The sequence below is a fragment of the Poecilia mexicana genome, unplaced genomic scaffold (assembly GCF_051168715.1).
Source record: "Poecilia mexicana isolate PSO_F unplaced genomic scaffold, ASM5116871v1 scaffold_15, whole genome shotgun sequence".
Classification (NCBI taxonomy): Eukaryota; Metazoa; Chordata; class Actinopteri; order Cyprinodontiformes; family Poeciliidae; genus Poecilia; species Poecilia mexicana.
The window spans coordinates 30,871,022-31,003,666 of NW_028263384.1; the positions used below are offsets into that span (position 1 = coordinate 30,871,022).

General features: G+C 44.4%; 7 protein-coding genes and 3 long non-coding RNA genes across 17 annotated transcripts; 4 read left to right on the forward strand and 6 right to left on the reverse strand.

The window, feature by feature from the left end:
- The first annotated feature begins 218 nt into the window (after positions 1–218).
- Positions 219–20,426, forward strand: apmap (adipocyte plasma membrane associated protein). 2 transcript variants are annotated; one of them, XM_088013421.1, is made up of 9 exons: positions 219–539; positions 15,811–15,927; positions 16,039–16,154; positions 16,225–16,317; positions 17,308–17,397; positions 17,492–17,666; positions 17,751–17,885; positions 17,961–18,153; positions 18,898–20,426. In XM_088013421.1, exons 1-9 carry the CDS (start codon positions 448–450, stop codon positions 19,105–19,107), a joined length of 1,221 nt encoding a protein of 406 aa, XP_087869547.1. In that variant the 5' UTR covers positions 219–447; the 3' UTR covers positions 19,108–20,426. The 2 variants fall into 2 exon arrangements, with proteins under 2 accessions (XP_087869547.1, XP_087869546.1); XM_088013420.1 differs by having other exon boundaries at positions 222–539; positions 17,308–17,424.
- On the reverse strand, positions 19,559–21,735 carry cst7 (cystatin f). The gene is made up of 4 exons (XM_014977930.2): positions 21,611–21,735; positions 21,224–21,402; positions 19,800–19,919; positions 19,559–19,729 (listed from the first exon to the last, which is right to left on the reverse strand). The coding sequence occupies exons 1-4, from the start codon at positions 21,651–21,653 to the stop codon at positions 19,613–19,615; spliced, it is 459 nt and encodes a 152-aa protein (XP_014833416.1). The 5' UTR covers positions 21,654–21,735; the 3' UTR covers positions 19,559–19,612.
- A 295-nt stretch (positions 21,736–22,030) lies between these two features.
- LOC148155413 (uncharacterized) lies at positions 22,031–24,074 on the forward strand. The gene is made up of 2 exons (XR_015765520.1): positions 22,031–23,836; positions 24,004–24,074. It is a non-coding gene; the product is annotated as an uncharacterized LOC148155413 (long non-coding RNA).
- An 8,943-nt stretch (positions 24,075–33,017) lies between these two features.
- Positions 33,018–35,852, reverse strand: LOC106910010 (uncharacterized). The gene is made up of 5 exons (XR_015765521.1): positions 35,153–35,852; positions 34,965–35,040; positions 34,759–34,877; positions 34,510–34,625; positions 33,018–33,254 (listed from the first exon to the last, which is right to left on the reverse strand). It is a non-coding gene; the product is annotated as an uncharacterized LOC106910010 (long non-coding RNA).
- Positions 35,853–35,870: 18 nt separating this feature from the next.
- On the forward strand, positions 35,871–41,050 carry tspan14 (tetraspanin 14). Of its 3 annotated transcripts, none has more exons than XM_088013430.1 (9): positions 35,871–35,980; positions 38,004–38,081; positions 38,341–38,391; positions 38,464–38,610; positions 39,596–39,766; positions 39,836–39,961; positions 40,054–40,104; positions 40,174–40,287; positions 40,372–41,050. In XM_088013430.1, the coding sequence occupies exons 2-9, from the start codon at positions 38,004–38,006 to the stop codon at positions 40,390–40,392; spliced, it is 759 nt and encodes a 252-aa protein (XP_087869556.1). In that variant the 5' UTR covers positions 35,871–35,980; the 3' UTR covers positions 40,393–41,050. The 3 variants fall into 3 exon arrangements, with proteins under 3 accessions (XP_087869556.1, XP_014833412.1, XP_014833413.1); XM_014977926.2 differs by having other exon boundaries at positions 40,396–41,050; XM_014977927.2 differs by having other exon boundaries at positions 40,177–40,287; positions 40,396–41,050.
- A 148-nt stretch (positions 41,051–41,198) lies between these two features.
- eml4 (EMAP like 4) lies at positions 41,199–64,557 on the forward strand. Of its 3 annotated transcripts, none has more exons than XM_088013427.1 (24): positions 41,199–41,525; positions 42,316–42,495; positions 42,567–42,687; positions 43,103–43,282; positions 46,243–46,383; positions 46,523–46,548; positions 46,734–46,769; positions 49,187–49,310; positions 49,432–49,581; positions 49,660–49,729; positions 57,691–57,801; positions 57,872–57,967; positions 58,087–58,221; positions 58,516–58,651; positions 58,761–58,918; positions 59,001–59,126; positions 60,281–60,412; positions 60,484–60,551; positions 60,655–60,743; positions 60,822–60,919; positions 61,093–61,180; positions 61,317–61,415; positions 61,487–61,617; positions 61,683–64,557. In XM_088013427.1, the coding sequence occupies exons 1-24, from the start codon at positions 41,501–41,503 to the stop codon at positions 62,118–62,120; spliced, it is 2,958 nt and encodes a 985-aa protein (XP_087869553.1). In that variant the 5' UTR covers positions 41,199–41,500; the 3' UTR covers positions 62,121–64,557. The 3 variants fall into 3 exon arrangements, with proteins under 3 accessions (XP_087869553.1, XP_087869554.1, XP_087869555.1); XM_088013428.1 differs by having other exon boundaries at positions 43,106–43,282; XM_088013429.1 differs by lacking the exon at positions 43,103–43,282.
- On the reverse strand, positions 44,960–46,103 carry LOC148155414 (uncharacterized; the record flags this gene model as incomplete). The annotated part of the gene is made up of 3 exons (XM_088013246.1): positions 44,960–45,175; positions 45,404–45,596; positions 45,640–46,103. Coding segments are annotated over 3 exons (873 nt in total), but the record flags the coding sequence as incomplete, so codon positions are not given.
- A 15,850-nt stretch (positions 64,558–80,407) lies between the features above and the next one.
- Positions 80,408–90,569, reverse strand: LOC148155415 (uncharacterized). The gene is made up of 2 exons (XR_015765523.1): positions 80,742–90,569; positions 80,408–80,658 (listed from the first exon to the last, which is right to left on the reverse strand). It is a non-coding gene; the product is annotated as an uncharacterized LOC148155415 (long non-coding RNA).
- A 110-nt stretch (positions 90,570–90,679) lies between these two features.
- Positions 90,680–92,473, reverse strand: LOC148155416 (uncharacterized). The gene is made up of 3 exons (XM_088013437.1): positions 92,328–92,473; positions 91,355–91,456; positions 90,680–90,881 (listed from the first exon to the last, which is right to left on the reverse strand). The coding sequence occupies exons 1-3, from the start codon at positions 92,374–92,376 to the stop codon at positions 90,787–90,789; spliced, it is 246 nt and encodes an 81-aa protein (XP_087869563.1). The 5' UTR covers positions 92,377–92,473; the 3' UTR covers positions 90,680–90,786.
- Positions 92,474–93,736: 1,263 nt separating this feature from the next.
- Positions 93,737–121,930, reverse strand: LOC106909508 (3'-5' exoribonuclease HELZ2). Of its 3 annotated transcripts, XM_088013435.1 has the most exons (20): positions 121,704–121,888; positions 115,064–116,446; positions 114,445–114,628; positions 114,125–114,232; positions 111,685–112,199; positions 110,961–111,599; positions 109,000–109,792; positions 108,690–108,765; positions 105,176–108,572; positions 104,982–105,067; positions 104,010–104,147; positions 103,779–103,934; positions 103,545–103,689; positions 103,285–103,401; positions 103,013–103,205; positions 100,046–100,195; positions 99,759–99,968; positions 98,515–98,668; positions 95,354–95,521; positions 93,737–94,206 (listed from the first exon to the last, which is right to left on the reverse strand). In XM_088013435.1, exons 2-20 carry the CDS (start codon positions 116,404–116,406, stop codon positions 94,106–94,108), a joined length of 8,673 nt encoding a protein of 2,890 aa, XP_087869561.1. In that variant the 5' UTR covers positions 116,407–116,446; positions 121,704–121,888; the 3' UTR covers positions 93,737–94,105. The 3 variants fall into 3 exon arrangements, 2 of the variants coding, with proteins under 2 accessions (XP_087869561.1, XP_087869562.1); XR_015765522.1 differs by lacking the exons at positions 93,737–94,206; positions 95,354–95,521; positions 98,515–98,668; positions 99,759–99,968; positions 100,046–100,195 and adding exons at positions 101,431–101,510; positions 102,069–102,275 and having other exon boundaries at positions 121,704–121,915; XM_088013436.1 differs by lacking the exons at positions 93,737–94,206; positions 95,354–95,521; positions 98,515–98,668; ... (1 more) ...; positions 100,046–100,195; positions 103,545–103,689 and having other exon boundaries at positions 103,067–103,205; positions 121,704–121,930.
- Between the last annotated feature and the right edge of the window lie 10,715 nt (positions 121,931–132,645).

Consider the following 132,645-nt stretch of genomic DNA (forward strand, 5'->3'; position numbering starts at 1 on the left):
ACCGTAGCTATGGTAACTGAACCGCCGCTCTACCATGGAAGGTTAACGGCAGAAAACGGGACAAGAAGCAGCTGAGTTTAGTTTGTTTCGGGGTCAATCTGTGATTGTTTATGAATATCTGTGATAATGTAACGGCTCAACGGAGCCTGAAAACGGCTCACTAATTGTTGTTGGTTCTGATCTAGCTGTTGACTAATGATACGGATGGCTTTAATAAATCATTGAACAGTCAGCTGGCCTGAAAACGGACTGCTACAGTGAGAAAAGCCCCGAAACCTCGCGAGAAGATTCGTGTTTTCAGCTGCAGTTCCCTCCATTGCCGCTGGGGGCAGTAAATCCGACACTCCGCTTTTACCGCAGCAGCAGAAGAAGGAGCCCAGCTCAACATCCTGCTGAACCGTTAGTCCAGATCTGCTCTAACTGAAACCGAACCGAGCCGAGCCGAACATGAACGAATCTGCTGGAGTCCGCTTCCGGCGGCTGCACCGAGCTCACGTGATCACAGAGGAACTTCCGGAGCGGAGACACAAAGGAGCCAGGTGAGACCCGAACCTCACCTGGACATGCGGTCCGCCTTCAACGGTACTGGTTCTGCTGGGGGTTCGAGAAGTCCTGGATCAGGTCACAGGGCTCTGCGGTTCCGGGTTTGTTGATTCTGGTTCCAAGAGAAGGAGCCAATCAGAGGGAAGCAGACCGGAACTGCCTCACATCCGGTTTAAACCCGGATTATCTGGATGGGGTCTAGAGCGATTGAGAACCACCCAGAAGGTTCTGATGGACCTGATAGCTTCATGTTTGACCTGTTGGATCAGAGCAGTCTGGTCCGGTTCTACACCCGTTCTCCAGGTTCTAGTTCTGGAACGTCCTCCGTCAGATCAGTAGAAATTCTGGTTGCAGCTCCAGAACCTAGAAGATAAAAACCGACCCGGTTAATCAAAATATCTTGGTACCAGAACCAGGAGGAACCAGAGCCAGGTGAGAGTGATCCTCCTGGTCCTGGTTCTGGTTCGGGTCCAGCTACCAACTCTGGACTAAAGATGAAACAAGTTCATGACTTTCTGAATTCATTTTTCTCAGGTGTAATTATACCAGCTGAGTCTTTCTCCCCTGAGAATGTGGACCGGAACCGGGATGATTCTGAGTCTCCAAATAATTTTAACAGAAGATTCACATAATTTATAACTTTGTGTAAAAATGTTTTTGCCACATTATCAGCAGCAACAAGCTAACCTCCAGCTAGCATACAGTAAACATGTTAAACTGTAACATGTTATAAAACAGTAACATGTTAAACTGTAACATGTTATAAAACTGTAACATGTTTTCCCATCAGTAACATCAGTGGGGCGCCTGAACTTTAGCCTGCAACCATTTTTCCAGCTTATTTTCAGAGAAATTTCAGAAAATCAGAAGTTTAATCTGAACATCCACTCTAAAGCCAGTCCCAATGCCAAACCCAAACACAACAAGTACAGGAATAATGACCCAATTTCAACTACTTAATTATAAAACCCTAGAAGAAATGATAAGTCAGTGAAGCTCCAGTTCCGACCCTCACATTTCTTTAAGAAAGTCCTGCCTGTCATTAATGATCTGATCCGAATAGTAACTCATCGCTCTCTTCAGGTGTTTTCCCTTGGAAACAGCAGCTATCAAACCACTGATAAAATCACTACTGCAGAACTACAGGCCGACCTCTGACCTCCCATTCATCAGCAAAGTTACTGAAAAAGCTTCAACAGTTAAATAACTTCCTAACGATAACCAGTCGCTTTGACTGCTTCCAGTCTGGTTTCTATGGTTACCACATCATGTAGACTGGCCTAGTCAAAGTGTTCAATGACATCCATATAAATACAGACCATGGAAGAACCACAGAACTGGTTCTGGTTCTGTTGGACCTCAGTGCTGACCATGTCACTGAATCGACTGGAGAGTTGGGTCGGACTCTCCGGTCCAGTGCTCAGCTGGTTTGAATCTGACATAAAGAACAGAGATTACTTTGTTTCAATCGGAAACTTCTTATCAAACAGGTCAGAGGTCACATGTGGGGTACCCCAAGGTTCAGTCCTAGGACCAGTGTTGTGGTACTCGAAGTTTCGTCTTGGTCTTAAGACCGGTCTTAAGACCATTTTTTGATGGTCTCGGTCTTGTCTCGGTCTCGGGCGCTGAGGACTCGGCATTTTATTTCAAGACCAGTCAAGACCGCAACTGTGAAAATATCACTAAACGTGCAGCATACTGTCCACTTTATTTGTTAACATCTTTGTTTTCAGTGGATGCAAAACGCACCGATTAAAATCCAAGCAACTACGTGTTTCTGTTACTCCCCCCACCCTCCCCACCTTTCACTCGCGCGCGGCGCTCCAGGACATGCGCAGTGGTTTCCTCTCAGCGGCAGAAAATGTTTGTCTGATCGTCAGTAATATAATAGGCTGCATAAATAGTAAGAAATCCAATGGCCACAGCTAACTCAGCAGCGCTTCGCTTTCACAAACGGTGGAGACAACGTCTAACTTTTTTCGTCACTTAGAAAAGTAGCTCAAAGAAGGTAAGCTCCGTTAACGTGATGTTATCAAAGCTAGCTGTATAGAGACACATAAGCATTGTGATGAAACATGTTATCACTCACTATGCTGAATTATTGTGCAGAGATGTTGACTGACTTGTCGCATATATGGGACAACGCTGTGTCCAAAAGTCTGCAATATAGTGAGGTGACATTCAGAAACAGTCGATTCTTCTGCACGGCTCTTTATTTATTAGATAGGACTGGAGTGTCACTCACTGAGAGCCGTTGTTCTATCAGATAGCCATACGCTGTCAGGATAGCATACATGCATTAAGCATTAAGAAATCCGACCGTCAGAGGAGTTGTCAGTTCACCATACGCAGCAAGTTATGATGAACTTAAGTCATTAAATTGTTTTCAATGATAACTATATAGATATACATGTGTTGTCATGGTTTCAAAGTGTATTTAAAGCAGGTCTGGCTGCAGCTGGAGTCAGCTACAACACACACCCGTGTAAAACTCACTTAACCGCTAAGTCAGGATGCCATACACAGTTAATAACAAAGTGTATGACGATCTACGTCATGATTCTGTGTTGTTGATTAAATGAAATCTGATGGTAATGACGTGTCTGACAGATATAGCCGGTGTTCTATCAGATAGCCATACGCTGTCAGGATAGCATACATGCAGTGAGTACCATGCCAGCGCATGAGCCTTAAGAAGTCCGACCGTCAGTGGAGTTGTCAGTATACGCAACAAGTTATGACGAAAATAAGTCATTAAATTGTTTATAATATGACATAATATGATAACTAGATAGATATACATGCGTTGTCGTGGTTTCAAAGTGTATTTAAAGCAGATCTGGCTGCGGCTGGATGCCATACAACTGTTAATAACCAAGTGTATGATGATCTACGTCATGATTCTATGTTGCTGATTAAATAAAATCATATGGTAATGACAGCGTATGCATGTCTGAGCTAAGCTAAGACTATCTGACAACGTCTGCTGATCTGACAGAACAACGTGAGTTCGTGCTAAGCGTATGACGATCTGACCTGACAGAACACCCGTTCTTTGTTCTAGTAATGCTCTGTGTACACTGCATCATTATTTAATTTAATTATGTACGTTGATATTTAAATTAACAAATAACTAAAACACAAGAACGAAAGAGCACGCAGAGCATGCACATTGCTCTTTGATTGTTTTTGTTCAAAGTGGCAGCTGTAATGTCTGCCATGGTGTCAGACTACCTGGCTTCATGTACTGGGATAGAGAGTGAGAACAGTCACGATGAGCGCCTTCTGTTTGGTTACTTCTTGCTTGTTCTACACCACTCGGTTCTACACCACCCAGTTCTACACCTGTAGCTCAGAGAACAGACTTTAAAATACTGTTAGTTTATAAGTCACTGAACGGTTTAGAACCACAACACATTAAAGATCTGTTGTTGTATCAACCTTCCAGACCCGAGAAGCAGCATTCAGCTTCTATGCACCACAAATCTGGAACAAACTAACAGAAAACTGTAAAAAAGCTGAAACACTGACGTCCTTTAAATCCAGATTAAAACTCTGCTGTTAGTTGCTATGGAAACATAATCATGAAACATAGGCCTGTCACGATAAATTTTGCTGGACGATTGTCTAAAAAATTATTGCAATAAACGATAATATTGTTTCAAGAGCTTTTGACACTGATTTAATGGAAATGACTAATAATGCATTCGATTTCCTGCCATAGATGCACTTTATTTTCAAAAGAACACATAACACTGGAACTGATAAACTAAATAAACAAAACAACCAAAAATAAAATGGATTCTCAGTCTCCATTAACAAAAAGTGTACTTGAATAAAAACTAAACATGAAGCCAAAGTGGAAATAAATACTGGATTCAACCAAGAGTGCAGATTGTTCTGTTCTGTGATGTGTATATTCAATAAAATCTTGAGGCTACACAGAAATACGCCTGAGACAGCTCCACCTTAGCAGGTACTCTTTTATTCTCCTCCGCCTCCAAACACAATACAGCACAAAGGTTCCTATCCACAGATAGCCTGATACTACACAGATTATGAAGTCTATATACTATATCGGCCTTCAGTAATCAGTAGATTTAAATAGAGAAGACGGGCACATCCGACTACCTGATGTAATAGTTCATACTACACGATATTTTCCCCTTACAATGATCTTAGATCGTTGGCCGATCTAAGATTGTCGCTGGTGATTTCGTAGCCGATCATCCTGCAGTGTGATGTAGATCATCGTGGCTCCGATCTAAATCAGGGGTTTTCCCCGACCGGGAGCTTAACGCTGAATGTGACAGTGTAGCGGTTGGTAACAGGAAGTCAGAACCACACCAGAATCAGGATTCAGGATAATTTTATTCCTGTTCAAAACAAGAAAATTTTAAACACAGCAGCTCCTGGGCTCCGGATTCTCCACAAACACCCTCTCCCCAGCGCAGCTTGGCACGAACTGAGGAGGGCGGCGGGAACACACAGGATATAACGCAAAAACAGGAAGTAAGAAAATAAAAGCTTCCCCACCAAAATAAAATACAATTAAAAAACAAAGGAAAACAAATATTCGTAGATGAGGATGACTTTTTACACACTAGGAACCAAAAATGAAAGCAAAATAAAACTGAAATAATATATAACAGACATGTCAATTCAAAGAAAATTAGTTTCGAGAAGGTTCATAAAGAAAAATAAAATAAATAAATAAAATTAACTCTGCTACATAGTCCCCCCTGAACTTCTCAAAACCGTCCCATTAATCAAGACTGGGCACAGAATAACATTCTTGCCATCTGACAAACAGTGACCACATACACCTGAGCAACATTAAAGGTCTTCCTCTAAAAAAGGAAAAGCAACATTGGAAAGTTGGCCAGACTCAATGCCTGCTTGTTAAAAGATTGTGCCGTAAACACAACTTCACAGTCAGTGGCTGTTACTCTCCCATACATTTTAACTAATGGGCATTGACTTATTTACAGAGGTGTAATACTCCCATACTCTATTCACAAACAAAAGTTGATTACTCTTACAAAAATAAACTCCTTGCAAATTCAGAGACTGCATTACGTGTCTGTGTGTTCCTTTGTGCCATGTTTTGTATCAGTCTGTTAACTGGTTTGATTATCCTGCCAGCCCTAGATCTGACAAGACTTATAGCACCAGTTGTTGGAGTTGTTGGCCTACCAGGACTTATAACAACTGTTTCTTCGTCAGTTTCTGGCTGTTTATGTGGCGAGTCTGGGCACTTAGCAGTGTCGCTTTCGATGTCTCCAAGACTCTCAGCATCACTTGCTTCTGTTTGAAGATTCCTGACACAACTTTCAGCATCCTGGAGGTCTTCAGGGTTTGAGGAAACTGTATTGGCCACCCAGTCAGCAGTGTGGTCCAATCCATTACTCTCTGAATACACAACTGAGACATCTTGGTCACCATCGTTAACAGTACTTGGATCTGGGGTGATGTCAGAGGAAAACACAGATTCTTGCTCTTTGTCCAACTCAAGTGGCAGGAAGTTTGCTGACAGGAGTAAGTTGCGATGGACTACTTTCTCTTGTCCAGTTGCTGCGTCTTTGATGCGGTAAGTATGGCATCTGGGATCATGAGACACAACAATGTAGATGTTAGAAGACCACTTGTCTGCAAGCTTCCTACGGCCACGTTCCCCTTTATTAGCCAAGAGCACTTTATCCCCTTCAGCTATGTCCGTGCCCCTTGTTTTTAGATTGTACAACTGAGCCTGACGTTGCTGGCTGGAGTAGGCATTAGCCTGAGCAGCAGTTAAAGCCTCTTTAAGGTCCTCTCTGACTCTTTTCGTGTAGCTGGAAAGCATGGGCCATCTTGGTAAAATGGTCGGTTACCACCAACACATCAACGGTTTGACCCCGTGCATCTTCTGCAGACCAGAAGTCAAGGCACACCAACTCCAGAGGGCTTGTTGTTTTTATGCTCTCTAGGGGAGCTCGACCCTCGGGTTCAGGAGTTTTGCTCACAATACAACGTTTGCAGCATTTGACATATTCACGAACACTGTGCTCCATACTGAGCCAAAAGAATCGTTGCCTGGCCAGGTGTAATGTCCGGTGTTAGCCTTGATGTCCAGCCTCATTGTGGACGCCATGAAGTGCTTGGTCTATCAGAGACAAGGGGGTTACAAACTGGTGTCGTTTCTTGCCAGTACTTAGATCTTTACACACCCTATATAGAATGTTGTCAAGCATCCTTAGCTTCTCCCACTGTTTCAAGAGCTTCAAAGCTTTTGGCAGCAAGCTAGATTTTTCTCTCCTGGATGGCCGCCTGCCTCGCATGACGAACGGGATGACCTGAGATAGTACGGGGTCATTTTGTTGTGCCTCCTGGAGGGCCTGAAGGTAGAGCATAGGTAGAGGCACCGAACCAGTCGGCACCAGCCCCTCTACGTCTTGAGCCAGCCAAGTCAACACCCTTTGCTCGTGACTGAGGTCCCACTTTGCATGTCCCAGTAGAACTACAGATACCTCTTCTTCACTCAGCGACTGATGTTCTGGGTGTTGGAGAGACTGGAGGTATTCATCCCCTTGATGGTCAGTACTGACCCGAAAGACCTCCTGAACTGCATTTTGCCTCACTTGTGACTCCTCCAATAAAGCTTCATAGGACTCAGTCACCAGCCTTTAGGAGACTTTGTTCTTGATGAATGGTTGTCTACTCAAAGCGTCAGCGACTACATTTTTACTTCCAGGTATGTATTTGATGCTGAACTGTAAGGGGACGACTTCGCCACCCATCTTTGCTCACATGCGTCAAGTTTAGGTTTAGTGAGGATATACGTCAAGGGATTGTTATCTGTCCAAATGGTGAATGTGTGTCCTTTGAGCCAATGACTAAACTTATCGCAAACCGACCATTTGAGTCCAAGAAACTCTAACCGATGGGCAGGGTATTTGCTCTGGGCACGGGTCAGTGCTTTACTAGCAAAAGCGACTGGTCGGGCTTTGCTCTCCCCTTCCTGAACTTGGGATAATACAGCCCCGAGTCCATCAGTAGAGGCGTCAGTTGAGAGGATGAACGGTTTGTTAAAATCAGGATGTGCAAGGACAACAGATTTCAAAAGTGCAGACTTCAGCAGCTCAAATGAGTTTTCATGTTCCTGCTTCCAGTCACTTGCATGCAGTTTTTTGAATGAAGCAACACCACGTGGGTTGCCTTTCCTCCCTCTCTGGGCAGCTGTAAGAGCAAAAAGGGGTTTGGCTAGCTTGGAACAGTCCTGAATGAACTGCTGATAGTACATTACCATGCCCAAGAATGATTTGACTTTCCTTTGAGAGGGTGTCACCCCGTCCTCCATCATAAGGTCCGCAACCGTCATTGATGTTATAGCCTTAACCTTGTCTGGATCAGTCGAGACACCATTACTGTCCACAATGTGTCCGAGGAACTTTACGCTCCTTTTAAGAAACTGACATTTTTTAGGGGCTAACTTTAGTCCATGGTCTCTCAGTCTGCTGAAGACCATTTCCAACCTTCTCAGGGCCTCAGCCTCATTGGATGCATAGACTAGCACATCATTCAAGTAGCAAAGAAGAGTCAGGAAGTTTTGATCTCCAAATATACTCATCATTAGTCGCATAAAGCTGGCTGGACTATTGCACAATCCCTGGGGAAGGCGGTTGAACTCATAAAGCCCCATGGGTGTTGTGAAAGCCGTCAACTTCCTGTCCTCTTCTGCCACAGCAATATTGTAGAAGCCGGAGGTGAGATCCATAGCACTGAATATAGTGCTACCACCCAAGGCTGCGAGACAGTCTGCTTGGTGTGGCAAAGGATGGGCGTCCTTTATTGTGCGAGCATTTAACCATTGATAATCTACACAGATCCTAAGGTCCCCATTCTTTTTCCACACAAGGACCAGCGGTGATGCCCATTCACTCTTTGACTTGCAGATTATCTCGAGTTCTTCCATCTCTGAGAGCACCTGTCTGAGTTTATGGTAATGCCCAGGTGGCACACGGCGGTATGGGAGCCTGAAGGGTCGGGAGTCAGACAGATGGATCCTGTGAACAACATCCTTTGCTGAGCCGCAGTCAAGCTTAGTTTTTGAGAAGCCAGCCTCATACTTTTGGACGAGTTGCAATAGCTGGCCCTTCCAATAGTCTGACACCTCACAGGATTTAATGTCCAAACTCTCGAGTCCAAGTTTGACTAAGGACTCTTGGTAGTCCGATGAGTCAAAGTCTTGTGCGTCATCAGTCAGTTCACTGTGCATTGCCTGGTTTTTTACCTCAAATGAGTTAGCTTCAGTCAGCTCAGAGTTCTCGTCCAGATCCTCCACAGCAATGCAAGCCGACACCTGTGCCACCTTTGTAGTTACTGGCTTACTTGAAGTATTTAGGACTCTGACTGGAACCAATCTCTCACCATTCATAGTGGCAATGGATCTACAAACCATTGTCATTCTTGTGGGTCATTGCTTTGGCTGGTTCTATCAAGACAGCACTGCCTTCAGAACAGGATGAGGCTGCTGGCAACTTGCTCCAGACTAAATGTTCCTGCCTGGGCAGAAGAGTAACAGCCTGCATTAACGTGGCTGTCCCAATAACATCAGGGATAGTTTCTCCATTCCATCTCTTAATGCCAGACAGCATGTTGAGGAATTGCATTATTTCAGGTGCTTCTTCTGAATCAGGCTTACTCAAAACCTGCCAAAACTGTTTAGATTGTTTAAACTGCTTAAGAAGGTACTTGATAACATTTGTTCCTAGAATAATTTCATCTTGCTGCCCAGGAACAACCAGTGCAGGGACTCTGAAGGTGCAGCCATACACTTTCATCTTTAGGTCATAAATGCATTTAGGCTTAACTTTCATCCCGCCACAACCAACAAGTGTGATGTCAGGGCAAATATCTTTAGACATGGAGACTGAATCTGAACAAATTAACATCTGTTCAGCTCCTTCACTGATAGTACATGTCATTGAGCCAGTGTCAAGCAGGGCTTTCAATGACACTTCATCCTCCACCTCAGCATCTGTATAGAACAGACTGTCAGCTTTGTCAAGCCTATTTATGTTCTGGAATAGAACAGTAGTGTTAGATGGAAAGGAATTTACACACTCAGAATATACGGTCTGTGCATCATCTTCAAGTTTGAGGGTTTTGTCTCTATCACTCACACTACCCCCTCCCTCATGTGAGTGTTTTAGTTTCCCTGATGTGGTAAAGTGTTGCCGGTCGATTTGAAGACCCCTTGGGACAGTCCTTTCTTTGATGCCCAGTCTCTAAGCATTCCAGACATCTTTTCTCCCTCATACAATGTGTACGTGTGGAATGTGAGGTCTGTCTGCAGACCCTGCAAGGGGAACCATGGCTGAATGGAGCAGTTTCTGGTCGGACAGCAGAAGGACTAGGCTGGCTTGTACGCTCTAGTACTCTTTTTAGCATGCTACGTACTCTCTCCAAAGCATTTGACTCTGAAACAACAGCTGTACTTGGTTTAGCAGGGTCAGATAGCTTGGCTGTGTTTACATTGGTGTACTCTGCGTTATTTTCTAGGGGTTCACTGGCTGTTACAGCGGCAGCTACACGAAGAGCATGTGTATTGGGCAGGGTTGTGGTTGTTTTTTTTAGCTTGGTACTCCCTCTGATGCTCATCAATAGCTTCTTGCACATCAGCCAGGGACCATTTGCTTGTGGGCTTGCATTTAAAGACACTAGCAAGGTTGGGGTCTGGGCAATTTCTGACAAACATCATGGAAATTTCTGAGTCCATGTTGTCCATTTTACCCCCCTGGGACTTTAGATGCCTGTCTGCCACTTCTGCAGCAGTGTTTAATCTGATCCAATAGTCAACAGGCGTTTCCTTAGCTTTCGGCTGGGTGGCGTAGAAATCGGCCAAAGGTAGACACGAGCCAGGAGTATCACTGAAGTAGCGCCTCAGAATGTTGTATATTGCCTCTGGTGCTACTGGGGTGTTGCCGGTTGAGCTACTCTTCAGGCCCACTTTGACAATACTTTTAGCTTTGCCACAGAGATGGTTTAAAACGTCCTCTGCTTGTTCACAAGGTGGGAGGTCTCGTTTCTGTAGGTACACTTCAACTGTGTCTATTCACTCATGAATGGAGTACTTGTCTGTGCCATCACCACGAAACATGGATGGGTCCTTAATATCAGGTCTGACTATCAGACTTATTTTGGAGGTGTCAGCAGTTGCTGTGAATGATTCAGCTCTAGATGATTTATTGGGAGGAGCCTGTGAGCTAAGAGCTGGCTGGCAGGCTAGGAGCCGGCTAGCTATGGATTCACTGATTTGACTTCCTAATTCTCCAATAAGTTCACGTAACTGATGTGTAGTGGTGCGCTCACTGGAATCAGTGGGTGTCGAATGCAATGGTTTGTGTCTGTCTCTACCATCATCCAATGCAAACTGCATTTTAGAGGTAGCTCCTGGAGTGTCATTAACAAAGGTTTTCTCTAGGCTAAGTAAACCTCTCCCTCTTCCAACAGGGGATGAAAATACATCATATGTTTTTTTATTTTTCTCTGCCATAGTATATATAACACAGAAAACAATCTTGCTATAAAAACGTCCCTTAACAAAAAGTAAATATGCAGGAGGCAGTAGATACTTTATTTTTTTTTAGGTTATCAACCTGAAACCTTGTGATCCAGTTTTTTTGCTTAAAAACAGTCATATACAGTTGCAGAATAGCAACCAAAATGGAGCCTGACAGAACCCACTAGTCCACCAACTTGAGCATTCGACGTTCCAAGCACACAGCAGAACCTCAGTGATCGGCAGCAGCTGATCTAGGCATCCGGGTCACGGCACCAGATGTAGCGGTTGGTAACAGGAAGTCAGAACCACACCAGAATCAGGATAATTTTATTCCTGTTCAAAACAAGAACATTTTAAACACAGCAGCTCCTGGGCTCCGGACTCTCCACAAACACCCTCTCCCCAGTGCAGCTTGGCGCGAACTGCCACAGAAATGCATTAAACAAAACCAAAATTCTCTGAGGTTCACTAATAAAATAAATCTACAGTCATACAAAACAATTAAAATAAAACGTAAACAGAAATAATCTGCCCTATAATTACAATTTTCCACCATAACATAGAAATATACTAAATACATTAATTTAACATCCAATTAAAATTTGAAACACACATACCTGTTCAAAACAAGAACCTTTTAAACACAGCAGCTCCTGGGCTCCGGATTCTCCACAAACACCCTAACCAACCAAAAGAAAAAAATAACCACGTTGATACAGAAAACTTGATGGGTGTCACCAATGTGGGAGACAAATGCCCACATAGTGCTGCGCTAAACATGAACAGTTAAACACTATATATAACATGTGAGTTTACAACTTATTAGAACGTTTTCAATATTTTAATACACAAATGAAAGAAAACTCTGTACACTGATATGTGGAAACATTAATGTTTGTTCAACATTTAGTGCAAAGAATATAGAAATGACAAGAGGAGTTGGAGCCAAATTGCTACCGCAGCTGATAAACCCGGTAGGTTTTCAGCTGTTCTTCGTTAACGTGACATAAATAGGTTATAATGATTTTCATTCAGTCAGGACTTTACGCTGACTCTAGCCACATGCATCACAGGTAGATTCTAGTAAAGCATTGATTAATGCCTGATTTTAAAATTACTTAACTGGACTTGTAGCCATTATTTTGTGCCCATGTGGCTGGAAACCACACGGCACGACGAACCCGATCGAACCGTTATACTCAGGATTTCTGTCGACTGATGTGTCTCAGGTTTTGAAAATGGACCGACAACTCCTGTGGTGTGCGCTGGACATGACACTAAGTCTGACCAGCAGGTGGAGATCTTTTTAAAAGTTACAAGATCCACCCGAACACAGACTGAGCAGTGCACAATATTTTATTAAACAATTTCCTAAAAATTTCTCTTTTTTAAAAAACGAGGCTTCAGGCCTACTACTCGGTCCCTGGAACAAAAGGGAACACATAAAGGACGGACAAGTTCAATTATTCCAAGGGAAATAAACAAAACATGCAATGCAAAAGAAATTAGTAAATCAAACCAAAAAAAGAGAAAACAAATTAGTAACTTCAATAACGCACAACAAATACAAACTGTAAAAGAAAACACTTTAAACAACTGAACAGCTCCAAACGCCCTTCAATGGACCTTACCAAGCCCTGCCCACACAGCAACACGTTTAGTTGAGCGGTTCAAACAATGGCAGGACAGCAGAGCGTCCAAACAATCAGGTGTCTGAAACAGAAAAACCAATTACTGTGGAGCCAGGTAAAATAAATTAAAATCTAAATGGCAGGCAACTTACCCAGGGGTGGAGACTCAGCCTAACCCGGGAAGAAGCGCCTCAGACGAGCCGATCAAACACACAACATGTAGCCGCCGATTGTAGCAACAGTGGCAGAAACAAAGACACACACACCTTGCAGCGGCCTGTCCTATACAGCCATCTGCCCCACCCACCAATCAACGGTGCGCAGAGGGTGGAGCACCGGAGTTGAGCCTTTTTTCAATCAGTGTCATCAACAGAAAGAAAAAAGGCAGGAAGAGACGATAAAGCCGATAATTAAAATGAGGTCCAGAGGTTTAATTTATCGTGTGATTAATTGATTTAAAGCGACAGGCCTAAGAAACATTGATCAATAATCTGATGTTGTTCTCTGTGTTTGATTTAAAGCTCTTGTTGCTGAAAGGTGCTATACAAATACAATTTGATTTGATTGAATGATTGAAACATTTCTTAATATCTTTGAAATAATTGCACCACAAAAATTTTTTGCTGCACAAACGTTTGACACCAATTTTGTGATTTGACGACGGAGGCCGACTTCACTCAGGTTCGTCTTTTTCCCCTGAGATTCTGCTTAGAAAGATGAAGCCATGAAGTTACATCACCTGCTGCTTTTTATTATTAAAATATTCAGGTTTGCCTGAACTTTTACAAACTAAAACCTCTTCTGTGCATGTTTTGTATTACTGTCAGTACAGATAATAGGCAAACCCTGTGCTGCGTCTGCTAGTAATTCAAATTAATTTTAGCTACTTTCAAAAGAATATTCAGATTTTAACATGCATTTTCTAAGTCGTATTTCAGTTCACTTACTCAGAAACTTTAGTGTTGTTACACCTTTGAAATACTTTCTGCAGTTTCTTTTATTGTGATTCAGGATCTGTTTCACTTAAACATTTAATTTCCTGAGATATCGCAATTTTATTTTATTTTCAATTAAAACTCAGATAGAGCTTAGGGTTTATTGGTTTTTCATTATGTTGTGTAGGTAAATATAAACATTTATTGGTATTTTTGTTGTTATGATTAATTTTTCAGGTTTGCATCATAACACCTGGTGTTTCTGACCCACGATTGAGTTGCTGTGCCGATTACCTTTCCATTGGATCCAAGCACCTGGACCTGCTGACTGATTGAATCTGTTTTGTAATGCTCTGCATTTCACAAGCATGTTTGTCTCTTATATCAGTGTTTACATTATATAAAGTATTTGCATGTAAATCAGATATTAAAATGCAGTTTGAAGTAATGCCAGCAAATAAATATGAATATTAAGTAACATGCAATTAGTCATGTAATTTAATATACTGAATAAGGCTGATAAGATTTACAAGATTTGTTTTCATACCAGATTTGATTTTAATCAATTCCTCCCGTCTTCAATTTCTATAAAAAAATAAAAGTTACACAAAATACTTTCAAAAAGTGTCTTTATTTCAATCATCTGTTCTTTGAGTTGTATATGGGAGCATCAGGCTACAGGAATGTATAATTATGGGAATGCAGTCATCATGACACTAAGCCCCCAGTGAACCTTTCGGCCTGGCGGGCGCTTCGCTGTGTTTTTGTATTAAAAGATGTTAAGTTGACAAGAAATGTAAAAATATTAGTGGGTAATTATATGTTACGGCAGAGGTTCCCAAACTGTGGGGCGCGCCCCCTAGGGGAGGCGCCGTGTCATCGCAGGGGGGAGCAGGAAGTCTTCTGGATGGATGAAAAAAAAAAACATGAAGCTGTATGCGCTGGGTTTTTACCTTAGAATGGCCAACTCTCTGTTATTCCTGTCAATTTGATACAGTAGAGGCTTCCTCACTTCCATATCTGTGTCCTCTGTCACTTTTATCAGCAGTTAAAACTGTTTAATCCGTTGTTAACATGTGGTAACCTGTTTTTCCGAGCCGCCTTTAAACGCAACATGAGCGCTACGCCGCTCGCGCTGGTTTCCACCTGTGAAGGAGACCTGCTGCTGCTCAGGTGTGTTAGAATCATGGCAGCAAAACCCAAAGAACTTTTCACAGTTTTTCCCCCAAACTAACCGACTGAGTTGAGTGAAGCTGCTGGATGCAGGTAATGTTAGCTAACAGACGACTAGCTAATGTCAATACAGCACCTTAAGCTTAACCAGTAGCCTGTAGGCTACAGGTGTTGTCTATGTTCAGCTACGATTCATTTTGACCCCAAAGAAGTCGATTCCCCCCTTTGTTCGTCTGGAGCCGGGCTGAGTAACAGGGAGTCTCTAAGAACCCCCCCCCTCCCCCACAAACAAACAAACGTTCAACCAGACAGCTAAGCCATGGGGGGGGGATGTGTGGAAACCACTGGGTTACCAGTGAAACTATCTAAACCCACAACTAGTCTGAAAAACAACAAATCAAAAAATACAGTTAAAATGAATATCAATTATTTGCACTTGTGTTCAATCCAAACTAAGCCAGCGGCTCCATCGGGCCCCCAGGGCTTCAGGGGCCATAAATGCTGATATTTTAACACAGATACATAAATGTAACATTTATTTATTGAGATGATCAATGCTGCTGAATTTGATTTAATGGTTTCAGCATAAATTAAAATATTTTAAATTGTTTAGCATTTAAATGTAAGATTTTAAGGAGCTGGCAAGTTTATTTAGTAAAAGATCAAAGAACAATATTCATAGTGAGATTGTTTTGTTACCATAGCAACAATCTGATGCTGAGTTTAATCTTTGAGTTTGAGCTGTTTGTTCACAAATTTGTTCACAAATAGTGAACAAACAGCCACACACCTGTATTGAATCTATGGGCGATTAACAAGTTTCTGCAGCACTTGATGCCTGCAGAAGATGTAATGCAATCATTTAGATCAGCTGTTGTGAAATACAGGCACATCTAAAACATGCAAGGGGGGGGGGGGTGAGGACTGGAATTGAGAAGCACTGCGTTAACCCATTAAACGCCTGTCCTCCTGTCCTCCTGTCCAGCTCCTACAGTGGGAAGGTGTTCCGGGTCACTCTGCTGTCTCTGGGCGTTTTCCTGATTCTTCCTCTTCTCATCATCTTCCTCATCCTGGAGTCTCCCATCCAGCCAGAGGCCTTCAGGTGAGTCAGTCTGGACCGGGTCAGAACCAGATTAAACACTCTCTAACCGCCCCCAACTCCCTCCCGCCCCCTTGTTTCCATGGCAACCTGTGGCCCCCCTGCTGGCTGCAGCTTGAAGGAGCCACCCCAAATGAAGGGCTGCTGGGAGCCCAATCTGCGGCTCCGGGAGGCCCGGCGGCTCTACGAGGACCAGCTTCTGGGTCCAGAGTCCATCGTCAACATGGGGGGTTAGCTGCTTCACTTCTGGTTCCCGACCAGAACCAGAACCAGAACCTGAGTCTGTTTTTCTTTCCGCAGACGTTTTCTTCACTGGAACAGCTGATGGCAAAATCCTCAAGCTGATTGGACGGAGAATCGTTACCTTGGCAACGCTTGGCAGACCGCCGTGTGGTGAGATGCTCAAATTGGGTGAAGCTGGGACTGTGAGAACTGGTTCTGACTGGTTCTCCGTTAGGATTGATGTGAAGTGAACTGCAGAACCATGTTGAACCAGGCTAACACGTTGCTAGCTGATAGAGCTTTGGAGCTGACGTCACAGCGTATGACGTTTACGTCGCTCGGCGCCATCTTTGTTGACCACAGGCCAAAACAAACTGGTCAGAACACCGGTGTTTTCATTGTGTTACTGACCGCAGTGAAGTTGTTTTCAAGTTGGATACTGGATATTCGCGCTCTGCAGAGTAAGGGACGTTCAGCTCAAGGTTGGTCCGATTTATGAACGCTGATTTCAGCCAGCTGTTCTCTACCGATGCCTCCTGAAGCGCTCGGAGGTTCAGATACCGTCAATTTCCAAACACTCCTGTAAATAAATGCCTTGACTTGTTGTGACCAACTGATACAAAAAAGTGGTAATTCATCCTATTACACAAGGAACACTATCCTCTATTACATGTTTAAGTCATATTCAATAATTGAAATGAATGTAACATTAAATGTTTTCTTCAGTAGCTTCCAAATCGTGTGCCATTAACTCAATCTGTGTGAAATTGTTCCACTAGACTGTATAGATGAGGCACACTCACCTTTATTACATTTTAACACTTTTTATATTTTTTTAGCTGTTTCTGTAGTCAAAATTTAGTATTTTTCTTCAATAGCTTCTATGTCATGTGACCTATTAACTCAAAATAGGGAATATCGAATATCCAGTATCCAACTTGAAAACAACTTCACTGCGGTCAGTAACACAATGAAAACACCGGTGCTCAGACCAGTTTGTTTTGGCCTGTGGTCAACAAAGATGGCGCCGAGCGACGTAAACGTCATACGCTGTGACGTCAGCTCCAAAGCTCTATAGGCTGAAAGTGGCAGAACAAATCTGATTGGCTGAGCATGGCTCTGCCTCCAGACTGACCCTGGTTTTCCTCTGTCCCCCTGCAGGCGCCAGGGAGGATGAGCCCACCTGCGGGCGGCCCCTGGGCATCAGGGCGGGGCCTAATGGGACGTTGTTCGTAGCCGACGCCTACCTAGGTGTGTTTGAGGTCGACCCTGCCACAGGTGAGCTTTGACTGGACCCTCCCCACCCCCTGCTTCCAGGTGGAGCTGACGACGCATCTCCCTGCAGGTGCGGTGACCCGGCTGGTGGCTGGGGGGCAAGAGGTTGGCGGCAGGAAGCTGTCGTTCATCAACGACGTGGCGGTGACACAGGATGGCAGGAAGCTGTACTTCACCGATTCCAGCAGCAGGTGGCAGCGCCGGGACTACCTGCACCTCATCATGGAGGCCACGGCGGATGGAAGGTACAACCCGCCGCCTGGGTCAAAGGTCAAAGGTCAGCTGCTAGGACCCTTCAGAATAAAAGCCTGTCCTCGTGTCCGCCTCAGAGTGCTGGAGTACGACACGGAGACGCGGGAACTAACTGTCGTCATGGAGAACCTACGCTTCCCCAATGGCATCCAGCTGCTGCCGGACCAGGAGTCGGTTCTGGTGGCCGAGACCACCATGGCCCGGATCCGCAGGTGAGCCCGACACTGACCCAGGACCACCCCGCTCCAGAGGTGCTCTCCTCCCTGACCAGCTCTGTCTCCATCCAGGGTCCATGTGGCGGGCCTCAACAAGGGGGGCATGGACACGTTTGTGGACAACCTGCCTGGTTTCCCGGACAACATCCGGCCCAGTTCCTCCGGAGGATACTGGGTCTCCATGGCGGCGGTCCGGCCCAACCCCGGCTTCTCCATGTTGGATTTCCTGTCCCAGAGACCCTGGGTCAAGAAGCTCATCTTCAAGGTAAAAAGGCCCATCAGTTTCATGTGACCTCTGAGCTGCTAGATGAGAAACTAATGAGAATGCCTGAGATGTCCTAGTCAAAGGTTGCGTTCACCCAGCAGATCTTGATGCTGCTGCTGATTAAACCCGACTGCAATGTGAGGTCTGTGTGAACGAAGAGGAACGTAGCCAACGCCCAGCAGCGCTCGGTTTATGGCAGAAAAGATGGCCGCCAACGCCCAGCAGCGCTCGGTTTATGGCAGAAAAGATGGCCGCCAACGCCCAGCAGCGCTCGGTTTATGGCAGTAAAGATGGCCGCCGCAGCGCTCCGTTTACGGCAGTAAAGATGGCTGCTGCAGCGCTCGGTTTACGGCAGTAAAGATGGCCGCCGCAGCGCTCGGTTTACGGCAGTAAAGATGGCCGCCGCAGTGCTCGGTTTACGGCAGTAAAGATGGCCGCCGCAGCGCTCCGTTTATGGCAGTAAAGATGGCCGCCAACGCCCAGCAGCGCTCGGTTTATGGCAGTAAAGATGGCCGCCGCAGTGCTCCGTTTACGGCAGTAAAGATGGCCGCCGCAGTGCTCCGTTTACGGCAGTAAAGATGGCCGCCGCAGTGCTCCGTTTACGGCAGTAAAGATAGCCGCCCAGCAGCGCTCGGTTTATGGCAGTAAAGATGGCCAAAAAGTCGCTGGGTGACGCAGCCTCAGGCAGCAGCAGTTTTCCACCAGGTCAAAGGTCACGTTGTCCTCTCGGTTTCTGCCCTGCAGCTGTTCAGCCAGGACGTCCTCATCAAGGCCGTCCCCCGCTACAGCCTGGTGGCGGAGATCCAAGATGGCGGCGTCTGTAGGCGGAGCTTCCACGACCCCAACGGCCTGGTGGCCGCCTACGTCAGCGAGGCCCACGAGCATCATGGGAAACTCTACATCGGATCCTTCCGCTCGCCATACATCGCCGTGCTGGACCTGCAGGGACCGTAGAAGTGGGTCGGAACCGGGTCTGGCCTCCCTCCCTGCTGGTTCTGATGACCCGGTCCTGTTTGGATTAGAACTTGGGGCTTTAAAAGCAGCTGTTGGAAGCTGAGGGGTCCAGTTGGGCCCGGTTCTGGTTCTGTTGTTCGGTCATTATTTCATGTCAGACTGAATGTTCCTGTGTCGCTTCTCCTACTGCTGTAGGACAAGTCTCTGCTTCCACCCGGAACCAAAACCAGGACCGGGACCGGAACCGGGACGTCCTCATAAGGCCATCCAGGACCTGGTCCTGGTCCCGGTTCCGATCCTGGTTCCAATTCTGAAAATTGTGAAAAAGTGAAATCAGGCGAGTTAATCATGATTCGTGAACTTGGTTCTGGTTCTGCCCGGTTTCGTTTAATCCAACCTGTAGACCTACTGGACTCTGGAGGTTCTGGAGAATAGAAGAACCGGGTCTGGATCTGCTGCAACTCTTTATTCACTCATCATTTAAACAAACAGAACCAGATCCTCATCAGAACCGGTTCTGGATCAGAACCGGTCCCTGTTGGTGTGATCTGCACTGCAGCTCCAGGGTTTCCCGCCCAGGCTTCCAGGGGATCAGCCACAGCTCCAGGTGACACCGAAAGGTCTGGACAGAGACGGGTCGGTCAGAACCTCCAGAACCATCGGGTCCTCCGGCGACTCAGATCCAGACTCACCTGGGCCAGGCGGCCCGGAGGCTGGAGGTGGCACCGGTCCAGGTCCGAAGTCCGGTTTCGTTTGGGACAAACCGTCCTGGAGATCTGGAAGTCCACGATGTACCGGATCCCTCTGACCACCTGGAACACAGAGTGGGTCCGTTAGGTTCTGCTCCGATCCGGAACCAGGCCTGGGTCCAGACCAGAACTGCAGGAATGGGTCTGCTTCAGGTTCTAGGCTCAACAGAACCTGGTTCTGGTTCTCACACATCAGACTGAATCTAAACATGCTTTTACTTTGAAAGGAGGTATTGTTTCCTGTGAGCTGGTTCTGCAGTGGAGAAACAGGTTCTGGTTCTGTTGAGCCCTTCTCTGACTGGCTGATTGATCCAGCCAATCACCACAGACCTGAGCTTCAAATAAACTACTGTTGCTTTAACTGTCCTGCCTCCATCTGTTCTGGTTCTGATCCAGTTCATCCTTCCAGAAGTTATGACTGCTGGAGGACTGACAGGGCTGACCAATCAGACTGCAGAGTGAAGGTTTCTGACCAATCAGAGTGAAGGTTTCAAATCAAATCAAATGTTATCTGTACAGCAGCAAGGCATTTCAAAGAGCAACAATAAAACGTGACATTAAGTCGTTAAATTGATCTCGATTCAAATAAAACTAACCAGGAGGGTTTTAGTCTGGATTTAAAGGAAGTCAGTGTTTCAGCTGTTTTACAGTTTTCTGTTAGTTTGTTCCAGATTAGTGGTGCATAGAAGCTGAATGCTGCTTCTCCTTGTTTGGTTCTGGTTCTGATGCAGAACCTGAGGGTCTGGCAGGTTGATACAACAACAACAGATATTTAATGGTTGTGTTGCTAAACCGTCCAGTGATTTATAAACTAACAGGATTTTACAGTCTGTTCTCTGAGCTACAGCTGTAGGACTGTAGATCTGGTGTTATGTCTCCATCTTCCTGGTTCTAGTCAGAACAGCAGCAGCAGCTTCTGGATCAGCTGCAGCTGGAGGATCGATTTGGTGGTCAGACCTGTGAAGACGCTGCTGCAGGAAACAATGAGACTGAAGATAAACGCCTGGATGAGTTTCTCTGATCTGAGACATCAGTCCTCTGATCCTGGAGATTCTTCAGGTGGTAGAAGGCCGACTTTGTGACTGTCTTTATGTGGGCATAAAGGCTCTGAAGGTTCAGGTCAGAGGTCATCACTACTCCCAGGTTTTGGGCTGATCGCTGGTTTTAGTTGTATTTCTGACCAATCAGAGAGCAGGATCCGCCCACTCATTCCTTCCTAGTAGATTCTCCTCTGGTGGTTCTGGAGAAACTGGACTAACAGGTTTTTTTGAACCAGTTGGATCTAGACACCAGAATCCGGACCTGTTGAAGGTTCTGACCTGCCTCCCATATCACCATAGCAACAACTATCTCCAGGTAAGCGGTACCTGTCGCTGCGCTCTGAGGACGGCCGATGGTTTGAACAGGAAGGCGTCATTTGATTGGCTGTTGAAGGAGTGGGCGGCGCCGAGGACGGCCTGCTGAACGGCGGCAGAGTTCTTGCTGATGTCATATGGAGAGCCTGGCATGGGGCGGCCATGATGGCTGCTGGCTGCTGGACCCAGACCTGGAAGAGAAGAACCTTTGGAACCAACAGAACCAGCAGAACCCGGGCCGGTCTGCCAGTTTGTTTTGGATCTGTTTGTGTTTGCAGTTCCTGGTTCTCCTGATATCTGTGCCTTTCAGAACCACAGAGAATGATCCAAGGATCTGACCCAAACAGAACCTGGTGCCGGGTCACTTCTGCCCGACCAGAACCAGCCCTCCAACCTTACCCAGAGTGGCGAGAAGCAGCAGCGGCAACATCTTCGCCTCCATCTCGGTTCACTTCCTGTCACCGCAGATCAGCTACTTCCTGTCCCTGTCTCAGCTTCTCTCACACCTGACATCACTTCCTGTGTCTGACACTCTCTCTGAGACCCCGCCCCCTTTAGGTGGGGTTCCTCCAGGCTGCGTTCTGACCCCACTGGTTTCCTTTTCTAGCTGCCATCAGTCCTCCTGTCACATTCATGCTGAGGACGTCCAACTGTGTCTCTGTTTAGACCTCAGCAGTTGGACAGGCTGGCTGTCCTCGTTCAGTGTCTGTCCCCTATCAGTGACTGGCTCAGACGGACGGCAAACCCAGAACATCAGAACCACCTCTTGATCAGCACTGCTGGAACCAGTGAGACGGTGGACAATGAGATGTGGTAAATATTATTTAGTTTGGTTAAGAATAATTATTGCACCATCAATAAATGACTAATAAATGTTCTTATTGCCAGAGGATCACAGTAACACCTTCATGATCTCATAAAGAGGATGGATGGTTTTGGTTTCACCACCATTTACCTGCTGTTATACCTGCCATTCAAAGTATTATAGATTGTCTGTTAGTCTGCAGCTCATGTGACCAAACCAGCCGAGGAGATGAAAAGATAAAACTTGAGTTAAAATGTTGTTTTAACTTGAGTTGAGTTAAAACTCAAGTTAGAATGTTAAGTTTTAACATTTTAACTCAACAACCTCAAGTTGGGTAACCCCAAAATCACTGGGTCTTCTTAAAAGACTCCGAGAACACTTCTTAAAAATATAGTCAGTGTTTTCAGCAAAGTTGAAAATTTGCCACAGTTTCAGCAGGTTGGCCATCAAGTGAAACTGGAATCACTTTCAAGTCTTGCTTATGTCATTTAATTAGCTCTACTTCCTTAAGAAAATGAAAAGGTACGTTCTTTTGTGAGGGAATTTATCTTTTACTGTTCCAGTAATGCCAGAATTGATAATAAGTAATAAATACTTTGTGGTATTCTGATTTAGTAATTATATTAGTTGTGTTACCACCCCCACGCCACTAGAGGCAGTAGAAGGCCCAGAAAATGCGACTAAAGAGGAGATTTTAGAAGTACACAGAAAGCTACAGAATTTGTTAAAGACTGTGAGCTGCCGTGAAGTAAATAAAAGAAATAAGTTCAAATACATTCTGAGAGTGAAACTCCTTCTTAAAGGTGAAAATATATCAGATTTCAAAAGAAAAGAAAAACGGAAGTATAGGAAATAGCACCCCCTTCACTTCCGGATTGCAATGGTCCTATTTCCAAATAAGGTATGAGACGGACAGTGGTCCGTCCGCCCCTTCCTGTTTGCTGCAGCGAGGTCCTTCTCTCCTTTCCTGGGCTGGAAGAACAAGAGTCTAAAAAGTTGTTTCTAAACTAGTTTTCTGGATTCTAAGTTTGTTGTAATCCATGTTCTGAGTTTTCTCAGGACTTTCTAAGTGCTGTTGAGAAACGAGACATTTTCTGCCTGCTGCTCGTTGTTCTCTCGTCTCTCCAGGTCCGTTAATGTGTGTAAAAGTGAAACCACAAAGACAACAGTCACTGTTCAACTTCACAATCATCCAGAATTTTATTCAAACAATCAAATCCATAAAATCAGACCAACAGCTCAACATAATCATCAGAAACCAAAGCCACAAGAAGAAATTAATTACCTTAGAAAAATACTAAAATACAAAGATGCGCCTTCAGAGAGCTCTGAGTGGCAGTTCAGACAGATCCTCCACCCAGCGATCTGATTGGCTGTTTTAGCTCTATTACTTCTATATCCAGGTGTTTCTACTGCCTGGTGCGTCTGACGTTTAGAGGCGTCTGCCTGCCTACAGCAGCACCACGCCTGAACCCACAGAGCTCTGCTGACCTCTGACCCAGGGCATCAATCAGCGGATTTTGATTATTAAAATTAGCATGTTTCATATAATATCTTCAAACTCTGATAAAACAGACACGAGCAGTTTCAATACCAAAACATCTGTTACACCCAATATGTGTGCTGCCTTTTGTAAGTTAAACTGGACCAGCAAGGTTTGAAAACCGCACTAGAGCACCCCCTGGTGGATATTTTACTATGTTGCTTTTGTGACGCTAAAGTTAAAAAAATAGATCCAAGATGGTGGAACGCAAAACCAAACAGCTCGTGGAATAACTGATTATTGTTTTTATTTGTTGTGTTTCAGACAAGATTTGTTCGTAAGTACTGGTTAATTGTGAAAATAATAACTGTCTCTTTGTTTTATGTAACGCGGGTGTAAGTAATGTGTATGCTGAAGTCATTTAGGAAAATGTTTTTCGTTTTAGCTCGCAGTAAGAATGGCTATTTTGCTATGTTAGCTAATGTTAAGCCTTGTATGTTGCAGTTTACGATGGCCAAAGTGATGGCAGTGGTCAGAGGCCACTCTTCAATAAACAACTAAAAGGAAAGAAAGAAGTTTGGTTATTGAGCGTCGTTGTCTGACTTCTAGCAGCTGAAAAGATCGAAACCTCAGGGCGAGGACAGCTCAATATGTTCTGATTAGTTTTCTACTTTGGTTATATAAAGTGTGGTGATTTGAGTTTCTCTGTTTATTTTTGGTTCTGCTCCCTGTGAGTCTCTGTCCTGTCTCTGTTTCCCAGGTGTGTCTTGTTTCTGTGATTATCTCCTGTGTATTTAAAGCCACCTGTTGTCTCTGTGTTTTGTCGGATTCTTTGTCATGTCTGTCTCCCGTCAGTCTTTGACAGATCAGTTGCTACCAGCTTTAGCTTCCTGGGACTGTTTGAGCTGCATATTGTCCATTACCTGGGTCTGCTCACCTACAATTCATGACATAAAGAACTAAAACATTTTCAGATGAATCTATGAAACATGGGCGTAGGTTTGGGTAGGGACGGTAGGGACATGTCCCGACCAATATTCACGGGATATGAAAAAGTCCCGACCAATTTTTGCCATATTGGCTCAAAGAACGTGGATCTACGATCTTTGATTAGCAGCAACAGGCGGTGCGCGGAACGGAAGCTTCTTAGTTTGACATTTATTATGAGCCTCCGAGACCGTGTCGGAACGGTGCTGGTGGGGTGGGGGGAGGGGGAGTCAGTTGATTCGTCGGACGTTCTTTGATTAGCTGCAAAAGGCGGCGGCTAGCTGGGCACACGCGTCTCCTTCTGAGTCTCCGAGACCATGTCGCCACCAAAAAAGAAAAGGACAGACATTAGAAGTTATTTCGCTACGTCGGCTGTAAGTACAGTGAGTGGACCCATAAGTTAGATCACGCAACGCATTTGTTGTAAAGTCCGGTGTTTAGTAAGGTCAGCACTGAATGTGAGGTAGAATAGGTCTGTTAATTATGTAATATTTTTTCTTTTTTATTTTATTATTGATTTCTTCTTATCTGCAATTGTGTTTGCTGTATCCAGAGGATATTTCTTTTGATCTTACTTGTAACGTTTGCTGAATTTTGTAAAGGAAAAAGTAAAGTGTTCTTGAACTGATCTGCTGAGTATGACTGTATCTGGTTGTATACACAAGATGTATGATATGGTTATGGTTGGGGGGAGGGGTTATTAAGCCAATGTGGTTTCCCCCCACTTCTCAAAAATGTTCGGTGCTCTTGGGCATTTCACTGTGGGGGGGGTGTCAAGGTCCCCACCAAAACTTAGACCGAACCTACGCCCTTGCTATGAAAAGTAATGAATACTCCACAGTTTCTAACAATAATCTAAATAACTGATAAGTCGGATGAAAACACACAAGTGGGTCAGATGTTTGAGCCACAGTCAGACATGCTGGCGAAATTGTTCAGGTCAGAGAGACTTTATTATTATAACAGTATTAATAACCTGGTTAAACTGGTGGATGTCAACATGCAATATTAAATATATTTATTATGATCATACGCGTCCAGTTTCTGAACGGGAACGTGTCCCCACCAATATTTCCACCTTTTTTCCTTTATGCTCCTGCATCTATTAGCAGACAGTAACTCGGCAGCAGCTGCTCGTTGTGTTCAGAGCATTATCAGCTTCTTAACATTATTTTGCAAAAACGTAAATATAGAGTCCTCTCAGTGATCTATGGTGGACTGGACGTCACGTGACCTGCTGTGCGCGGCAGTGCGCCGCTGCTTTGCGCCACGTGCCAGAGGTGGGACCAAGTCACTGTTTTGCAAGTCTCAAGTCTTTGTCCAAAAGTCCAAGTCAAGTCTTGATTTTAATGACTCGAGTCCAAGTCATGTGACTCGAGTCCCCAGCTCTGCCACGTGCGCTGGTGCTTTGCATTGAGTCTGGAATATCGGTGGTCTGGAAAATGACAATCAAGCACAGAATCTGAAAAGGGGACGTAATGTTTTGCTATTAATGGTCAACGCTATGACAGCAAGATAAGAATCTAAGGGAATCACATTTCACAGGTCAGTAAAAAGTTTTAATTTAAAAATCTAAAGTGTCGAGTACATGGGCGTAGGTTTGGGTAGGGACGGTAGGGACATGTCCCGACCAATATTCACGGGATATGAAAAAGTCCCGACCAATTTTTGCCATATTGGCTCAAAGAACGTGGATCTACGATCTTTGACTAGCAGCAACAGGCGGTGCGCGGAACGGAAGCTTCTTAGTTTGACATTTATTATGAGCCTCCGAGACCGTGTCGGAACGGCGCTGTCGGGGGGGTGGGGGGAGGGGGAGTCAGTTGAATCGTCGGACGTTCTTTGATTAGCTGCAAAAGGCGGCGGCTAGCTGGGCACACGCGTCTCCTTCTGAGTCTCCGAGACCATGTCGCCACCAAAAAAGAAAAGGACAGACATTAGAAGTTATTTCGCTACGTCGGCTGTAAGTACAGTGAGTGGACCCATAAGTTAGATATCTATCACGCAACGCATTTGTTGTAAAGTCCGGTGTTTAGTAAGGTCAGCACTGAATGTGAGGTAGAATAGGTCTGTTAATTATGTAATATTTTTTCACATAGGATGCTCAGACAGCAGAGCAAGGGGCAGAGCAGAACGATGGAGAGGTGGCTGGAGCTTCAGGGCTCCAGGTGAGGTGTTAGTTCTCAGATATGAAATATACTGTGAAATTATCTCAGTAAATATGGCATTTGAAGTGTTAGTCTTAAATTAAGTTAAGCTAGTGTGAATACAAACCAGGTTACGCTTTGTTTGCTCTATAGGAGGCAGTCAGTGTGAGTGCCAGTGACCAGGGAGTATCCAGAGGATATTTCTTTTGATCTTACTTGCAACGTTTGCTGAATTTTGTAAAGGAAAAAGTAAAGTGTTCTTGAACTGATCTGCTGATGACTGTATCTGGTTGTATACACAAGATGTATGATATGGTTATGGTTGGGGGGAGGGGGTTATTAAGCCAATGTGGTTTCCCCCCCCTTCTCAAAAATGTTCGGTGCTCTTGGGCATTTCACTGTGCTGCCGGGGGAGGGGGGGGGGGGTTATCAAGGTCCCCACCAAAACTTAGACCGAACCTACGCCCTTGGTCGAGTAGGTTAGTAGCCTAATGCTGTATCTTGACTTGGACAGCCATAATATGAATAATATGTGTTTCGGTTCAGTTGAGTCAAAAATAAGGCGAGCCAAACATCTACTTTCTGACAGGTCATCAGTAAAGCAGCTGGTTAAAGTAGCTAACCAGCCACCGCTGGTATCATGACCAAACTGACAGAAACCAAACTGTTTATAGGTTTACATCCAGAGATGTAGATATTTTACACATCCAAACGTCGGCACTTTAATTCAAGCCAATATGGATAGAAACTGGATAAGAGAAGTGGGACCTCCAACCGTTACAGGTTCCTGCTCGTCCTGCACCGGAACAGTTTGGTTCAGTGGAATCAAACGATGCCCAGTAATGGCGCCGCAGGTTCGCGAGCTGTAGCGGCTAATGGCCGCCGTCCGGTCCAGGAGCATCGATGGTCTCTCTGCTCCTCTCTTGTATGAAGAGCTCCAGTTTGAGTGCTCGGTAAAATCAGGTAGTAAAAGGCAACTACATTATTGTGATATCACAGAAAATGTTGGTGGATTTTTAATTGTTTTCAACTGTAAGCAAGCATTGAGCAAATCTACAGACTCATTCCATAAATTAGAATATGTTAGTAATTCCATCACCAAGTCAAAGCCATTATAGATTAACTAGAAAATTTCTGAAGAAGTTCAAAGTGTGGCCGTGGGTTGGAACCCAGCGTTCTGATGCTGAGATTTAGCATCAATGCTCGGCTTAGCTAAAATAATATTAATAGCATGTGGGAAATCTCAAGCATGCTGACTAAGTTGGACTTACTCCATTCAGTAGGTTTAAACTAGTGTATAAGCTAAAAAGAGCCAAAATACTAATGTTGTTAGCCTAAATGCTGTCAGTAGCATGTGGGGTATCACTAGCATGATGTCTTTCATTGGCTTTCTCCATTCAGTATATTAAACATACATGGCATAAACACAGCTAAAATGCTTATTTTGGGGAGAAGGGTAATGCTAGCTAGTGCATTGCTTTGCTCCACAAGGCAGTGCACTAGCGGGGGAAGTGCACTGCTAATGTTTCTGCTAACATGTAGAACAATAGGTGCTTCCATGCATTGGTATGGCAGGCCCCAATTAGACAGCTGATGTTTTTACAACTCTTAGTATGTTTAATAGCTGCTAAAAGGTTTAATTTTCTAAAGGTGCTATTAATCTGACGAGCCATATCAGGATGTATATCCTAATTTATTGAGTCAGCCTGTATGGCATTCACATTTCAGTTTTCACTATCGATATTAGCTGGCATTAAATACTGTAACAGCTTTTACGAGGCAGAGAATAATGAAGAGGAGTCTTAATTTTATCAAAGAGATAAAGCTTTATTTATATTTAAGAATTGTAAAATGTTTTAAGAGAGACTCGATTTGGCAGCCACTGAGAACCGACATCCAAGGCCTGCTCAGGCCGGGTTTCTCCTCCAGAACCGGTGCAGAAATAGAAACCCACACATGCTATCGCAACCCAAACGGACCTGAAACTGAAACTGTCTAAATTGCTCCACAGCAAAACACCACAAAGGGAGGAAGAGGACCGGCCCCTCTGCTCTGATGCAGCTCCTTCTGGCCGTCAGACCGGTCCCATGAGTTAAAAACAGTCAACAGCTACAAAAGAGATCACAAAGGGTTTTTAAAAGACCATTGAGCTACCAGTCTGATGACAAGACCCCCCATGGAGTTCAAGTGAATAACGACCCCCCTCCGTGGGATGGGTCACTGGAGCACGCCTCAGTCAGGTGGGTTAACTGCGGCTCCAAGGGCTCATCTGAGCCCCGCCCCTAACTGCCTCTCCTCCAACCTGGTGCCAGACAGAACAAGAAATGAGTCCGTCTGTCTCCTCCCACACAGGTGAACCCAGGTGCTGCTCATCAGCTCCTCACAGCAGCAGCAACTCTTCCTGCTCACCACAATAGTGGACATAGATACAGAATAGTAATATTATATTCACAAAATGTAAACGATAATAGTCCATCTTTCTTGTGAAAGGAAAGGTCCTGGTCCTGGTTTGGCCCTGGTCCTGGCCCTGGCCCTGGTCCTGGCCCTGGTCCTGGTCCTGGCCCTGGTCCTGGTCCTGGTCCTGGCCCTGGTCCTGGTCCTGACCCTGGCCCTGGTCCTGACCCTGGCCCTGGTCCTGACCCTGGCCCTGGCCCTGGTCCTGACCCTGGTCCTGGCCCTGGTCCTGACCCTGGTCCTGGCCCTGGCCCTGGCCCTGGTCCTGGCCCTGGTCCTGGTCCTGGTCCTGGCCCTGGCCCTGGCCCTGGCCCTGGTCCTGGCCCTGGTCCTGGTCCTGGCCCTGGTCCTGGCCCTGGTCCTGGTCCTGGTCCTGGTCCTGGCCCTGGTCCTGGCCCTGGTCCTGGTCCTGGTCCTGGCCCTGGTCCTGGTCCTGGCCCTGGTCCTGGCCCTGGTCCTGGTCCTGGTCCTGGTCCTGGCCCTGGTCCTGGCCCTGGTCCTGGTCCTGGTCCTGGCCCTGGTCCTGGTCCTGGTCCTGGCCCTGGTCCTGGCCCTGGTCCTGGTCCTGGTCCTGGCCCTGGTCCTGGTCCTGGTCCTGACCCTGGTCCTGGTCCTGGTCCTGGCCCTGGCCCTGGTCCTGACCCTGGCCCTGGTCCTGGTCCTGGTCGTCTCCATGGCGATGCTGTGTGCCAGTACCTTACCGGCCTGGAGGGCTGCAGAGACCCCGGACCGGCACAGGTCAGCCCCGGTCAGCCACACACTGAGACCACCAGCTCTCTGACCCCTCTGCCATCTGTGGGCAAGTCTGATGTGGTCAGAACCGGTACTTCTGGGTCAGAACCGGTACCTCTGTTGGGAGGATTCTGTGGACGGTCGGACCTTGAGGCTCCATGAACCTTCAGTTTCCCCAAGTGAAATTTGAAATGTTGACCGTCACATTTCTCCTCTTCTTGGTTCGGAGACGTTGGACTGAAATTATTCCCAACATAATTTAGATGAGTTGCTGTTTTTATTGCGGTGTGTTTTTGTCATGAAGCGGTGCGGCTGAGGTGAGGATGAGAACGCAGGTAGACCCAGGAGAACAGCACGGGGAAACGGGCATCAGACGACGAGGATCCGACAAGAGACGAGGACAACAGGTGGGTTTAAATACGGGGTGATGAAGGGGACGAGACTCAGGGAGCAAACTGAAGACAAAAAACTCCAAAAACAATTACACAGAAACACGATCATGACAGTTTTCTGCTGAGTCAGGTCTGATATTCACAAAATAACTATTGGATTTATTTATGACACTCTTCTTATTGCTAATATTCTGATTATTAGTTATAAAATGCTGTGGATAATTGTCACTGTTAGAAGTTTCCTGATAATATTTAAAATGTTCCATGTCGCCTTAGTATTATTTTTATTACTATCTAATAATTTATAATATTCCTTTTTACATGCCTTTATAATACATTATATTTCTTATGCTTGTTTTCTGATTCAGTAGTTTTATAAATTTCCTTTAAAGATTGTTTTTTTATTTCATACATTTTCTGTTCCTTTTATAATCCGCTGCTCATGTTTCTGCTTTTCCTCTTAATTTCCTTAAATGCCCAGTTTTATCTTATAGTAATTTTAATATTCTTCAAATCCTTCATCTGCTGAATTTACATCGATTATTCTATAAATTTATGTCCAATCAGGCTCCATCAAACCGGCTCTCAGAACCTGAAGCCGACACCAGTGAGTGGTTTGTGCAGCTTTGGTTTCTGACATATTAAAAATGGTTGTTGAGGTCACCCAGAGGTCACCCAGAGGTCACCAGCCCCCATCGTGCTCCGAAACCAGAGTGGCTCCTTAGTGCCGTTAAAACCATAGACATAATATAAGAGTAGACCCCGCATTGGCTGCTCCGGAGCAGGAAATACGGCGGCCATCTTGGAGCGGTATACCCTCCTACTTTGCTCAACCAAAACAGCAGAAGATGCCTCAGCACTGAGGGATATTGTTGTTCGGATCGATGGATTATTGATGTGAGGGCTCCACAGACAACATTTCACAAGTAAGATGGACATATTATTGTGTATATATTGTGATTAGAATATTACTTTACTGTATTTATGTCCACCGGCGAGATACCAGCTAATATTAGCTACAGTGCTTGGTGTAATACGGGTTCAGCCCCGCTATGAAGGCTAACTGAGATTCTGTACATCTAAAAAAATTAATTATTCTCTAATGTAGGAGCTATTTTCCCATTTTTTGGTTAAATCTTAGAATTTAAATTGTTTAGTTTATTCTTATTTGTTTGTTTTTTCCAGTTGATTGTTAATTAATTTCAGGTTGGGATGTGGGTATTTCACGGTATAAATAGGTGGGTCTTAGGTAGCTTATTATGCACGTGGGTGGTCACAAGGTTTTTTACCAGCCAATCAGTCACATCGGTTTCTTTTGTCAGTCAGAGAACAGGTACAGGAATAGGAGCAGAAGCCTGTAACCCTTTTGCCTGAACTGCAAATAAAACCAAAGAACTATATTTTGACTTTTGATTCCCTTTTTTGCTGCGTAAACCAGAATCCCCGGTACATCAGGTGACTATTTGAGTTGGATTTACTTTTGTTTTGATCACTTTCGAGTTTTTGAGTTTTTTGATTTTTGAATTTAAGTTTGGGGACAAATGGTCACTACATCTAACATTGACTTAGATTATCTGACACAAGGGCCTATATTAGAAATGAAACAATATAACACATATTAGAGGTGTGCCGATCGATCGGTCACCGATCATAATCGGGCCAATTTTCGTGAAAAAGTGCATGCTCGGTGATCGGCGATCATTGTCTCTTTTACCGATACCGATCACCTGCTTCTCATTTCCAGCCTGCCTGTGCAGCTGGTCTCCTCTTTCCTTCACTGCGCAAACGCAGCAACAAATCCTAAGCGATGTGGAACTATAACGCACTGAGTGAAAGGGGAAGTTTGCGTGTTGTGGGGAAAATTGAAGCAGGTCAAAAATGCATCAACACAACGAAGCTAATAAGGCATAAAAACAATGAGATACTTGACGGAGTTTGGCTACATCGAGGCTCACTGCAGTAAAAAAGACATACGGAGGATCAGACAGCAGGTAAAGCAGCGCACAGCTACAAACACTCACCCGGATTAGCATGACGGTCAGAAAACTAAACAAATAACCTGGAAAATGATTTAAGTCTTCGAGCTGCGATGTCAGACGCTGGTTCTGCTCTCCTGTTGAACCGCTGCTACGCTACAGGTAGTAATATCTGACAGACGGAGCTTCGCTTCTGCTCCACCTGGTAGTGACTCTCACACCGAACCTGCTTAAAGCTGCAGCATCTAACTTAAAAAATACATTTTACCTACGTATTAAAACTTTCGCTGTCCTAACATGAGACAGATAATCTCTGAAAAAATAATCGATCTCCTCCCTGATCTGCATAATTACTCCGCTCAGTCAGAAACAGCCAATCAGAGCTAGCAGTAACCAGCTAGCCGCCATGCTAACAGGAAGTTTTCATTCAGTAACTCTGGATTGTTTATTGTAATGGATCCTGTTTTTGCATTTGAATGTTAAGTTTTATACTTGAACTTCTTGGCAATGTTGAGAGGTTTTATTTTGGCTCTTTGCGTTATTTAGCCTCTTCAGAGCCTTCATATGTTATCAGTCTGTTAAAGATAGTTTTATCAATAGCAGTACAATTTGCACAAAGCCTGTTTTGTTTAGTTTTCTTCTTGGAAAAAGTTATTAAAAACAAGTGTTTGTCTAAATTAAGGTGAATTCATGGTTCCTTTTTCCACATAATGTAACTGGTAGTGTTTGACATAAAATAAAATAATAATAATAATCATGTGATCGGTATCGGTGTATCGGCCCTCATGGGTGATCGGTATCGGCAGAAAAAAACCTGATTGGCACATCCCTATATTATAAAACTTATATTATGTGTTATAACATTCACCGGCAAAGTTTACACAGGTGGTAAAGACTATTATTTATATTCTTTCACTCTGTCAAAGTAAGATACATCCTAAATCTTCCGTTTTTGTTTTGAAAGTTTCCTAAAGACACGATGTGAGGAAGAAGAGGGAGAAATCTATAAAGAGAGACGGATTCACTGCAGCACGGATGGATCTCACATCGGATTTTGGACTCGTCGGCTGAAAAACAAACACACACACACACACACACACACACATATATATAGTATTAATCATTATTTGTGCCATTATTAATCTTTATTTATTAGTGTTTGTATGGTTATATAAATATGTATTGATATTACTAAATAATTTATTAAATAAATTATGAATGGCTGTGTGCTTTGTAATATGCTCTTCATACATCGATATCAGAATATTCCATTCCTATTCTATTGTTATAGCCACTAAGCATATTTAAATATGATGAACTATGTATTAAAAACATACTTAAAAAATACAATTGTTTATAAATGTAGCTTTGATAGATGTTTGAATATGGTTTACAGTAACAAAAAAGTGTGTTAATGTAACCCAGGTTAAGATAATCCTCCCTAAATATAAGCCTTTTAATAAAAATAGCTATAAAATAGATAAATAGGACATAAATAAATAAATAGGAGAATAAATAGAGAATAAATAGGTCTTAAAACAGTTAAAAATATAAAAACTAATAATGTAATTATACATCTTTTCTGCCCGATATTTGGGTTTATGTCAGTTATTAGCCCACGAGGTGAAATTAGCCTTGTGTTTTCTCTGGCTACTGATGATGCAAGCTATTACTTGTAATAACTCAAGTTCTGCTATTCTTTGCCAGATACATATCACCATTGTAGAAGCATATGAGATTTGCCGTTAATTCATATTTTCTGACGTTTTTTGTCATTTGTATGTTTATTGCATTTTACCGATAATCCATGTGTGGTGTTATGATGCCCTCTATTGGATTTCTGTGTTACTACAGGCCATTTTCATCCTGCATGTATGTGTAGCCGTTTTGCCCGCATGGCTATTAATATGCATCTTTATTGTTTCAGATAACCACACACACACACACACACATTTATACACCCACATACATATACATACAAAACCGAATACAACTACATTGTTCCTATCTCTACATCCTCATCTGTCCCATCATCTCCCATGTACCTCCTATTATTCCATCAATAAAACTTCTAAGTTGCACCGGTGGAGTTGGCCTATTCCTTCTGACCGAGGAAGATTCAATTGATGAGAAATCTGAAATTAGCGCAAGCTAGACGCACACAGTCTTCTACAGTAAAAGCAAGGATCTTAATCTCAATTGTCGTGCAAGTCACATCAATGTTGGAAACTGTAGGCTGAATTAATGTATAGAAGTTGTAGAGGAATTCATGGTACTTTGCACTGAAGGTGAAGTGTGCTTTGAAAGTTCATCAAAAGCTACCTTGGGATCACTGATGGTGAAGTGTCTTTGGTGCTGCTCTTGTTTTCACCAACATGCAGGAGGAAGGGCTGTCCTGGTTGCACGGCAATGAGGAAGGCTTCAACCCAGGCTTGCATCTTTGACATAATGATAAGACGACGAATAATAAAAATTATTAAATATATTTAGCAGCACAGCTACATTCAGATAGCAAACAAACCCAATGAGAAAGTGCTTCTACAAAGTAGGATCATTAGAATAACCACATACCTGCACATATCTGAAAACATGGTCCACAGTTTGACATGAGCTGTTTTGGATTCTTCTTGTGGCCTTTGGATGTAGGACGAAGCACATGAACCAACAGAAGAATGCCTGGTTTTCCCAGCCTGGAGGAACAACAGGATAAATAGCAGACACATTAGGATAATAAATACAGATTTTAAAGAGAAGTGAGCAAAACTAACCAGACCCACCTGTGTGTGTGTCACCATCACAGTCATTCAAAATACTTTGTCCACCCGGTTTACCCTGGAGAGCATTTTTCACCACCTATAACATATAAAATGTCAGAAATAATTACCATAAACACAACTCAGACATTAGGCATTATAGAAATTAGTCAGCTTATAGAAACATTCTGGAGAGGATTTCTTCTACCAACCTGTCAGAAGAAAAGTGTTGAAGTCATCATAACAGGCTTCAGTCACCAACATGACGTACTAATGAAGAAAAAAGAGGCAGCCAATGTCATTATTTATTATCATTATTATTTATAGAGACAAAAACATTTTGGCTCAGCTTTGCTCGCATAGATCAAACCACCGGTCCAGCACAGCCACTCTCCCCATTATGCCGTCTATAGCCGAAAACTTCAAGAAAACGACTCCGCAGGTAAATAATGTGAACTCAAACTGCCTGACAGTTTTAATGTTAGTTTAACCACCGACACCCCGTGCTACACCTGCTTGGCTAGCTTTAGCTGCTAACAAAAACAATAAACTAAGGGTGCTTACGTCCAGTCCTCGAGAGCTACCGTCCTGCAACTTTTCAATGCATCTTTACTCCAACAGACCAGGATCAGCTCCGAACGGACCTGCTAACCAGCCATTCATTTGATTCAGGTGTGTTAATTGGCGCAGGGAAGCATCTGAAAGTTGCAGGGTGGCAGCTCTAAAGGACTGGACTTGATAACTGACATGATAATGTTACGAATATCTCTAAAAGTTTCTTCTTCGGTCATATTTCCTTCCGTTTTCTCATCAATATGCGAGAGTTTATAGCTCCCGCAAAAGGCCATGCGTTTCTCGGCATAACACTGAAGCTTCCGCTTCCTGCCGGCTGGCGGCGCTAGAGCCACCGCCAGCGGGCCTGCTGGTAAACAACAATAGAAGAAGAGCAGGAGCACAAGAAGAGGAAGAGGACTGAGTTGGAGCAGAGGAAGAACAGCAGAAGAAGAGCAGAGTTATTGATCATCTTATCGATCCGAGAGGTGAGGAGGACGGTTCTGATCCAGAACGGTTCCGCTCAGGTTCCGCTTCTGTTTTCGGGTCTTAGAGCTCCGTCAGCCGATAGCACCAACTACTTCCGGTTCGGTCCAGACTGAGAACCAGAACTAATGGGCCAATCTCAGACTTCAGGCTTTAGAGCAGAACTCTACCAGCCGGAAGCCGGTTCGGTTCTGCTAGAACCGGGTTGTGGGTCGGTTTCACTCTGTCAGCCTGCCGCTGCTTCCGGGGTTATTATGGGATGTTACCGTCATGTAAAGGGTCGGGGGTTAAAGGTCAGAGATTAGAGAGCACTTTGTCCTGAAAGGTTTTTTAACCAGATCATGATCCATTTCCTGTCGGTTCCGAGTTCAGCTTAGTTTAGGTTTTACGGTTCTGTTTTAAAGGGACAGTACGCCTAATGACCCAGACTCGGGTCTGGAGCTGGCGACTTCCAGGGATTTTAATAGTGATGGTCTCAGTTCTGTCTGAGTCCATCACTTTGTCCACAAACTAATCAGACAAAAGTCTCTGTGAGAGATGCAAACACCAAAACTTTATCTGTCCATGTTTGGATTCGGCCATTCTGGATCAGATAGTTCTGGATGGGATGGGTCCTGTAGATAATAAACAAAATAAATGATAAATATTTCTTAATATTTACTGTCTGATCAATAAGTTCTAGAATAATCCATCTACCATCTGTCTGATGCTTCCTCTGAATGGCCCTTGTAGAACAGCGCCCCCTGCTGACCTGTTACTGACAGACAAACATCTGCTTCCTGAATGTCCATCTGATTCTGTTTCCTGGACAAAATAAAATCTGCTCCCTTATTTTGGCAGACACAAACAGACCCTTCCTCTTTATTTCTAATAATTAATAATAAAAGTAGGGATCTGCTTTTATTATTAAATAAAATAATAAATCTGAAGCTGCAGAGCCAGATTTCACCTCTGTTGGGAAGCAAACCAATGAAACTGATTAGGTTATAACTGTGTTATTACCACTCTGTATAGTGTCATGATTCCTTTCCCGTTGAAGTTGCTGTATTGCTGATGTATTCGGCCTCTCTGGCTCTTTTCCGGGCCTCCTGTCAGCTTGCTGCGGGTTTCTCTCACATCCTCCTGAAGCAGAGCTGCTGGTTCTTCAGGGAGTCGTGTTTCTTGGTTCCCTTCCCCGATGGGTAAATCACGCAGTTCTGGACTGAACCTGATGATCGCTGTGAGCGATGGAGCCTGGCGCTCTGTGGACCTCGTCTATCGCCGAGGCGACCGCCACAGCCTACGGTTTCGTCCACTTTAAATCCCAGAACCTGAAGCTCCGTCCAGGAGTGAGCCCTGATCCTCTTTATGGCAGAACCCCAGAGATTTGTTCAGCCCTTCGATCTGAAGCGGCTTCATTGGTTTCACCTTTTCTCTCGTTGATCTTTCTAGTTGCAGCCCAGATGATCGTGTCTTGTAATTCTTTAAGAGTCGGCTCTTCGTCTGCGTTGTTTGGTTTGTGTTTCAGTGACGTGTTTGGGGATGAGGTGCTTTCCTCTCTGTCTTTAGATGGGCAAGTTTATGAGTGAATCTCTTCAACACTCCTTTTGTCTTTAATCACATCAGTTTCCAGGTTTCCTTCTGTCGGTGAAGTTTTCCCTCCTGCATCCTGACCAAAGCGTGTAGCTAGAAGCTAAGTTTAGCATCACCACGTTTATAGCTGCAAGTTTATCTCAATTGTTCTCCAAATCTCTAGTTGAGATAAAATGTCTGTTAAATGTAGCTTTGCAGCAAAATCTGCTCAGCATTTAAAGCTCGACTGCACCAGCCGCCATCTTGCAGGAAACAGGAAGTCCAGCGGCAGAAAACAGGAAGTCCAAGCAGATTTGATCTCATATTTGTTGTCTAAGAAAAGATGGGATCTGACCAGTCCAGGTTCTGGTTCTGTACTGGTGAAGCTGTGGACCAGTTTGGCCCGGCTCGTGCTGCTGCAGAGTCTCCCAGTGAAACCAGTTCACCCAGTCAGTTTGTGCCGTTTGTCTCCAGATGTACTATCGCTATGACAACGCTGAGGTCAGCTGCTGCTACAAGTACCTGATGTTCAGCTACAACATCATCTTCTGGGTGAGTCACCTGACCCGCTGGACCTGCCAGAACCAGAACCTCCTCGCTTCCTGTTGCCATGCAGAAACCAGGAAGTGATGTCAGCGACATGCTGAAGCTTCTTGGCAGCAGGAAGTGACACACAAAGTTGTAAAAGAGCAACCAGGAAACAGTCTGGTTCTGGTTCGGTTTCCTTATCCAGTCAGTACTCTCAGGCCGTTTTTGGTTCCAGAACCTCGGTTCTTTCCTCAGTGTGACTCTGGTTCTGGTTCTGTTGCAGCTGGCCGGAGCCGCCTTCATTGCCATCGGGTTCTGGGCATGGAGTGAGAAGGTGAGGCAACCGGACCGCGGAACTGTGACCCGTCTGCAGTGGGCAGAACTGACCAGCCTGTTCTGTCTACAGGGGGTTCTATTGGACCTGACCCGGGTGACCCAGCTGCACGGCTTTGACCCGGTCTGGCTGGTTCTGGTGGTGGGTGGAGTCACCTTCATCCTGGGCTTTGCTGGCTGCGTGGGAGCACTGCGGGAGAACATCTGCCTGCTCAAGTTTGTACGTCTGACCCGGTTCTGGTTCTGACCCACACAACATTTAGAGCTGTGGAGTGGACCAGGACCAGGACCAGAACCAGGGTGGGGGTGGGGAGGGTCCGGTTCAGAAACGGCAGCTTTAATCACTGACTTTGGTTCTGGAAATGGTTCTGATCCGTTTCTGATAGATTTAAAAAAAGCAGAACCTGTTGCCATGGCAACTAGAGTTTTCCTAGAGCCGCAGATTTCTCTGCCGCTCCAGGTTTTCCACAGCGATGCAGCAGGGGGGGCGGACAGCCAACATCTGAGTCATAACAGGTCAATAGAATATCATTTATTACGGCTGAAAAAGAAAAAGTTATCAAGTTTAGATTTAACTGAACTGATTACGGTAGTTTCCGAACGGAAACTGTAACAGTAAAAGTGCTGATCCTTGCTACTAGCATGAGCTAAATGAGAATGGGCGCTTTCTTCTTCTTCTTTAGATTTCAACAGCAGCTTGCATCTATTATTGTTGCACTACTGCCATCTACTGGATCCTAATATCTATGCCTCAAAAATTATCATAATGATCCCAGAATTATAAAAAAAAAAACAACTAAAAATCTTTTCCCCCTCAATGCTATTTAACTGATCAACAACATTCTCAAATCTCAATTCCCTAATTCGTTTTTATGGCGCTTTCTTCTTTTATTTCCAATTTTGACTTCCAATGATTCACTTCCTGCTAAAGAGCCCCCTGGTGGTTGAAGAAAAATCCACATGTAAGCTGACCAGGTGATTTACCTGGTTTGTAAATCACAGCTGAAGCCGGGTCAAAGGTCATCGGGTCAGGCTGCTACAGGTTAGGATCAGTCTGCAGGTCCAGAACCGCGCCCTGGTTCTGCAACTGCACTGGTTCCGGGTCAGAGCCGGTTCTAGTCCAGTTCTCCAGGGCGATGGGGTTCTGACCCGGTGTGTTCTGACCCGTGTGTTGTGCTGGTTCTGACCCATGTGTTCCGGCCCAGTTCTCCGGGCTGATCGGATTCATCTTCTTCCTGGAGCTGACCGTGGCAGTTCTGGCCGTGGTTTTCCAGAGCCAGGTCCGAGAGTGGATCAGCAACTTCTTCCTGCAGAACATCAAGGCGTACCGGGACGACATCGACCTGCAGAACCTCATCGACTCTCTGCAGAAGATGGTACGGCCCCCTGGGTACCGCCGGTACCCCCGCGGCCGGTCCGGTACTGACCTGGTTCTCCCCAAACAGAACCACTGCTGCGGGGCCCAGGAACCCAACGACTGGAACCTGAACATCTACTTCAGCTGCAACGGGACCCATCAGAGCCGGGAGAAGTGCGGCGTCCCGTTCTCCTGCTGCATCCTCGACCCCGCCGTGAGTCCGGTTCCAATCGTAACCCACCCAGGCCTGCCATGAGTTCGGTTCCAATCTGGATCCACTTGGTAATCTTGGTTCTGCTCTTTCAGGACTCGGTGCTAAACACCCAATGTGGCTATGATGTGAGGAACCAGCAGGAGGTGAGTTCAGCTGTTCCTGTTGGTTCCGAGAGATTCTGTTGTTTCTGAGAGGTTCTGTTGGCCCAACAGAAGGAATGGAAGGAAAAGATCTTCGTCAAAGGATGCATTCCGGCGCTGGAGGAATGGCTGCCACGCAACCTGTACACCGTGGCCTTCATCTTCATCGTAATCTCTCTGCTGCAGGTACCAGAACCCGACCAGAACCCGACCCAACTACCTGTTAAGCCTAGCCTAGATCTGCATTAAGTAATCTGTAGTCACCTGTAGTTTTCCTGCACCTCTCTCTGACAGATGGTGGGGATCTACCTGGCCCGAACGTTGATCGCCGACATTGAAAAGGTCAGATTCAGCCATTGAGGCCTCTGCCTGCAGGGGGCGGAGCCTCGACCTGTGGGGGGCGGAGCCTTTGGCCAGGTGTTTGGCATCTGGCTGCGGAGTCGCATGTGCCTTCATTTTCTTCCAGTGTGATCTTCCTCTGATGTGCTCGTTGCTATGGTTACTGAAATGTTTGACTGAATGTCATATTACTCTGCTGAAGAACGCCACCTTGCTTTGTCTACACCTGATGCCTTCACTTCCTGCTTCACCTGAGAGGCCTTCCAGAACTGATCGCTTGCCTTCATCACGTCTGATCACCCGAACATCATCATCAGCAGCAGCAACTACAGCCACCACATTACCAGTCTGGTTCTGGTTCTGTTCAGGTCACATGACTCGCTGTGTAATGAATGTGAATGCCGACACTGGAAAACACGTTGGTCTGAATAAAGTTGTTTGATTATTCTGTTGTGATTGATCAAGGAAATGATTGGTTGATCAGATTACTGACCCAGCCTCATTGGGGAGCTTTTATTTTGAAGGGAGTGAGTTTTTTTGTGTTTTTTTTTACAAAGTGAATTTTTATCTTTTTTATATTCCGCATAATAAAAGTGACTTTTCCTCTTGCTACGTCTTTTGCTTCATTGATCCATCCAGTTTTGACCTTTAACCTTTCAAACTTAAACAGTTGAAATGTCCCTTTATACATAAAGTAACCACCAGGAGGCGATGCTGCGCTTCTTCCTCAGACCTCCTCCTAAGCTCGGCTATCCTCGGCTCCTTTCGGCTCCTCTCCAGCCACAGCAGCCAGTCGGAAACGCGCAACAGCGTCGCGGCTCCGCGGCTCGTCTTGCTTTTCTCCCCGCCGTTCAGCCTCCGGAGCGGCTCTCCCCTCCAGCCAGCAGTCCAGCGGCGGACCCTCGTCCTCTGTGACGGCCGGCTACGGCGCACAGCGCGGCGGAGCCTCAACCCTTTCCGGCTCTCCTCCTCCGCGGCGGAAAACCCCGGACGGAGGCCCGCGGTGTGCGCTCCTCCTCCCGCAGGCCTTCGACCCGGACTCCCGCCTTTCTGCTGGAAAATGGACGGCTTCACCGGAAGTTTGGGTGAGTACGGGACCCGACGCACCCAGAACCGAGCCGAACCTGCTCACCTGCTCGTGCATAGGTGGGAAGGTGAGGGCCGCACGCGCCTCTGGCGGGTTTACACGTGTCACTGCTGTTTGTTTCAGGAAGAGGCTGCACCGCCCCTCTGGCCGCTGCAGGGCCACAAAACCAACACCTCCAACCGCAGGAGGCTGTACAGAGTCCAAACCTGCCAGAACCGGGTTCTGGTGTGGTCCCAGTTGGGTGCAGCTAGTTCAGGTAGCAGAACCCAGCTGAACCTGGAGGAACAGAATCGTTTCTAGTCTCCAAGTCCAGCACAATACAGGTCCAACCGGGTCGAACGGCCCAGTAGAACCCAAAGGCAGCAGTGGTCCTCAGTTGGTGCTTTAACTCCAGGTTGGGCCACACAGTCCTCTACTGGAAGCTGATTGGGCGATCCATTTTGCTTCTGATCCAATCCACTGGTCTGCTGGTCCCATTTCATCTTGTGATCATGGGATCAGTTTCCAGGGTCGGTTCCCCTCTGGAGGTTGGTTCCCTCTAGGGGTCTTTTCCTCTTTGGTTTCAGTTCCCTGACGGGTTTTATTAAAGAAACTGGGTCAGAACTGGTTTCAGATCCATACTGGACCTGTCAGATCAGAGCCTGTGACCGGGTTCAGGTGTGACCCGGAGGTTGGATTCTCAGTAAGCAAGACCTCTCCCCAGATGTTCTGATACTTGGAACCATCTAAAGGGGCTCCAGTACTGGTTCTGATGCTGCGGTTCTGACCGGGTTCTGGTGTCTGTGCAGACGACAGCATGTCGGCGACCAGCGTCTCCGACGTCAACGACCGGCTGTCTGCGCTGGAGCTGCGCGTCCAGCAGCAGGAAGACGAGCTGACGGTGATGAAGGCCGCGCTCGCCGACGTGCTGCGCCGCCTCGCCGCGTCTGAGGATTCTGGGGCCAACAGGAAGCAGCACGGAGCCAAAGGTAAGGCACTTCCACCCGTTGCCATGGCTACCGCAGCAAGGCGTGGTCATCAGCTACGCTGCCCCCTGCAGGCGGTGCCACCATGCGCGAAGCCTTCTCTCTGTCCTGCATCGCCAACGGCGGCACACCTGGACGCAAGAGAGACTCCGCCTCCGTCACCAGGAAGGACACGGTGTCTTCGGCCGCCAAGAGGTAAGAACCCATCGGCCCGGCAGAACCAGACCTGGGGAGCTCCAGAACCGCTGGAAGAAAGAGATGGGTCATTTAAACCCAGGCCCGACCAGAACCAGAGCAGACCCGACCAGAACCAGAGCAGAACCCATCAGAGTCAGACCAGAACCAGAGCAGACCCGACCAGAGCAGAACCCATCAGAATCAGACCCGACCAGAACCAGAGCAGACCCGACCAGAACCAGAGCAGACCCGACCAGAACCAGAGCAGAACCGACCAGAACCAGAGCAGAACCCACCAGAATCAGACCAGACCAGAACCAGAGCAGACCCGACCAGAACCAGAGTAGAACCCACCAGAATCAGACCTGACCAGAACCAGATCCGATCAGAACCGACTCTCAGCGCTCTCTCATGGTCCTGGTTCTGTTCACAGCAGCTCAGAGAAGAAGAAGGAGGCGAGCGGTCAACGCTCCCACATGGAGGAGATCCAGGAGCATGAGGAAGCTCCGCCCCTAAAGGAGCCGTCACCCAATCACTCGTCCCCCATCCCGTCCCACCCCCCCCAGAGGTCGGCCCCGCCCCCTGACAGCACCAAAGGCCACGCCCCTAAAAGGTTCCACCTCCTGATTTGTAGGCGCATCTGACCTATTTTCCTGCTGATGCTGCTCTGACCTCACCTACTAACCCCGCCTCTGAGGGCTTTGTCTGCACCTGATTGGCTGAGGATATTTTTGATCAGCCAATCAGGTTTTAAGAGTGGGAGGAACTTTGAAACTGCCTTAACGTTTGAGCTGCAGACCTGACTGCTGATCTGCTTATTTCCTTATTGGATAACCAACTCCTGCCAGCTAACGATAACCTACTAACCAACCACAACCAGCTAACTATAACCTACTAACCAACTATAACATGCTAACCAACTCCAACCAGCTAACTGTAGCCTGCTAACCAACTCAAACCAGCTAATGATAACCTATTAACCAACTATAACATGCTAACCAACTCAGCCAGCTAAGTATAACCTGTTAACCAACTCCTACCAGCTAACTGTAACCTGTTAACCAACTCCTACAAGCTAACTATAACTTACTAACCAACTAAAACCAGCTAACTAACACAATAACCAACTCCAGCCAGCTAATTATAACCTATTAACCAACCACAACCAACTAACTATAACATGCTAACCAACTCAGCCAGCTAAGTATAACCTGTTAACCAACTCCTACCAGCTAACTGTAACCTGTTAACCAACTCATGCAAGTTAACTATAACTTACTAACCAACTAAAACCAGCTAACTATAACTTGCTAACCAACTCCAACCAGCTAATTATAACCTACTAACCAACTAAAACCAGCTAACTGTAACATGCTAACCAACTCAGCCAGCTAATTATAAACTGTTAACCAACTCAGCCAGCTAATTATAAACTGTTAACTAACTCCTACCAGCTAACTGTAATTAATGTGTTAACCAACTTACTAATCAACTAAAACCAGTTAACTATAGCCTGCTAACCAACTATAACCTGCTAACCAACTATAACCTGCTAACCAACTTCAGCCAGCTAACTATTACCTGCTAACTACCTACAAACTCTAACCTGATAACGAATTTACCAACTAACTATCCTGCTAGCCAGCCTATGATCTACAAACTGCTAACTGACCAAGTGGGATGTTGTCTGCAAGGTCTGTTTCCATAGCAACAAACTCCACATAATGTTCTTTCTGATCTCCTGAGACCCTGAAAAGGTCCGCCTTAACCCTTTCAGACCGCCTTAACCCTTTCAGACCGCCTTAAGCATCTTCCTCCAGGCTCGACTCTGATTCTTCTTCACTGCTGAAATGAGCTGAAGGTGTTTGAAATGAAACTTTTCACTCCTCACCTTGAACCTGCCTTGATTCCATCTCCCCCTCCGACTTTTCCCCCTCTGACTCCTCCTTCTGACTCGTAACCCTCTGACTCGTAACCCTCTGGCTCCTCCCCGTCTGACTCCTCCCCCTCTGAGGGGGGGAGTCTGACTCCTCCTTCTGACTCGTAACCCTCTGACTCCTCCCCCTCTGACTCGTAACCCTCTGACTCCTCCCCCTCTGACTCGTAACCCTCTGACTCCTCCTACTCTGACTCGTAACCCTCTCACTCCTCCCCCTCTGACTCCTCCCCCTCTGACTCGTAACCCTCTGACTCCTCCCCCTCTGACTCGTAACCCTCTGACTCCTCCCCCTCTGACTCGTAACCCTCTGACTCCTCCTACTCTGACTCGTAACCCTCTGACTCCTCCCCCTCAAACTCCTTCTCTGACTCGTAACCCTCTGACTCCTCCCCCTCTGACTCCTTCTCTGACTCGTAACCCTCTGACTCCTCCTTCTGACTCGTAACCCTCTGACTCCTCCCCCTCTGACTCGTAACCCTCTGACTCCTCCTTCTGACTCGTAACCCTCTGACTCCTCCTTCTCTGACTCGTAACCCTCTGACTCCTCCCCCTCGTACTCCTCCTTCTCTGACTCGTAACCCTCTGACTCCTCCCCCTCTGACTCCTTCTCTGACTCGTAACCCTCTGACTCCTCCCCCTCTGACTCCTTCTCTGACTCGTAACCCTCTGACTCCTCCCCCTCTGACTCCTTCTCTGACTCGTAACTCTGACTCCTCCCCCTCTGACTCCTTCTCTGACTCGTAACCCTCTGACTCCTCCCCCTCGGACTCCTTCTCTGAGTCATAAACCTCTGACTCCTCCTTCTGACTCGTAACCCTCTGGCTCCTCCTTCTCTGACTCGTAACCTTCTGACTCCTCCTTCTCTGACTCATAACCCTCTGACTCCTCCCCCTCGGACTCCTCTCCCTCTGACTCGTAACCCTCTGGCTCCTCCCCGTCTGACTCCTCCCCCTCTGACTCCTCCTTCTGACTCGTAACCCTCTGACTCCTCCTACTCTGACTCGTAACCCTCTGACTCCTCCCCCTCATACTCCTCCTTCTCTGACTCGTAACCCTCTGACTCCTCCCCCTCTGACTCCTTCTCTGACTCGTAACCCTCTGACTCCTCCCCCTCTGACTCCTCCCCCTCTGACTCCTTCTCTGACTCGTAACCCTCTGGCTCCTCCCCCTCTGACTCCTTCTCTGAGTCATAACCCTCTGGCTCCTCCCCCTCTGACTCCTCCTTCTGACTCGTAACCCTCTGGCTCCTCCTTCTCTGACTCATAACCCTCTGACTCCTCCCCCTCTGACTCCTTCTCTGACTCGTAACCCTCTGACTCCTCCCCCTCTGACTCCTTCTCTGACTCGTAACCCTCTGACTCCTCCCCCTCAGACTCCTCCTTCTCTGACTCGTAACCCTCTGGCTCCTTCTCCGGGTTCTCAGTGCGTCTCCTGGTGCTTTGGGTGTTTGTGAGGCAAGACATCTCTGTTGTTTCTGAGTAAAAGCTTTGACATTTCAGCATCAGAAGCTCCAATGAGTAAAAAAATGATGATGAATCTGATGATAATTCATTGATTCCTGCTGCTCACTCTGTGTGTGTGTGTGTGTGTGTGTGTGTGTGTGTGTGTGTGTGTGTGTGTGTGTTTCTCTCCAGGGGTCCCAGCGTAAAGCGGTCTTCAGGAATGGAGCGATCCCATAGCAGCAACTGGGACTCAGCAGAGAAGAACCGGAACAAGCTGGTGAAGGCAGCGTCTACCTCCAAGCTACTGGCCAAAGTGGTGAAGAATGCAGACAAGTACGACACACACACAGACACACACACACACACACACACAGGATTTAATAACCCAAGTCCCAAACTGAGATTACTAGAGAACCTGCGAGTGTTGGGTCCGATTAGGAAGGGGTGTAATGAATGTTTTCTGCTCTTTCAGGCACAAAGACCCAGTGGTCAGCCAAGGTAGGTTGTCCTTTCTCGCCAAACACACCACACCCATCATCATCATCATGATCATCATCATCATCACTGTCTACCAGCCAATAGGAATCCAGAGGCTCCAGATGTTCTCTGGCCTGTAATCTGTCAGACGCCATGTTGTTGTTGTTGTTCAGTGACCATGTGACCATGTCTCTGTCTCAAACCAGCCAAAATGTCGACCCGAGAGAAAAACAGCCTTGCTGGTAAGTTCAGCTGAAGCCCACTAGCTGGCTAACAGACAGTGCAACACTTCCTGTTTCTGAACCAATCGCCTCCTTCTGTGTGCTTCCATTGTTTGCCTCACTCATCCACCTGCTGATATCACTGTTTGACCCCACCTCTTCCTTGTTTATAGCATTAATCTGCAAAAAGAAACTAAAGTGCCCTGATTGGAGCCTGAACTTTTTCAAAGATTCACAGCGAATAAGATCAGTTCTAGTGTTCAAATCGGGCCAATCACAGCTCTCTCTGCAGGCTCAGTTGTTTTTACTGGCGACTCAGACTAAAGCGGCCTCTAGCTACCTCTGGGTGACTTTACCTCAACTCTGACTCACCTGTCTCTTACCTACCCCTCACCTGTCTCTTACCTGCCCCTCACCTGTCTCTAACCTGCCCCTCACCTGCCCTTCACCTGTCTCCCACCTGCCCCTCACCTGTCTCTAACCTGCCCCTCACCTGTCTCTTATCTGCCCCTCACCTGTCTCTTACCTGCCCCTCACCTGTCTAACCTGCCCCTGACCTGTCTCTTACCTGCCCCTCACCTGTCTCCCACCTGCCCCTCACCTGTCTCTAACCTGCCCCTCACCTGTCTCTTACCTACCCCTCACCTGTCTCTTACCTGCCCCTCACCTGTCTCTAACCTGCCCCTCACCTGCCCTTCACCTGTCTCCCACCTGCCCCTCACCTGTCTCTAACCTGCCCCTCACCTGTCTCTTATCTGCCCCTCACCTGTCTCTTACCTGCCCCTCACCTGTCTAACCTGCCCCTGACCTGTCTCTTACCTGCCCCTCACCTGTCTCCCACCTGCCCCTCACCTGTCTCTAACCTGCCCCTCACCTGTCTCTAACCTGCCCCTCACCTGTCTCTAACCTGCCCCTCACCTGTCTCTTACCTGCCCCTCACCTGTCTCTTACCTGCCCCTCACCTGTCTCTAACCTGCCCCTCACCTGTCTCTAACCTGCCCCTCACCTGTTTCTAACCTGGCCTTCACCTGTCTCCCACCTGTCCCTCACCTGTCTCCCACCTGTCCCTCACCTGTCTCCCACCTGCCCCTCACCTGTCTCTAACCTGCCCCTCACCTGTCTCTTACCTGCCCCTCACCTGTTTCTAACCTGGCCTTCACCTGTCTCCCACCTGTCCCTCACCTGTCTCTAACCTGCCCCTCACCTGTTTCTAACCTGCCCCTCACCTGTCTCTAACCTGCCCCTCACCTGTCTCCCACATGCCCCTCACCTGTCTCCCACATGCCCCTCACCTGTCTCTAACCTGCCCCTCACCTGTCTCCCACCTGCCCCTCACCTGTCTCTAACCTGCCCCTCACCTGTCTCTAACCTGCCCCTCACCTGTCTCTAACCTGCCCCTCACCTGTCTCCCACCTGCCCCTCACCTGTCTCCCACCTGTCTCTAACCTGCCCCTCACCTGTCTCCCACCTGCCCCTCACCTGTCTCCCACATGCCCCTCACCTGTCTCTAACCTGCCCCTCACCTGTCTCCCACCTGGCCCTCACCTGTCTCCCACCTGTCTCTTACCTGCCCCTCACCTGTCTCCCACCTGCCCCTCACCTGTCTCTAACCTCCCCCTCACCTGTCTCCCACCTGCCCCTCACCTGTCTCCCACCTGCCCCTCACCTGTCTCCCACCTGCCCCTCACCTGTCTCTAACCTGCCCCTCACCTGTCTCCAACATGCCCCTCACCTGTCTCTAACCTGCCCCTCACCTGTCTCTAACCTGCCCCTCACCTGTCTCTAACCTGCCCCTCACCTGTCTCCCACATGCCCCTCACCTGTCTCCCACCTGCCCCTCACCTGTTTCCCACCTGCCTCTCACCTGTCTCCAACATGCCCCTCACCTATCTCTAACCTGCCCCTCACCTGTCTCCCACCTGCCCCTCACCTGTTTCCCACCTGCCTCTCACCTGTCTCCCACATGCTCCTCACCTGTCTCCCACATGCCCCTCACCTGTCTCTAACCTGCCCCTCACCTGTCTCCCACCTGCCCCTCACCTGTTTCCCACCTGCCTCTCACCTGTCTCCCACCTGCTCCTCACCTGTCTCCCACATGCCCCTCACCTGTCTCTAACCTGCCCCTCACCTGTCTCCCACATGCCCCTCACCTGTCTCTAACCTGCCCCTCACCTGTCTCCCACATGCCCCTCACCTGTCTCTAACCTGCCCCTCACCTGTCTCCCACATGCCCCTCACCTGTCTCTAACCTGCCCCTCACCTGTCTCTAACCTGTAACCAAGCCTTACCTGCTTTTCATCTCAGTCTGGTGTTGGAGTCTTTCCTTCTGGGCTTCTGTCAGCAGAATCTTCGGGCTGCTGCTGGAGGTTCTGGTCTGACCGGTTCTGTTCCTGCAATGGCCCGTCTGACCCGGAACCTCGGTTTGTTTGATGTTTCAGAGGGAAACTCTATCAAGATGTTCATGCGAGGTCGACCAATCACCATGTTCATCCCTTCAGACGTGGAAAACTATGAGGACGTCCGGGCTGAGCTTCCTCCAGAACGACTCAAGCTGGAATGGGTGTATCCTTCCAACCAGTTGGAGAACTAGTACAACTAATATAGCCCAGATGGTGCCCAGTAGAACCGTGAGTGATCCAGTAGAACCCCAGGCCCGGTTCCAGTGCTCCTTGACCCTCTGCAGGTACGGGTACCGCGGTCGGGACTGCCGGGCCAACGTCTACCTGCTTCCCACTGGAGAGATCGTCTACTTCATAGCGTCCGTGGCGGTTCTGTTCAGCTACGAGGAACGGACCCAGAGGCATTACCTCGGACACACCGACTGCATCAAATGGTGAGGAACGCTCGGCGTCACTTCCTGCTTCCGCCATTGGCTGCTGCTGTTGGTGATTTCATCGCTCTCTGTCCACAGTCTGGCCATCCATCCGGACAAGATTCGGATCGCCACCGGACAGATCGCCGGAGTGGACAAAGACGGACGTGTAAGCAGAACTAGCTCCGTTCCCAGAATGGGAAGGTTCTGTTGGGGGAACCAGCAGATTTTAGTTCTCAGCACCATAGTGTTATATATGCAGTGATGGCATAGTTACTTTGAAATACTAATTTTAATTGGATTACTAATTACTCCTTAAATAAGTAACTGAGATTACTGGTTACTTGATTCAGTAATCTAATTACTTTTTTACCTGAAAAAAGGAATTTACCTGTATTTTTGTAACTTACACAACTTTTGAGTTACTTTCAGCATCAATCAATGTAAAATTACACTGAGTTTTGCCAATACTTCTGTAATCGCCATTTATTTTATAAACATCAACAATGTGTCTCATTGTTGAACTCACGATCTGGAACTGAAGATTAGATCGTTTAATCGTCCAAAAAAACTTTTAGTAATTTTTACATAATTTTCTTTGTTTGCGGTCTGTAAAACTCTAGATAGGGTTTTAGAGCCCCCTTCCAGCCCCCTCTGTGTTACGGCCCTGCAGCTCCTCCTGCGGCTCCACCAATCAGATGGCTGCACAGATTAGTGACACTTACCTTAACATTAATGAATGACGTTCACGTTTATTGATCTGTTCATGTTCGTCTCAATGTTTAAAGTTTTCTGAAGCCCGAAGCTCAATGCCGTTCACAGGTCATAAATATTATTTTATTAATACATATTTATATAATAATTATATGATCTGAGTTCTTGATGTATGAGGTTAAAGAAGTCAGTGAGTTGAATTCATGATTTCCATTTATTAAAACCCAAATACAGCTGGTCCATTCTGACCTGCTACCTTTAAGAGCCAACAGGCAAAATGGCATCCAAGGAGAGTTTGTGGTCAGGGTTAGCCTAAGCTACGCCCCAAAGAGGGCGTCCCCTAGTGTGTCCTTCTCTCTCTCCCCTCTCTCTCTCTCTCTCTCTCTCTCTCTCTCTCTCTCTCTCTCTCAACCAGAGGCCTGGGAGCTTGAGGTTGTCCTCCAGTATCTTGGCTGTGCCTAGAACTGCACATTTCTGGACTGAGATGTCTGATGTTGTTCCTGGGATCTGTTTGAGCCACTGCTCCAGTTTGGGGGTGACTGCCCCGAGGGCCCCGATGACCACAGGCACCACTGTGGTCTTCACCTTCCAGGCCTTCTTCAGTTTCTCCTTGTTCCGATGTTGTAGTTACTTGGTATTACTACATCCACCACAACTGATGATATATACGGACTATATATATATATATATATATATATATATATATATATATATATATATATATATATATATATATTAGAGATGTGCCGATCAGATTTTTTCCTGCCGATACCGATCACCCATGAGGGCCGATACACCGATACCGATCACCGATACCGATCACATGATTATTATTATTATTTTATTTTATGTCATAAACCCTACCGGTTACATTATGTGGAAAAAGGAACCATTCACCTTAATTTAGACAAAAACTTGTTTTTAATAACTTTTTTCAAGAAGAAAACTAAACAAAACAGGCTTTGTGCAAATTGTACTGCTATTGATAATACTATCTTTAACAGACTGATAACATATGAAGGCTCTGAAGAGGCTAAATAATGCAAAGAGCCAAAATAAAACCTCAACATTGCCAAGAAGTTCAAGTATAAAACTTAACATTCAAAGGCAAAAACAGGATCCATTACAATAAACAATCCAGAGTTACTGAATGAAAACTTCCTGTTAGCATGGCGGCTAGCTGATTACTGCTAGCTCTGATTGGCTGTTTCTGACTGAGCGGAGTAATTATGCAGATCAGGGAGGAGATCGGTTCTTTTCTCAGAGATTATCTGTCTCATGTTAGGACAGCGAAAGTTTTAATATGTAGGTAAAATGTATTTTTTAAGTTAGATGCTGCAGCTTTAAGCAGGTTCGGTGTGAGAGTCACTACCAGGTGGAGCAGAAGCGAAGCTCCGTCTGTCAGATATTACTACCTGTAGCGTAGCAGCGGTTCAACAGGAGAGCAGAACCAGCGTCTGACATCGCAGCTCGAAGACTTAAATAATTTTCCAGGTTATTTGTTTAGTTTTCTGACCGTCATGCTAATCCGGGTGAGTGTTTGTAGCTGTGCGCTGCTTTACCTGCTGTCTGATCCTCCGTATGTCTTTTTTACTGCAGTGAGCCTCGATGTAGCCAAACTCCGTCCAGTATCTCATTGTTTTTATGCCTTATTAGCTTCGTTGTGTTGATGCATTTTGACCTGCTTCAATTTTCCCCACAACACGCAAACTTCCCCTTTCACTCAGTGCGTTATAGTTCCACATCGCTTAGGATTTGTTGCTGCGCGTTTGCGCAAAGTGAAGGAAAGAGGAGACCAGCTGCACAGGCAGGCTGGAAATGAGAAGCAGGTGATCGGTATCGGTAAAAGAGACAATGATCGCCGATCACCGATCATGCACTTTTTCACGAAAATCGGCCCGATTATGATCGGTGACCGATCGATCGGCACACCTCTAATATATATACAGGTGCTGGTCATAAAATTAGAATATTGTGATAAAGTTCATTATTTTCCATAATGTCATGATAAAAATTAAATTGTCATATATTTTAGATTCATTGCACACCAACTGAAATATTTCAGGTCTTTTATTGTTTTAATTTTGATGATTTTGGCAAACAGCTCATGAAAACCCAAAATCCCTGTCTCAAAAAATTAGAATATTATGAAAAGGTTCTCTGAACGAGCAATAAAAATAATCATCTGAATCAACAAAGTAACTCTAAACACCTGAAAAAGATTCCTGAGGCCTTTAAAAACTCCCAGCCTGGTTCGTTACTCAAAACCGCAATCATGGGTCAGACTGCTGACCTGACTGCTGTCCAGAAGGCCATCACTGACATCCTCAAGCAAGAGGGTGAGAAACAGAAAGAAATTTCTGAACGAATCGGCTGTTTGCAGAGTGTTATATCAAGGCACCTCAGTGGGAAGTCAGTAGGAAGGAAAAAGTGTGGCAGAAAACGCTACACAACGAGAAGAGGTGACCGGACCCTGAGGAAGATTGTGGAGAAGGGCCGATTCCAGACCTTGGGGGAAGCAGTGGACTGAGTCTGGAGTAGAAACATCCAGAGCCACTGTGCACAGGCGTGTGCAGGAAATGGGCTACAGGTGCCGCATTCCCCAGGTCAAAGGTCAAGCCACTTTTGAACCAGAAACAGCGGCAGAAGCGCCTGACCTGGGCTACAGAGAAGCAGCACTTTGGACCACTGTTGTTCAGTGGTCCAAAGTACTTTTTTCGGATGAAAGCAAACTTTGCATGTCATTCGGAAATCAAAGTGCCAGACTCTGGAGGAAGACTGGGGAGAAGGAAATGCCAAAATGCCAAAAGTTTTATGGAGATGAAAATTTAATTTGGTCTGGAATCGGCCCTTCTCCACAATCTTCCTCAGGGTCCGGTCACCTCTTCTCGTTGTGCAGCGTTTTCTGCCACACTTTTTCCTTCCTACTGACTTCCCACTGAGGTGCCTTGATATAACACTCTGCAAACAGCCGATTCGTTCAGAAATTTCTTTCTGTTTCTCACCCTCTTGCTTGAGGATGTCAGTGATGGCCTTCTGGACAGCAGTCAGGTCAGCAGTCTTACCCATGATTGCGGTTTTGAGTAATGAACCAGGCTGGGAGTTTTTAAAGGCCTCAGGAATCTTTTTCAGGTGTTTAGAGTTACTTTGTTGATTCAGATGATTATTTTTATTGCTCGTTCAGAGAACCTTTTCATAATATTCTAATTTTTTGAGACAGGGATTTTGGGTTTTCATGAGCTGTTTGCCAAAATCATCAAAATTAAAACAATAAAAGACCTGAAATATTTCAGTTGGTGTGCAATGAATCTAAAATATATGACAATTTAATTTTTATCATGACATTATGGAAAATAATGAACTTTATCACAATATTCTAATTTTATGACCAGCACCTGTGTCTGTATATATATATATATATATATATATATATATATATATATATAAATAATCCAGGCTGGGGCAAACAGTTACAACAGTGAAATTGAGCTATGCAGTGTGGGTCCTTAGGCAAGACCCTTGGAGCTATATAGCCTACCTCATACCATGAGAGACACTGATAAGCACGACATGCCGGCTCAGACGTCGCCCGGCCAAACAAGGTCTGCGTCAGGTGCTGGGGAACCAGAGCACCTTGATGAAAAATGGGCTACTGGAACAAGACTGAAATGGGCGAGAGACGAAAACATGGATCTGTTGGAATGCTACTACTCAAGTAACCCTAGTCAGAGGGGTTACATGCAAAGACTGAGGGTGGAATGGTTACTTCGACACCCACAGTCGACACTAACTGTCAAACAACTAGTAGCTCAGTGTTCCAACATCCGCAAACGGCAACTGCTATCACAACTTGAGATTGACGAGGTACAACACAAAGGGGAGGAGCCAGGACGCCAGGTCAGAAGGGAGTTAACTACAACTACCCACCCAGAGACTGGGTATGCAGCCCCAGTAATGAACGAACCATCTGAGCTGAACGAGGCAGCAACTGACCTGAGAGAGAGAATCATGGCCCGAATGAACACCAGACAACCCCGATGCCAATTACAACGGCTGAGTGAAGTACCATCAGAAAGTCTCATTGAAGTTGTGAATGCAGCATTGAGAACAATCCCTACCAACACCATAACTGAAACCAATGAACTGATATACAACTCAGCATCAGTGATCCTTGAGATGCTCGGCTATAAGAGCAACCATGAGACCCAATATCCACCATGGAAAAGACGGTTAGAGGCTAAGATCAAGATAACGAGGGAAATGAGCCAGCTGTCAGAGCTCCAAAGAGGTGCAATGATAAAAAGATCAGTACCTAAGATGTACAGCCAGATGCCCATACCTGAAGCACTCGAAACTGCCAAACAAAGGCTCCAAGCCTTGGCCAGCCGCCTAAAGAGATACACAAGAGAGAATGAAGCCAGGAGGATTAACCGCCTCTTCTCCACCCAACCAGCTAAAGTGTACTCTCAATGGCACGGTACTAACAACAGAGCAGACCCACCAAGGCTGGAGACTGAACAATACTGGAAAGGCATATGGGAAAGGGAGGCGTCCCACAACAGCAAGGCACAGTGGCTAACCTCTCTACGAGAGGACCACAGCAACCTCCCTGAACAAGCCCCGGTAACCATCACTGTGGCAGATGTCCAAGAAAGAATCTCAGGTATGAAAAACTGGACAGCACCAGGGCCTGACATGATCCATGCCTACTGGCTAAAGAAACTCACTGCCCTCCATGAGCGACTGGCAGCTCAACTGAACCAGCTGCTACAGAATGGGACTCACCCTGAATGGTTAACTGAAGGGCGTACAATCCTGATCCAGAAGGATCCCTCAAAGGGTTCAGTCCCATCCAACTATCGGCCGATAACCTGTCTCCCTACAACATGGAAGCTCATGTCAGGCATCATAGCAGCTAAGATAAGCGGGCACATGGATAAATACATGAGCACGGCACAGAAGGGCATCGGCATAAATAGCAGAGGAGCCAAACACCAACTCCTTGTAGACCACACAGTCGCCCGAGACTGCAAAACCCGACACACGAACCTGTGCACCGCTTGGATTGATTACAAGAAAGCCTATGACTCAATGCCACATACCTGGATCATTGAATGCTTAGAGATGTACAACATCAATAGGACTCTAAGAGCCTTCATTGCAAACTCGATGGGGCTGTGGAAAACCACCCTTGAAGCTAACTGCAAACCACTTGCACAAGTGTCCATCAAATGTGGCAAATACCAAGGAGATGCTCTGTCCCCACTGCTGTTCTGCATAGGCCTGAACCCCCTCAGCCAAATCATCAACAAGACTGGCTACAGATACCGACTCAAGAATGGGGCCACAATCAGTCACCTCCTCTACATGGATGACATCAAGCTGTACGCCAAGAGCGAGCGAGACATCGACTCACTGATCCACACCACCAGGATCTACAGTACTGACATTGGGATGTCATTCGGACTAGAGAAGTGTGGCCGGATGGTTACAAAGAGAGGGAAGGTCGTCCACACAGAAGGGGTCTCACTCCCAGAGGGAACAATAGCAGACATAGAGCACAGCTACAAGTACCTGGGAATACCACAAGCAAATGGCAACATCGATGAGGTCACAAGGAAAGGAGCCACAGCCAAATACCTCCAACAAATAAGGCAAGTCCTGAGAAGCCAGCTCAATGGCAAGAACAAGATCCGTGCAATAAACAGCTATGCCTTACCAGTAATCAGATACCCTGCCGGAATAATTAGCTGGCCAATGGAAGAGATAAAGGCCACGGACGTTAAGACTCGGAAGCTACTAACCATGCACGGAGGGTTCCACCCCAAATCCAGCACCCTGAGACTGTACACGAGCCGTAAGGAAGGAGGCAGAGGACTAGTGAGTGTGAGAGCCACTGTCCAGGATGAAACATCCAAGATCCATAAATACATCAAGGACAAAGCCTCAACGGACGATGTGCTCAGCGAATGTCTCAGGCAATGGGGAACAGAGGACAAGGTGCTGGAGGAACCATCATGGGAGGACAAGCCCCTACATGGGATGTACCACCGACAAATAACTGAAGTGGCTGATATCAGGAAATCCTACCAATGGCTGGAGAAAGCTGGACTCAAGGACAGCACAGAGGCCCTCATCCTGGCTGCACAGGAACAGGCCCTAAACACCAGAGCAATAGAGGCTCAGATCTACCACACCAGACAAGACCCAAGGTGTAGGTTGTGCAAGGAGGCCTCTGAGACAGTCCAGCATATAACAGCAGGGTGCAAGATGCTGGCAGGGAAAGCATACATGGAATGACATAACCAAGTGGCGGGCATAGTGTACAGGAACATCTGTGCCGAATATGGACTGGAAGCCCCGAGGTCAAAGTGGGGAACACCCCCAAAGGTGGTGGAGAATGACCGAGCTAAGATCCTGTGGGACTTCCAGATCCAGACAGACAAGATGGTAATGGCGAACCAACCGGACATTGTGGTGGTGGATAAAGAACAGAGGAAAGCCGTTGTGGTGGATGTAGCAATACCAAGTGACCACAACATCAGGAAAAAGGAGAAACTGGAGAAATACCAGGGCCTCAGAGAGGAACTGGAGAAGGCCTGGAAGGTGAAGACCACAGTGGTGCCTGTGGTCATCGGGGCCCTCGGGGCAGTCACCCCCAAACTGGAGCAGTGGCTACAACAGATCCCAGGAACAACATCAGACATCTCAGTCCAGAAATGTGCAGTTCTAGGCACAGCCAAGATACTGGAGGAGAACCTGAAGCTCCCAGGCCTCTGGTAGAGAGAGAGAGAGAGAGAGAGAGAGAGAGAGAGAGAGACCACCCACAGAGGGCGAGAAGGGAATTTTATACATATATATATATATATATATATATATACTCCTGATCAAAATCTTAAGACTTGCATTTTGCACTATTGGATCTTAAGAAGGTTCTAAGTAGAGCTTCACAATGTTAAAGGAAAAAATTAGTGCAAGAGAGAAGAACTTTTGAGCAGGGAATTTTCCGAAAACTGCATTTACACTCAAAGATGATTTTTTCAGCTGATCAAAAGTTTAAGACCATAGTCTTTAAAAGCCAAAAGCTGTGCAAAAATCTGGATTCCATTTCATTTTCTGTCAAGACCTCCTGGTGGCAAAAGCAACAAAGCTCAGTGACTTTGAACGTGGTAGGATTGTTGAGCTGCATAAAAAACGTGCCATCGCTGCTGAGGTTGGAGGCAGTCAGTCAGTCATTTTGCATTTTTTAAATGATCCTGAGGGTTATAGAACAAAAAAGTCAAGTGGTAGACCCAAAAAAATTTAACTAGCTGTGAGCCGCAGGATCCGATTGGCTGTCCGTCAAGACACGGGACGATCCTCTACCCAAATTTAGGCCATTACTGGTGCTGACTGGTTCTGTACGGTCCGTTTCAGGCGCTGCAGCCTCATGTCCGGGTCTGGGACAGCGTCAGCCTGTCCACTCTGCAGGTCATCGGTTTGGGAACCTTTGAACGCGGCGTCGGGTCTCTGGCGTTCTCCAAAGCGGTTAGTATCCATCAGGAGGTGGCCACATTCTGGTTCTGTAGAACCTTCCTAACGGGTCTCTGTGTTTCAGGACTCGGGTCAGCACCTGAGCGTCATCGATGACTGCAACGACCACATGTTGACGGTTTGGGACTGGCAGAAGAAGTCCAAGATCGCAGAGATCAAGGTGAGCTGGTTCTGACCGGGTTCTCTGGGTCTGCAACCGGTACTGGCTGAGGTGTTCTGGTACCTCAGCCAGTACCAGAACAGTACCAGTTCTAAGTGGTACCCGTTGTCTCCTTACAGACGACCACCGACGTGGTTCTGGCCGTGGAGTTCCACCCGACCGACCCGAACACGATTGTTACCTGTGGGAAGTTCCACATCTTCTTCTGGGCCTGGAACGGGAACTCGCTGCTGCGCAAGCAGGGACTCTTCGGGGTGAGCAGAACCCAACAGTACCTTTTGGACCTCCCACCTTATTACTGGCTAAAGGGATTCCGCACCTACCTGCAGCTCATGATCCCAGTAAAACCAGTAGATCCCGAGTTACTGAAAATCATCCGGCTGAGAGGAAAATCTTCAGTTTAGAGCCAGAAAATAACTTTGTTCTAGAAACGGACCAGTTGCACCAAACTGGTTCTGGTTCCAGTGACCAACTGGTTGGTTCAGTAGGACAGAGCCTTGCACCCTGCGACAGGTCACATTATCCAACATTTCTTCTTCTGTGGTCAGAGTCACGACCGGCCCAAGTTCATCCAGTGCCTGACTTTCCGGAGCAACGGCGACATCGTGACTGGAGACTCGGCCGGACAGCTGCTGGTCTGGACCCGGAACTCTGCCGAGGCCCCCGCAGGCAAGGCGCCGCAAGGTGAGAGGGGGTGTCATCAGACCTGAGCTTCACCTTGACCAGGTTCCAGGTGTCGGCTCAAATACTAACTGCTGTATGTGTGTGTGTGTGTGTGTGTGTGTGTGTGTAGCCTTCCAGATGAGGACCGACCTGCGGCCAATCGAAGCTCATGAGAAGGGAGTTTTCTGCATGTGCGACATGCGGAGCGGCTCGCTGCTGACCGGAGGAGGAAAAGACCGCAGGATCGTCCTGTGGGACCAGCAACTGCAGCTGGACCGCGACATCGAGGTCTCACACACACACACACACACACACACACACACACACAGACACAGACACACACAGACCCTAACCTCCGATGTGTTCTCAGGTCCCGGATCAGTACGGGAACATCCGGGCGCTGGCGGAGGGAAAGGGAGACGAGTTCCTTGTCGGGACGTCCAGAAACTTCGTCCTCAGAGGAACCTTCAACGACGGCTTCCAGGTGGAGGTCCAGGTGAGGTCACATGACAACATGACATCACAGAGGTCCCTGTGGTGCGTTCAGGGTCTCATCTCTGGTGCATTCAGGGTCTCATCTCTCTGCGGTGCGTTCAAGGTCTCATCTCTCTGCGGTGCGTTCAAGGTCTCATCCTCTCTGCGGTGCGTTCAAGGTCTCATCTCTCTGCGGTGCGTTCAGGGTCTCATCTCTCTGCGGTGCGTTCAGGTTCTCATCTCTCTGCGGTGCGTTCAGGTTCTCATCTCTCTGCGGTGCGTTCAGGTTCTCATCTCTGCGGTGCGTTCAAGGTCTCATCTCTGCAGTGCGTTCAGGTTCTCATCTCTGAAGGTGCGTTCAGGGTCTCATCTCTCTGCGGTGCATTCAAGGTCTCATCTCTGCGGTGCGTTCAGGGTCTCATCTCTCTGCGGTGCGTTCAAGGTCTCATCTCTCTGCGGTGCGTTCAGGGTCTCATCTCTCTGCGGTGCGTTCAAGGTCTCATCTCTCTGCGGTGCGTTCAGGGTCTCATCTCTCTGCGGTGCGTTCAAGGTCTCATCTCTCTGCGGTGCGTTCAGGGTCTCATCTCTCTGCGGTGCGTTCAAGGTCTCATCTCTCTGCGGTGCGTTCAAGGTCTCATCTCTCTGCGGTGCGTTCAGGTTCTCATCTCTGCGGTGCGTTCAGGGTCTCATCTCTCTGCGGTGCGTTCAGGGTCTCATCTCTCTGCGGTGCGTTCAGGGTCTCTGCGGTGCGTTCAGGGTCTCTGCGATGTGTTCAGGGTTTCATCTCTCTGCGGTGCGTTCAAGGTCTCATCTCTCTGCGGTGCGTTCAGGGTCTCATCTCTCTGCGGTGCGTTCAAGGTCTCATCTCTCTGCGGTGCGTTCAGGGTCTCATCTCTGCGGTGCGTTCAGGGTCTCATCTCTCTGCGGTGCGTTCAGGGTCTCATCTCTCTGCGGTGCGTTCAGGGTCTCTGCGGTGCGTTCAGGGTCTCTGCGATGTGTTCAGGGTTTCATCTCTCTGCGGTGCGTTCAAGGTCTCATCTCTCTGCGGTGCGTTCAGGGTCTCATCTCTGCGGTGCGTTCAGGGTCTCTGCGGTGCGTTCAGGGTCTCTGCGATGCGTTCAGGGTTTCATCTCTCTGCGGAGCGTTCAGGGTCTCATCTCTCTGTGGTGCGTTCAGGGACACACGGACGAGCTGTGGGGTCTGGCCACCCACCCCAGCAGGGAGCAGTTCCTGACCTGCGCTCAGGACCAGATGGTCTGTCTCTGGAACTCTGTGGATCACAGTCTGCAGTGGAGCCGCACTCTGGAGGTGAGGGGGCGGGACTTGTGACTGGGGCCTGCTGATTGGTTGGAGGATTGACAGGTGTGTTGCTCCTTCAGGAACACGGACACTGTGCAGAGTTCCATCCCAGTGGAGCCGTAGTCGTTATAGGAACGCACTCCGGAAGGTCAGCAATGTCATCGCTGCGTCTGGTTCTGGTTTTTTCTGATTGGTTGCACCCGCCTCCCTCTCCTTCTGATTGGTCGCTCTGCACTCTTACATGTCTCCAGGTGGTTTGTTCTGGACGCCGAGAGCAAAGATCTGGTCGGGATCCACTCAGACGGCAACGAGCAGCTGTCGGTTCTGCGTTTCTCAGTCGGTGGGTGGAGTCTACTGTAACCATGGTGATGTGAAGGGACTACGGTTCCCATCATGCCTCTCTCCCTCCATCCTGCAGATGGCAGCATGCTGGCCGTGGGGTCTCATGATAACTTCATCTACCTGTACAGCGTGTCGGAGCAGGGCCGCAGGTACAGCCGCTACGGGAAATGCTCGGTGAGTTCCTATTGGTCAGCTTCCTGTCCTCTGATTGGCTAACAGGTCAGAGTGCAGAACCACAGCCACGTTTGGTTCTGTCCAATCAGAAGCAGAACTTAGAAGTAGGACCAGAACCAGTCCACCATCATCATGTGATGCAAATGTCCTGATTCCCCTGAATGTCTCTCCAGGGTCATTCCAGCTACATCACACACCTGGACTGGTCACCTGACAACAAGTTCATCATGTCCAACTCTGGGGACTACGAGATCCTCTACTGTAAGTACACACACTGATACCGCAATGAAGTATTCCCGTAGTTCTCCTGTAGTTCTCCCGTAGTATTCCCATAGTATTCCCGTAGTATTCCCATAGTATTCCCGTAGTTCTCCCGTAGTAATGTGTGTATTTCCAGGGGACATCCAGAACGGCTGCCAGTTGATCCGGAACCGCTCTGAGTGCAAAGACATCGACTGGGCCACCTACACCTGCGTGCTGGGATACCACGTGTTCGGTCAGTGCTCTGCTGGGACCGGGTCGGTTCTGATGGTTCTGTTGGTTCTGATGGAAGCTGCTGTGTTCCAGGCGTCTGGCCCGAAGGTTCTGATGGTACCGACATCAACGCTCTGGTGAGGTCCCACAACAGGAAGGTGATCGCGCTGGCGGATGACTTCTGCAAGGTTCACCTGTTCGCCTACCCCTGCTCCAGATTCAAGGTGAGTCCAGAACCAGAACCGAAACCGACAGGCACGTTCCGACAGACTAACCGCTGTCTCTGCAGGCGCCCAGCCACAAGTACAGCGCCCACAGCAGTCATGTGACCAACGTAAGCTTCCTGCACAGCGACAGCCACCTGATCTCCACAGGCGGGAAGGACACCAGCGTCATGCAGTGGCGGCTCGTCAGGAAGCTGGTCGACGCCCCCAAGCCCGCCGCGCGCCGACCCAACACGGCCGGCGACCCGGCTGGAGACACGGCCGCTGCAAACACCGCCGGCGATGCAGCCGCCACGCAGCCTCTGGTGGCTGGACCCGACCCGGTTGCCGCCGAGAACCCGGACCCATCGAGCCGGGTCGCTGCAGAAGGAACCCCGCCCCCCTCGGGGTCGACCCCACCCCCCTCGGACAGCACGCTGAGCCTGAAGGACAGCCTGGAGACGAGCGACGACACGGCGACGCCGAGCGACGAGGGCCTGCCTCCCCTCACTCCGCCCTCCTAGAGGGGGCGGAGCCTCTTCCGGGTCAGGTGTCTCTGTTGCTACTCCTGACGCCATCTGGGTCACCGACCGCCAAGCACCTGTTCGTGATCCACCAGTTCAGGACCGCTGTCAGGAATTCGACAGGAAACCCACAGAAACTGTCCAGACATCTCCAGTCGTCGGCCATCTTCCAGAAACGCTCCAGAATCTGATCCAGAACCTTCTGGGTCTCCTCTGTTTCGCCACAGGAAGTCACCTGATCTGCTCACTCTGGACAGGTGAACACTAGGGCTGCACCGATTGCACATTTCTGTCCGATCTTTAAAAAGCCGATTGATTTTATCTGAAATGTCAGTAAATATAGAAAGTCGCTGAGTTGGTAACAGGGGACGACTATTGCAAACACCTGGGTGGGCGGGGCTAACCGGGTGGGCGGGGCTAACCGTCTCACTGCAGAGGAAATGAGGACAATGGTTGATTTTTAGACCTTTACAGAGAAAAATTAGATCGACTTCACAAATATCAGCCAATCTTTGAAATTTAAGAAAACGGCGCCAATAAATTGATGCACCCTTCTTTTTTTTTTTTCACATTATATTCATTGAATTTTATAACATAAAACAAGTGGCAGCGATACATTTGACATAGGATTCACATTAAACAACTCAGTCCCCAAAGTAAACAAACATAAATAATAACTCAACAGTACATATATCAGAAAATAAAAACAGAAATAGAGGAAAGAAAACCAACAACATTGCAGTAATCTGCACTGTTCTCTTAATTTCCTTGGTAGTGTTTCAGAGACTCCACCATGTTTCTTCAAATTTCACTCTCTTTCCTCTGACAATAAAAGCGAGTCGCTCCAGAGCCACATGATGTCGTCTCCTTCCCCCACATGTGGTTTGACGGTATGCCCATTTTTTGTCCATCAGATATTAATTTCCTGGCCTGCAGGAGTCCAAAGTCAATCCATGTTAACTGGAGCCAAAAACACAGTTCTCTGGATAAACACCTAAAACACAGCAGGTACATCCACTCCAACAATCTTTGACAAAGTTTGCGTAACTGAGTTCCAGTATTGATGTAATTTTGGACACTCCCATACACAGTGAAAAAGAATAACACTGCAGCTGTCTGGGATGTTCGGGTTTGACTGGAGTTATGTAATTTCTCATCAACCACTGGTATTGGAGGAGTTTCATCCTTTTATTAATTGACTGCTTTTAAGCACGGTGCACCCATGGTTAACACCTGACACACCTGTGATGACCTCATCCAACATTTCGACCTTTTTCTGTCCCAAACAGGGGCACCTGTTATCCTCCCGTCTGCCACAGGGGGCAGCAGGGGGCTGAAGGGGAGGAATTTGTCAAACAAGACAATAAGTTTTCCCAAATAAACAGTCCGATTTTCCTCCGGTGAGACGAGTCGACCTCGAGGTTAAGCAGGAAGTCTTTGGTTTAACAGGAGGTTTGTGGATCAGAGGAAACCTGGAAGATTTCAGTTTTGTTTCTAACTTTGCTTAAAAACGACCATCTGGAGCTTTTTAGTTAAAACAGTGAAAATCAATTTAATTTAAATCTGTGAATTAAAACATCACTGAAGGATGCAAACAGCTGCATGCTTTTATTCTGAAAAGCACAGATGACATTCAGTTTCAGTCTAAATGAATACAACAGAGAAAAGGGACATTCTATTAAAAATTATGTCTGTTTAAATCGGTTCTGACCCGTCAGGTTCTAGATCCACTGGTTTGGGTTTCAGAAGCTTCACACTGTTGCCAACAGGATGAAACAGGAAGTGCTTGTTTGGCGAGGTGACCTTCAGGTTAAAACTGTGACAGAGAACCAAACAGAGCGAAGCCTCCCACTTTGCTGGAAATTCCAGTTCATCTTGAGAAGAATTGATCAGAGTGAGCCCTCCCTGTTCATAAAGGATCTGTGTTGTTTGTATATGCTGCAGATGTCTGTGTGTATATTTCTGCTCAACACTAGAGGGCAGCACCTCAGTCACATTCAGCTCACATCTCTAATCCAATCAGCCGACAGCAAAGGGGAGGGCCTGTGCTCTGATTGGTTGCTCTCAGTGACTCACTGCTGGGTTTTTGTCTGTTCTGGACCATTTCACTTCAGGCCTTTGTTGAATGTGTCGATGATGTCATTCAGGGGCGGGGCTTTCGGAGGGGATGGGGGGTCGATGTTGCCTTTTTATTACTGACTCATCTTTTCTATGTTTGCCTCTCAAGGGCTTCTGTGGAGTTCAGGAACTCACCTGGATGTTCAGGTTGGGGGCGGGGTCACGTGAAGGGGGCGGGGTTTGCGTTCATTGATCCTCATTGATGATTTTTATGTGACTGTTTTGAGCCAATCGTCTTCTCTCATGCATTCCTGTCAGAGGGCAGACTGTACTGAAGATTTCAACACAATGCAAATAAACGTTGCTATGGTGACAGCCAGCTTCTTCCTTGTCTGTTCAGTGACGCTGTGATGATGTCAGAAACAGAAAATGCCATATATTAAATGTACTCTTTAGACTACTGCTCACCATCGGTGGTTCCATGTCCAAAAGGTCCAGCCAAATTCTGAAAGGGCTCTGTTGGGCTGAACGGACCGGAGATACAGAAAAATCTGTCAGGAGGCGATGGGGTATAGGCCTGTGCAATAAACGATAAATCAATTAATCGCACGATAAATTAAACCTATTGACCTCATTTTAATTATCGGCTTTATGTCTCTTCCTGCCTTTTTTTCTTTCTGTTGATGACACTGATTGAAAAAAGGCTCAACTCCGGTGCTCTGCACTGACCCTCCCTTCCTCATTTCCTTAGTGTCATGTCCAGCGCACACCACAGGAGTTGTCGGTCCATTTTCAAAACCTGAGACACATCAGTCGACAGAAATCCTGAGTATAACGGTTCGATCGGGTTCGTCGTGCCGTGTGGTTTCCAGCCACATGGGCACAAAATAATGGCTACAAGTCCAGTTAAGTAATTTTAAAATCAGGCATTAATCAATGCTTTACTAGAATCTACCTGTGATGCATGTGGCTAGAGTCAGCGTAAAGTCCTGACTGAATGAAAATCATTATAACCTATTTATGTCACGTTAACGAAGAACAGCTGAAAACCTACCGGGTTTATCAGCTGCGGTAGCAATTTGGCTCCAACTCCTCTTGTCATTTCTATATTCTTTGCACTAAATGTTGAACAAACATTAATGTTGTTTCCACATATCATCTCCTATGTCTGCTGGACTTCGGGTTGCGCCGTGTCAGCTGTTTGGGATTCCCCTCCGTAATTTCCCTTCAGAAAGCAGGAGGAGAATCCGGCTTTCTGATTGGCTACCTGTCACATTCAGCGTTAAGCTCCCGGTCGGGGAAAACCCCTGATTTAGATCGGAGCCACGATGATCTACATCACACTGCAGGATGATCGGCTACGAAATCACCAGCGACAATCTTAGATCGGCCAACGATCTAAGATCATTGTAAGGGGAAAATATCGTGTAGTATGAACTATTACATCAGGTAGTCGGATGTGCCCGTCTTCTCTATTTAAATCTACTGATTACTGAAGGCCGATATAGTATTCAGACTTTATAATCGGCACTCTTTTGGTTGAATGCAGAATTTATTTCTACTTTGGCTTTATGTTTAGTTTTTATTCAAGTACGTTTTTTGTTAATGGAGACTGAGAATCCTTTTTGTTTCTGGTCATTTTGTTTAGTTTATCAGTTCCAGTGTTATGTGTTCTTTTGAAAATAAAGTGCATCTATCTATGGCAGGAAATCGAATGCATTATTAGTCATTTCCATTAAATCAATATCAAAAGGTCTTAAAACAATATTATCGTTTATCACAATAATTTTTTAGACAATTGCTCAACAAAATTTGTTATCATGACAGGCCTACGTGCAAATACTGGCTAAATACTGATACAGCTGGGATTGTAAGATTCATGGCTCCTTTATTACCATTGCATTGACAGAGAAAATATATTACTTTGTTTTTGAGGCTGAACAGTGACCATCGCATCCCTGTGGTGCTGTCATTAAAATATGTAAACCGACTGTGGCCATTTAGTAAATCGGCAGCTGATTAAGAAACGGATCACACTGGTCACAGATTATTCTGGCCAGAATAATCGCCCTATTGCCCCCTGCAGTCACAGAAAATGAATGGTAACATTTTTCTGTAACATGCCACTAACTGGTAGTGAGTGTGGAACACATGACAAAAAAAAGTTTTAAAAAATCAGTTATAGCCTGATATCCTCCACTTCCTAAATCTTTCTGCAATAGATCAACAATGTGTAATTTCATATGACTAAGATTGTTGATTAACTTGTTTCTCTGAATACGGTAATTCCTGCAATGCAGAATAGAGTTTGGACCGGACCGGATCGGGACGCCGGAGGAGGTCAGCTCCAGTAGCCGTTTCCTGGTCGTCTGAGTTCAGATCCCATCCTCACTGCAGCTGAGGCTTTGCAGACGATCCTGTTGATTAAAGAGATCATTAAAGTTCTTGAAGGATGAATCAGTTTGTGTCTGGAGCAAAAGGAAGCTGGGCTGAAAATGTCAAACCCAGGTTACATTAGCAGCTGGCCCTGTTGGTCAGGGCCCCTAGAATTGTCATCACTTTTCCCCCCTATACCGCGCCCCTGATAACAGTATGCATATTACATACTCTATGGGGCCTTTGTTCTGTCAGATCAGCATACGTTGTCAGATAGTCATACCTTAGCTCAGACATGTATAGCTGTCATTACCATATGATTTTATTTAATCAACAAAGAATCATGACGTAGATCATCATACACTTTGTTATTAACAGCTGTATGACATCCTGACTTAGCGGTTAAGCAGGTTAATGAGTTTTACACGGTGTGATGTAATTGACTGCAGCTGCAGCCAGACCTGCTTTAAATACACTTTGAAACCACGACAACGCATCTATATTTATCTAGTTATCATATTATGTGATATTATAAACAATTTAATGACTTATTTTCGTCATAACTTGCTGCGTATGCTGAACTGACAACTCCACTGACGGTCGGACTTCTTAATGCGCGGGCATGCTGCTAACTGCATGTATGCTATCCTGACAGCGTAGGGCTATCTGATAGAACACCTTCTCTTGGTGGTCTGTGAAGATGGTGGTTGTAATCCAGGCCAGCGAGTAAGGCTGTTTTCACACCTGATAAAATTGCAACATTTGTTACATGTTCAGCAGCTGTGGTTCGCTTTCAAACTGCACCGAGTAAAACAATCCAAACTAACTGAAAACCTGTTCCCCTCGTCGCCTGTGGGGGCGCTGCACCAAGAACAACTGAAGAAATCGACACAAAACCTCTGAAGAAGACCAGAGCAACCTCCTTCTTCACAAAAAGTTTACAAAAACGGAGCGGTGTCAGATTCTAGTTGTTGGATTTCTCCATTCACATACATTACTAGTTTGGACGTCGCATAAAGCTAACGACGGTCCTGCAGGCGCCATTACTACGCGGTGAGTCTGTCCACAAAACTATTCCAATGCGGGATGAGCAGGAATCTCACAAAATGACTGTAATGTTACCCCCACAAAGTGTGATCACATTTGTCTGGTTTAATTTCTTTGATTTAATTGTGATTAGTTTAGGATATTTACGGTGGCCTACAGGTGCAAACGCGCAGCAACGGAGAAAAGATGCGAACAAAAAAGACGCAAACAAGAAAGTGCTGGTAACAGAAGTGCTCCAGACCACTAGGGGGAGTCGAAGAAAGAGCAATTCATATCGGACCGACATAGACATACCCAGGGGCGCGATATAGGGGGGGAAATTGATGACAATTCTAGGGGCCCTGACCAACAGAGGGCCCTCCACAATTTATTTGTTTTTTTTGTTCATAGAAATGAAAAAAAAAAAAAAAAATCGGAGTCCTATCAATTGCAAAATTAATCATTTAGTATTTTCAAAGATTGTTTTTAGCACTAAAAATTTAATGTTCCCACTCCCAGACCAAAAAGCACACATCCATATTTGCCCTGAACCCCCCTATCTGCGTTAAATGGTTCGTTCCTGCTTGGAGCTTCAGAGTGACGCTGTTAGCAGCAGACAGTAGGAAACAAGAACGACTGTGGCAGCTACTCTGCTGCTAAGAAAAGTTATAAAATCAGGTTTTCAAAAAAAAAAAAAAAAACAGAGAGAGAGAGAGAGAAAAGGCAAGAGTGTTAATTTATAACCCAGATTTTCTCCAAGAGAGGTGACTAGACTGTGTGAGATTATCAACCATTTAGCATATTTAGCTTAGCTACAAACTACTGTTTGCCTCCATAGCATTTAATGAATTAAGGAAAGAAACTACCAACATTCATATATTGAACTTGTCTCTTGTACCTTTTACCACTTAATAGATGAGTCAGTCAGCAGCAGCTCTAACCCACGTCCCTCCTGACCCGTCCTCTCCTGAGTGAAATTAAAGCTGCAGTAACTTTTATATAAATAGATTTTTTCCACATATTTTTTAAAACTGTCATTATGTCGTGACAGTATGGTATCAGAGGTAATCTGTGAAAAATCTATTTCCTCTGCTTTCTCCCAGTGCTAGAAACAACCAGTCAGAGGCAGGAGAGTTTTAGTGCTGTCAATCACCATCTCATGTGGTGCTGCTCGTCCTTCCTTCCCCTCGATTTGTGCCGTACTGCAGCTAGCCTAGCACAGAGCTGTGCAGATTCAAACTGAATGCTCAGTTTAGCTAGCATAGCTACCAATGACGGCAGATAAACGGTTTCTTGTAATAAGTTGTTTCTCCCCCATTAGCACATTTAGCAGTGAGTGAATGAGGATGATTGACAGCGCTAAGAGCGTCCTGCTGGTTCTGATTGGTTGTTTTGGTCAGAACGGTGCATTACTTTAACAAGTAATTCAGGAAGGAGATGGAGGAGATTGTTTTCACAGATTATCTGTCTCATAGCAAACTGCTACGACATGGTGACAGCTTTAACAAATATGGAGAAAACATTTTTTTATTAAAGTTATGTACTGCAGCTTGAATAAAATGCAACTACATAACATTTTTCGAAGTCTGGATTGCTGTATGTGTATTTTGCATGTTGCTTTTGACTGTTGCTCATGGGGAGACATAATTATCAGTATTGAACCAAAGAAAACAAGGCAGATGCAGCCTTTAAAATTGTGACGCTTTTTATGGGTCAAATAGACTCAAAAAATTGTAACTGCAGCTGCGGGGGTTGGAGGGGGGGGTGGCAATCTAATTTTTTGTCAGGGGGCCCAAGATTCCTGGCACCGCCCCTGGACAGACCAGACGCAAGATTCAGAGAAAGAAAGAAAAGGTGTGTATTACTATATTTCTTTTCAAATACGCCATCTTTTATAATATTAAAAAATAACAGAATAGTTGATGGGTAGCGTGATGGAGACTTTGACTTAAAAGTTTGCATCTGTAATGAGTCATAGCATTCTGGACTCGGTGTCGTAGATCGCTTGTCCGAATTAGCAATGCAATTATGCTAATGATACCGCAAGAAAAAGAATATAAATTACACACTCATATAATTAAATATCTTTTTTGAGAATGACTTATTTCAGAATTTAATAGAATGGTTGACAGGTAATGTTAGCGTGATAGATAGATAGATAGATAGATAGATAGATAGATAGATAGATAGATAGATAGATAGATAGATAGATAGAACCCCTAAAAGATTTAGTGGGGGTACACAGTACCTGCAAGAAAGAGGAGCGGTTCCTACGCCTGGCAGTCTGTGCCAGTGTGCCTCTGCACAGACTGTGGCACTGAAAATGGTACAATGGTGGCAATGCATTGTACATTAAGGTCATCACACACTGATGATTTTGCTGGGGCTGCCAGCCATATGTATGGCTCCTCAACAGCCAACCAACGCATCGAAAGCTGGTGGTCATATTTTAAACAGAGGTGAGGTTGTCAACACTTTCTTGTAATTTTTGTATCAATACCAAGTAGTAGACCTGGAAATGGTGAATAAATGTAGTAGTCTTCTTAGATAAGCAAACATTTCAAAATTCTAGTGCAAAGTTGTACTTGATTACTGCATTTAATTAAGTTTTAGATTTTTTCCGTTAGTTTCTTGTACCATAATAATTGAGATGATTAAAATCTACATTGACGACTAAAACTATCCATAGGTAGGTAATATTAATATTGAGCACAATGTCAATTGTGGGGGTGATTATTAAGTATCTGTAGCCAATATGGCCCCGCACTTCGCCATTGGTATAAGGGGGAGCAAGCAACTCAAAAAGCAGCAAAACAATCAAATTCAAAATGTTTTATTCAAACAAAGGCCACTTAATGGTGACAATAAAACAATCCTTTTCTTAGTCATCAAAGGCCACCAGTTGGGTTCCACTTCTCACGCTGCTCCAGGTGAAGGCGATCCGCTCACTTGCTGATCCCCAGATGAACCTGCGACGCTCCAGCACTGTTCTGCTCTTCGGCGTGCCACGCCCCTTTTCAACACTAAGAAAGAATCAGGAAGACACCAGCATCCCCGCTCCAAGACTCCGTCGAGAGATGTATTTCCTGCCGATGCTCTGTGATCGAGACGGAGCGCCACTCACAGGCGCGGATCCTCTGCACTGGGCCGTCGGTTCACCTCCCGGTGTTCTGCGCCTGGCGTGCGGGTTCCGTCTCTGTCACTACAGGATTAGTTTTCGCCCCTCTCCTTCCATACAGGCTCCTTCAATCAGCCTCTGCTGACGCCGCAGAGCACTGGCTGCACCTCCTCAGACGGCCACCTTCAAGCCAGCGCGTTTGGGTTGTTAAAGGAGGAAAACAAACCAAACATGCAAAGCACAACAAAAATGAAAAGAAAAGAAAAACACAATCGTATTTTCCTCTGTGCAGCATAGCTATCAATTCAATTAGATTTCCAAAACATTTGATATCAATACTTGAACATTATTTCTAATAAAAATACAATTACACTATTATTTACAGTAAATGTTAAATTTTTTAAATTAATTTTTTTGGACCATATGACCTGCCATGATATTCATAACTTTAATATAACATAAATTAATAGCCACAAGCAGTAACAGAAAAAGAGACAGTAATATGTATGCTATACATAGTCCAAAAGTAAAAACATGGGAAGATGAGAAATTTGGTCACCATGATTCAAATCCACTGGCCAGGGGATCAAATTGGATCTTAGCATTTTCAAAGTCAATATTTAGTTGGGAATGCATATATTAAAATGTATGAAATAGTCAATATTTTAGCCACCTCTACTTTGTCAGAAGACATGGGGTAAGTCATTACATTATCTAGTAAAGACCATTATGTTTTTGTGCTTATATACAACTTAATTTTATTGTGTAACATTTGAAATAGATAAACCAAGAAGCTCAACATTTAAAGTATAACAGTTGATGTCTGCTTATCTTATATTTTACTCTAGGTCAACATATATTTAAATATTTTCATGATATAGAAACCAGTTATGTTATATTATATTGTATTATTCTCGACTGTGTACCTTCTGCTGAAATGATCATAAATTAGTTATAGTTTTGGTTTGTTGTAGATCTCGGTTCTGGATGGATCTCATGAATGATTGAAGGAACGACAGAAATGCTGCCTGGTGCCGTTTGTCTTCATGGATATGCTGCAGAGATGATGATGCAAAGACAGATGGAATAATAAACAGAGCATAAGACCATCTGCTAAACCTGATGTGATGCATCATCTACCTCAAGTAATTTTTGTTTTTTATTTTACATCTGGTTAATTTAAAACCTCTTTGGGAACTCTAAAAAATAATTTGCCAAAACAAAAATAATCAGTGATGTGTTAACAGTAAGTCACTTTTTATTCTAACAATTTCAGATGTCATAATTTCTAAAATGTAAATTTAAATACAATTAATCATTTAAACAGGCTACAACAATAGTCATAGCAGTAACAGTTGAATGAAGACATTTAAATTTTACTGTGCATCTTCTACTCCCAGGTTTGGTGGGACAGTTAGTGACTGAGACTAACAGCAGTCGATGTGGGGCTGAACACCTTCAGGCAGTTTGAGGACCTCCAGAGACCCTGTGGCCTGGCACAGAGTTGGGAATCATGTCGAGAACTATATCAAACTGAAAAACATGGCAGACTTATGAAGAAACAAGAATCCAAATTTTAAGGTTTCACACAAACACAACTTAACAGTGTCATAACTGACCAGGTTTGACGAGTTAAATATTCAGGATTTTGTTTTGTTGTTATGCATTTGACCTTAATAAAGTCCAAACCCAGGGGAGTTTTGAATCCCAAAGTCCATGTCTTCTTTAAACAGATGATGTCAGTGTTGGAGCAGGTGCTACTGACAGGAAAGCGAGAAGTGGCCTGAAAAATCAGTTTTGGTGGTGGCAGAATTGCAGACGGAGGCAGTTTGTTCAGCCAGTGGCAAACATCACGATGTCCTGGAGAGAGACCCGTTTCTTGTTCTAAAACGGAAGGAATGAGTTCATGTATCAGATATTACAATAACACCAAAATATAGCACTAAATAATCTTAAGTACTCGTTTCCACATGTCGTCTGCTGCTGCCCTTTTCACCGAGCTGAACCTCAAATATTTCCTCCAATATTTTGACTGTCAGCTGTTCCACACTTGCACTGCCCTGAACACAGAGGCATGCTGCTCCAAAGCATTCTGGAAGTTCAGTGTTGAAAGGCCATCCTTGAATCTAGAAAAAGTTTGAAACAGAAATCACCTTAATTATTATAAAAAGAGCATAACTTGAAATAGATATTTTTCACAGACACATAAAACATTAATATGTCTAATCTTTTTTTTTATTATTTTTGTTTAACATAGGTAATATTGCTGATCCACTGTACACAGTGAATTAACCTACAGTTTGTTAATTTTCTCCAGTTAAGCCGTCCAATCAGGCTCCTACTTATTTGGTGATGTCGACTGATTGATTCTTGCACTATTGTACATTTGCTTGTTTTAACTGCAACAAAATAGTAACTAAATTAACATAGTTAATTTTTTTAATTAAAGAAGGGAAACATTACCTTTGAATAGAGAAATGATTGCGGTAAATGATGTACCAATCAATGAACTCCTTCACAATTTTCCATTTCAACGCTCAGGGAACTGCAAGCAACCAGCAGTTTAAAGATGCTTGAATGTCTCTCAACTGACTGATGTAGTTCAATGTACCTGCACTGGATATCTATGGTAGAGAACAATAACCAAAAACAAATGAATATAGTTAAAATCTAATGCTAAATTTGTATATAAATATGTTTTCCAGATTTGTCTGAACATTCATTGTGTGGCAATGGAATTTCCAGCCTAATTCCAAGTATGGACAGAAAGCTGGGAACTTTCTTTTGGCATCAAACATAATTCTGTCTGTGCCAAAGACCTTTGGGACAACCACAGAGCAGAAGTAGTTTCTAGACTGCAGTCAAAGGATAATGTTGTAGTACTTGTAGACTTGAGTATTATGTCACCCCAGGCATACATCTGCCTGAAACTGTGGTCCCATGTTTGTTAGGCCCGAGCAGCTAAGCGCTGCGAGAGCCTATTGAAACTGTGCTGTTTATTATTATAGTTCTTGTGCCAAAAGAATTGGCTTTTTGGGGGCTTTCTCATATTCAAAAACTCACCAAACTTGGCGGGGGCATAGAGCCCGTGTAAAATTTACGTATTTTAAGGTCCCCAGAAAAATCGCACAAGAAACGGCTCAAGGGCGCCACCTAGCAACTTTCAAAAGACCCTTTCCTATTCACTTACTTTATCGTAGAGACTTGAAACTTGGTACACTTGTAGAGCTCCCCAAGACACTCAGAATTTACAATTAATGTCATAGTGCAAGTATCACAGATTGTCGGCCATTTTGGATTGAAGTTCCGATTTTGACCCGATTTTGGCCGTTTACAGGGTTCGCATTTGATCGAACTTGTCCTAGGGATTTCGATCGATCGGCTTCAAACTCGGTCAGATCGTTCATAAGGCATGGCCGATCCAAAGTTATCGTAGGTTTGCGTTTTCGGGCTTGCTGAAGGGGTCTTTCCGGGGGTCAAAGGTCACCGATTCGCCATGAAACATCAAACTGTTATAACTCTTTGAAAAAAACTCATAGAAGCACCAAACTTTCAGTGATTGATCATCATGGGATGCTCTACAATACCGAACGGTCAAATGATGACGTCACTTAGGCCACGCCCCCTGAGAACAGGAAGTGTCATTTTTTACGCTGAACGGTCGCTATCTGACCCCTTTGACCTAATCGAGGTGAAACTGTGTCCACAGACAGAAAACATGTTGGTGTGTTGAGGATTCCAAGCCAAGCTCATTTGAATCCAGCAGGTGGGCGTGGCGGCCTGGCGAAGTGACCCTAAACGCCGTGTCCTTACGTTTGGCTGTGGATTCCACAATTTTGAGGCCAGCTGCACCAAACTTGACATGAGTGATCCTGGTAGGGTCCCCTACGATCCTATGTTGTCATAGTCTGACGTCATCTAAGCCCCGCCCCCTCAGAACAGGAAGTGCTTTTTTTTCCATGGAAAGCTGCCTTTCTGGCTCACTGCACCTAATCAACATGATTCTGTGTTGGATGACAGATAACATGTTAGTCTCACTTGCTTTAAAGCGCCAAGAGTCTTCTGTAGAGGGCGTGGCCGTGGGACCGCGGCGAAGCAGAGGTAACGCCGCCGCCATACGTTTGGCTCTAGATTCCACATGGTTCAGCCCAGCTGCACCAAACTCACTAGGATGCATCCTTATCCGTCCCCGAACAGGAATCCATAACAGTCGTTGATGGGCGTGGCCTAATTTCTCTACAGCGCCCCCTAGAAATTTTTAAATGATCAGCCCCAAGCCATGCTTTAACCTAGAATTATGAAACTTGGTACACATGTGTATCATGTCAGGACCTACAAAAAAGTCTCTTGGAGCCATGGTGCAAACCCAACAGGAAGTCGGCCATTTTGGATCAAAATCAGCCATTTCCTCTTTTTCATAGACATCGCATCTGATCTATCTCCTCCTGCAGCTTTTGAGATAGAGACTTCAAACTCAGTCAGCAGAGACTTGAGACATTAAAGATGAAAAGTTATCGTAGGAATTTTTCTATGTCAAAGCATGTGGGCGTGGCTAAGTCCCAAACTTTGACTATTCGCCATGAAACATCAAGATGCAATAACTTCCACATAGAAGGTCACAGCTGCATCAGACTTCCTATATCTGACTACAGACCACCCCTCATCACATTGAGATGGTCAGTTGATGACGTCACCTTAACCCCGCCCACTTCCGACAGGAAGTCACCTGTTTTTTCTATTGTATGTCTTACTTTTACTCTCTAAGTCATATGGGTTTCATCCGGTGTAGGCTGACATGAAATGATATGATGATGAACTCTCCCATGATGAACTCGACTGACCCGTGGGGGCGTGGCTAAGTCCCAAACTTTGACTATACAGCATGAAACATGAATGTGAAATAACTTCCAAATGCCAGGTCACAGTTGCATCAGACTTTCTATGTCTCATTATAGACCAGCCTTCATCATAGTTAGGTGGTCGATTGATGACATCACCCTAGCCCCGCCCACTTCCGACAGGAAGTAACCTCTTTCTTCAATTGTATGTCTTACTTTTACTCTCTAATTCTTATGGGTTTCATCCTGTGCAGGCTGACATGAAATGACATGATGATGAACTCTGCCGTGATGAACTCTACTGACCCGTGGGGGCGTGGCTAAGTCCCAAACTTTGAATATACATCATGAAACATGAATGTGAAATTACTTCCTAATGCCAGGTCACAGATGCATCAGACTTTCTATGTCTCATTATAGACCAGCCCTCATCACAGTTAGGTGGTCGATTGATGACATCACCTTAGCCCCGCCCACTTCCGACAGGAAGTCACCTCTTTCTTCAATTGTATGTCTTACTTTTACTCTCTAATTCTTATGGGTTTCATCCTGTGCAGGCTGACATGAAATGACATGATGATGAACTCTGCCGTGATGAACTCTACTGACCCGTGGGGGCGTGGCTAAGTCCCAAACTTTGAATATACATCATGAAACATGAATGTGAAATTACTTCCTAATGCCAGGTCACAGATGCATCAGACTTTCTATGTCTCATTATAGACCAGCCCTCATCACAGTTAGGTGGTCGATTGATGACATCACCTTAGCCCCGCCCACTTCCGACAGGAAGTCACCTGTTTTTTATACTGTATGTCTTACTTTTACACTCTAAAACATGTTGGTGTGTCATGGATTCCAACCCTGTGCAGACTGACATAACATGAGATGATGATGAACTCTGTCAATGCCTACTGACCCGTGGGGGAGTGGCAAAATGGCTGTCCCTCGCCATATGCATACGATCGTCTCTTATTCACAAACGCATCATCCTATTTGCACCAGACTTTTTATGAGTGAAACTTGTGAACCTCTGAGGAGCCCAATACAGTTTAATTGCAATTTGACTCCACTGCGCCCCCTAGGTTAATCAAACAGCTGTATCTCCTTGCCACAAGGCCCAATCTGCTCCAGATTTTGGGTGCATGGCCAGTGAACGCTGCCGAAGACATCGACGCGGATCGCATGGAGGACGGCGCGCGAGCGTCGGCGGTGGCCGGCGGGAGGCGGTGCTGGAACATCCGCGGTGGCTATAGGCTTGAGCGGCGCTTGGCTGCGAGGGCCGCTTGAGGCTCCGCGGAGCTTTAATTGCAATTTGACTCCACTGCGCCCCCTAGGTTAATCGACAGCTGTATCTCCTTGCCACATGGCCCAATCTGCTCCAGATTTTGGGTGCATCGCCAGGGAACGCTGCCGAAGACATCGAAGCGGATCGCGTGGAGGACGGCGCGCGAGCGTCGGCGGTGGCCGGCGGGAGGCGGTGCTGGAACATCCGCGGTGGCTATAGGCTTGAGCGGCGCTTGGCTGCGAGGGCCGCTTGAGGCTCCGCGGAGCTTTAATTAGGCCCGAGCAGCTAAGCGCTGCGAGAGCCTATTGAAACTGTGCTGTTTATTATTATAGTTCTTGTGCCAAAAGAATTGGCTTTTTGGGGGCTTTCTCATATTCAAAAACTCACCAAACTTGGCGGGGGCATAGAGTCCGTGTAAAATTTACGTATTTTAAGGTCCCCAGAAAAATCGCACAAGAAACGGCTCAAGGGCGCCACCTAGCAACTTTCAAAAGACCCTTTCCTATTCACTTACTTTATCGTAGAGACTTGAAACTTGGTACACTTGTAGAGCTCCCCAAGACGCTCTGAATTTACAATTAATGTCATAGTGCAAGTATCACAGATTGTCGGCCATTTTGGATTGAAGTTCCGATTTTGACCCGATTTTGGCCGTTTACAGGGTTCGCATTTGATCGAACTTGTCCTAGGGATTTCGATCGATCGGCTTCAAACTCGGTCAGATCGTTCATAAGGCATGGCCGATCCAAAGTTATCGTAGGTTTGCGTTTTCGGGCTTGCTGAAGGGGTCTTTCCGGGGGTCAAAGGTCACCGATTCGCCATGAAACATCAAACTGTTATAACTCTTTGAAAAAAACTCATAGAAGCACCAAACTTTCAGTGATTGATCATCATGGGATGCTCTACAATACCCAACGGTCAAATGATGACGTCACTTAGGCCACGCCCCCTGAGAACAGGAAGTGTCATTTTTTACGCTGAACGGTCGCTATCTGACCCCTTTGACCTAATCGAGGTGAAACTGTGTCCACAGACAGAAAACATGTTGGTGTGTTGAGGATTCCAAGCCAAGCTCATTTGAATCCAGCAGGTGGGCGTGGCGGCGTGGCGAAGTGACCCTAAACGCCGTGTCCTTACGTTTGGCTGTGGATTCCACAATTTTGAGGCCAGCTGCACCAAACTTGACATGAGTGATCCTGGTAGGGTCCCCTACGATCCTATGTTGTCATAGTCTGACGTCATCTAAGCCCCGCCCCCTCAGAACAGGAAGTGCTTTTTTTTCCATGGAAAGCTGCCTTTCTGGCTCACTGCACCTAATCAACATGATTCTGTGTTGGATGACAGATAACATGTTAGTGTCACTTGCTTTAAAGCGCCAAGAGTCTTCTGTAGAGGGCGTGGCCGTGGGACCGCGGCGAAGCAGAGGTAACGCCGCCGCCATACGTTTGGCTCTAGATTCCACATCGTTCAGCCCAGCTGCACCAAACTCACTAGGATGCATCCTTATCCATCCCCGAACAGGAATCCATAACAGTCGTTGATGGGCGTGGCCTAATTTCTCTACAGCGCCCCCTAGAAATTTTTAAATGATCAGCCCCAAGCCATGCTTTAACCTAGAATTATGAAACTTGGTACACATGTGTATCATGTCAGGACCTACAAAAAAGTCTCTTGGAGCCATGGTGCAAACCCAACAGGAAGTCGGCCATTTTGGATCAAAATCAGCCATTTCCTCTTTTTCATAGACATCGCATCTGATCTATCTCCTCCTGCAGCTTTTGAGATAGAGACTTCAAACTCAGTCAGCAGAGACTTGAGACATTAAAGATGAAAAGTTATCGTAGGAATTTTTCTATGTCAAAGCATGTGGGCGTGGCTAAGTCCCAAACTTTGACTATTCGCCATGAAACATCAAGATGCAATAACTTCCACATAGAAGGTCACAGCTGCATCAGACTTCCTATATCTGACTACAGACCACCCCTCATCACATTGAGATGGTCAGTTGATGACATCACCTTAACCCCGCCCACTTCCGACAGGAAGTCACCTGTTTTTTCTATTGTATGTCTTACTTTTACTCTCTAAGTCATATGGGTTTCATCCGGTGTAGGCTGACATGACATGATATGATGATGAACTCTCCCATGATGAACTCGACTGACCCGTGGGGGCGTGGCTAAGTCCCAAACTTTGACTATACAGCATGAAACATGAATGTGAAATAACTTCCAAATGCCAGGTCACAGCTGCATCAGACTTTCTATGTCTCATTATAGACCAGCCTTCATCATAGTTAGGTGGTCGATTGATGACATCACCCTAGCCCCGCCCACTTCCGACAGGAAGTAACCTCTTTCTTCAATTGTATGTCTTACTTTTACTCTCTAATTCTTATGGGTTTCATCCTGTGCAGGCTGACATGAAATGACATGATGATGAACTCTCCCATGATGAACTCTACTGACCCGTGGGGGCGTGGCTAAGTCCCAAACTTTGACTATACACCATGAAACATGAATGTGAAATAACTTCCAAATGCCAGGTCAGAGCTGCATCAGACTTTCTATGTCTCATTATAGATAAGCCCTCATCACAGTTATGTGGTCGATTGATGACATCACCCTTGCCCCGCCCACTTCCGACAGGAAGTGACCTGTTTTTTCTACTGTATGTCTTACTTTTTCTCTCTAATTCTTATGGGTTTCATCCTGTGCTGACTGACATGAAATGAAATGATGATGAACTCTGCCGTGATGAACTCTACTGACCCGTGGGGGCGTGGCTAAGTCCCAAACTTTGAATATACATCATGAAACATGAATGTGAAATTACTTCCTAATGCCAGGTCACAGATGCATCAGACTTTCTATGTGTCATTATAGACCAGCCATCATGACAGTTAGGTGGTCGATTGATGACATAACATTAGCCCCGCCCACTTCCGACAGGAAGTCACCTGTTTTTTCTACTGTATGTCTTACTTTTTCTCTCTAATTCTTATGGGTTTCATCCTGTCCTGACTGACATAAAATGAAATGATGATGAACTTATTGATGATGAACTCATTGATGATGTACTCTACTGACCCGTGGGGTCGTGGCAAAATGGCTGTCCCTCGCCATATGCATACGTTCGTCTCATATTCACAAACGCATCATCCGATTTGCACCAGACATTGTATGAGTGACACTTGTGAACCTCTAAGGAGCCCAATAGACTTTAATTGTGATTTGACTCCACTGCGCCCCCTAGGTTAATCAAACACCTGTGTCTCCTTGCGATATTAGCTGATCTACACCAGATTTTTGTGCATTGTCTGGGAGCAATGTCGAACATGACAGGGTGACTATCTTCAGGGCGGGTTTGGCAGCTCCGTGAGAGCAAGGAAGTGGCTGGGGGTAGGCGGTGGCTGGGGTGACATGGTGCTGAGGGGAGGCAGTGGCTGGGGGGAGGTGGTGCTGAGGGGAGGCGGTGGCTGGGGGGAGGCGGTGCTGGAACATCCGCGGTGGCTAGGCTTGAGCGGCGCTTGGCTGCGAGGGCCGCTTGAGGCTCCGCGGAGCTTTAATTTCTTTTGCATCTGTTATTTTTCATCCGGTGTGGTCTTCTGCTGCTGTAGCCCATCTGGCTTCAGGTTTGACGTGTTGTGCGTTCAGAGATGCTCTTCTGCATACCTCGGATGTAATGAGTGATTTCTTGGGTTATTGTTGAAGTTCAAACCTGTCTGGCCATTCTCCTCTGAACTCTGGCATCAACAAGGCATTTGGGGCCACAGAACCGTCACTCACTGGATACCTCTCTCCATTAACCTGATAAATGGCAGACTAGGGGGGCCTAGACAAAGTAACAGGAGATCCAGATGATGACCAAGAGTAGTACCTTCTCCCAGAGTTCATAAGAACAGTAAAGTGACATACCCATTGCAAATGAGAGCTGTTCCTCTGGATTTGGTCTGGATCTGGAATGGTCCACACATTCCACAAACGTCTGTGGGTCTTCTGCCGAATACATTGGTGTTGGCAGCAGCAGATATTCTGCTAGTTGCTTCAGTGAAGGCTGCATGGACTTTAAATGAGGCCATCTTCACTTGAACTTAGTTATTTTTGGCTGTTGTTTGGAACAACCAGTGCTGATTGAATACAGAAAAAGGCAATAAGAAAAGAAAATTATTTTTCATGAAAATTTATATTATGATTTTACCGAACGCATAAAGGAGGGATATAGTCACTGCCATCCTCTGACGTTGAAACGTTTATTGTGTCCTCTTGTGGACCCGGGACATACTATGTGGATAGCTAGAAATATTGGCCAAAGACACTAAGAATGTCACATCTCCATGTTAAATGTGTTTAAACAATACTTCAATTGAGTTCTGAATGTCATTAAAGTCACTTTCATTGATGTCAAAGGGTGTCACACCAACATGAAAAAATATTTCTATGCAATTTTAGCTGCAGAGATCACTCATTGCATATTTTCCTACAACTAAGAATAACAGACATACAAAAGTTTTTTTCCAAATCAGAATTTTTCCTGACATACATAAAGAGTCTCTTGTGATGTACTTTGTTTCCAAAGCCTGAATTGGAGTCTCCTGAACTTCATGGCACCCCATATCCTCCCCAAAGTCATCTCTGTAGAAAACCAAATAGAGGTTAAGTCATATTCAGATTTCTATCACACATTTATCCCTGATATAGGAGCCATTTATCTTTTCCTGTGCTTATCGCCACCAGGGGGCGTATTTCATTTTGAGTTCCGAGTGTGTCTGAAGGAGGATGGGCTATTTAAGGTCGAGCGTGAATCTCTAGATTTACGCTCGGCAGTACGAATCTTCGTTGACGGCATGTAAAACCAACGCCTAACAGGAACAGCAACCAGTAGCCTAAAATACAGGACTTTAGCTGCTACACCTGGTGTCTACTTCATATGGTGTGTCTGTACCACATTAGCAGTGTTGTGGTACTCGAAATTGGTCTTTGCCCTTGTAGGGCCAGAGCCCACATGGGCCCTATATGGTGGTGGCCCACATTGGTTTGTCCATTTAGGGCCCATGTAGGGCCCATGTGGGCTCTGGCCCTACACGGGCAAACCCATGTGGGGCCATTGTGGAACCCGCGGACAAACCCATATGGGACCCATATATCAGCCCTCCTTTCCCCCACATGGGTCCCACCTAGGCATGCTGGCTGGGAAGTTATGACGAAAATAAGTGATTAAATTGTTTTCAATGGACTTCCGGTGACGCCATGAAAGGAGAAGCAGCCTGATTGCCCTACTCCGAGGAAAATCCCTTAAAACTAGCTTATTTGGCGAAATAACATATAATTTATAACAATTCGACGAATTACAGAAAAGAAGCTGATAAGAAAAGTAAAACGACTTCGCGAAAAGAAACCTGCCAACTTCCAGAAACTATGGCGGTCGTGAGCGAACAGAAAGACAACATGGAGACCGTACTTGCAGAGCTAATACAACTGAGAAAGGAACACACGGATGCTTCACACGATACTAAAGCTACTCTGTCAAGGGTGGAATCATCATTGAAAGACGTGCTTGAACGAACGACGAAACTGGAGCAGCAAATTACCGACACCAACCAAAGAGTGAGCGACGCTGAGGACCAGCTGCTCCGCCATGACCGCGTGCTGCGCTACATGCTACAGAGAGAAGCTATCTCTCAGCTAAATGTGAAGACCTCGAGTCAAGATCCAGGCGCAACAATCTACGCATCTACGGGATACCTGAAGAAGAAAAGAACGACATGATTTCCTTCGTGACTGACTTGATGCGCACCTGACTCAAACTACCGCAGGACATGAATCTGAATATAGAGAGGGCCAACCGGTCGCTAAATGTGAAGCCCAAAGACTCCACTCCCCCTCGGTCAATCATCGTCAGGTTTTCTAACTACAGAGTGAAAGAAAAAGTAATACAGACGGCATGGAGTAGACGTGATGTTACCCACCACGGCCAAAGGATATACTTCGACCAAGATTACACGGCGAACGTACAGAAGAAACGCAAACAGGTCCGAGAAGTTATTAAGCAACTTAAAGACAAAAACGTGAAAGCAGGGTCACTTTTCCCGGCTCAACTGAAAATCCACCTGGACTCCGGTGTGAAGACCTTTGCAACACTTGCAAGAGCAGCCTCAACACTGGAGAAGATGGGAATCCATGTCAAGATAGATGAGCGTGAGAGATACCGAGAGGAACTGCTGGGCGAATCCTGGACCACGGTGCCCGGAAAAGCAGGAGAAACTATGCTGAGCATAACGGACATGCGGGCGATTTTACAAGGTAATAATTAAACCAAGGATTTGGGAGTAATATATGGACAACTGAAATCGATCTCAAAGTATCACATTTGGGATAAAATGACTTGAAAGAAGGCTAGTTTAGTAAAATATGAAACAATTCTGTATACCAGGGAATTTCCTCACCACGGGAACGGTAGGATGATTTATTTTTTCTACTTTATTTTATGTATACTTGTATTTGGAAAGGCAAGTCCGGGAACAGACTTTTGTTGTCAGACTGCTATTACACGGCGTGTTCAGGCGAAGGGATTCTGTCACACCCATAGACATAATATAAGGGGTGGGGTTAGGGTTACCCTAACCCTAACCCTTATATTATGTCTATGGTCACACCCCCTTCGTCGCCATGGAGACCAGTGAAGCCTGTTCACTTTAAAGTTCAAGTATGTTCTAATGTTTGTAAACTTTACCTTGAGCAATGTAGCAAATGTGCAATCACATTGTGTAAAATACATATTTTACATTAATATTGATACTTACAGGATCAGTAATATAGAAAAGGTATTCATAATTAAAAGGTACATATGGAAAAACTAACAATCGTAACATATACAGGTGCTGGTCATAAAATTAGAATATTGTGATAAAGTTCATTATTTTCCATAATGTCATGATAAAAATTAAATTGTCATATATTTTAGATTCATTGCACACCAACTGAAATATTTCAGGTCTTTTATTGTTTTAATTTTGATGATTTTGGCAAACAGCTCATGAAAACCCAAAATCCCTGTCTCAAAAAATTAGAATATTATGAAAAGGTTCTCTGAACGAGCAATAAAAATAATCATCTGAATCAACAAAGTAACTCTAAACACCTGAAAAAGATTCCTGAGGCCTTTAAAAACTCCCAGCCTGGTTCGTTACTCAAAACCGCAATCATGGGTCAGACTGCTGACCTGACTGCTGTCCAGAAGGCCATCACTGACATCCTCAAGCAAGAGGGTGAGAAACAGAAAGAAATTTCTGAACGAATCGGCTGTTTGCAGAGTGTTATATCAAGGCACCTCAGTGGGAAGTCAGTAGGAAGGAAAAAGTGTGGCAGAAAACGCTGCACAACGAGAAGAGGTGACCGGACCCTGAGGAAGACTGTGGAGAAGGGCCGATTCCAGACCTTGGGGGAAGCAGTGGACTGAGTCTGGAGTAGAAACATCCAGAGCCACTGTGCACAGGCGTGTGCAGGAAATGGGCTACAGGTGCCGCATTCCCCAGGTCAAAGGTCAAGCCACTTTTGAACCAGAAACAGCGGCAGAAGCGCCTGACCTGGGCTACAGAGAAGCAGCACTTTGGACCACTGTTGTTCAGTGGTCCAAAGTACTTTTTTCGGATGAAAGCAAACTTTGCATGTCATTCGGAAATCAAAGTGCCAGACTCTGGAGGAAGACTGGGGAGAAGGAAATGCCAAAATGCCAAAAGTTTTATGGAGATGAAAATTTAATTTGGTCTGGAATCGGCCCTTCTCCACAATCTTCCTCAGGGTCCGGTCACCTCTTCTCGTTGTGCAGCGTTTTCTGCCACACTTTTTCCTTCCTACTGACTTCCCACTGAGGTGCCTTGATATAACACTCTGCAAACAGCCGATTCGTTCAGAAATTTCTTTCTGTTTCTCACCCTCTTGCTTGAGGATGTCAGTGATGGCCTTCTGGACAGCAGTCAGGTCAGCAGTCTGACCCATGATGGCGGTTTTGAGTAATGAACCAGGCTGGGAGTTTTTAAAGGCCTCAGGAATCTTTTTCAGGTGTTTAGAGTTACTTTGTTGATTCAGATGATTATTTTTATTGCTCGTTCAGAGAACCTTTTCATAATATTCTAATTTTTTGAGACAGGGATTTTGGGTTTTCATGAGCTGTTTGCCAAAATCATCAAAATTAAAACAATAAAAGACCTGAAATATTTCAGTTGGTGTGCAATGAATCTAAAATATATGACAATTTAATTTTTATCATGACATTATGGAAAATAATGAACTTTATCACAATATTCTAATTTTATGACCAGCACCTGTACTTTCTAGCAGCTAAGCAGACATCAGACTTGTTTGCCTTTACTGGTGATGAAAACTCGTCACTCTGGAGGAGAGGAAGAGGAGAGAGGAAGATGAGAGAGGAAGAGCGGCTCAGCCCCGTCCAGGATGACCATCAGGGTAGCCAACAAAGTCTGCAAGAAGATTTTGGCATATCTGGTGCTCCAGTTTCAAGATCATAGTTTAACCAAGTAAATAAAAAGTTAGTCCACGTTGTGATGATCCGTGGACTGATGGACGCCTTCAGCAGGTCCAGGTGCTTGGATCCAATGGAAAGGTAATCGGCACTGTGATCATGGCTCAGAAACACGAGGTGTTGCGATGCAAACCTGAAAAATTAAAAACACACACAAAAAAAACAAGCGTCCATATTTAGCTGAACAACATAATCAAAACTAATAAATCCTCAGCTCTTTTTGAGAGTTGCTTGATAATAAATTGACAATATCTCAGGAAATTAAACGTTTAAGTGAAATAGTTCTGGTATCACAAAGAAACTGCAAAAACTGTTTCAGAGGTGTAACAACACTGAAGTCACTGAGTAAGAGTGAACTAAAATACTACTTAGAAATGCATGTTAAAATCTGAATACTCTTGAAAGTGTGCAGCTGAAATTAATTTAAACTACTAGCAGGCAAAGCACAGTGTTCACCTGATATCTGTACCAACAGTAATACAAAAAATGATGCATAGAGGCATTAGTTTATAAAAGTCGAGGCAAACCTAAATTTACCATTTTAAAAACAAAAAGCAGTGGGAGGATGTAACTTCATAACTTCATTTTCTAAGCAGAATCTCAGAGGAAAAAAGAGAAATTACGTTGTGTAAAGCAAGAACAGATGATAGCAGCCAAGTGGAAAAATTCACTCTAACGTGGATAATAATTATGAAACAACAAAGGTAGACGTCATATTTTCGGTATTCGGGAAATACGTGATTTGTACCATTTGTTCTGTGGGTTTTTCATGTGGATCGGTGAAAGTTAAACGGCTGTAAATTGAAGGTTTTGGACCTTAATCTGACCGACTACCTGTGTGGTTTGGATCGGGCTGAAGCGTTGCTGCTCTCGGCTGTTCTTAAATTACCTGCTCGGTATCGGAGGGGCTCGTCGCTCCGACTGCACGTTAAATGTATTTTATATAATTGTCATAGAAACAAAAGCTAAGGAGCTGCCTAAAAATAAATTCATACTCCGTATAACACAAACGCATCAACACACATATTGACTTACCTTGTGCGGAATCGCTGCCTCTGTTCTCAGCCTGTTTCCGTAGCAGTGGATTTCCTCCGGCATTATTTTCCTCCAACAAATTATTCCAGTGAACGAAGCGTACAGCTTCCTTTTAACCCCCGTCTTCCCATTTCTGACGCTGGATCTTCAATATCCTCAAGCTTTGAAATAGCAGGCAGCTACAAACCGCGTGTTAGCTGTAGTGGCTAAGTTTTGGCTACAGTCCGCTGCCGCCTTGATATCAGCTGGAAAATGAAAACACTAAGTACCAGATGGTACTGGCTAATTACTGGACACAACGGCACACCACAAAACTCAGTCGTTGTACCAGCAGCTCACAGATATTTTAAGTTTTGCGTCTTTTTCATGGTACAGATCTTGCAGCTTTGGCCAAAAACAATAGGAGCAAGCAGGACCCGGAACCAACCTATGTGGAATAAATTCAAACGGAAATACGTCACCACCTCTACGAAATTAGCTGTGTTGCACTAGCACCGCCACACCAGCAGGGGACACACATGTTCGGGATAGAGAGCTTTATGAGAGTAAGTAGAGTTCCTTGGAGATCGTTCAGTTAGTGGTATGTTTCGTTACCGCACTATAAATAAACGTTCAGCTTCCGAAGGAACCTTTGACCGTCTCTTGCTCGCCGCACCACACGCTGTGGACCACGAAGGGAGTTAACCCTGAACCACTTCAGCCTAGGAGCGAGAAGGAGCTCCCCTGTGTTTCTCCCACGAAGTTTGGAGGTTCATCAGGAAAGGTTAACAGCTGTGGGTTTTTTTTGTTGCTATGAGTTTTGCACATAGCATGTTGACTCTGGTATTGTTGGAAACAGCTGAGCCTTGGCTTTAATCTGATTGGTAGTTTGTGTGGGCAGCTGCCGTTGTGTTTACCAGGTGTGCGTCGTTAGTGTCTAATTAGCCTCCAGTTTTATGTTTTTGTTTTTTTTTCATAAAACTGATTAGTGTTGGAGCTCGGTGTTGTTGAGGTAGAAAATATTGTTTCTATCATTTAGATCACATGTGTCAAACTCAAGGCCCGCGGGCCACATGTGGCCCGCCCAGCATTTTATAGGCTGATAATTGACTTAAAATAGGTTTTGAGCACGAATTGACTACAAACTACATCTCCCACAATGCATTCCGATTGTTACCAGCCAACATTATGGCTTCTCGCCACTAGAGAGCAGCAGAGTCACCTCAAGCTGCTTATTGATTTTCCCAGCGAATAAAACTGACATCGGCAGGTCGCGCTAGACTTTTTTTGTTATCCGTTATCTTGACCGACAACATAAAATAAAAAAAATCGGCCATGTACTATTTTTATCCTTGAAATTACAATCATATTAACATCGGCTATTTAGTCGCATTTTATGCGGTTTAGTTCATGTTCACCGTGAATCCAGATCCCATCACAAATTAAGCAGATAAATGTATCTAAATTTTTCTCCGTAGTGACAAAAACCACTGACTGGCCCCAATAACTTATAATAAATTAAGCGACTCCACTTAAAATTAGCATAACTTCACCCGCTGGGGTCTGAACGCACTTCCTCCTGGTTCCCATTAGTTGGATCTGTCTGATCCAAACAGATCAACTGAACTCTGTGAGTGTTTTACCCTGTGCGGTCCGGATTATTTATTTATTTATTTGCTTGGTTTCGCTTCTCCAAAACGGACAGATGTTACGTCTGCAGCTCCTCCAGAGCGCCACTCTCCTGGGTAACGTGAACCCAGAAGGCTCCATTTGTTAAATCCGCTGGATGAGTTACTTCCAGCGGTTTCTCAGTCTTCGCAGCGGCAGAGCGGCGTCCGCAGTGGTTGATCAGCGGACTGCGCATGTTACAGTCTGATTAACTTTTGCATCGTCATTTATTTCCTCAAGATAAACTGCCGGCTCCTCAAATGGATTAACACAACGTTGATTTCTCTTTAGTTTTCTCTGATCTGTAATGGAGACTTGAATTCAACCAAAGGTTTGTAATGCGCTTCCTAACCATTTTTTATTTGTAAGTATTAGCCAAGACTGTCTCTGCTAATGACATCTTCAATACATTTTTTGATCCCAGGCTTACTTTATGAACTGAACAGACACCATTATACATTTTGAACTGTAAATTTTATTTTAGGAACCATTTTTATTTGTAAGTATTGATTTTATTTTTGAACCATTTTTAATTTTTAAGTGTTGATTTTATTTTTGAAACCTTATTTATTTTGAAGTGTTGATTTTATTTTTGAACCCTTATTTATTTTGAAGTGTTGATTGTCTGAAAGACCTTACACATGAATTGCCCCATGTGGGGTTTGAACTGACAACCTCAGTATTACCGGCACGGTGCTCTAACCCGCTGAGCTAACCTATCTTACAAAGAGCTGAGTTTCCATGGACTTAAGAAGAACTTACATGATTTTACCACTGAAGATTTGATAAAAGTGCTTATATTCTAATGTTTTTCAAAACAACATACATAATATTTTATATTCCAGAGATTTTGTATTTTGAAGTGTTGATATTATATTGAACCATTTTTAATTCTCAAGTGTTGATTGTATTTCAGAGATATTTTTTATTTTAATGTGTTAATTTTATTTTTGAACCATTTTTTATTTGTAGGTATTGATTTTATTTTGTAGCCATTTAGCCAAGTCTCTGTAGAACCATTTGTCGCTGCTAAAGACATTGTCAATAAAATTTTTTGATCCCAGGCTTAGTTTATGGACTGTAATGTGAAATTAGGCACAAGTATAAGTCTGACAGTTTGTTCACCAAGTTACTGTGCTCTCTGAGAGGATCTGTAAGTATTTGACATTGTTCCATGCCCATTGTTGACAGAAACGGTTTTTGTAGGTTATGCATCTCTTGGGGTGCAGGGAGACAACAAGAGCCTTCCTCTTTGGTGATGGTTCATTTGCCAATCGACTTCAATGTCGGCTTCTTTGAAATCGAAGCTACTTTACTTCAATTACCAATTGGCAGTTCTATGGCGTAATGCATGTGTCAAACTCAAGGCCATCTTTGCATAAAGTCTATAATGTCTGCCCATGTGACTTGTTTTTATCATTTGTTCGCTCACCTTTAAACACTGATTTAAATATTGTAATTTTTAAACTGAGCAGTAATTTTACATCCATGGAAACTCAAATGTAATATTTAAAACTTCAATACATAAAATCAGTTATTTAACAATATGAGGTGTTTAATTTATTTTTAACATTGTATTTTATACATTTATGCTAGAGGTGCCCAAGTCTAGTTTTCCAGAGCTACCATCTGCAGCTTTAGATGGTTCCTTCTCTAACACACCTGGACCATTGACTCATTATAAGCCTCTACAGAACTGAATGAGGGAAGTCAACCTTTTGTCTGGGGTGTTTTAGCAGGGATGCACTCCTGATTTGTACCGTCAATGTGGCCCGTTGAGGGGGGCCAATATGCTGAAGTGGCCCTCGGTGAAATTGAGTTTGACACCCCTGATTTAGATGATCTTTCTCCCGATACGTGGATATGCAATATGCCTATATTGGCCACATGTGGCGCAACATGTTAGATATTGAATCAATAATTATTCTGATGTTGAACGAGTTAGCTAATGCTAAAATTAATCATCTAGCAACATTCTTGCCGTGCTGCATCAAGCTACAGTCATATTGCGTCGCCAGTAGTGATACTGTAACTGTCACTACCTTAGTTGTTTTTTCAATTAAACACAAAGGAAATCAAAAGAAATACTTACTTGTTGAGCGGAAATGTGGCTGACTGGATCTGTTTTGAATCCTTTGAAAAGTCACTTTGACTAATTTTTAGACTTTGTCTAATTTTCTCTTCTTAGTTTGACTTTCATCATGGGTCTGTTTTGGTTTACTCACCTTGGTTTTTGGAGCACATACTAGTTAGGGTTAGCTACCCTGAACTCAGATCATTGTTAGCCAAACCTGTGGGCAGCCGAAGACCTGTCCAGAACCAGTTGGGTCCGTTCAGACCCAATCTGGAGATGTTCAGTGAAAGACCTGCCCAAACATTCTGGTTCTGAGTTTCTGAAACCTGTTTTTGTTCTGAACCGAGGCGACTCAATGTCTGGACCTGAGTGTTCAGAAACAGGTCAGTCAGTGAAACCTAAAGCAGAACAGAACCTTTTTTTGTGATCTAATAGAACTACTTGTGTTCATCAGAACCTTTCAGTTGGGTTTTTCTGAGGTTCTCCTGCAGTCTGAATGGTACCGGGTCAGCTTGGTTCTATTGGTGAGATGTTCTGTAGAGAAACAAAATGCTGATCTTTGATCCAACCAACAGTTTGTTTATTTATTTGTATAGAATACATTAAATGGGCCCAGGTTCTAACTGGACCCGGATGAATATTCTGATTGGACCTCCAGTCTGGTTCTAGTTCTTGTCTCCATTGCAGCGGTCTGTGTAGCAGCAGGTCCAACCGGGTCGGGAGCAGTTCTCCAGTCGAGTGCAGCCTTTTTCTCCATTATCTGCAGACAGAAAACCCATCAGAACCTCTGCTGGACTGGACTGAGGTTCGGTCCAGTTTGCATGTAAACCTGACAGTCAGACCCAGTGTTAGGGTCAGGTCTTGCTACAAATCCAGACAAGGTCGGGTTCTTTTGGACCAGTTGGTCCAGAACATCTGGTGCCAAAGTAAAGTACCTCTGTGTTATTTCTGAGCAGGATGTTGTTTAAATCCCAAATTAAATTTATTTGTAGGATTTCCTCCTTTAATCTCTGGAATAAATGATAAACTTCCTGGCCAGCAGTGAAGCTGATAATCTATAATCTAATCCATGAATCTTTTCCTTCAGACTGGAACTCCTTATCAGGAAGTTCACTAAATAAAGTTAAAACCATCAGCTGATCCAGATGCTGGTTCTGCTGGAGGTTTCTTCCTGTTAAACGGCAGTTTCTCCTCTCCAATGTCGCCCTCTGCTGGTCAGGAGGAGTGACTCACCTCTGGTGTAGCAGGCCTGTTGGACCTTCCCAGTGCACTGCAGCAGCAGGTTGTTCACCATCAGGAAGTCTTCTCCATAGCAGCTGATGTGGAACTGCTGAGCTGAAGAACAAACAGGACAATCAGACAGAACCCGGCCAACCCTGAACATCCGGAGCAGTCTGGACCGCAGAGGCAATATTTCACCACCAGAGGGCACCACAGATGTTCATTGTTCCTGACTGCAAACTACAATAAATAAATAACTGATTCATGCATCCGTCAGAGCACAACACCTGGAAAATACCTGGAAAACACCTGGAAAGCCCTTTAAGCTCTGACCCATTTAGCAGAATCATCCTGGACTGATCCGGCTCTGCCACATCCAGATCTAACTGAGCCGTTCAGAACCAGAACCTCTCCAGGCAGGTCTGTCCAGAGGACATTCTCCCACAATGCACTGGGGTTCGTCACATTGCATTATGGGAAATTATTCCTCCTTGGTAATCTGCCATGGATCCACTGTGGCCCAAAGACGACCCTTAACTTTTAGAGTTGACCTTTCATTTCTCTGCAGGTTGTTCTGGGTTCATATCGGCCTTTAAGCTGCCATCAGGCCTTTAACTAGGCCATCTGACCAGCTGGATGCTTCAGCATCTCCTTGGTGAAAATATTTAATCTTTTCGTTTTTCTCCAGTTCTGCTTCATTAATTAGTTTTTTAATTGATTCTGTTGAACAATTCAGAAGCGACCTCTGGTTCCTATTGGTTCTTTGCTGGTTCATTTCAGTAATTTATTTTCTGTTGGTGATCTAATGGCAATAATCCAGTAATGTTGAGTTCAATCATTTTTTACGAACATTAAATGTTTTGCTTTGCAGCGCAGAATCTGGTACCGAAGATCCCGACCAGAACCGCCTATGGAGAATCTAGGACGTTGTTTCTGACTGGTTCTGGTTCTGATGGGTCCTGATGGGATGCAGAGTTGTTCTTACCGGAGCAGAGCGGCGGCAGCAGCAGCAGCAGCAGCAGGTAGACCTTCATGGTTCTGGTTCTTTGGATCCAAAAGGCTCAGAAAATAGAAACTGTGATCTGAGTGGAACGAAGTCGGACTTTTATCGTCTGCTGGTGAGAGATAAGAAAAGCAAACAATTCTGGACCCGTGAACTCCAGGTCAGAACCAACGTCAGCGACTCGCTTATTTAGATCTGCTGAGTCAAGGGTTTCTGCTGAGTCAGGGTTTCTGGTGTCAGGGTTCAAACTTACAGGGAAAAAGAATAAAACAAAGGAACCGAGCAGCAAAAGGCCGGCAGGTTTAACGAGAGAATCAGTAAGGAGTGAGATGGTTTGAGGTTAAATACTGGGAGACAAGACCAGAGCTGATTGGCTAACGAGGACAGAGAGGGTAAATAAATCTAACCATGTAACCATGGTAACAGCTGCAGGTTCACACAGACTCATAAATTAACGATATTTCTTAATGCGATTCAGACTTGCTTGTGTTCTAATTTAATTAAAATATTTAAAGGTATTTTGCTTGAATATTAATGTTTATATTAAATGTTGCTGAGCAGGAGACAAGACCGGATCAGACCAGTACTGATCCGGTCTGATCAGAACCGGATCAGAAGCAGACCTGTTTGTTCCCTAGAAGGGGGTGACCGACAAAATGAAATAAAGGCAGGAAGCAGAACTGCAACATTAGTGAGACATCAGACACACACCATGGATTCATAAAGCACAAACTTAACTCTACTTGAGGTTATTTATCTTCTTAAGGTATTATTTTATAAAAATATTATCCACATTTGACTTTCTCATCGGGAGATGCAAATGTGAAAGATCATGAGTAAATCGTGGTTCAAAAACTTCTACGTGAGAAACTTTCACAGTTATTGTTACCTGGAGACATGGAGCCGTCCGGCTGCAAATGGAGCCCAGAACCCTCAATCAGAAATCTGAGGACAAGAAGTCGCTAACTTCCATGTTAATCATGCTAGCATGATAGCTACATGGCCGCTAACCTGTAAGCTAGTGGCAGCAAGAAGCCAACCAACACGATGATTGACTTACAGTGTAGCAGTATTACAGTGCATTGCCAAGATGGCGGCGCTGGAACTGAAGGTCCATTGGCAGCATTTATACTAACTACACCTTATTTAATCATTAATAAATAGTAAACATTGAAAACATCAGTCGCAGCAGTCGGGTCGTACCAGGGAGATGCTGTTGTAACCATGGTGATGTTTGATCCCACAGATTATAGTACTCGACTCAAAAGCATCTCCATCCGGTCTGAAACCAGTTCCTGTTGCCTAGCAACGATGCTGTTGTTGACAGTGTAAATGCTCCGATCCAGAACCAGGTTCTGGTCCAGAGCGGAGCTTTAAAATGAACAGAAACATTTGAGTTGTTTAACCCAGTTTAATGAGACCAAAAGCAACAATTATTAATATTTAAAATTATGCTTGTTAAATTAAAGTAAAACATCATCAGAGATGATTCCTCACAACCATAAAAACCTGAGATCAGTGATTGGATAAATTCATCCAGGGTAGAATCAGAACTGGACCCGTTTGTTCCCTGGGGTCAGCTCAGCTGAGAAGTGGCATTAATATTCTCAGCAAACATGATTTTTAGTTTTACATAGAAATTCATCAAACAGACATCAATAATTTATGTAAAATCACCAAAGTGTCTGGAAAGTGGATAAAGCAGTGACACATGAGAGTCCTGTGGTTTCCATGGTTTCCGTCCCAGCTGACGATCGGCTTTAGACAGAGATCTTCTCTGCATCCGTCAGTGCGCTGTGCAGACAGTAGTAGTCCAGCAGGTGGCGCCACGAAGGGCTGAGTTGCAGCAGCTTCTGGTTGCCTTTCCCAGAAAAGGGAAGAAGAAAGCAGAGTTAAAGATGGATCTGATTCTGGACCAGATGCTGGACCGGTAGCAGACCTTTATGTGAGGAGACCACAAGACAACCATCTTCTGATTGGTTGTAAGATTGATTTGTGCCTCTGAGCAAATTGTCCACCAATCTGTTTATCAGTGTGTAAATGTGAGAGAATGGGTGGAAAGGGTTTTTAAGTGGTCAAAATGATTGGAAAATTATTACTAAATCCACGTTTTTTTTTAGTTATCTTGATGGTAGTATAGTAGAGCCACCATAGATATAAAAATTTAGCATATTACTGTCATGATCCGTGTTTCTGTGTATTTATTTTAAGGTTTTTCTGTGTTCAGTTTCTGTCCTGAGTCTCTGTTTCTGCGTCTCGCTGTTGATGGCTTCCCAGCTGTGTCTCATTCCTTGATTACCCTCCCTGTGTATTTAGTCCCACCTGTCGTCTCTTGGTCATTTGTCTGTTGCCTCCACAGTCGAACTGTAAAGTCCTGTGTTGGTTCAGCTCTCGTTTTCAGTCCTCTGTCTTTCAGTTGCTACCGGTGATTAGCTGTGTGCTACCGCCTGTGTTTGAGCTCTTTATTAAATTCATCATTATCTTCATCACTACCTGGGTCGTCAGCGTTCATTCTCACCACCACCAACCACACCCATGACAATTTCTGCCAAAAACCTTAGAAATTTCTATGTATTTTTTAGAAACTTGTTTAATCTTAAAGTTTCTGTTTTTACTAAAGTATTTCTGAGTTTCAAAAGTTGAAAATGTTAAATTTTACAATTCCAGATTGTTTTTTTTTCTAGAACTTTTCATCTCAGAATTTTACTCCTGTTGCTTTTTGATCCGTTCCATGAATTTCTGGCCTGTTCAGATGATCTGTGCAGATTTGCGTACAAATGATCAATAAATCTTCTTACAATTATCTCATTATGATGAAATTTTATTCTATGTTTTTGATGGTAAACCAATGGATTGATTTTTTTATACTGAACAAAAGCCAGGTCAATTTGGTAAACCAACAGATGTTAGTATATAAATGGGCCCTGGGTCACTTTGGACTGGAAAAATTGGACCCCAAGGTAAAAAAGGTTAAGAATCCCTGCTCTCGTTCACGGTCCCGTCCTTACCGATGATGCAAAGTCCTTCCTTGGCTCTGGTGATGGCTACGTTGATCTGGTGGGGGTCTCCAACAAAGCCAACATGTTTGGACATCCAGGCGACATCCGGTTCCTTCTCAATCTCCCTACTGGGAACGGAGCAGACTGTGGAGAGAATCACGTAGCGCCACTCGCTCCCTGGAGAAAACAGGATTTGGGTTTGGTTTGGTTCTGATACCGGGCTGAGGAAGAACATTCCTTCATTTCACGGCACAGTGGCGAGGCTGGGGTGTCATTTATAAAGGGGGTGTCCAAACAAAGTAGGAACTGAAACTTTACTTCCCACCAAACGTGATCTCTGAAAATAAACTTAGCAGGAAAACATGCGGTCTCTCACACGACCTCTGACCCAGATTTACCTTCGTTTTGGAGCCGGGGGAAACTGGCAATGCAGAACTGAAGCCTTATCTAACCTTTAATCAAAGATCGACTTTATTATAAGCAGTCAGCAGTTTTATTTATGCCCAGGTGCAAGTATAGGGGGAAAAAGTGATGACAGGGTCCGCCACAATTTAATTGTATTTTGTTCATAGAAATGAAAAAAAAAAAAAATCGGAGTCCTATCAATTGCAAAATTAATCATTTAGTATTTTCAAAGATTGTTTTTAGCACTAAAAATTTAATGTTCCCACTCCCAGACCAAAAAGCACACATCCATATTTGCCCTGAACCCCCCTATCTACGTTAAATGGTTCGTTCCTGCTTGGAGCTTCAGAGTGACGCTGTTAGCAGCAGACAGTAGGAAACAAGAACGACTGTGGCAGCTACTCTGCTGCTAAGAAAAGTTATAAAATCAGGTTTTCAAAAAAAAGAGAGAGAGAGAGAGAAAAGGCAAGAGTGTTAATTTATAACCCAGATTTTCTCCAAGAGAGGTGACTAGACTGTGTGAGATTATCAACCATTTAGCATATTTAGCTTAGCTACAAACTACTGTTTGCCTCCATAGCATTTAATGAATTAAGGAAAGAAACTACCAACATTCATATATTGAACTTGTCTCTTGTACCTTTTACCACTTAATAGATGAGTCAGTCAGCAGCAGCTCTAACCCACGTCCCTCCTGACCCGTCCTCTCCTGAGTGAAATTAAAGCTGCAGTAACTTTTATATAAATAGATTTTTTCCACATATTTTTTAAAACTGTCATTATGTCGTGACAGTATGGTATCAGAGGTAATCTGTGAAAAATCTATTTCCTCTGCTTTCTCCCAGTGCTAGAAACAACCAGTCAGAGGCAGGAGAGTTTTAGTGCTGTCAATCACCATCTCATGTGGTGCTGCTCGTCCTTCCTTCCCCTCGATTTGTGCCGTACTGCAGCTAGCCTAGCACAGAGCTGTGCAGATTCAAACTGAATGCTCAGTTTAGCTAGCATAGCTACCAATGACGGCAGATAAACGGTTTCTTGTAATAAGTTGTTTCTCCCCCATTAGCACATTTAGCAGTGAGTGAATGAGGATGATTGACAGCGCTAAGAGCGTCCTGCTGGTTCTGATTGGTTGTTTTGGTCAGAACGGTGCATTACTTTAACAAGTAATTCAGGAAGGAGATGGAGGAGATTGTTTTCACAGATTATCTGTCTCATAGCAAACTGCTACAGAACAAAATTAAGCAACCTACTTACATACTGGATGTGGACTGTTGGATGTTAAATTCATGAGCAGTAAATATTGTGCTAATTATCAGCATTGAACCAAAGAAAGCAAGGCAGATGCAGCCTTTAAAGTTGTGACACTTTTTATGGGTCAAATAAACTCAAAAAATTGTAACTGCAGGTGTCAGAATCAGGATGATGGACGCCAACGCCGTGCGTCTCTAATATAACAGATGGGTTGGCACTGCTGGCAGCCCTCGCAAAGAGGCAATCAGGAAGAAACATGTTTTCATTGACAGCCAAGATCTCCTGGTGGCTCCAACATGGACCAAATTTCTGGCTCATAACTCCTTCATCATGGAGCAAAACAGGGAATAGCCTGCAGGTGGCGCTCTAGATGATGGCTGGATTCTTGGTGAGTCCATTAAAAACTAAAATGTTATCTAGCAATTAGGGCCAGATGTTCTGGTGCAGTATTCCACTATAACCTGCAGGGGGCAGTGGCTGGGGTTCCAAACTCCCAGAGCAAAGCAGACGTATGTTTTCCTAACATTCACCCTGAACTGGAACGCCTCCCATCAGAATCATGATGGCGGTGTGGAAACCTTTTATCATGCTGCTATAACGGCTTCTGGAAATGAGATTCTTTCAACTCTTCACTTCACTCACATTGATTTTTGGCTCATGAAATTATGTTTTAACCAGTGATGGCATAGTTACTTTGAAAAAGTAACTTTAATTGGATTACTGACTACTCCTTGAAAAAATAACTTAGATTACTGATTACTTGATTTGGAAAGTAACTAAGTTACATTCAAAGTAACTTTTTTAGTTACTTTCAGCAGCTGCTAACAACAACGCCCCGCCGCCTGTGAAAATTACTTTGCCAAAACTTAATTATAAGCTATTTTATAATAGTATCATCACCAATGTGTCTCCACTTATAAGAAGGGGAGATTGTTTTATGGTTACAAAAACCTTTAGTAATTTGTGTGTTTCAATTGTCTGGAAAACTCTAAGAAGGATTTTAGAGGCCCCATCTCCCCCCCGGCCTCCAGGTTCTGTGTTACGGCCCTGCGTTTGGTGTCAGCACACAGAGCTCCTGCTGCAGCTCCACAGCTCAGACGGCTGCTGCACAGATTTGTGACACTTATCTTAACATTAATTATTATAATGGTGTTTAGTTGCACAACTTTACTGACTCGTCCATTCGTGGCTGTTTTCACGTTTTTTACGCCGTTCATATTAGTCTCGATGTTTGTGGTTTTCTGGAGCGCAACGCGAAGCTCGACTTCGTTCACAGCTAATATATGACCCAGTGACTGTAGTCTGACTACTGGATTTGAAATAGCAACGTGTTAGATTCCTTGTTACTGAAAAAAGAGGTCACTGGTTTTAACCCCAACCGATTGGAGGACCGAAGCCTCTGCACCTGGTGGACCAAGTATGGTCTACAAACCAAGCCATGTAGACTCTTAACGTAGATGCTAAGCAGTGTTTCGTAAACGAGACCCTGGATCTGGTCCCAGAGAAACTTTTACCTTGGCTTTTTGTGATGGTGGTCACTGTAATTCCTCCCAGTTTCATCTTGGTCAGCTCCTCTCGGATCTCTGCTACTTGGGCATTATAAGGAGACAGAACCACAATGCTCCTCTCATCCACTCCTGCTTTTACGAGCATTTCAGCAATCTGAGTCTGAAAAACAATCAGCAGCGATTAAAATCCTTAATTTAATATCATGATTCCATTACAGGAAATCTTTCCAGCCAACAGCCATCACTAATAGTTACAACACTTAATTTCCCTTTGGGATCAACAAAGTATTTTTGAATTTAAAATATCAGGAAAGTAGCTTCAGATGCTGTGGGACAAACTGGCCACTCCTCCTCTCTTTCTTCTTCTACTACTCTCCAGTTTGCACCGTTTGCTGTCATTTTCTCTCCATGGCAGATCCACCTGCTCTGTGTTCTGATTGGCTGATTCCTTCCTGGAGGCGGCTGACATGATGCTGCCATCACCTAATCGCTCTCCCTCTCCTGCTGGTTCTACTTTCATGAACATCAGAAATAATCCAACATCAGTTCATATGTTTCTTCTTCTAACCTTGTCTTCGCTAACCTCCAGTCAGTCGGGTCACATGAGCCCGGTTCTGGTTCTGCTGGAGATTTCTTCCTGTTAAAGGGGAATTTTTCCTCTCCACTGTAGCTACATTCATGCTCTGTATGAGCAATGGCTGTAAAGTTAATGATTCCATGCAAGTGATTGTCGCCCCCTGCTGGCCAGGAGGAGTGAATGCTGTAAGGACCTGCTGGGCTTCCTTAGATAGAAACTTCTGAACAATTAGAGCATACTGTACAGCTTGGGAAATAGGATCAGTTAGAATGTGTGATTGAATGAAAATATTTTTGTAAAATGAGATGACACTTATGATGAAGTGGCACTATATAAATAAACAGAATTGAATTGAATATCATGATATTAAAGCATGGATAGCGACTGGTGAAGAGAATACCTTAATTATAATTTTTAGTTTTGCATCATCACTTTTAGACCTCCTCTTCCTCTACTTGCAGATTTAATCATGTATAAAGCAACTCCTGCTTGGAGGAGTTGCTTTATACTCCTCCAAGTATAAAGCAACTCCTTTATACTTGGGACTCGGGTAACTTTCCCGAGTCCCTCAATGGATCAATGACATGACCTTGAGATGCTCTTGGAAAAGTTACCATCTTCTAACACTCCAGCTTGTTTTGGTTCTGGTATCTGAACAGAAAATGTTACGTACCACTTTCTCTTTCTCACTGTGGTTGACTTTAGATTTGTTGTTGCCCTTTGCAGTCTTCACCACCAAACGAATAGTTTTTCCTTCAACGTGTCCAAACACGATTGGCATCGTCTTGCCGTTAACACGCAAGAGGCTGCTCGGCTGCTCCTCACCCGTCTTCAGCTTGCTCTCATAAAATTCCTTTGAGGGAAACTCACAGATGCCCTGGTGCTGTTAAAACCAAACACAGCATGATGGGTTATGGTGCACTGTTGCCGTTACTCATTGAGGATATATTTGATGTTCACCATTCTGTACTGGGTGTCCAGCATCACAGCCGTGTTTTTATGGAGCCTGGTGTAGTAGCGCTCAAAAAGAGACGTGGCCATCCCCAGCTTCTTCACACTCTGGTTCTTCACAATTGGCTGAAGCTGTTTGTGGTCCCCAATCAGCACCACCTGGCAGACCGCCACAAAGTTCAGAGGTCAGACAGAAGCCAGCAGACCCCAGGCTCCTGGAGAAACTTTCCTGTCTAAGGATTCCAACAATGTTTTTTCTAATAAATTCAACTTTTTGTTAAAATGCTGTAGAAACCCTGTGCCATCTGAGATAGTAAGAGACAAACCTCTTTAGACCATCCTATAAACCAGGGATACTCGACTCCAGGCCTCAAGACGATGACACAAGTCCAGGTGTTTCATGAGGGAGACACTAGCCAAACCTCGGCTAGCACCGAAGCACTACATGAGGAAGATTTGCTAAATGGGCCCAACTGTGAGCTTGCCCCAAATGCTAGACTAGGATTAAAACTTTCCTCTCTGGTAAAGCTGACAGCTGGTTGAGGTTATTCTGAGATACTTCTGTAGTTATGCTGCTACAGGCTTACTGACCACTCCTCCTCTCTTCCTTCTCCTACTACTCTACTTTGCACTGTTATTTCTACTGTTAACTTACTGTTTTCTGTTATTTTCTCTCCATGGAGTAAAAGAGGAAATACTATTTATGGGGTTGTTTTTGCAAAACAACTCGAGGTACCACTTTATTTGACGAGGTGTGCATAAAACTGACTTGACACTGTCATAAGCATGAAGGCGTCTATGACTGTTGTCATGAAGTGTCATTCGGTAAATAATGACACTTTTAATGCAAAGTTGCTCTAAAAGTTGCATTAAAAGTCCATTAGAAGTGCTAACTTTGCATTAAAATGTTCTTATATACAAAATAATGCAAAGGTTGCACTTTTAATGGACTTTTAAAGCAACTTTTAGGGCAACTTTGGAATAAAAATGTCATTTAGCGAATGACACTTCATGACAACAGTCATTGACTTTCATAAAGACGCCTTCATGCTTATAACAGATGTTATGCCATGTTTATGACAGTGTAATGTCAGACTAATGCACACCCCGTCAAATAAAATGTTACCCATCACCGCTTCTACTTGTCAAACAGCGTGGCGGATGACGAGCAGCCCGGTAGCAGTCGCCGTTCTCTGCGTGTGATCCTGGCATTAATGGTAGAAAGAACCGGAATGGCGACTGCAGGGAAGGGAAACTGGTACCGGACTGGTCCATCATCCGCCGCTCTGTTGTTACAAGCGTAGTGTGCATGAAGTCAGTGTAGCTTAGCCTAGCACCGAATGTCAGCCATGACGAGGAACGGCGGGCGGGACTTCCTTCTGAGGGCAACTCACCCTGTGGGCCGCACTAAACTTTCATATCACGGTGGCCCACCAGACATCGTCCTGCGGGCCGCGAGAATGAGACCTCTGGTCTAAAGAGTTCAAGGGAAATGAAAGAACTTGGGTTGGAATGAAATGGACTCGTGGGAAAGACACTGTTTGTAAACAACACTACACATATTTGTTTTACAATTTATATACAATACAGGTGGCCTACACGTAATTAATACACTAGGAACACGTGGGTGAGTGTGAGTGAACATGAATATGTGAGATAGTATGAGTGAGAATGTGAACGTAAGAGTGCGTGAATGAGCACAACCATTATGTGACAAATTATTCCTATAAAGACTTTGGTTATTATAATTCAGTACTTCAATTACTCAATCACTCTGAATTATATGTGCTTTATGGACATTTCTTCATAAGTTGTCATCAAGATTATGTATCAGTGCTGTTGTATTAACCATCATCATGAATATCTATGATTTAGTTCACTGCGGATCCATGATTGTGTTACATTTGTGCTAACTTCATATGATGCTGGCGGGTGCCTGTGGCGGGAATCATAAGGTAGTTTTTTCCCTGAAATAACACAAATCAACAAAAGGCCAACAGAGTTTTTCACTCTTATACAAATGGAGATCAACCTGCTCTGCTCTGTGTTCTGATTGGCTGATTCCTTCCTGGAGGCAGCTGACATGATGCTGCCATCACCTAATCGCTCTCCCTCTCCTGCTGGTTCTACTTTCATGAACATCAGAAATAATCCAACATCAGTTCATCTGTTTCTTCTTCTGAACCTCCAGCCGGTTGGGTCACATGGTACTGGTTCTGGTTCTGCTGGAGGTTTCTTCCTGTTAAAGGGGACCAAATTAGGACCAAATTCACCATGAAATTTTTGGTGGGAAAATTTCATGCAAGTCAATGACTCGATGAAATTTTCTGGTTTTCCTTCTATTTCATCCTTGCTGCCATTGCAGAGCTTAATCTCGCGGGATTAGACTAGAATAACCAGCCTAATCTCTGGTTCTGTAAATAATACAAGTTTACATTTGTTATTTTGGGAGCACAATGCACTTAAATGCATCATGTGCTATGCTGAATTAACGGCATCCGAGAGTAGTAGGACATCTTCATCAATTATTAACTGAAACAAAAAAATCTGTATTTTCTCTTCTTTCTTATGCACTTCTTGTTACTGTGCACTATTTTATTTTTATATTTGTATCATGTTCGAATAAAATTTCATTTCATTTCATTTCATTTCATTTCAAAATTTCATTTCAATTATTCATCCTGAAATTTGTAGTTTTGATATATCAAGGGACCAGATGTGATGTCTTCTCTGGATGTGTTTTAATGTTTATGAAACATGGTGTTATCAAATTCTTTTTGGGATATTATTAAAACTGACCTGAACTAAAAACATGGCTGTTAAGAATCATTGAGGATCTATGAATCTGGAAACCATGTCAGATAGCATGGTACAGTGAAGTCTGAGAAACCAGAACATTTGGTGGGAAAACCTTTAGGGTTAGGCTGGGCAACATGAGCAAACACAGAATGGAACGTTTTAAGAAGGAGACAGAACCTGTTCAGGATTGTTGCAGACTAACGGAATCAGAGTCTGGGGTTCGGTGGCCATTGCGCTTTCATCGATCAGGATCTGACGTGCACTGACGGTGGAGGAGAGGATGGGGGTGGATGACTGTGTGCACGTGCACAGTATGATGTCATGTCTCTTCAGCTCAAGAATCCGAGCTTCTTTGAGAATGCTCCTGTATCTGGATGGAAAAACAAAGAAGATCTATTGTTTTTATATCTATTTCATTTTATTGAGCTCTTTGAAAACACTAGACTTACTCTTTCACTTCCTCAAGAGTCAAGACTTCCTTGAGCCTAATCCGTTCATCAAATTGTTTGATTTTTTCTGAAAAGTGGTTTTGCGGCTCACGGATGCGATGGTGCAGAGTGATGCTCCTAAAATCAATGCAACACATGCAAGTATAGACGAATAAGGAAACCTCTCAGAAGTCACTAGTAGCAGTGAGGGCATCTTTCCTGCTGCTTGCACACTGCAGACATGCTACCTGTGGAGAGTCTTAACTGAAACAGTGCAGTACCTGAGCTCTGGGTTGGACTTGTCCTGGCGAAGTGACCTTTGGGAAAACTGCAGGTCACTGTTTGGATAAGGGTATTCAACGTTCTCTACTTGCTGGCCATAGACTCTGAGGATCCGAAGACTATTCTTAAACCTCATCAAATACTCTGGATCAATCAGACACACATGGCTCCCAATCAAAATCCCAATGTCCAACCAGAACTAATTTAAACATTGTTTCAAAAAGTAAACTTACCTGCAACAACGTCCACTGACTTGTTGGACGGACCGCAGTAGAGAATGACTTCCTTTTTGTCTTTGTCTCTTCGGTCTTCAGATATCCTGGGGTTGTTGGAGTTCATCTCAAAGAACCAGTACACAATATTCACGCCCACCACCGTCTTCCCAGTTCCTGTCAGACAAATAAAAAGGAGATCTTTAACGCTGCATGTGGAAATAGGAATATTAATCACATTTCTGCTCCCACCTGGTGGTCCTTGTATCAGGGTAAACCTGTTATTTAGAGCAGCTGCAACCGCTTGAAGCTGACTGTCATTAAGCTCTGGCAGTTTTGCTGGCAACTTTTTCCTGGCGATCTGGTGTTTCAGCACACTGCTTGGCATAACTGGAAGATTAAGCAACACACAACATAAATTTGTGTCACTTGGATCAAGGCGGGCCGGACTCTGCTAGCTTGATTGCAGTGTGTCCGTGTGAAGAATAAATCTTCACACTCCAGGGTTATTAATAGAGTTCGACTGGGCTCTGGCTTGGCCTGATTGTCTTTGCAATATACTTGGTTCCAATTGGTAAAATCATTGTACAATATGGGACGAATTAGAGCTATGATGAAGGTCTTAGCACTGGCAATCACTCTCGTGTGTTAATGCTGTTATTTCTTCACTCTTGATGCCAAATGTCAACACAAGGACTAAAGTACGATAAGAGTTGGAAGCATTTTTAATTCTCTGAGTAAAGCCAATTGACTCTAAGACAGCATTAAAGGCTACCTTTAAGATTAAACTTTAGGTGTCAAAATGAATGTTAACGTCTCCACAATAACATTATCAGCACTTAACACTGAACCAGACAAAACAAATGAGATCTCACTGAAAAATCCAGACTTGGGGTCTGGTGGACAATACAAATAACATCCGTGTTGAATCTGAGGTTAGATTTGAAACGTTCCTGCTGCTGGTAAAGACCAGAACAGTTTTATGATATCCAGCTACACACTGGTCTAGTAGGTTCCACCAGAGCTAGTTTGGCAACTATGAGCTCACCAAACTATTTTAAATGGACTGTTCTGTCCATCTGCCCGGCCACAGATTGGAGACCTGACCAGAATCTACTCTGCCTCTCCAATAACTATCCAGACAATAAAATCCTCTCTGCAATGATTTTTTATAATCCTTTCAGTTTAGTTAATGGGTGGATGGGTGTTCAGTACTTTCCCTACCTTTTTTGGGAATCTTATGGCCTAGTGCAATCCTCTTGACTAGGTCACATGCCTTTTCGAGGTTGAGAACAGCAGCTTCTTTCCGGCTGTAGGAAAACAAAGACAGACATTCATTTTAGAGAAAATGAATGAATTTCATCACCAACCAGAGGTGAAGAGCTTTAAAAGAGGAACTGAAGGAAATGTAAACTCACATGTCAGGCAGGAGCTTTGGGATGATCTCGGCAGTGAAAAGAGTATTTCTCTTAAAAACACATTCAGGAACACGTTTCATTGGCAGGTGACTGACATGGAAATCCACCTCACTTCCAGTTTTTCTAGAATCTACTTTGGTTGTGAAACCATGAGCCACCCAAGTAAACTCTTTTGGGTCGACCGGTGCAGAATGTTCTCGAGGTAATGGCAATTTCAGACCTCTTTTCCGAATGCAAAGCAAGCATTTACCAAGGTCACATTCAATGACCCAATCTGTGATCCATTTCTGATGCAAGAAGAATTTTCCAGTCATGGTGTCTTCCAGCCACTGAGTGAACTTTACCTCCAGGTTCTCAATGATGATGCTGTCACTTTCCTCCACTGCATTCACTGCAGATTCCATCTCACAGATGGGTTTCCAGATCTCCACGTATTGTTTTGTGTCTTTATAGAAAGGCTTTGCTGGCTCTTGTGCTGACTGTGTATAACATGAGATGGGGTTGTGGACATGTTGGACACAAATCTCAAACATTGGTTTAATGTGCACCAGCTGAATAACAGGCATGTGACAACCTCTACTCCCTTCTGATGTCATTTGCACCTGCATGGTGCCACCTGGCTGCAGGTGAAGATCAATGTCAGAATAGTGCTGGAAAACAGATGGTGAATCTTCTGTTTCTGGTTCAAGTGGTCTGGTATCAATCAGAAGGGACTTGGACTGGTCCAGGTTTTCTGGTTCAAGTGGTCTGGTATCAATCAGAAGGGACTTGGCCTGATCCAGATTTTCTGTTTGAACTGCTTCAATCACAGCTGTCCAAACTGTCAGAGGAATCTCAATGCATGGACCACGACCTGACATCTTGATCAACTCTTGGTGGATCACCCTCTCATCTGCTGCATATATCCGCCTTTTCCATTTGAGCATAATGTATTTTTTGTCAGAGTCATAAGTTGGTTGGTCCTCTAACTGTAACTCACTGAACATAACGGACAAAGGCAGACGAAATATGTTCCTGTTGAATGGAAATAACACCTTGAAGCTCTCCTCATCCGGATCTGCAGAAACAACAAAGGCTAGCTTTGGTGCACTCTGCTGTTGTGTGCTCACTGCATAAAAGACCTGCTGAGCCTTTTGCTCAAACTGCCTAACTTTCTTTGAATTGGGGTCAAACTGATGACACAGATCTGTAATCTTAGTACGAGTGTACTGGAGAGCATCGTTACATATGAAAGAGTGCAGGAGCCTCTGTAAGATGAGGTCCATGTAACGTCTTATTGGTGAGGAGGCTTGTGTGTAAGGGTTCAGCTTGAGAGAATGATGTCCAACCTCTGCTGCTTCAGAGGATTTTGAACGGATTAAATATGCTTTGCTTCTGCAGCGTTGCAACTCGTAAATAACGGGTTGGAGCAGAGGGTAGAAGTCATCCGCACCCACAAGGTCCACCAGTTTGTCTGTATCGTTTTCTCTCAGAGCTGACTGGATGTCGTTCCACACAGTCTCCAGAATGGGGAAACGCTCAGTGCTTGGCTCAGAGTTAGGCACAGTCATTTCATCATGGTTGACACTAAAGGACAGTTGTATTAATGCTCCACATTTCTCTTTGAATGTTTCGAGCTTCTCAGGGTCTGGGCTGCTCTGACAGCGGAGCGGTGTGTGATATCTGGCTTTGGACTCACATAAGTATTTTGCTGTATAGTTGTTAAAGAGCAGACTGATTTCCTCAATCATCTGGTGGGCTTTACGCTTCCCAGGCGAACTGTCATCATCACCCTGGTAATAAGCCCACTCTCTCCCCAGTCTTAACTTCCTTTGAACTTTAGCAAAGTGGTAGGCCACAGTGACACCGTCCTCCTCTGTGCTGAATGCAGGAGGATGTCTGTATCTTTGGGTGATGATTTCTTCTGCCTCTTCATAAGTAAACTGTCTTTTGGACCTGATCATGGACAGCTGAAATTTTGGATCTTCAAAAATCTTGTGTGTTTCTTTTTCCACTTTGAGCATCAAGGAGACCGCCCTGCGATCCTGATGCGGCAGAAGACTGAACTGGCCAGTGCTCAAGTTTCCAGGGAACATATGAATAGGTTCCCCTCCTGGGTAATGTGTAGAGCCTCGTTCTTCTGCATGCTTATCTAGTTCATCACCTGGACTCACATAACTTGCCACATCTGCAATGTGGACTCCCAGCTCATAATGGTCTCCAGTATCTCTAATGCTGATGGCATCATCCAGATCTTTTGCTCCTAGTGGATCAACTGTAAATGTGATTGTTTCAGTTTCATCCTGCCTCTTTTCACTGTCTTTATCTTTATTTGGAAGACCTTCATATGTATCCAAATTAGTGTCTTTGACCTCAAATTCCTCTTTCAGCAACCAAAGTCTGTCATTAAGAGGCCCACTGGTTGGGAGAACATCTGTGACTTTTCCCAAAGGGTAACGACAATGTTCTTTCCACCCAATCACCTGCACTACAAAAGCCTTGTCCCTGACCTCACGGATATGGTGAGATCTTATGATGGTCCAGTATCCACTGATTTCCTCCCATACTGGTAGAAAGTTGCGTCTTTGTTCCAGGAGGAGAATGGTTATTTTAGGTGCATTTTTGTTGACGGGCATCATTATCCTTTTTACAAACTTATTACCGGTAGATGCAGGTCTCTTGGAGTGATCTTCTTCCTCGAGGAAGCATACAAATTCACGGGCAGATTCTTTTTCCTTGACAATACCAAGAACTCTAGCTGGCTGCCCTCCCCTGGCTGTTTGTACGACCACTTCATCCCCGGTGAAAGCCCTTCCCATGTTGGATCTCCCTTGAACATGTATGCGCCAGGTGGGTTTATGAAATGTTACAACATGTCCTCTGTTATAAGACTCCTTCACAAACTTTCCTTTCTTGAATAACTCTGGTTGTTTTTCACATAACTCTATCAGTTCTTGATCACTAGAAACTTTGAAAGACTTTCCAAACTTCTGGTGGGTAAAGTCTTCAGACTCCAAACTCTCTTCATCTGAACTATATTCAGTTTTCATCTGTTCATATTCGTCTCGCAGCTCTTGCAGAATTGAGTCAGACATGGTTTTCTCATCTATATCTTCCAACTTCTGAAACCTGACTGTTTCTCCTACATCTTGTTCAAAAAAACCTTCAGTATAATGCTTTGGTTCCACACTGTTGTTGCTGAGGCAGTGGATGATGAAACTTTGCCAGAATCTGGAGCATTTCCCAAAGCAGCAGAGAGCTGCAGCATCTCCAACTACCGTCACCTGAGACTGAGCCCTGGTCATCGCAGTGTTTAAAACACGAGCATCATTGAAGAGAGGCAGGCCAGACGGGTTGGACTCTTTAAGGCTGTCACGGGTTTGTACAGCTGTCAGGATGACTGCTCTGAACTGTTTGCCTGTTAAAAAATGTATTAATTAGGTCAAACTAACATAAGAAAAGTCAGACAACTCTTGATCTTTGACATCATGCAGGAAATCCTTCAGGATTGAGGTTTGAACTAGATGAAAGTTACCTTGGACATTTGCGAGAGTTTCAACGTTTACTTCAGAGAAGCCTTTTCTTAAAAGGATGGATCGAATTTGTCGAACCTGTTGAGAAATGACTATTTAAATTATTAAATGCTATCATTAGCTACAAAGTTTATTTTGGAAATTGCATATTTCCATTTTCTGTATGCATTCATTAAGTTTGATAATGAAGCAACAGCAGGAGTAACAAGAACTTTAACAAATCAACATTTCAGAGAAAACACTGCAAAATGTCAAAGTATAATTTTATACAATAAAAACTTTAGTTATTAAGATTACTTTAAACAATTTTACCTGAGAGCCTTCTGACAGAACACAAATGGATTTTAGGTCCTTGGGCCCCCAGTTTGTTGGCCAGTTATTCACAATGTCTTCCACAACCTCAGTGACTTTAAAAGATTCTTGCTTGTTATACCAAGACATAGTCCCAATATCCAAGACACATTCTCCCCGAACATGGTGGAACCTGAGAGCGTGATCATTTGGAGGAGCCGGAACGTCTCCTGAGGCTTCAATCACATCACCCTTTCCAACATAAAAATGAGTGGAGACAAACTCCACAATCTCTTTGGTTGAGCGGTAGTTCTGACTAAAGATGATCCTGCTGCTCTGGGCAGCGTCACATTTTTGTCCTTGATAGTAATGGAACAAACGAGTGAGGAGTGTGCAGTCTGAACGACGGTGGTCGTCCACAGAGAAGAGCTGTGGTCCCATCTGCATGTGATCTCCAGCGAGAATAACTCTGGTGTTTGTCCCAGCGAGACTCAGGGCCAACAAAGCTTCACATTCCAGCATCTGGGAGGCTTCATCAATCAGTATGTGGGTGAAGAGTCCTTCTGCGAGCTTCAGGTCATGAAACACTCCTGCCATGGTTGTTGTTGTCACAACTACATTGTGGTCTTCCAGAACATCTTTGTTTGGGGGCAGAAAAGACTTTCTATCTTCAGAGAGAAAACAGTATTTTAAGGTGATCTCATCTGTGGCAAACAGAGCCTTTTCACTGTTGGCCTTGATTCGAATTGGCCTCAGTTTGTTATTTTTACTGATGGCAGGATGAAAGTGTTCTCTGATATACAGGTCTGCAGAACTGAAAGGTACAAAACAGACAAGTTAAAACTCCAGTAGGCTTTGAATGATATCTTTTGAACATTTGGGAATCGAGGTTAAAGGCCATAAATAAGCTCCCACACTAACTTTAGACCAAACTGTAGCCTGGTAAAAAGCAGACCCTTGTTCTATGTTTTGCTTCTTACAGACAAAATGATTGCTTCCTGGATGCGTTGACTCTGAAGTTTTAAGTTTTATCCAATTTAGCAACATTTTTCATATGTCCAGGAACAAAATATGTAAAATAGTCAATTGGCTAATTCTAGTGCATTTACAGTAATATTTATTGATGTGCAATATCCCTTCCCAATTAATTTATGAATCTCAGATCATTTTGTATTTAAGTTGTTCATGTAGTCAAACAGATATTATTACACAACATTCTTTACAGACAACAAGCAGAACCTTTTAGCCAAATCTATTCTTCCCCCTCACTTCTATCCTGTAACCCTGTAGATGGGTTGATAGATAATTTCTACTCTAAAACTTCATTTCCATTTCCATTAAAGTGAAGATCGTTTCTGGTAGGAAGAAATCTCTGTGGAGAAATGCTCCACCGGTAGGAAGTGAAAGAAACCTTTGTCGAGGGCTGAACATAGACTTCAGACTTTCTAGTCCCAAAGGGAAAATTATTTTCCACAAACCAGTTCCTGCACTCACATCAATAAGTAGACAATAACAACCAACAACCAGATACATGATAACATAATGTAAATGGCATAAAACTTGACTCCAGGTTCACTACGAAATCTACAGAGATGCACGGCGAAGAAATCAGTCCGCACTGAACATTTTAGGGAAACGTTCTTCCTGGAAATCATAAACAAAAACATAAACAATGCTGGAGTTTTCTTTGCAACAGTTGACAGAATCACAAACCCTCCTGAATCACCTGAACTCCAACAGCGCCTGCAATGAATTTGCCAACTTCTTTACAGAGAAAATTCATAAAAATTCGAGGGTTAATCTGTGTATTAGTACTAATGCTAAGCGCAAACATAAAAACACACTGAACTGAAATGACTGATCTCTACTTTCTGCTTTGCTTATAATTCGCTGACTGGATGTTGGCCAACCTTAAGATGACCAATCGCTATTGGTCGTTTTATCAATATTTCTTAATCTACTTTCTGAACCAAACAAGTTACCTGTTGGTATGGGTGCAAATCAGGATTTTGTTCTGCGGATGCCTGCAAAGTTCGACGGCTGCTGTAGCAATGGTGAAGGTCTTCCCGGTTCCAAAAGGTCCATAAATGAGCAGAGGTGCAGTGAACTTTCCTCCATCATGGTTCCCCGTAATAAAGCCAAGTGCAGACTGCTGTTTGGAGTTCAGGTTCTCGTAGGTGACATCACTGACAGGAACTCCACAGTGCTTGAGGTCTGGCAGGACTCTGGTGGTATCAGGAAGCAGGTCTACGGCTTTGTGCATGGTACAGAAGCTGAGACGATCCAACTGAAACTGCACCTCCATTTGATAAGATTGGTTGTCTTTCAGAGAAAGATCAGAGCAGCACTGTTTAGACAGCTGTAGGTGTATCTGGTTCTCATTGGTTCTGAGGTTCAGAACCTTCGCTTCATAGACCTTGGACTTTGGATGGAGAGAGTCTACAGGAGCTATCAGGGCTGACTGGACGTTTCGTTTCAGTACCAGTCCTTCAGCACTGTCCATAGTCAGCTTATGAGGGATGGAAACTGAACAGAAAAGTTCTCCCTGACGAGCAAACTCCATCCCGAACTTTGGATCGTTCAACCTAGTTATTGTTGTAATTTGTCCACAAACATTTAGTCTAAAGAAAATGACACGAAATGCTTTTTAAAAAGCAGAAACCATTTTGAGACGTGTTAAAGAAACCTGTTAATCGAGGACTTTACCTTGAAACCACTTGGTCCTCAGCTCTCTCCTCATTGTACAGGAACTCATGCATCTTTGTCTTGTAGTTTTCAGCTGTCAGTGCTGCTTGGCTGTAACAGGAAGGCTTATAGAGAAGGGTTAGCTGTGGAGGCTTGTACGCCTTCATCAACTCGTCCTGTTTTTCTGTTCTGTATGAACAGGGTATTATAACCCTGTTCCCTCGATTCCAGCGCTCTGCACTTTGTAGGATGACACCATTATTGAAGACTTGCTCCTTAGTGTCATCCACCGACTGCTGGCCAACTCTGACCTTCAGTTTCTTCAAGAGGACTGGTCTAATTCCAAAATCCAGCACCAACCACTGTTCATACAAGCCTGGGTGTGTAGATGTGAACGATACGGTGACGGCATAGGTCATGTTGTTGCTGAGGAACCTTTCGCCTGCAGAGTAGATGCATGGTTCAGAGCTGTTATCAGTGAGGCTGAATGAAGCTCCTGGTTCCTGCTTCAGTAAAGCCACATGCAGCAGCTTTCTCTGCAAGAAAACACAGAACAATTTCTGTTTTAAAAGATTTAAAACATCTTGGACACAAACAACTTTTGACACTGAGTGGGAGATGTGATCCAGTTTAGAGATACGGCGCTTAAACATCTTATCTTTTCAGACAGCAACAGATCACTCTGTGGTCTCTGTAGTAATTTGTAGACCATTAATTGAGGACTCTGACAACAGCTTATCTTTAGCCGGCAGGCACTTTTACTGAAGTGACGTTTACCGGACACCATACATATACATACCCCCCTTCTGGTACGGAACGCCCAGAGGACCATAACACACCACAGTCTCCTTGCAGGTGGAGGATAAATCAGCAGCAAATAGCACCAGGGGGTCTTACTCTGATGGTTTCAGTGGTTCCTCCTGGTTCCACATTTAGCTTTCTGACATGTGGAAACTGACTCAAGCCGGCCCCCTGCTGGCCACAACAGTCAAGAAGTGCTGGTGATATTTTAATCAGATGCTCACATAGAAACATATATCCATGCTTTGTCTAGATGTGGCCCACTGCTCCTCCACAAGCCATTTCATTTATTACAGGATCTCCTCAGAAGCCACAAAGTGATGCAGACGCCTGTTAATCACCCTCATTAAGGTCAGGGGTGGCAGCAGAGAAACCCCTAAAACCTGCTGGACAGACGAGAGTCTGAGACAGAAAACCTTTTAAAAAACCTGGCCGGTGCTTACATCCTGCAGCCTGAACATCAGAACATGGAGGATGAAAGTAGATCTCTGGTGTTAGGAAGTGGATTGAAGAAAGGCGACATTTCTGGTCGGCTTTGGCGAACCTGATTGGAGGAAGTTTGGGGGACCAAAACTGACCCTGCAGCTCCAGTTGTGGGAACATGGAAGCTGAATTAGACGCACTAGGCGTTTGATTTAGTAGAGATTTATAAATAAACATATTTTTAAATTCTAGTGACTGGTTATTGTCAGCATCCCGGTTTGTTAGGTTGTTTTGTAGTTTGATTTGATTCTGGTTTCATTATTATTTTATTAGTTTCTTCTTGTGATTATATCTGTCTTCTTCCTGTCTTCCTCTAGTTGGATTCATCTTAGTGTTTCTAGTTATGTTTATTTCTTGTTTATAGTTATTCTTTGCTGTTCTACATTTACCAGGTTCCTTTGTACTTGTTATTCTTTAGTGTTAGATTTATTTTTTATCTGCGCCACTCTCTCTCCCCTCACACCTGCTATCAGTTTGCCCTGCAGTTATTACTGGGCAAACTGGTGGCTGAATGATGCAATGAGCTGGGACACTGCCGCCTCCCACCAGGACCTGTTTGTGGAAATATTGGCTGCACAATCGTACGTATTGCTCTAGATCAGGAGTCCCCAAACTTTTTTCCTGTGAGGGCCACATAACGGTTCCCTTTTCTGGTCGGGGGCCGGTCTTAGTTTTTCGAGAAAGAAACTTAGAAAACTTTTGTTGACGGGGTGGGGCTGGATTACTGCCGACGACATATTCGCGTTTGTAGATAGATTTTTACCCAGAATGCAAATGGAAAAAAACCGTGAGCGAAACGGTGACTGGTACCAACTAGTATATATTCCATTGAGGGAAACTAAGTTTCATATCTGCTCAAGAGCCCCCCCTGGTGGTTGAAGAAAAATCCACATATATATGAAAAAAAAACACTGAATGCTCTCTGGTATTGTTCAGGGGGCCGGACCAAATGAGGAGGCGGGCCGGATCCGGCCCGCAGGCCGTAGCTTGGGGACCCCTGCTCTAGATCATTCAGCCTCTGGTCTGGCTCTGTTTCTGGATACTCAGTCCAACTGAAATGTGTCAATTTGCTTCTTTACAAATGAACGAAGCCTGTCTGAATCACTGGGTTTTCTTGGTTCAATGTTTCCATATATGAACAGTGTTTGTCCTGCAAAACTGATGTATGTTTGTTTACCTCTGTCTCCACCGTGAAGGTCCATCTGAGGTCTGCAGAGATGTTTTCTCTCTCCACTGTTAAATCTTCATCACAGGAGACGCTGACATCATCGACCTGTTCAGACAGCTGTTGGGAATCAGAAGTTAAACCTGTCAGATTGCTAGATGTTGCGGCCAAACCCAACCCAACCCAGAGAGACGACAGGAGGAAACCAGGATCTGCTGGTCTGAAAACATCACAGGAGGAAATCTTCTCTCCTTTCACTGAACTGAGACAGTCGGGTCAATCATCCCCTCTCTGCGCTAACTGAACTCATTTACAACGAGGTTCATACTCACCACGTAGACTTCATTGCTGCTGTTCCTGTAATCGTCCAGAAGCTGCTGGTTGTAGCACATCAGGCCCTGAGTCTCAATGCTGCATCTGATCTCCTCTTCCTCTGCAGATCTCATTATCCACTCCTGCAGCTCCTCCTCACAATGAGCTTTAGGGCACTTGGACCCATATTCGCAGGTTTTTGGTCTACAATGCAAACCTTGTGTTAGTATTGCATTAGAATTTTTGTTTTGATGTAAGATGAATTGTTCATTGACACTTGGCAGTTAGTTCTGATTGAATCCTTGTCAGGCGAACTCTCCCATAAAATCAGATGCTGATATTTACCCAGTTCCCTCCTAAAGAACTGGACAGAAAACTGATTTACTTCCAGCATCTGGACTATCTGGACTATTGGACTCTGATCTGATTTAGAGATGTACTGTTGGGTTTCTGCCAAATGAGTCAATTTATCAACAGAAATGGTTAGACTGAGTAGAAAACTGTGCGGCTCGTCTCTTGATGTCGACTGGTGCCGACTTATTGCAGATGAAATCAGATCAGAGTGGCCTGGATGTGTGCCCTGCTCTGGAGAACCTTGTCTTGATCCAGTGTCGGTTCTGCTAAAGATGAGTTGTTTACCTGTCACAGAGCCACAGCTCTGCCCGGCGGCTGTGTGGAGGCTGCCGTTGTCTCCACCTGGTGGTGGTGTCCTGCGCCAGCAGCTGGGCGTGTTCCAGGCTGCAGCAGTGCTTGTAGAAGCTCTCTGGGGATGACAGCAGCAAGAGGCACACCTTGCAGAAGACGGAGACCTGCTCGGCCTGTGGGTGGCGCTGCCGGCTCAGCTGGAGGAGCTGAGGCCGGACAGAGAGGCCGCTGCGCTCCACCCTCCACACGGCCATCTCCACCTCGCTCTGGGCCTTCTGGCAGTGGCCAGCAGGGTGCCAGCAGGGCTTACCCTGCCTGACGTGGCTGCAGAAGGTGAAGTGGCGGTGAGGGGGTGGGGGGCGCACCTGGCTCAAGGTGTGCTTGGCACCACCGTCTGACAGGTGGTGCACCAACACCGGCTCCCAGCGATGAGCTGCGTCTGCAGAGCACGTCTCGTTCCACCGCTTTGGCGACAGTTTTGTTGGCCGCTCCAGAAAACAATCTTTGCAGAACTCAATGAACTTACCAGAGAAGTTCTGGAGAATGCTCTGAGCTGCCTGTTCTGCAGTTTCTGGACCCGGGTCCAACTCAGCTACTTGTCTGATTAACTCACTTTTACTGATCTTCTTCTCTCTGAGGTGGTTCCACACAGCGGCCTCCTCAGAGCTCTTGGCGTAGGTGCATCCCTGACCCAGAGTGTGCTTGGGACACCCAGAACCCTTGACAAAGTAATCACATACTTTATAAACGACTCCGGGACCCATGTGTGCACCTGTGGGCCGCTCAGAGACGACCTTCCACTGGCTGGAGGCCTTCCCTTTAACTAGGAGGAGACTCCTGCTGCACTTGTGGATGACCGGCTGGATGCTGTACGTCACTTCATTTTCCTGCTTGGAGCATAAATCACAAGCGACCTTCAGATCCAGAGCAGCCAGCAGATCTAGTTGAGCTTCTCCTGCACTGGGTTTCTGTTCAATGTTGCTCTTGGACTGAGCCAACATGCTGCAGAGTTGCTGATGGTCTATCCCATGTTGCTTTTCAAACGTCCACACTGCAGCTTCCTCATCACTCCTGGCGTAGGAGCAGCGGTTCTTGTGCACGGTGCAACCGTGGCCCTCCTTGAAGTGCCAGCACACTTCGTATCGCTTTGGGTTTGGAAACGCTGGCCGTTTGGAGACGGGCCTCCAAGCACCGCCCCCCTTGGCTCTGCAGAGCAACACCTGCTGCTCACACCAGTGCTGGCCAGGTCTCAGTGTGAAGGTGATCTGGTTCTCCTGGACGCAGCAGCGACCACAGGCCAGGGCGAGGTCATAGGTCGACTGCAGAGAAGACAACATGGCGATGCCTTCAGAGCGCTGGAGCAAGTTCAGGGCGAGTCTGAAACAAGAAGCAGCAGAGATGACAGAACTTCAGCGTCCTGCTCCAGGTTCTGGTTCAGACCAACTCTATCAGGTCAGGGGTCAACATAGGACCTGACCTCTGGGCTTAGGGATGCTGGTTCTGAACACAGAGTTCCTTTAATCGAGGCCAAAGTCGGATAGAGATGCCTCTGATCACTAATAACTGGAACACTGGTCAACATCTTTGTGTAATTGATTCATGATTTGGTGATTGTTTCATAATTGGCATGACGTTTTGATGGTGTAAAGCTCTTTAACTGCTACGCTGCTGAAATGTGCTACACTAATAAACTGTTAAAATAAGAAACTGTTGGAGAAAACTTTCAGTTGATCTCCAGAATAAGGTGCTGAGAGACAAAGTTTCAAGGAACAAATACTTTACTGAACATCTGCAGATGGAGAAACGCTCTTGACAATGTCAGAGTGAGACATCCTCTCTTTATAACAGCTCAGGTGTGAGCAAACATCAACATGTCAACCGATTCTGAGAACTTTCTGACAACCAAGTTCTTATTCCAAGAAATTGAAAGGTGTGATGTTCCTCATAATGGCAGAGATGGATCTATTGGTGATTCACTGCATATCCTGCAGGGATGGGTGTCAATATTTTCCCTACTATCAGCAAACGTTCCAACTGATGTCCTTGTTCTCTATTCATAGGTGCTAAAAGCTGAGCTTTAACTGAGACATGCAAGTCTAAGCAGCTTCCTGCTGCAGCCCTGAGTGAGGCAGGCGGCTGAGCCTTTTCCTGCTAAATCAGTTTCATATACAGACACTTCTGTTTGTTAGTCTCTGCTGACAATTGGCTTATGAGACCATTTGTGTTTCTGCATTCCAAAGAGATGTTAAAGTATCGTGATGCGTCTGCAGTGGCTGCCTCTCTGTTCCTCAATGAGAAGGAAAACTTTCCTTGGTTTACAACCCAAAGTACCGACAGGTTCTGCTGAAAAAATCCAGCTGGGACTGAAGCTAACCTGAAGAGAACCAGTTTCTTTTGTTTCATCAAGTTTAGGATTTGACCCAACTGAGTCAAAGTGAGACAGCTCCATTATCTGGGCTGAATCAGGTGTTTTAAATAATCTGATCCATTTTTGTTGCTGTTCTGCCATTTGGGGGTCTGACACATGTTGGATTGTCTCGCTGCAGAACAACTGAATTCATCGTCTCTCCCAGCTGATCTTGTCTTTATTCCCCGTTCAGATTTACTCTGTGGCCATTCAGGACTGACGTCACGTCGTCGGTGTCCAGCCTAAGTTGGCGCACAGCATGTGGAGTTTTGCTTTTGTTGTTGAAAGGTGTTGGCCAGTCTGAGTCTGGACTTGATTTGACCTCTTGACCTTTTGCTCCGATCTTCCTCCTCCCTCGCCGAAGGCTGGAGTTCTGCAGCACCGTGATGCTGCATTTATGCTTCTGCAAATCAGATTTTTCCTTAGTTTTTTTGGTAAATTAGTTTTGGTGATAATTTTCAGTAGTTTCATTTTGTCATTTTTTTCATTAATCTGATTTGATTCCCATTTCATCATTCAATATATAAATTTCTTTTTGTCTTTCATTCATAGCTTGATCACATGTCAGAGTGTAAAGAGTTTAGTTATGGAATAATTTAGTTGTGAATTTTGTTAATAGATGTTTAGTTTTGATTAGAAATCAGCATCAATGATTGCTCCTTGTGTGAAAAAGTTTTCCTTCTGTTTGTCTGAATTTATTCCTCATTATTGCAGAAAATCTGCTCTGGTCAAAATCCAGAATATTTACTTTTATTAATAACTTAATTAATAAATGATTGATTACAAATATGAATAATTACCTGAGCCTGATGTGAGGTCAGATTCCCAACACGTCTTAGATTTTACTTAAAGTTCTTCATGTAAACCAACTAAACTGATTTAGTGTTTTCTAAAAGTGGCTTTTCTAGATGTAAATCCCAGTTCCAGTTTCCAACATCTCCCAGTCTTCCCAGTCTGCTCTCTGTGTAACATTTTTATATTATATTGTAACAAGCTGGGGAAGAGGTAGAGGGAGTTCCCATGGTGCTTTGCAGGTTGTTGTTCCTAATTATCCTTCGTGTTCTGCTTTCCTTCAGAGTTTGACCGCCACACCTTCCTGACGCTGATGGCGCCAGGAGGTCAAAGTTCGTGAACTGTGGGAAATAAATTAAGATGCGACAGTTTATCAGAGAATATGTTCACCTCATCATGACTGATAATATCTGCTGATGTTAAATATGTTCTCTGCGTTTCACCTGAATTGTTCAGCTGGAATATTTTTAGTCTATAATTTAACTTTCAGAAAGAATCTGAGTAGAAAAATTAAAAGCAAGAGGCATTAAATATTTCAATTAAAATAAATTCAGTTTTCCATAAAGCTTTGAGTTATGTTAGCATACATTAAGTTATTAAGTAATTACAGGGTAATTAGATGGCTGCACAGTGGGTAGGGCTGTTGCCATGCAGCAAGAAGGTTCTGGGTTCGATTCCCGGCCCGGGTCTTTCTGCATGGAGTTTACTTGTTCTCCCTGTGCCTGGTGGGTTCCCTCCAGGTACCCTAGCTTCAGTCCAAAGACATGACCGTCAGGTTAATTGGTCTCTCTAAATTCTCCCTAGGTGTGTGTGCATGGCTGTTTGTCTCTATGCTGACCTCTCCAGGTGACCTGTCCAGGTGACCTGTCCAGGTGACCTCTCCAGGTGACCTGTCCAGGTCACCCGGAACGCTAGCTGGAGAGGCAGCAGCTCCTCCTGACCCACTAACGGGACAAGGTGTAAGAAAATGGATGGATGTATAAGGTTAACTAAAATGTGCATTAGTAACAATTAGTTAATTTAATCCAAACTAAAAAGTTCAAATATATCATCAGATTTTTCAGTGTGAGAAACGATGCGTTTGTGGATGCACTGCTGGACGGCGGTGGAGGTATGGTGCTGAGGGAACAGCTGCTCAGTATCTCTGGACTAAAGTTCAGTCTTTGTGTCGCCTCTTCTCCCTCAGCACCGTTCCTGAAGAACAGCAGATCTAAATGGTAAAAATATTTTTATATTTCTGCAGAATTACAGACAAAAAAACATCCTGAATCTTGAATGAGAAGAAATCTGTGGAAAGAGTCACATATTTAAGAAATGAATAATAGTAGTAATCTTAATATGTTGTCTGGGACCATCTCCAGAAATATCAATTAAAAACTGAAATATTTATTCTGGTTATAGTCCATTTGCTCACTGACAAATATTTTTTACATAGCAACTGAAAGAATAAAGAAATATAATTGGGTGTTTAACTGAATATTCTGAGGCTACAAACTTAAAATATTTTAATATCTTTTCTAAAACGTGACTGTCTGTTCATCTCTGCCTCTCTGGTTGTGATTGGTTCTTTTTCACCCTAGGAGTGTTCTGATTGGATAACAGAGATCTGCCTGCGATTGGCTGGCAGCTCATTGAGGTACTGCTACACCAGGGGTGTCAAACGTACGGCCCGCGGGCTGGAACCGGCCCGCCGAACGATTTAGTCCGGCCCGGGGGCTAAATGCATTATCATTATTCATGAAAAAACATATACTTCGTTTAAATGAAAATCTGCAGTTCCTATACTGTCCACGAGGGCGCTGTGTTTTATTCAGAGCACACAACATGATGCAACACTGCAGCGGAACTAACAGCAGATGGCAGCACTGAGCTTCAGGTTCTGTAAACAAGTTGGATTCTACCAGCTTTTTATTTTGGCCCTGGCAACCTCATATTTCTCGTGCATGCTAACATACATACATGTTATGTATGCAAGTTTTTCTATATGTATGCATTTTGTGCATCAACAAATGTACTTAATCAAATGTCTGTTTAAAACAGCTGACACTTAGGATTTCAAATGTGTGAAGCCAGATCATTTGTTCAAATTGCTTCCCAGATGTTGAAAATTTATTTTAAATCTTTTCTTAATTTTTGTCTGTTGTATTTTGTGATGCAGGACAGTGTTTTTAAGTTCCAAAAACTGTGAATAAATGTTTTGCAACATTGTACAATCACTGAGATCAGTTCTTATGCATAATGAACTTAAATAAATGCTTAACTGAGTAAAAGTATTGTTGAAATTACAGATACCTTTCTTAAAAACTGAGATTATTCATAATATATTTTGTAAAAGTGAAATTCGTTTAATATAAAAATCATCAACAAGTCCACTTTTATTGGTTCTATTTAATCTTGCAATGAGTTTACTTGTGTGGCCCCCTGCAGATCAGATTAAGATGTATGCGGCCCCTAAACCAAAATGAGTTTGACACCCCTGTGCTACACTGTGGGAAGCCACTACATGCAATGATTGTTTATTGGCTCAGGCTGGTGGCACAAAGACAGCAGCATAGAAACGGTGATACAGGCAGTTACTGCAGCGACCGACAGTCTGAACGGTGAGGAAGGTCAGCAGCCGGTCTGTTTATGTTATAATTCGGTTTATTTCTATAGCATAATTCGCCACAAATACAAAAAAACAAAAAAACATTTCAATTCAATTCCAACTGATCCTCATTAGTTTGCCTAATTAATTATTCAGAGTAGATTAAAAAGCAAACCCAGCAGATTGCATTGACATTATTATTAGTATTATGAGTTTAACAGCAGCTGAAGCTGTAAAATCTGACAGCAGGTCGACAATAAAGCAGCTCTGCTTTTCCTGTTGCTCTGCTGACAGACCATAATAATCCCGCAGGCTTCCAGCCTGTTTTCACGCCCTGCACGCAACAACAGCAGGTTCGATTAGACCAGGTGTGCTGCGACCGCCAGTTCCAGCTAGCCAATCAGCTGGGACTATGGGAGGAGGCCCCGCCCATTTCGACTGGCGATACTGGAGAAGTTTGATGGAGGAAGAAGGAAGTCATGACGCTGATAACGACCCTCCTGTCTTCACTTCCTGCTGAAGGAAGGCAGTTAAACTGGACCTTCTTCTCCCTCCAGAACCGACAGAGTTCTCCCAGCACCTGTTTCACCAGGTGAGCCGGAAGTCCAGCAGGAAGTCCGAACATAACCAGAACTATCAGCCGAACCTCTGTGAAGACAACAGGTGATGAAACCTGCCCACAGGGACCTGCTTTAATGTCACCATGGAAACATCTGGAACCAATCAGGTCTCAGTGCCAGAACCATCCCATTATCCCGTCCCAGTAAATGTTAGCAGGTGTCACAACTTCGAAACCTTTAAAAGAACCAGAACCCGTTTCCATAACAGCCAGAATAAATGATACTTACAGATTGAATAAAAGTGGACGGCACCAGCCGGTCCGGACCGGACCCGAACTCACAGCGGCTCCCAGCAGTAAAAATGGTAAAAAAGGCTGAACTGGGGCGGAATGGACCAGATCGGACCTCCGAACCGAGCTGCTCTCCCTGACTGAGCTGAGTTCGGTATTTCACCGGAAGCGCTCTTTTAAGTTTCGTTTCTGTCATTTGACGGCACGCGCGCAGTCACCTTGGAAACGGGGACCTTATCCCGGAAGAAGCGCTCGGAGTGATGCGCGGCTATGGCAAGTGATTATAGCATTTAATCAAAAAGGGCAAACTCTCCTTTCAGTTTTCAGGGAGCAGTAATTTGATTCCTCCTCGTCAACACAATGTTCCAACCAGCAGAAAATGAAATTTAAAATCTCAACAAGTGCATTATTACTAGAAAAAATATATTTTAAACTTTCCATTATTCCAACTGCAATAATAAGAAATAAGTGGAAGAAATCTGAAAATTTCTGAAAATTCAGCGTTTCCATTTCCATCCATCTATCTATTTTCTGTACACCCTTGTCCCTCAGTGGGGTCAGGAGGTGCTGGTGTCTCTCCAGCTAACGTTCTGGGTGAGAGGTGGGGTCACCTGTCTGTCGCAGGGCAACACAGTGACAGGACACACACACACACACACACACACACACCTAGGGAGAATTTGGAGAGGCCAATTAACCTGACAAAGGTGTAGATCCCATCTCATTACTGGGGGGAACCATAATTTCTTAAGACCAATTTTGGGGGGGGGTCGGCAAAGTTACAGTGAAATGTAACGTAAAATGTTTAAAGAGTTTTTAAACCACATTCAAGCTGCAGGACCAAAAATGGCTAGTGATGCACATCAAACGTGTTTTTCTCAGTAAGCAGCCTACTGAGAAACTAAACTAAAATTTAAATGTTGCTTCTATGCGAGTTTTGTTCATTCTGACTGATCTGATCTCTGCTACACCTTTGCAACATTCAGGGTGACCAGAGGTGAACCGGACTTGTCATTTCAGAGAGCAGGAAGACTGTCAGCAGAAGAGGTGGGTGGATATCAAGTGCTGGTTCCTGGATCTTGTTTTGGAAACTGACACTTCTGTAATTAAAATATTAATCAATTTGGGGTGTGCTGTGGTGGCACAGGAACGGACAACCCACATATGGAGGCCTTAGTCCTTGACGTGGCTGTCGCAGGTTCGATTCCCGGCCTTGGGGACCTTTGATGCATGTCTTCCCTCTTCTCTCATTACCCAATTAACTATCAAATAAAGGCCACTAGAGCCAAAAAAGTCTTTAATAATAAATTCATAAATAATATTTTTTTTCTTCCACATGACTCTTTGCGACCAGGACTTTCATCAAGGGGTCCATCACATGTGACTACCATGGAATATTCACTATTGCTGCCGAGGCTGGCAGGACAAGATGCACAGATTTACTTTTTCAAGTCTGGGGACCAAGGACTTCTGCATAAACTCTCAGCTCCACCTGTGTGACAGTCATCCGCAGCTCGCCATGTTTGGCTGACCGATAAACCTTTCTGCCAAAAACTTAAACACCAAATGTCTGTTAGTGAAGTTCCCAGGCCTGGCAGACCCATTTCTCCTTATAAAAACAAGAGACATCAAGCTGGGAGAGAAGATCTACGTGGACCATGGGGTGAGGTTTGGAAGGCCAGGGGACGATCTTAACTGGATGGGTGAGGCTGGCTCACCTCCCCCAAGAGAAACAGTTTAGTCATATTGTAGTCAATTTATCAGTTAAAATGTTTATTTTAATTTGTTTGACTGTGCTGTTGTAGTAAAAAGTTCAGTGTTTGAAGTTTTAGTGTTGTTTTCTGTACTCCAAAGTTCAGTATGACTTTAAATTGTGTCTTTGCAATTAAAGTTTTTGTTTTGTGCTGCTGATAATTTTTCCCCCCATTTTTTCCTTCTGGTCCTGGATTCAAGATGATTGACCAACCATGGTACAAAATGTTTTCCTTTTGCATTTGTTTTAAACTTTGGCTTTGAGCATGTGCAAAATGTTTGGTCAAAAGACCAAAGCAGCTGACCTTCCTTGCAGTGGAGGACATTTTGTCAACCCAAAAAAATGTCTTTGGGCTTCTTGCTGTTCCTGTTATCGTCCACTAGATTGAGGCATTGCCATGTCAGGTGGAATCTGGATCACTGTGACAGCTATTTTCAACTTTAGTATTGCTTCCTGTTGCATAAAGATGGCCCAAATGAAACACTGAGGTTTGTGGATTAGAGCTGAGAAAATTGAGCATATTAAGAGGTCAGATTCCTTTTGCAAGATACTGTAAATGTCATGTTGGGTTCCAGTTTCTTTACCAACATACAGAACACCACCAGGAGAACAGATAATCAGATAAATAAAGTTTATTTCAACAATGATGAGAATGTGAGAATCTGAGTCTGGTCCTTGGGAGGGGCTACCGGGGTCGTCTGTTTTCTGAAGAGTAGTGAGAGGAAAATGGTGAGTTTGAACTTTTCCAAAGAGGAGATGCTGCGTTCTTGAAGTGATTCAGGTTCCAGTGAGTTCTTGATAGAATCGGTTCTTTTTTGGAGATGAGGAGGTCACATGTGTGGGAGGAGCAAGCCGACTGGTGTCAAGGTGTTGGCAGTCAGCTCCTCATATACTTCAGGATCATTAGCTGATAGATCCAGGTGCACTGGCTGAGTCAGCAGGCACGCTCTCCACAGATGCAGCCTCCAGTCGCCCTCTAGTGGATGAAAAGGGGAAGCAGCAGGCAGCAGAACCCCCCCCACAACTTGCTGGAGTAGTTATTTTTATTTAAAAGTTTAATAGGACAGAATCCAAGACTTTAATTTTTATCCAACCAAAGTTAAAATTTTTCCAAATCTGTTTCTGCTCAACCTGTAAAAGCAACAAACATAAAAAATAAATCCTCATTATTTCCGAAAAACATGTCAACTCCATGTTGAGAACTCCATGAGCACCACCGAAGCTCTTTGTCAGATGTTCCAATATTTTTATTGGAACATCTTTATTCAGAACTTTAACTGGAAAAGGGTTTGGACTTTACCAAATATATGATAACTAATAAAGTAAAAGAAGTGTCTTTTAAAATTTTTCACAGAATTTACCCATCCAAAGTTTTTCTACGTTTTAACAATAACATGGATATTATTTGCTCTTTTGTGAAGGAAACAGAAGATGTTTGATTTATTTTTGCCTCTTCAATTTTGGAAAAGTATTTTCATTGTGATTTCTTCTATTGAACCGTATGTCTCCATTTGTTTTGAACATGTATTGTTTTGCTTCATTAACTATCCAACAGCTAAAAAGACATGTTTATAATATTAATCTTATTATGTATTTTGTATCTCAATCAAGATTGTAAACAAACAGAAAAAGACAGATGAATCCTGGAAGGCGTGCCATGTGCATGCTGGAGGAGAGAGAGGGCGGAGGGGTGAGTTAAAGGGTTTTAAGGCACTCCCCCTGCTGGCAGCCCCATGCATAGCATCATAAAACAACATGGAGCGATACACTTTGAAAATATATACAAATACATGAAAACAGAAATGAAAAATACTTCTACAAATAGATGTGCTGTTATTGGTCTTAGTGTATTACAATAACATTATTGAATATATATATACATTGATATCTTGTATATTTAATATCATGGACAGTGTTGTAATATAATAAAATTTGTAATTTGTTATAAAATAAATGTTTATTAATATTTTTCAGTCCGTTTCATTTGATTAAGTTTTGATCTGGGTTGGGCTTGTTTGGAGAGTTCCATTTTCAATGACAGTCCTATGCTGCCATCTAGTGGAGAGTTAGGGATTTTTGATGAAACCCACTTGGACATTAGAGCAAACAAAATAAACAAAAAATGGTAGGGGGGACAGTCTTGGCACAGAGAATATGTGGAAGGGGCGTCACTTACCCAAAAAGTTTGGTCGGTGTGGCTCCTTCCTCTGACAGAGCTGCCATTGACCTCCATTCATTTGAAGAATTGCTCACTCAAAACAACTTCACAATTATAAATGCTCTTTTTACCAAACTTGGTTTTTTCTATGCTCCCTCCAACCCTCTCATTGGGAGTCCCAAAGACTCACATTCATTTTTCTACCTAGTCAGTCTGGCTACTAGCTAGCTGGATTTTAACCCTACCCTCAGTGGCCTCTTACTTCAACTTAGCCAGATTTTATTCCATTTTATTTGCTTTTTAACTCTGTTTTCGAATTAAATCACACAACTTTTAAAATACCATCTCTGAGCCTCTGTTGGATGAAGGATTTGCTGCTCAGAAGACTGGACTTTGGTTTTAAGCACCTATTCTTTTACTCTTTTAACCATGTTTTTTTGATTGATTTCTCTTCAAACTCAGTTTTTAAAACAGAAATCACAGCTCAGATTCAAATTTCATCTCTGAGTTTCAGCGATGTGCCAAAAATGTGTTCAAATGCCGTTCTGAACATCAGAAATGGCCTTTAAAATGTCTGTCAGCATTTCAGTATTTCCCAGAATGCATTGCATAATGGGGCTTCAAACTCTAGCTTGTAGTTCAACTGTTTTTGCTGCAAACCTTAATAAACCATATACTGTTGTGATCAGAATGAGCTCAGCTGTTGAACTGGATGACTTAGAATGAATTTGGAAACATCTAGAAAATCGGTACCATGACTCAGAATGGGGTGCATTTTGTTGAACTGCTGCATACTGATCATAGAGGACACATCCCATGGTGGCAGCTTTTGGTAAGTTAATGTTCTCATGTATCCTCTTTGGCTCACATAATACTGATCATTCTAGAGGTCTTGCGGTGTATGATGGCACTAGAATGACTCTTTACTCATACTGGGGTGATGACTCCCAGCAGGTACTTGGAAGCCAGCAGCTTGGAGTGGTTGGTCCAGGTTCTCCTTCCTTGGGAGGTTGGCTGGGTGGTAACACTTTGCTATTGCTGCTTTTTTTCTTTCCTCTTGGTGGCACTGTGGCATGGGGAGCCTTAACAACATGGTGGAGATCTGTTGGTGCACAGTTCATGTTCGCTAGCTTGGCAAAGGTGAGTCAGTTCCCCACCAAGCAGACCGTCGGCACTCAACACAGACCAGACCAAAAGAGAATCAACGGAGAACGCTTCTGCTTCCTGGGCATGCTAGTTCCACCTTGCGGTGTTAACGGATAGCGTGTTTTTGAAACCAGGGGCTCGGTATGTATCAGCCTTCCCAGGTTCCGCCTATAGGAACAGCACGTGGGAAAGGTGACTCTAGGACTCAGGAGTCTTAAATGCAGTCCAGTCTTCTATGAGGAATAGCCTCTCACACAACATGCACACCAACTGGTATTCTTTCTTTAGTCTTACAGCTCCACTCCTAACTGCTAAAGGAATGTTAATTACAGAAAATCTTCAGCTTAAAAGGTCTGTTAAACAGCCTTAACTTCCTAAGACCTGACCTCTTGTATTATTAAATCCTTTTATTTTTGCAATCATTAGGTCCCAATCAGCCCAAACATAAAAACTGTTTTTACATGATGTAGTTGAGAAAATTATGTCCACATATGAGGACACTCAGTATAAATTTCAGACAATATTCTCACAATTGATTAATGAAATCCAAAATAGGGTTACAATCTTTCTTTAGTTTCTGTTCACATTAGCATTATTTCTGAGTTCAGAAACAAAATGATACACAGTAGTGACTGTTTCAGCAATGTGGCCCATTCAAAGTACTACTAACAGGTATGGGAAGGCATGGGTCCCTAAAAAGTAAAATCCCTCAAAGGAAATTGGATTGCTGCTGTTCTAAACAGTTGATTTAAATGTTTGAATATGACACTTGAAACATTTAATTCAGTCTTAATCTACTCCAAACTATTTTTCCCCATATGGGAGTGGTTCCCAAACTTTTTCTCCTTCCCCCCCCAGTAGTTTCCAAATATTTTCTGGGCCCCCCTATGGTGGGGACGTTCATTGGGGGAATCGACTTTTTTGGGGGCAAAATGAATGTACGTAGCTGAACATAGACAACACCAGTAGCCTACAAGCTACTTGTTAAGCTTAAGGTGCTCTATTGACATTAGTCATCTTTTAGCTAACATTACCTGCATCCAACAGCTTTACTCAATTCAGTCAGTTAGTTTGGGGGGAAAACTGAAAAGTTATTTCTGTTTTGCTGGTTTGCTGCCATGATTCTAACACACCTGCGTAGCTCCGCACAGCAGCAGTATGTCTCGTTCACTGCTGCACAGGACCCAGCGCAAGTGTCATAGCGCTCATGTTGCATTTAAAGGCGGCTCAGAAAAACAGGTTATGACATGTTAACAATGGACTAAACAGTTTTAACTGCTGATAAAAGTGACAGACACAGGATATGGGAAGTGTGGAAGCACCTATTGTATCAAATTGACAGGAATAACAATTTGCCACTCTAAGGTAAAAACCCAGCGCATACAGCATTCATGGGTTTTTTTCATCCAGACGGCTTCCCCTCCCCACCAGGGGGCACGCCCCACAGTTTGGGAACCTCTGCCTTATGGGATCATGCCTACACCTGTCTAAACAGCTTTGTAACAATTGCAATCTGCCTGTAAGCAGAGCACCATGCAAATAAAACTTCACTCAATTTGTTCTGATGTGCTTTTTGTTGTGATTTTAGTTTTTTGTTTATATTGGGTTTATTTCTCTAGTGAGTCTCCATGTCGTCCTGTCCTCCCCTTTATTGATCCCAGGTGTCTCATTCCCTGATTATCCTCTCTTTATTTAAACCAACCTGTGTTCTTTGTTCGTTGTTGTGTCCTTGTTTAAGTTGTAGTTCCAGTCAGTCCATGTATCATATGTTCGTTAGTCAGTGCTACCAGTGTGAGAGCTTTACTGTCTGCTCAATTGTGGTGCCTGTGGTTTTGGAACCATTGTGGATAGCTTCTTTCATTAAAAACAACTTTTTTCATCTCTCAACTTGGTCCTACGACGTCTTTCTCACAGCACCCCAATCCAATTCATGACACTTGTGCTCTGCATTGCAAGTTTTTTACTTTTGGCATATGGGCATTAGCCATTCTGTGGACTGAGACATGGAGCAATGCCTTCACTTTTCCATTGGAGTAAAATGTCTGGGTCCAATTCCCATTCTGAAATGTCAGTTATCATCAAGCTAAGCCAATTTTGGCTACTTCCATACAAAACTGCATGATGCTCTTCTTGGTGTACCACACAGAGGTCTTTGCAGTACAATAGCCAGCTATTGACCAAAGCAAAATCTGTAATTGGTACCCTCAAAGTCCATTTCTTTCCACTTGTGTGGTTGCAACTCATCATAAGGTAAGTTACACCCATCTTGGAGTTTTATATATGGACAATAATTGGTTGTGAGATGGGGCACTTATTTCTTTTTGACATCTTTGTTAGGTGTCTTCTGGTTGTCTTGCATGAACAGTAGACATCATTGGTAGTGGCACATTACAATACCATTTCACCATGCAAATATATCAATACTTGTAATTTGTGTTGAAGCTCCCCCAACCCTTTAGTTGGTATCTTCATCAAACTGATTCTTACAGTAGTAACCTACATCAATTTTATTTTAATGCATTCTCCACATTTGGTAGATGTAAATAAATCTTTGCTGCAGAGTCTGAGACAGATGACTCATCACCAAACCTTCCAAACCCAGATTCTAGATCTTCAACCTTTGAGAATCACCCTTATTTAATCCCAGTAAACCCATCTCTTTTCAGAGTAGTGCTCTGAAAAAATTCCCTGTAAAAATCTTTGTAGATTTATCTATGAAACATGCTATAGTTGTACAAGAGTAAACTACTAAAACCATCACACAATCTAATTTCATTCTCATTTTGTGACATTAATAATACCCTAACATTTTCTACTAAACTAATTCTCAGTTATCATAACTGGACATTATTGGAAATAGTTTAATTATGCTAGTTTTAATTCTAGCTTTAACTTTAGCACATTTTAAAATATTACACTGATCCTGATTCTAAAAAATAGTCCTCAATTTAGGTTAGATTTACTCAGTTTAATCAATGTATAACTTAATCAGCAGAACACTTTTCTTATAATCCCAATTTCATTAAAATTAGTTTGATCATTAAGCTTTTAGTAGATCACATTCTTGAGTGTACTTCATATATTCATCTGAACATGTTACTTCATTAAAACCAAAGTATAAAACTAATCAGAAAATATTGTGTAACAGCTGTTTTGGTATTGAAACTGCTCATATAAGATTTAGAAAATATTGTATGAAACATGCTATTTTTATAATCAAAATCTGCTTATAGATGCACTGGGTCATTTCAGCGTTCAGGAGAGCTCTGTGTGATTTGGGAACCAGTTTTGAGGCAATTTTAAATAAAAACATGGATAGTTGATAAACTTTGGTCCCATTTTCTTTAGTAAAATGTTTCTGTATGAAAATGAACACATCTATTGTTCCTGCCTTGGGAAAATGCAGGAAGGATTAGACGGCAATGAATTTATCATTAGCCTTGGTAACACCTGCATGTTCTCTGTTGTGCAAACAGCAACATGTCATTGCGGGCCATTTCAGACCACCTCTAAACTGTGCGTTAGAACGCACCAAAAAGTAGAAACGCCTTTATAAAAAGTTATTAAGCATAAACAGCTAGTCAGATCACTGGGGTGGAACTTTAACTATCACGCAGTGGTTTCTAAAGGTGCATCTTCAGATTTGTGTATTTTGCAAAGATAATTTATTTTGTGGCTTTGGTTTCTTATGTTGAGCTGTTATTTCATGCACTTTATTCTTAATAAAATTCTTAATTATTTTGAAATTGAATGCTTACTTTTTTCTGTTTCACTTTTACACACATGACATTATCAGACCTGGGTAGATGAGATAAGCAACAGGTAGTAAAATGTGTAATTTCTAAACATCTTCAACAAAATTTAACTAAGTACTTATATCCACATATTGGTAAATAATTTGAAGAAGCATAGTAAATGATTATTAAAAGTTACATTTTGTAAGATGTTATCACATTAAACACTTTTTTACATCTTAAAAAAATAGCAAATGTATTTTTACCGGAGTATAATTTAGATAAGATTTTTCTGTAACCTGTATTTTGTTTGCCACTAACATGTGGCAGTAAAATTGACCTCATGTGCTGATTTACAAAAAATGTGGATGTGAAGTCATAGGACAAGTTCCACATAAATTTGTACTTGGTCCCTTTAATTTAAATTAATAAACTGGCAGTTCATTCAACTTTTTAGTGTTGTAAATCATCACATGGTATAAGACTGAATTTTCACATTATCAGTTTACACATTTCAACATGTCAAGTGCAAAAATAGTGATATAAATGCATTTAAATATTTTTAAGGAATAGTCCAACTGGGGAAAACCTAACGTTAGGGGTTTAACGTTAGGGGTTTAACGTTAGGGGTTTAACGTTAGGGGTTTAACGTTAGGGGTTTAACGTTAGGGGTTTAACGTTAGGGGTTTAACGTTAGGGGTTTAACGTTAGGGGTTTAACGTTAGGGGTTTAACGTTAGGGGTTTAACGTTAGGGGTTTAACGTTAGGGGTTTAACGTTAGGGGTTTAACGTTAGGGGTTTAACGTTAGGGGTTTAACGTTAGGGGTTTAACGTTAGGGGTTTAACGTTAGGGGTTTAACGTTAGGGGTTTAACGTTAGGGGTTTAACGTTAGGGGTTTAACGTTAGGGGTTTAACGTTAGGGGTTTAACGTTAGGGGTTTAACGTTAGGGGTTTAACGTTAGGGGTTTAACGTTAGGGGTTTAACGTTAGGGGTTTAACGTTAGGGGTTTAACGTTAGGGGTTTAACGTTAGGGGTTTAACGTTAGGGGTTTAACGTTAGGGGTTTAACGTTAGGGGTTTAACGTTAGGGGTTTAACGTTAGGGGTTTAACGTTAGGGGTTTAACGTTAGGGGTTTAACGTTAGGGGTTTAACGTTAGGGGTTTAACGTTAGGGGTTTAACGTTAGGGGTTTAACGTTAGGGGTTTAACGTTAGGGGTTTAACGTTAGGGGTTTAACGTTAGGGGTTTAACGTTAGGGGTTTAACGTTAGGGGTTTAACGTTAGGGGTTTAACGTTAGGGGTTTAACGTTAGGGGTTTAACGTTAGGGGTTTAACGTTAGGGGTTTAACGTTAGGGGTTTAACGTTAGGGGTTTAACGTTAGGGGTTTAACGTTAGGGGTTTAACGTTAGGGGTTTAACGTTAGGGGTTTAACGTTAGGGGTTTAACGTTAGGGGTTTAACGTTAGGGGTTTAACGTTAGGGGTTTAACGTTAGGGGTTTAACGTTAGGGGTTTAACGTTAGGGGTTTAACGTTAGGGGTTTAACGTTAGGGGTTTAACGTTAGGGGTTTAACGTTAGGGGTTTAACGTTAGGGGTTTAACGTTAGGGGTTTAACGTTAGGGGTTTAACGTTAGGGGTTTAACGTTAGGGGTTTAACGTTAGGGGTTTAACGTTAGGGGTTTAACGTTAGGGGTTTAACGTTAGGGGTTTAACGTTAGGGGTTTAACGTTAGGGGTTTAACGTTAGGGGTTTAACGTTAGGGGTTTAACGTTAGGGGTTTAACGTTAGGGGTTTAACGTTAGGGGTTTAACGTTAGGGGTTTAACGTTAGGGGTTTAACGTTAGGGGTTTAACGTTAGGGGTTTAACGTTAGGGGTTTAACGTTAGGGGTTTAACGTTAGGGGTTTAACGTTAGGGGTTTAACGTTAGGGGTTTAACGTTAGGGGTTTAACGTTAGGGGTTTAACGTTAGGGGTTTAACGTTAGGGGTTTAACGTTAGGGGTTTAACGTTAGGGGTTTAACGTTAGGGGTTTAACGTTAGGGGTTTAACGTTAGGGGTTTAACGTTAGGGGTTTAACGTTAGGGGTTTAACGTTAGGGGTTTAACGTTAGGGGTTTAACGTTAGGGGTTTAACGTTAGGGGTTTAACG

Excerpts from the sequence above, each read along its gene's own strand:
- apmap (XM_088013420.1), top strand. The coding sequence starts at position 448 with ATGAACGAATCTGCTGGAGTCCGCTTCCGGCGGCTGCACCGAGCTCAC. Across the intron at positions 17,886-17,960 it reads ACCATGGCCCGGATCCGCAG|GGTCCATGTGGCGGGCCTCA; the intron begins GTGAGCCCGACA and ends GTCTCCATCCAG. Across the intron at positions 18,154-18,897 it reads TCAAGAAGCTCATCTTCAAG|CTGTTCAGCCAGGACGTCCT; the intron begins GTAAAAAGGCCC and ends TCTGCCCTGCAG.
- cst7 (XM_014977930.2), bottom strand. The coding sequence starts at position 21,653 with ATGGAGGCGAAGATGTTGCCGCTGCTGCTTCTCGCCACTCTGG. Across the intron at positions 21,403-21,610 it reads GCTGCTTCTCGCCACTCTGG|GTCTGGGTCCAGCAGCCAGC; the intron begins GTAAGGTTGGAG and ends CTTCTCTTCCAG. Across the intron at positions 19,920-21,223 it reads TCCTCAGAGCGCAGCGACAG|GTGGTCAGAGGGATCCGGTA; the intron begins GTACCGCTTACC and ends TCTGTGTTCCAG.
- tspan14 (XM_014977926.2), top strand. The coding sequence starts at position 38,004 with ATGTACTATCGCTATGACAACGCTGAGGTCAGCTGCTGCTACAAGTAC. Across the intron at positions 40,105-40,173 it reads ATGTGAGGAACCAGCAGGAG|AAGGAATGGAAGGAAAAGAT; the intron begins GTGAGTTCAGCT and ends TTGGCCCAACAG. Across the intron at positions 40,288-40,395 it reads TCGTAATCTCTCTGCTGCAG|ATGGTGGGGATCTACCTGGC; the intron begins GTACCAGAACCC and ends TCTCTCTGACAG.
- eml4 (XM_088013427.1), top strand. The coding sequence starts at position 41,501 with ATGGACGGCTTCACCGGAAGTTTGG. Across the intron at positions 58,222-58,515 it reads GCAAGCAGGGACTCTTCGGG|AGTCACGACCGGCCCAAGTT; the intron begins GTGAGCAGAACC and ends TTCTGTGGTCAG. Across the intron at positions 60,552-60,654 it reads ATAGGAACGCACTCCGGAAG|GTGGTTTGTTCTGGACGCCG; the intron begins GTCAGCAATGTC and ends ACATGTCTCCAG.
- LOC148155416 (XM_088013437.1), bottom strand. The coding sequence starts at position 92,376 with ATGAAGGTCTACCTGCTGCTGCTGCTGCTGCTGCCGCCGCTCTGCTCC. Across the intron at positions 91,457-92,327 it reads GCTGCCGCCGCTCTGCTCCG|CTCAGCAGTTCCACATCAGC; the intron begins GTAAGAACAACT and ends TTTGTTCTTCAG. Across the intron at positions 90,882-91,354 it reads ACAGGCCTGCTACACCAGAG|ATAATGGAGAAAAAGGCTGC; the intron begins GTGAGTCACTCC and ends TTCTGTCTGCAG.
- LOC106909508 (XM_088013435.1), bottom strand. The coding sequence starts at position 116,406 with ATGTTGTCTTCTCTGCAGTCGACCTATGACCTCGCCCTGGCCTGTGGT. Across the intron at positions 103,690-103,778 it reads GTCAGTGGACGTTGTTGCAG|AGTATTTGATGAGGTTTAAG; the intron begins GTAAGTTTACTT and ends TGATTGATCCAG. Across the intron at positions 100,196-103,012 it reads TCTGCAACAATCCTGAACAG|GTGGTGCTGATTGGGGACCA; the intron begins GTTCTGTCTCCT and ends GCGGTCTGCCAG.